At 44.1% G+C, this 131,739-nt stretch overlaps 1 protein-coding gene across 8 annotated transcripts; it reads right to left on the bottom strand.

Annotated features, from left to right (window-relative positions):
• Window positions 1-10,455: 10,455 nt before the first annotated feature.
• Adra1a (adrenoceptor alpha 1A) lies at window positions 10,456-113,866 on the bottom strand. 8 transcript variants are annotated; one of them, XM_076853544.1, is made up of 4 exons: window positions 113,800-113,866; window positions 113,520-113,713; window positions 110,709-112,257; window positions 10,456-25,469 (listed from the first exon to the last, which is right to left on the bottom strand). In XM_076853544.1, exons 3-4 carry the CDS (start codon window positions 111,589-111,591, stop codon window positions 24,952-24,954), a joined length of 1,401 nt encoding a protein of 466 aa, XP_076709659.1. In that variant the 5' UTR covers window positions 111,592-112,257; window positions 113,520-113,713; window positions 113,800-113,866; the 3' UTR covers window positions 10,456-24,951. The 8 variants fall into 8 exon arrangements, 6 of the variants coding, with proteins under 6 accessions (XP_076709659.1, XP_076709658.1, XP_076709660.1 ...); XR_013091165.1 differs by lacking the exons at window positions 113,520-113,713; window positions 113,800-113,866 and having other exon boundaries at window positions 10,456-21,124; window positions 21,919-25,469; window positions 110,709-112,419; XM_076853543.1 differs by having other exon boundaries at window positions 113,520-113,846.
• Window positions 113,867-131,739: the final 17,873 nt, after the last annotated feature.

Below are 131,739 nucleotides of genomic sequence, written 5' to 3'. Positions count from 1 at the left end.
TTCTCCTCTGAACCTTCTTGCATTGTCTCACATGTGAGCTTTTGGGGGACACCTCACATATAAACCGTAACAGTGCCCTAAGCAGTGCAGTATAATGTCTCTTTATATCATTGCCTTAGTCTAGAAATGTTTTAAAGTATATGGCAGTGGGTGTGCAGGTTTTATACAGATACTACACCATTCTATCCAAGGGACTTGGACATCCAGGGTATCTGTGGGGTGGGGACATCCTGGAGCCAATCCCCCACAGGACCAAGGAATGATTTAATTAGTTATTTAATTACAATTTATAAGCATAACAAAGAATCATAGGATGCTCCAGCAACGTCCACAAAAAGGATCTGACCTGGCGTTGGGGTCTGAGAAGAGGCTGGTGGGGCTTCTACTGCCGTCTGGGGATGAGTGGAGAGAGGCTGGGCCCGTGTGGAGAGGAGGAGCTTTCGAGAGGCAGGAGGAGAGCCAGGAGCAGAAGGGGAGAAGTCGAGAGAGGAGATAAGGAGAGGGGAGGACATAGGGATTCTGGATTTCACCCTAAGGATGATGAGAAGTCAGACATCCAAGTCCAGGGTCACAGTGGACTCAATAGCTCAAATAGCCCGGCAGTTTGCAGGCTTTTAAGATTGGAGACGGCTTAGCATTTATCACCCTTGTCTCTTTATTCCTTTTGATTCTGTTCCTTAGGCTCCGTTGACAGATGGTATTCCCAAGACATACATGTAGGTGGGTACTATGGTGGTAAGGAAAGCAAAAAAAGACAAAAGCAGATGTTTGTGTTTCTAATGAGTTGGTGAAGTCTACCCAGGACTTGAACTCCAAGAGCTGCACCGTCTTCTGGGGCGGCAAACACAAACGTAGATCCCGGGGCAAGGGCTGGGTGGTCCCTGGGACGACAGCGGCCCCTAAACCTGAGGGAGCTTGGGATTGCTTTCTACTCAGAGAAGTGGCTCAGTGCTTCTGACGTGTCCAAGCCCTTTCCATATGTCACCTCACTGAATCCCTCCAACGTCCCTGCAAACTCGATGCTGTTATCACATCTTCATTTTACAGACGGGGAAAATGAGGCCGAACCTGGACCCTTTACTGCTGGGAGGTGTCAGAGCTGGGACTTGAACAGAGCCAGCCTGATCCGAAGGTCGCGAGGTCAACCTGGGCCTCTCTGAGGAAGAACAGGGCGTTGGGCACGCGGCACCTTTTCTGGAGAGTGCGTCCTAAAGACAGAAGATGGGGGCTGTGTCACCAGACAGCGCCTGTACTGAGGGTGGCTTGGAGGCACCATGGACACAGGGGTCAAGTGGAAGGCAGAGGTCGGAGGTGGGATTTTAAAGCCTTTCCCATATTTGGAAGAGACAGATAAGACATTGTCAGAAATGGCCTTTGAGCTAGAAGGGCTACAGTTAATATGACTAAACAATGTAAGTAATTGCCACTGTTTCAAATAACCCCTCTACCAGAAAGAAGTTAGTTTCTCTAGTTGACAGACACCCTCCCTCCATTCTCAAAAACAGCAACAACCACAACAGACAGTCTGGGTACAAATTAACCCTTTCCCGTGCAACATCGCAGGGGAGTTTTAGTTCAGAGCGGCAGCTTGTTTAGGTCTGCTGATAGCCTGGAAAAAGAACCACCGCACATTCTTTTCCTCTTTCTCCTTTCCGTCTCGGGTCTATTTCCTTCTCAGAGAAGCACTTGGCCAAGCTGATCAATGGCTCTGGAAACTGTAGTCGGGAACCCCGCTTAGTGTGGGATCTCAGCCAAATACGGGAGCCAGGGCTTGTTTTGGAAGCTGCTGGAGGGGTCACATCTGGTTCTGAAATTGCCTGTTTTCCAAATTCTGAGACCGGAAGGGAAGACGGAACTTTGGAAAAGTATGATTCATGAGTGGCAAGGGCTGGGCAACCTCAATTTTATAGGCATAGTTCTGGGCATGACAGCCTGGTGCTGGCTGCCCAGGAGCAGCCTCCAGACCCAGGCACCTGGACGGCAGCTTCCGCAGGGTGGAGCAGCTGCAGATCATGGTGGCACCGGGAGCTCCACAGACGCATGCTTTGTGACTTGTGTTCGACGGACCTGGGGAGCCTCGTTCTGTGGAGCCCTGATTTCTCTATGGAAACAGGGCATTGCATTGACGCAGGAGTGAGTTGAAAAGGTAGAATTTTATATGGCGATGAGCTATTTTATATCTGGAGCACATTAAATTGGTTTATCTGTTGAGTTGAGATGGACGAGGCAAAGGAATATAATTAGAAATGGAAAGAAATGAAGTAGTTCTTGACTTGGTATTTATTGTGACTTTGAGATAGATTTAATTCCAAGATTTCCTGGAGTAGTGGGAAAGACCTCTATAGAAGTGCTGAAGGCTGAACACCTACTTTGTTCCATGTGGATTTATAGAAACAGTAGCAAGCACTGGAAGTCAGCCACTGGAATTTGCTGGAATAATTAGATATTTATGGGAAAAAAAAGAAATTAAGGGCTTTAACCTTATATAATACATCAAACTAAATCCCATGTTGTACTAAAGCATTAAAAATAACTCAGTGGCTGTGTAGGGCTGTGGGCGGAGCCTCCCAGTGGCTCAGGAGGCTGAGGCAGGAGGATCACAAGTTCAAAGCCAGCCTCAGTAAAGGCAAGGTGCTAAGCACCTCAGTAAGACCCTGTCTCTAAATAAAATACAAAATAAGGCTGGCTCAGTGGCTGAATACCCCTGAGTTCAATCTCCAGTTACCTCCCCCGCCGAAAAAAAAAGCAACAACTCAGAAACACTTTAAAGAATGAGGGGGGGGGGGAATATAGGTGGAAGGATGGGGTGGTGCTGATGGAGAAATTCCCCTGGAGGTCCAGGCTCCCAGCTGGAGTTGCACAAGGTGACACTCTGCCTTCTGTAAACTCATGGCCTTTATATGGAACATTGAAAGCCAGGAGTTTTGTTGGCGACTTTGCTGTTTATAATGGCTTCACACGGGTGCTGAGGTGCAGGAAAGCCAAGGTGTTCCTTACTGAGAAAAGATGTGTGCTAGATCAGAGTTACTCGGGAATGAGGGGTGACGCTGTTGGTGGTGGGTTCGTGTGGATGAATCAGCAGTCTGTATCAAATAAGCCGTCTTAAGACAGAAACGCAGGAAACAAAGCTACTTCTGTGGTTTGAGGGTGTCCCCAGAGTGCAGCAGTGTTGAGAGGTGGGACCCTTGGAGATGATAGATTCCTTGAATGCAGGGTTCAGTATCAGTATCAGGATGGATTCTATGCCTGTGTTCTCTCTTTCCTGCTCCTCCTTCCCTCCCCACCACGTCTCTCCTCCTCTTGCCTTCTGGCATGGGATGATACAGTAAGAATGTCCTACCAGGTACTGGTTCCTCGATATTGATGTCGGGCTTCCTAGCTTCCAGAACTATGAGAAAATAAATTTCTTTTCTTTATAAGTTATCCAACCTGGGTATTCTGTAATAGCAAAACAAAACAAAACAAAAACAAACAAACAACAAACAAAAACAGAACAAAAGAGTAATGCATTCATCTGTTGATGTAAATTTTGTGACCAGAGGTTGACAGAAACCTAATCCTGTGTACCCCTAGGAGCCACGCCTCAGTATTTGTGTATGACTTTATAGAATACAAGTATCAGCAGTAATGAGAATCAACTGTGTTTCCTTCCTCCTACTCGGGCAAATACACCTTCAGAATGACCTGGCGGGCAGGGAGAACTCCCCGATCTGTGCAGGAGAGCTGTCCCTGGCCTGCAGCTCACTGGATCCCTTCCTGCACACTGTGGGCCACAGGCCCAGGCTCCGCCCACAGCCCTACACAGCTCCTCTTGGCCACTGGCCGGGCTTAAGTGGGGTGATGAGGAAAGGGGCCTGTGCAGGCCCCTGAAGCAATCTCAGGGCCCTCTGGGCAGGGTGTTGTGGGTCTCTGGAACCTGGGACATGGTCTGAAGGCTGGGGGATGTCCTCCTGATCTCTTGGATTTCTTGCATAACCAGAATGAGTCATCTGAAGGTCGAAGCCCTGGGCAGGCTCCCCTGCCCCCAGCTGAGGATTCTATTGTCCAGACAAAGTTCCATTCTAGGCCTTCAAGACAGCAAGGATTGTCCGTCCGGGAATATTCTTCCATTTTCTACTGGCATTTCTCAGATATTTGCTCTCCAAAGAGGTGCACAGGGACCTTGTCCCCAGGACCTGGGGCTCTTGACTTTCCTGCTTTGTTCTAGTTTCTGGTTCACAGCGGCAGGCTGCTGGGAGGACAGGAGGCTGTCTCTTTTAAATATGGATGTGAATTCTCCTCACACCTCCCTGTTTCTGACAGTCCATAGGGTGCTGAGCCTGGCGAGCAGAGTCCCTTTCTTCTCTTAGTAGATGTTCTCATAAGGTGGGAGGATCCTGCCCACCCTTCATGTGGGTAAAAAACAGGAATGAAATCAGCAACCTTCCAAGCCCCAGCTAACTAGGGCAAGGGTAATAACGCTGGTGCTCATTTTTAAGTAATTAAAGAGAGTGTCACTGAGATGAATTCTGGGAAGATTTTTTTTTTTCCTGGAAGCAATACTTACTATATGAAGAATTTCAACTCCTTCAAGTCCTAAAAGAGCCACCTAGCAGCAAGCACAGAAGTGGCTGCAAAATCAAGTAGCACCTTCCAAGTTTGGATGCTGGGCTCTGTCTCTCATTGGTTTCTGCATAAAAAAGTCGGGAAGTTAGTTGGTATCAGCTCCCTCCTGGGGCCATGGGAGTTAGTTTAAGGGCTACTTAATAAAGCCAAGCACAGGATAGTGTGAAGCCAGTGATGCTTACTTTGGGAACAGGGTGCCATAGTGACGGTTGCCATATGTCCAGGGATGCTCTGAATTTAAATATCCTGCCATGTTTTAAAAAACCATGTGCCCCGACTTTAGGATGTGAGAGCATTGCCCACTGTGGGTAATTAAGAGTGTTATTATATGCAGCAGATGTTTTAAAAAATCACGATGTCATTTAGGGCAGCTTGAATATTTTGCATTGCAGCCATTCTCCTTCTTTGCCAAGGAGTGAGGGTATTGGAGGGGGAGAAGAAGCCTGACATTCAATAGCTGGGAAGTGGAACACTGCGTGGTCCTGTGCCCCAGTTTCCTCATCTGTAAAAAGAGCACATGGTGGACTTTAAACACTGGCTGCAAAGGGCAGGTTGGACAGTGAAATGTCTCCCAAAGGCCCATGTGTTAGATGAAGGCTTGGTCCCTAGCTGAGGGGGCTGTGGGAGGAAGGGGAACTTGCAAGAGGTAGAGTTTTGCTGGAGGAAGAGATGTCCTGTTGGCATGGCCTTGAAGCGGGTATTGGAACTCTGGTTTCTTCCTGTTTTTCTGTCTGATTCCTGGCTGCCGTGGTTGAACAGGCTTCCTTGCCACATGCTCCCTTCATGATGTGCTGTCCTGCTATCTGCCCAAAGCAATGTGGTCAAGAGCCCATGGGCTGAAACCTTTGAAACCATAAGCTGAAATAAACCTTTTCACCTTTTAAGTAGATTATCTAAAGTGTTTTGTCATAGTCATGGAAAGCTGACTAACAGAGAGTATATGTAAAGTACCTATCACAGAAAGGCGTTTGTGGCCACTTCATGAATGCCCTGGGGGCTGTCTCTGCCGAGCTTGTGGCTCCACCTTGGGGAGCTTCTTTACCTTAGGATACCTCCTGTCTTACCATTGGAGGGTAAATCTACCCTACTTTGTTTTATCACTAGCTCTTTGCACTGTCCTGAATCCTATCAGGCAAGATGACTTTGGATCCCACTGCTACCCTGCCCTGCCCTGGCTTCCTGTATATGTCCTGTGTTAGAGAGTGGGTCCTCCTCACTCCTCATCTTCCCTTCCATCCATCCGATGAAGAAATAGTTTAATCTGATTGATGAATTTGGAGCAAAATAAACAGGCAGGCTGAGCCCAAGGTCTAATTTCCAGAAGCATCGTGGTTAAGAAATTGGTCCTTTGAAACTGAAACATCTGGGTTCACGTCCCAGCTCTGCCACTTGCTGGTGTGTAAAGTTTGAAAGCTGCTAAGCTGGCTGAGCCTCAGTTTCTTTTCTATAAAAGGGGGGACGTAATAGAACCTCTTCAGAGTTCGGTTGGAGCACTAGACGAGTCAGCAAAACTCAACCATTTAGAACAACGCCTGTCCCTGGCCAGCTCAGCTGACGTAACTGTATTTACCAATTTCTTTAGAATTCTCCGGGGGAAGGTGGATGGTGCATCCTGGGCCCCTTGGAGACCCATTTCCGGTTCTGCTTCCCTTCTGTTCCTCCATGGCCCTCTCTTGACACCCCACCTGCCTGGCCTTACTTCTCATGAATACTTGCTTAATTCCTGTGTGTTCTTTTCCTAGTTTTAAAGTAGATCATTCTCGCTGGAGAAGAAGGGAGGCAAATGGGAACTGAGCATCTGTCACCTCCTCTATTGTCATGATGTCCCCATCCCCCAGGCTGTGGGCAGCTGTTTCTTTCATTGGTCTTCATGAACATCAGGTGGCTCTGGATTTTGACCTTCAGGAAACTGTTCTTGTGGGGGAAATTATTCCAGGCGCTAATTATCTTTGGTCCTGAGCCCTCCTTTTACCCTTGGTAAGCTGGGCTCTTTGCTGAAGGGGCCACCCTCCAACCCAAGGGGCACGCACTCTCTGCCTCACTGAGGAAAGCCTTGTTGACTGGTCGCCATGGGCTCGGAGCCCCTGGGAAGGTTCAGATAGCCAGTGCCCCAGCGGGTGTGGTCTGGCGGTGCTTAATCCCTGCTCCATCGGGTCCTGTGGGGTCACCAGGAGAGGGTATGTGTGTGTGGGTGCCTGAGCAGTGTGAGGTTTCACGCAGGTCTCTACCTCATTCCAAAAATGCTCTATTTTTCTGTTTTGTGTGTTGGGCTTTTGAGTAAGATTTCATCTACTGAAAGAATTGCACTGCTTAAAACAGTTTGAAACATCATTGACCTAATTTTTTTTTTTCCAGTGAATTTATTGAGAATGGCTTTTTATAGTGGTTTGACCTTCTTGACTTGCACTGGGCCAACAGGATGACAGAGCTAGCTGGCCAATGCATTGGCAATGGTCACCATGGAGTCCATCAGCAGGGACCTCTGAAGTTGTCCCTCAGCCAATGAGGCTCACCGTCTGTGTTTGAGAAAGGCCTTTTGTGGTCAAGGTTAGCACCGTTTGCAGTAATCAGTAAATAAGGGACTTTTGGTGGAAAGGTACCACACACGAATTGACTCAAGAGGCAATCTCAAAAGAGTTCCAAAAATATTTAGGCAGTGACAACACTGTTGAAATAAGTTTATAACCCTTAAAAATGCTAGAAACTCTAAAATAAGCTCTCAAAGTTATTTCATAGGACTTATAATATCAAACTATAGCTTTTCAAAGGGCAGAGACTGGACTTGGCTTTGACTTTGGTGTGTTTGTCAAGGCAAAACCTCTGGGATTCAGGATAATGAGAGATTGACCAAATTGCTTAATCGCTGACCTACAAAAAGTCACCTGGCTTGACCCTTCAGAATATCTGGCTCATTTAGTTTTCAAAAACATACTTAAAAGAACCCCATATTTGCACTTGCATAGAATATTTCTAGAAAAAGTCTAGAATGCAGACTCCATGGCCGTCTGTCTCCCCCAACTTTGTTGATTGACGTGTCTCGAGATGATGCCAGTTGTGGAGCAGGTATCCGATAGGTATGCACAGAATGAAGGAACTGACTAGGCACGTGGTTCCTTAGGTTTCGGTTTATGAATTCCAGAGGGACACAAGGTGGGGGTCTAATGCATTCCTCAAACCTTGACACTTTAGATTCAAGCAAATCAGGTAGAGAAATCCCGAGTGGGCTAGAATCACTGAGCAGAGAAGCCAGGGACTTGGGCACACAACTCTCCTGGGGATTAATAAAAATCGTACTGTGTTTCCAATTTGGTGCTTGTCTTTCTGTGTCTAGATCTTACATAAGGGAGCAGCAGGGTGGTGTGCGGTAGTGTTGAGTAACAGAGAACACCCCCAAAGTAGTGCTTTGACTTAGTTTACCATGTACAAACATTATGTTTGAAATAAGTGTATAGACTAGTCCATGGTAACAAGTGAGGAGAAGAGAGAGTAGGTTTTTCCTCCACCTACACTTCAGAATGATGAGTTTTCATAGATTCTGTTGGAGGAAATTTATATTTGTACTTATAAACGGGAGTGATCATCATAATTGGCTGACAGAATCATTTGTTATTAAGAGACTCTTCGAGAAAACTGGTTTGTAGAGTCATTGAACACGTTGGTTAAAATTGAAATGTAAAGGTGCAGAATGATCACCCAGAAGCCTTTGAGTCTGAAATAGAGTCTAACAAATTCAGAGCAGGTGGACTAAACAGTCAGGGCTGGGTACAATCCCAAGCAGGAGTGTAATATTGCCTCATGTATCTCAGAAAAGTGGCTCCCCAGGGAATGAACGTGGGCGAAAACTTTGCTATTCTAGAGGGTTTGTGCTTTGTTGCTCACATAAGTCAATATTCTATTAACAATAGCTAACATTGATGCAATGCTTATTGTGAACCAAACAGGAATTCTTCACATGCATTGGCCTAATGGGGAAGCTACTGGCATCATCCTATCTTACCTATGAGGAAATGAACACAGGTAGATCACATGCTGCTGAGGTGCAGGGGGTGGGTAGGATCCGTGGTGCGCCAGGTTGGCTCACAGAGGCTCCCGGGGGCTAACTGTGCACATCTCTTTCCAATACCATATTGAATGAATCATGTTGACAGCTTAAAATTGCCCATTGTGGGAGGATTTATATACCACAGGGACTGACAGATGTGGCACCAGGTAGTTATTTATCACCGAATAGAATTCAAACCCAGGCAATTTGACTCAAAAGCATTTTGGCAAAGATGCGTGTTTTCAGACCCAAGTATTGGTAGTTGTATTAAGATTGTTTTATTTTGTGTGAGGCACTTTTATTCAACTATTTTGGTTACTTGCAGCCAAATGCACCCTAAAGATTTCTAGCATTTCCTTAAGGGACTGTTGGGAAAATTGAATGAGATAATGCATCTGAACAGTCAGTGCAGGGTTTACATACTAAAGGTGGCATCATCGGGAAAGAAGGAATAGCAGTGATGTGGCCCTAATGTCACTGTAGCTATCTATCTCAAGTTATTTCTCTACCTTTGTGAGAACTAATGAGTGGCAAAACTACGCCATCCCTCTCTTCCATAGTCTATATCCCAGGGCAAAAGATAGCAGATGAGTCCAAAGGGGAGCCATTAGGACAATGCAGTGATGTTTGTCTATAAACCAGTTACGACAATTCCAAGCTCCTTGAGAACAAGTCCTGAAAATCTGAAAACGTTTATGTATTGTCAGACGCCCCCCCCCACTGGCGTCTGCCCTCCACTCCCCGTCCTGCCTGGAGCATTGAGAAGTGAGGCCAGGCTCAGGCCATATGACCTGCATTGTGACCAGCAGGTCCTATGTAGGATGTGACACCATTTGGCAAAAACTAAATCAAAAAGAGAGGAAGCGCTATCATTTGACTCAGATGCTAAGGATGTAATGATCCTCCTCACCAGGAAGAATCGATGCTGGTTTTCCTGGGTACCTGAACTGAGCCAGAACAAAACCCACAAAATCAACAAGAAAAAGAACAACGAACAATTGCTGAGCGCTAAGTCAATGTCAGGTATTTCCCTGAACCTTTTACAGGCATTGTTGGATTTCATTGTCCCAGCCCTTCCCTGAGGGATGTACGTTGTTGTTCCCATCTTTGAGACGGGGAAATGAAGATTTTGACCTCTTGAAGAACTGACTTAAGGTCGCGCAGGTGGCGAATGGTTGAGGGAATCTGGCGCCTGGAACGGCTCCCAGACAATCTGACTCCAGAGTTCACGTCCCCAGCAAGACACCTCAATGCCGAGGAGTCTCCTTGAGGAAGTGGGGCTGGGTTCTGAGACCACAGTCAGTCGAGAAGTGCTGTCCGAGAGCGCTCTTTGGCTGCGTTGCCCAGGGCTTCTCTGACTATATGATAACTCCCACCGCTGTCTTGGCGGATGGTCTAATACAGCCCCACCCTGAAAATAGTCAACAGGTCCATGTGTCTGACCTCCCTCCCACCTTCTCCTGCTACCAGCCTCTACCCCTGATGACCCAGTTGTGTTCTGGTTCTTGGCTGTGTCTCTAATGCAACCAACCCATGTCCCATCTGCCCTATTTAACTGGCCGAAGACAGCAACTCTCTTTGTCTCAAAGGCTGGGTCTCAGCAGACACAGTGACAGCACATCATGACTGAGGCATGTGGACATTGTGGGCCTAAAGAAAGAGGCTTCAGGGCCCGGGGCTGTGGCTCAGTGGTAGAGCCCTCGCCTAGCACGCGTGAGGCCCTGGGTCCTATCCTCAGCGCCACATACAAATAAATAAAATAAAGATATTGACAACTATAACTAAAAAATAAACATTAAAAAAAGAAAGAGGCTTAAAGACTTTATTAGAGAACATATATCAATTTCAAACAACACTTAAATACATGGCATCCATATGAATAAGGACGATATAAATTCTTGTTATTTGAACAGTCACTTTATTAAACAAATAAAATAAATTCACTTTTAACAATGGGCATGATCCTTATAGCTTCTCAATAATTTATTCATTTGCTTTGAAATATGTACATTCATTTTCTTCAAAGAAAAATAGAACAGAAAACCAATATGATCACCATGTCACATTATAAACAAATGAACCTGTAAAAATAGCATGTAGAAAATTCAGGACCACTTAGTAGCACATTCCAAGCAAATTTCAGTCCACTTAAAAGAAATAAAATGTTTTGAAGCCATTGTAGACAGCCTGGGTGTCAGATATATGCCTTAATACAATTGGTGCAGATAATTCAAGTATAACAATTCACACACATGAACATATTAATCAGATGCAGGAGAGAATTCTCTCTCGTATAGCACAGAGCACATACCAAACTCTCAGTATGATTCGGACTAACTTTTTTTTTTTTTTTTTTTTTAACATAGAAGGGAAGGTAATGAGATTGTCAGCTGGACTGACCGAACAGCAAGCTTGGAGCGGGTGGACATGGCTCACAATCACGGTGCAGCTAGACATCATACCTCACAGGGATCTCACTTATCACAACAGTTGTAAAGGTTATAGGAAGACCATAGCAGCGAAAATCAGCCAGCCAGCCCACGTCTACTTCTCGGGTGATGAGGACAAGCTGGGTTTGTATTTTGAGCAGACCCAAGGAGGATACGAGCAGAAAAGCTGGAGAGGGCCAGGAAGTGTTGCGGAATCCAAGTTTAAATGCATCTGCCTTGTTTACTCAACTACAGTTTTGATTTCACGGGGAAAATGAGCCTCGCTTTTTGTTTTCCTTCGCCCCAGTAAGTCACATCCTTCCTAACTGCACTGATGGTGGAGTGCAGCTCCAAGTCTTCTGTTCTGCCACCACCTCTGCTGCATTTGCCTTGCAGTGAGCTGCCAGCCACCTCTGCTAGGCAGGAGCCCTGACTTAGCAAGAGCTGCTGACCTGCGAGGACGTGGAAGCCCACCAGGGGGGTCCTCTGTGAAGCAATTTTCTCCTGCACTGTTTTGTAGGAGAGAACTCTTTCTTTTAAAAACACATTGCACAATGTTTTCTTGCTGCAAATAATTCCTCCACTTTTAATAACGCGGAATTGCCTTGTGTTCGATTTTCTTGTTAAGATGTCCAAATGGTGGGGCTGTTCTATGGATCAGCACGTTTGAGGCAATGTTTATTTGCGCCAAGAGAAAGAAATAGCTTTTCTTCTTTTCTTATTCAGCCACCCACTGCAATGCTGTGCTCAACCTTAAGAACAAAGGACCAGGCCACTGGAAGACCGAGGTCTTTCCATCTTCAGTCAAGCCAGACACGGCAGCTCTGTTAGGGAAGTCCTGGGCTCGCTAGGTACAGACTCACCCAGCGAGCTCTTCCTCAGCCTCAAAAGAGCGAGAAGAAAAGAAGGTGAATTTGCCTACAGGTATGGGGACCGGCCACCATGATCAGCAAGGCTGATTTTTCCACTCCTGGTAGAGTGAGGGGGGCAACCCCAGCACATGCTTGAGATTCACCAAACCCAGGGCCTTGGCATGGAAGTGTTCCTTCCTTGCCAGGAACAACACCTTCTGCTCCCCACTCAGTTTTGTCCTGTAGGATGCCACTAAAGGTTACCATTCACGAGAAGCCCCCGTGAGGCTGGGAGGGCACCATCCTCCAGGTCTCTATAACACTGCATGGATACTGACCCACACGCTGGCCACGTTCTCCTATACCTGTTGGCTTGCCTGTGCTCTCCATGGGCTGCAGGGGCTTTGAGGCAAGGACTGTGTCTCTACCATTGTTAATCTCCAGGTCCTGGTGCACAGTCAGTCTGCACTGGGTATTACAGGCTGGGTAAATGCCTGAGAGAGCAGCCCTATGCAATGGCAGCTGCTTTGGGAGAAGGCGATTTTGTTTTGTGGGGTGGCTTCTTCTACTTCTGTGGATGTGCTAGAATCTGAGGGACACTCAGGAAACACGAGCATCTACCTTCTAAGAAGGAAGCAGGGGGGGTTCTGCTAAGCTGACATCTCCAAACTTGGGCCATTGTTCCAGCGGGGACATCAGTCCTATGTGAGATTTGAGCTACAGTCAGATGAAACTTGACAGAGCATTGATAGAGCAAGGCCTGGCAGCTCCCGAGGAGGATTCTAAAGCTCAGAGGGGAGCAGGAATGACCGCAGGGTGGCACGCCCTTCGTGAGGCAGGAAGGATGGAATTCATGGACAGGGAGCTGACTCCTCATAATGGGGGTAATGCCCCCTGATGAAACAACGTGGACTGACCTTCAAACAATCGTATTCTACTTTTAATATACTAAGCATCATGCATCAATGTGATCAAAATTTTATCCGTTTTTAGAGTGGGAATTCTTACTCCAGAGCTGAAGCATCCATTTCTGCAGGTCAGACCTGGGAAGGGGTGGGTTGTCTCAGCAGAAGCCGTGCTCATTTCCCCCTTACCAGGCCAGCCACGTGCTGTTCCCTGTGACATATTGCTCTAGCTTTTTTTTTCCCCTCCAACCCTGAAAGAACTGGAAACTCTTCACTTTAATTTGGACCAACACTGATCCCTTCGCTCTTGCCATAACTTAGCAGCTGCTTCTTAAAACCCAGAGGACCAAAATAGTCATAGACTCTGTTTATCAAAAGGAGTGCTGGGCCAAGAACCCCATCTCTGAAAGTGACTTTCTCTTCTGTTTAAAGCAAGTTTGAGATTCTGAGTCACAGGAGACCATTTGGCAGGAAGATGGTGGCTGTGTCCCTGCTAATGATAGCCTCTGGGTAGAGCTGAATGCCCCATCAGACCGAATGCTGCTGAGCTCAGCTCCGTGGGGACTCTGCTGCTAAACCCCCTGCCCGAAGCTTCCTGCAGACCCTTTCAAGGCTCCATGACAGTCCTGGACCTGAGGGGCAGGTCTGAAATCAGAGGTGAGATTGCTCTGGAGTTCCCAGGACAGGGGCTCAATTCCACAAAATCAAACCTCCCTCTGTTCACAGCTGGGGGGGGGGGGACTGTTTTTTCTTGTAAACTTTCACTTCTAACACTTACCAGGAAGTGCTCAGCCCTGTCTCCTTAGATGATTCTAAACCTCAACTTTGTGTCAAATCTTGTCCCTTCTTTCAGCGGTCAAAACAACTTCCCTTTTCCATAACGTCGCTTATGGAAACTCACACCCACACCTTTTTTAGAACGACTGCATTTTATGTAGCATCCTTCACAGGACAACCGTGAAAACATAAAACGCTTCTTAATGTCAGTGAGTGGCTGGTGGGAGAAAGATAACACATGCCAACCCGGGTCCCATGTTTCCCATGTTCTGGGTGTCTATAATCCTGATTTTGGTGGAAAGCTTCAAAGTAGTGCCAGGAGTCTGATTAAAAAAAAAAAAATCCAGGGAGGAATATTTCCAACTCAAAGAAAATAGCATGGGAGCTGGAGGTGGGTAATCGAGAATCTGATGCTTACTTAGTACCCTGAGTTAGACACATCAGCGCCCCAGGTTGGCACATGCTTGCTTATGATTTCCTGCCTAGATAAAGGGAAGTGAGTGTTCAGTGAGTGCAAATCAACCTCTGGCAACAGGTAAAGCTGCAGTAGATGAAGAGCAAAGGAGGGGGAGATCCAGCCTCTCTCTTCCTGCATGTGGTCTCTTTCAGAACTTGAAGATACAGGTAAGCTGTGTTGTAATCATCTTAGGTGGACAGCAACTGGGAGGGGAAATGGGGACCTGGAGAGAGTGTGTCTGGCGTGTGTTGGGGGCCTGCTGAATTTCATAGGTTTTATCAGCACATGAGGCATCTTCCTGCATACCTTCACCCGCTCCCCAGTTCACAGGTGAGACACGGGGGCAGAGGGGTCAAAAGACTTGCCTGGTCACTGAGAGATGCAGACAGTGCGGAAGGCAGATCCGAGACCCTGTCCGCAGCTCTTCCCACCACACTGCTCTCAAGATCCTTCTAGTTGCCCTCCTGTGATGGGCTCTGGGAGGGCAGGGGAGGTCAGTTCCGCAGGTAGAGAGCTCACACAAGGAGAGCCCCAGGGGAGGGCAGGCAAGCCCCCCCTTTTCCCATCTTCCCTCTTTCTCTGACTCCCTACAGATTTCCCTGCCCTCCTCTTCTCATGCCCCCGTCATTGCACTGTTCTCTGTGAGAATGTTTCTTTGGGAATGTGACTGTGAGATCTGGCACCTCACCTTCCCACAGTGTGCACGGGGCTTGGGATGTAGCAGGTGCTCCAAAAAGAGAGCTTGTAGAGTTCAAGCCTTATCTCTGTATGACCCGCCATTGATGCGTGTCAGGGATGAATTTTCATTGTCAGCAAGGTTGGGTTGAGTTTGTGTGGACATGTTGGAAAGTGGACGGCTGGGACTTCTTACACCCAGAGACAAAGATGGTTGTTTTCCTTCCCATCCGATGAAGAAGGCAAGTACTTTCCTTTGGGTTTTCAAGTAGGAAGCGAAATTCCGGCTGCCCATGTCAGCTCTCCACTGAAGTTTAGGAATCGGGGTTGTGTGACGTGTTTGTTTGCCAACTGCTGAAATGGAGGGGACAGCGAGCAAGGGAGTTTACTTTCTAACTCAATTATTTCTTAATCAATCTTTCTCTCTTTAAAAAAAGTCTGTAGGAAACTGAAAATAAATTGTTACTTAAATACTTGCAATGCTGGTATGTTTTGCTCATAAAAATGCTTTCTAGCATATTTTTAATAGCTTCCCTACTAGTTGGTTGGAATTTGGGCATCCTTATTTGTAAATTGAAACTGCTCCTTCCCCTACCGTTTGTCAACGTCACCTCCATCTCTGCTCTTTACCACCTCTGTCCTCTCCCGTATGACACAGGGCCCTGGGAAGGGAAGACACTGGGGGGCAAAAAGTCCTCACCCGATGCTTGGTGTTTGATGAACGGGCCTCCCAACCCTGGCGATGGCAGTGGTGAGAGGTGAGGCCAGGTTGAGCTAAAGGATGCAGACTCAGGTCTGGGGAGAAAGACAATTTTTCTGTAAGTGGATAAATCAGTGAGCGGTCGCTACAGGCATGTCACCCTGTATTTGGGTGGTGTCTGGCTTGAATACACTGAATTCTTCTGTCGGCCCTGGCTTTTCATGTGACTTTTCTTTCCCTTATTTCTAGATTGGACCAAAGCTGATGAACAGTGTTGCTCTAGCCACAGGGGTGCTTCCTTGCTGTTGACATTGGGGGACGAGGAACAATTGCAATCTGAGAGTCCCCTGGGACGGGGCAGTGGAGGGGAAACCCAAGCAGCCGCATCTCTTGTGCAGAACGCGAGCCAGGAGATGCTGTGTGTCAGCGTCCTGAGTCTTCCTAATGAGGATGAATGCCCTCCGCTTCTCAGCGGGAACCAGGGCAGAGGAGGAGATATCCCTCTGTGCTGTCAGGGCAAGGACTATGTCCACAACAGCTCAGGAGGCTGATGAAACAGAAATAGGAGAATTTCACAAGAAAGTGCTCCAAGACCCTGCAGAAGCCACCCGAGGCTTAGGCAGTAGGGTGGGAGGTAGCCTTTGGGGGGTCTCAATTAAACTGGGTGTCAGCAGGAGAACTGTGCTCAGCCTCCCATCCCGGGGGTCTCCTCTTTTCTTAGGTTATGACACTGAATAGAGGGAATTGCCTGAAACCTGCCAGAAGGCTCCTGGGTACCCATTTTCCAAGCCAATCCTGAAGTCGGGCAGGTTCCATCGACATACCCTTAATCCACCTGTGACGGGGAAGGCCTGGGTTGACCACAGGCTCCCGAAGGTCCTCCCAGATCTGGTTCTCAGGACTGGGCTGCAGCTGGTCCTTGACTCCACCTTGCCCTCAGGGCCTGGGGTCTGCACGTTCAGGGAGGGGGCTCTGCTTTCCTGGTGCTGGTGTCTCTGGGGTGACCATCTATCCCCTGACTTGAGGTGGCTGCTGGCCTGTGAGTCTCCACGGCTGTGATCTTCCCCTTAATTAGGATCTTACTATGATTTTTAAAGATATTTTCTTTTAACACCAGGATTGAACCTAATTTCACCACTGAGCCACATCCCCATTCCTTTTTATATATTTCATTTACAGACAGGGTCTTGCTAAGTTGCTTAGGGCTTTACTAAATTGCTGAGGCTGGCTTTGAACTTTCAATCCTCTTGCCTCAGCCTCTCAGGCCACAGGGATTAAAGGCATGCACCACTGTGATGGCTTTACTGTAACTTTTCAGAAACCCCAGGATCCTCAACCTTTTCCCTGGGCCTTCCTGGGTATGTCCATGTCCCTATGGACCTGGTCTCCAGACCCTAGTCTACTCTTCTCTCTCCTTGCCTACTTGGGATTGGGGGTCTTAGTCCAATTAAATGACATGGCTGTTCACGCTCCCCAGGAGTTTTTATCTAGTTGAGTAGACAGAACTTATATATGCACAGTGTATGCAATTCACATTTTAAAGTACACTAAATAGATATGGATTGTAAAAATACAGTGCATGATTAATTGACAAATATATTTTACAGAGAATTGGTGTAAAAACTTGGGGAGGGATTGGGGTAATCAGAAAGGGCCGATTTGACCTTCTGATTTGGGAAAAGAATTATGGATACTTTTTTTGTTGTTGTTATTGGAAGAAAGGAGAGCAGGGAAGGTTCAGATGGGTGAGCTGAGTGCCTCCCAAATTCCTATGGAAATCCTAACCCTTGATCCCCATTATCTCACACTGGGACTGTGTTTGAAATAGGGTCTTTAAGGAGGTCACGAGGGTGGATCCTGCTGTAATAAGCCTGGTGTTCTGATGAGAAGAGGAGGTTATGGACAGAGACCTGTGCATGCACAGACGGCCAAGACAGGGAGAGACCTCTGAAGAAACCACCTGCTAATGCCTTGACCTTGGACTTCCAGCCTCCAGAGCAGTAGGACAGGAGACGTCTGGTGGCAGCCACCCAGTCTGCAGTGCTTTGTAATGATGGGTCTGCGACGAACACGGGGGTCTACAGATGCATGGAGCCATGGCAGCAAAAGCCAGAACACACTCGGTGGGAGGGGACTCTTTTCTGGGGGCAGAAAAGTTCCCAATGCACGGACAGGGGAGTGAAGAAGTCCCAGTCACAGATGGGCTGGTGGGGACAGGAAGAAGAAGCAGAGCCCAGAAGGGAAGAACATCTCTGTCTAGCTGACAGTTTTGCCTGGGGTGTGCCTCCTGTGCCCAATGCTAAAGGAGCCAGGTTTACTTTATAGGATGAATTAAGGCCTCAAAGGCCCCAAGGGAAAATCCAACAGAAAAGAAATATTAAAGGCAAGAGACAAAAGATGAGGGGCAAGAGGACAGAAGGTGACTTTGCGAGGCTCAGTTCAAGACGTCTGAATTGTCAGTGAGCGGAGACCACTGGCAACAGAAGAGGTGCCTACCCCGGGAGTGTGATCAGCAACACCAGGAACCGCTCTGACCACCAGCTGTTTTCTAACACGTGGCCACACACAGTGTTGGCACCTTCACTGGAACCAACAGTGTCAGCCCAGAGAGACAGCAGTACAGGGAGAGGGTGAATGTTCTTGAGGACTGGGGCCTTGAGAACGTCCTCACCTTTGTGGACAGGCCCCGTGCCCTGGGCAGGGAGGCTGCAGGGACCAGAATTCACTGAGTCAGGGCTGTTACTCAGGGAAGCCCCGTCCTGTCACCCAGAGCAGAACATTCCACGGAGAAGAGTACCTACCCCAACGCTGCAGGAAGGGTGCCTACCCCAACATCTCACATGGTCAGTAAAGTCAGCAGGAAGTTCAGGGTGGAGTTATGGAGGCAGAGGAAGGGACAGGACAGGAGGCTGGGAAAGGCAAGATCAAGAGCAGGGGAGGGGGAAGGGACCCTGCCACTCAGTGTTCATCCAAAGCTCCCCTTTTGTACTCAAAGGAGACTGCAGTGTCATTAAAAGAGCCTCAATGTTTCCAGGTCCTTCTCCAGCAGTTCTGCACCCACTGCACCCCGGCCCGGTGAAGGCGTCTCCTCAGCACTGCGGGCACCCTGCCGGGGGCCATGAGCACAGAGCTTATTTCCAATTGGGAATGTCCTTGTGCCCCTCAGCACCCACCAGGGCTGGAGAGGGAAGGGCATGTGCTCCCCAGCACACGCCTCGCTCAGAACCTGGCTTTGGTGCCTGGGAGGGCCAACTACATTTCCCCATAGCAATACCACGTCTTTCCGAGTTAGGGGACCCCAGACTTACAGAAAAAAGAAAAAACAGGAAAAAGAAGAGGAGGAGGAGAAGAGCCTCCTTCTGTTTGTCCTTTGGCAGATGCCCTCTGTTTGTACCCCATGACTCTTAGTGAGCTCCAGGCAGGGCTTGCAAATGCCCCAGTACAGGGCACTGTGGTCAGGAGGACTCTCCAAGGAGCCAAGTGTGACCCCCAAAGACTTCTGTGGACCTCCCCTTTAGTAGTTTCCAAGGGTCTGGGAGGAATTTGAGGTCAGCCTTGGTCAAGGGGCATGTAGTTGTGGCTGTTCTCCGAGTCAGGCCTGGGAGGTGAAGGGCTGAGCCAGCCACCCATTCACCTGTGCTTCTGTGGACCTGTCTGCTCTGTGAGGGACAGTGAGGGAGTGCAGAGGGTCTCACTCTGCTTTCTGCACCTGCTCAGAAAATCACCCTGGGACCTGAACTTGTCACTTCGACTAGCAACTCATGCAGGTTGGGAGCATTGATTTAGCTAAGGAGAGATGTGTCAATGAATGACATGTTTAAAAAATGTTTACATGCTGAACACCCCAAACTCTTTCCCATTATTTGTACTGTGCTGGAAGCTGTGACGAGCTAAATCTGGCCCTCACCTTTTTTTTTTTTTTCAAGTTAAGAATGGGTCTTAGCTTGAAAAAAAAAAGTGGTGTGGGCCAGATTTAGCCCATGAGGATCAATTTGCCACCAATCAATGACCTCCCCTACCCCCAAAATGTCCAAACAGAGAAATATGTGTGACAGAGAACATAAAACTCCTAATGCCTAAACCATTTACTAACTAGCTGTTTACAGAAAAAGTTTGCCAAGTCTTGGTGAACATTAAATAGACTTTTATTTTTTGGTTCATCTGGGAACAGCCCTCCCCTCCCCATGTGTAATAATGCCTGCTGGAAAATCACTCTTGATTTCTAGGCAGGTGAACTTGGAACCCATCCAGCTCCTAAGTTGGGAACTGTCTGTGCCTCTCTGTGGTTTTCATGCCAAGTTCAGTGCTTGGCACAGGGAGGTAGTGTGCTGCTGACCATCAGTGTCCGCAGTGACTGGCAGGCTCGCTAGGAGTAGGAGTGTTCCCGTGATTCCCTTTGGGACCTTTGTGTTCCTGAGGACCTTATGGTGACAGTCACTGCTGACTGTGGCTTACATGCCACCAAATTGAGCAAACCAAGAGCCTCCTTTCCTAACTTTTCCTGAACTCCGTGGTGTCCTAGCTAGGGAGAAGGAGCAGAATTACATGTCCTGTCTGGTAGCCACAGAGAGAAACAGGGACAAGCCTGCACTTGGCCCCTGGGATGACACTGTGCTGCCAGAGAGAGCAGGAGAGCAGGTGCTAATGCAGCTGGAATCATGGGTTAGAGATGGAGGAGCAAAACAGGGAAGTTAGAGGTTGTGGATCTCGGGGACATGGAGGTGTCGTTGAAAAAGGAGGTGGAGGCTGAATTTGGGGATATTCAAAGAAACCCCTCCGCTCACTCCCCTATTTCTTCATATGCCAAGTGAAGCCCTTGCTTCTCTTTCTGCCACATGGGAATGTCCCGAGATAAGAGAAATCACCTGGACAAATAAAAAGCAAAGTATAGATGAAAATAAGAAACTCACATTGGGCTTTTCAGTCTTCACGTCTTCTCTTTCACATTCAAGTGCACCTGTTGCATTCAGGCTATTTAATAGGCCCGTGCCCTCAGCATATTTTTCTCTAAATACAGTATACATCTGCTTTCGGATTTTTTACCTAATGAAGTCTGTAGCTTTCCTAGTCTGGCCAAAATTATTTCCAGATTATAACATGTCCACACTGAACATGATATGGAAGGAGATAATGTGGTAGGTAACTCCTGAGCCACAGGGAAAGGAAAAGGAATCATTTTGCCTCTTGAAATGAGCAAGCTTCCAGCCTAAGGGCAGTTCCTTGCTTCTTAGCTGTAGCAAAACACCACTAAACGCCCTGCCCCTCAGCCCCCTGCCACCCGGCAGCCTTCCCTGCAGGTGGGAGAACCCATAATCCAGCTGCAGTGGCGAAGAAGAAATGACATTGTCCTACCCAGAGCAGATGCAGCGATTCCCAGTCCACCCACATGACATTTGGGTCTGGGGATCAAAAATAAGACTGTGCTGATGGCAACCAGGGCAAGGGGCCAGGGTCCTCCGCTGACACCCTAACTTGTTTTCCTGGTTCAGCTGGGTGACAGTCATTTCCACTCACTCATCTTGCAGGGACTTTGAAGGGCCAGAGGCCACTGCTGTCATTGCTTTTGGAAGATGGTGGACTCAGCCCTGCTCCACAGCTTAGTTTGTAGACACGGAGCAGGCGCAACAGTGTTCCAACTGGGCTCGGCAGGAGCTGTGTACAGGTGGTTTCCTGGTTAAAAGTCCTAGTAGTGTAAAAGAGATCAGAGGGTCGAGTGAGTACAGCTCTGATGTCTCCATGTGTGCCACCTCAGCCACCTCTGCCTTCCCTGGCTTTTTCTAGGAAATTTGCCTTCCACCTGCTTGACTTCCCCTTGATTGCCACCCCTCTCCCCTTTGTTGATGAGCAGAGCTCTTGTCCTTAAATACACCAACAAATGTTCACATAAAGAGGCAGCGTCTTTTTTGGCAGGAGGACCTGTGCAGATCTCGCCCCAGAAGCAACTGAGAATGTTTGTCCAGCTGTGACTAAGTAGCTGTCATTAAAGGATGAACAATTACTTGCCCAAGCAAATAGTTTCCCCAAATGTTCTCACCCCCAGGCCATGACCAAGAGACCGACTGAAGCTAGAAGATCTGCATGATGGTGCACATTGAAGAGAGGAGAGACCAAGATGATTGCGATGTGCCGCTTTCATATGGGAAAGAAAATCCAGAGGCAGGGGGCTGCCATCTAGCAACTAGCACAGCTGCCAAGGTGCCTCAGATTGCCTGGGTCTCTGGCAACCTGGCAATCACCACTCTGAACCTTTCTCTCACAGTGGCATCCATGAGATTCCCATGCTCAACACATTCTCTGCAATTCATGGTGGAAAACCTATCATCCCTTCCCTTTTCTCCAACTCAAACAAAATTTAAAAAAAAGTTGGAATACACATGAGAGTAAGCAATGGATCTGTTACATTCATTTTTTCTCAAAAAAATACACTTCCAGAGTGTTCCTAATAACCACAGCTGGTAATTAATAACTTCAACACACCTCCCAGTGGGTGTCCTGGCCACGATTGTGTTTTCCATTCTTGGCCTACACAGCCTCTTCTGCATTCTCTCATGTGCCCATCTTCTCCCAAGTTGGTATACTTGTCCCTTCTTGCAAGGTCTGAACAACATTCTAGATAATCAACCCTAAAAAAGTGGTGTGGTCTTCTGGAATTGTAGATACCGAATTTCTGATGATGACCTGCTCTTGGCTGCACTGGAGATTTGGTAGCTTACTTGCCAAGGTTAATTTGCAGTCAATCCCAAGGAACCACATTTTAAAGTGTGGGTATGAGGACCTGTGCAGGTCTCGTCCCAGAAGCAAATGAGAAGAAAAGGAGGGTGAGTAAAATGCTCTTCTGAAACCCTTGCAAATAGTCTGGGGAAATTTTTGAATAAAGAACTTCAAGGACCCTTTCAACGCATGCAATATGATCTGCAGAAACAAGGCCCATCTTGCCTCTCCCATGCGACATCAACATCGATTCTTGTGATGTGGGGACAATCCCAGAGCAGCTGCTTTTTATAACACATTGAAGAAAACATTGTAACCACTGTTACTCTGGGTAAATTCCTCCCACTCCAAATAGAAACAGTAAACATGTGAGTATAAATATGACAATCATTTGTTTAGCTGTAACAATTTTAGATAATTTTTGGCATGCTTAAAAGTACAGATATTTTTGTGGATGAGTAAAACATAACTTGTGTATTGTTTAATCTACACTGTTACTAACTTTTGGGTGACATTACCAATTTCTTGGCATGTTTATACCAGTTATCATGCTATGGGAAAAGAAAAAAAACATGAAAAGTTTGCCTCCGCAGAGAGAGTGGTGCTGGAGAACAGTGGAGCAGACAATTATTTATGGATAATTTTACATGGATACAATTGTCATGGTTTTTATCTGATGGTCAAAAGATTTCTTAGTGGTCTACTTTGATTGGAAGTGGCATGCTGACTTTTTGGTGCTCTTCATTTTCCCATATCTAAAATTTAGATTTATCTGTAAAAGTGTTTAAAAGATCATCTCTAACATGGGATGACATTTTGCTGAAGAAAATTGATTACCTATGAGGATACCCTTCCTGCAGGGGAAACCAGGGCCAAGCGTGATAACCTCCCCCTCCCCACTTCAGAATCTGAAAGAAGCTCTCTGGACAACAGAGCTTATCTTTCCTATCAAGGCAGAAATCAGTGAGGCCTGCCTATTCCAGTTCTCCCTAATGCCTGCCTTGAGAATACGAAGGACACATCTGGTAGAAGCATTATGGGACATGCAGAGAGGACCAGGAGAGTCTAAAAATCCAGCCAACTTCTAAGTGCCAGAATCCAAGTTCTGAACACAAGGCCAAATATCTGTCCCTCTGGACAATCAGAGGACTCCAGGCAGAATAACACTGAGGAAGCAGTCCTATTCAAAATGCAAACACACAAAACCCACCACAAAACCCCAACCCACATGCATGTACACCATCCATTGCAGTGTGGAAAGAGAGTCGCCTTTGAGAAAGATTTAAGGAAATGAGCACCTTGCAGCAAGGAAGGAAGAGAAAGATACTGGGGCCACAGCCTTGCTGGAGGTTTATGAATCCCCTTCAACCTGCTCTGGAATTCTTAAATCCTAAGTTCTTAATGTGGAAGTTCTTAATGTGGAATGACAGGCATATTTGAATTTTTACATATGGTTACCATCTCCGTCATTAGCAGTCATCTGAGTTATTAAGGTTAATCAAAATTTGGTGTTTATATAACCGAAAAATAGCATGTTCCCCAGGTTCTTGCAGAAAGCAGCCATAGATGAAATTGAATAGGCTCCTGGGATCTTTTGCCAGGATAGATGGGTTTTTGTCAAAAATGTTTGCAAACTCATGCTCTGGGCAGTTCTTTGACCATCAGTCATTCCATGTTCAAGGCTGAGCATTAGTGTCTTTCAAAGTTCAGGAAGGATATACCTGGACCTTAGGCTCATTCCAATACAACCCAGGTAAACCTCACCTCAATGTGCAGTTGGCAGGCAGATAAAAAGAAATGGAAGTCAAAAGAGAATAAGCTCTGTATTTTCAAATTGGAGTTCTGGAAAAGGTAAGTGATTTGTCAAGAAAGGTCTTTTTAGGCCACATCAAAAATGCTGTGGAGTAATTTGGCAATCTTTACCTTAGGAGGAAATGAGCACCCACCCCAACTTCTTGATCCTTAAATGTTGCAGAAGGAGCTTTCTTTCATCTAATCTGGGAGCTTCTGGAAGGATTTCTGTCCTTAGTAGTTAATTTGCAAAACTGAGCCTCATGTCTCTTGGGAAAAGTATGCTTTTCCTGCTTGGTTCTTTCCACACTCTCCAAGCCCAATGGCAGAGAATGTGTCTCTGTCTCATTCTGAGACATGAATGTCCCTTTAGGGGACAAGGAACAATATCCAAAGTGCAGCCAAGGGTAAATCTCACTGTCCAGTTGCACCCAAGTTGAGAAACTCGTTGTATCAGAAATGATGGAGTTTTAAAACTCGCTCTAAAAGAACCTTCCCCGGGTATTGGCCGCCATCTTACAGTTCTTCCTCTCTCGGCCCTGTCTCCATAAATGTCAAATGTGGCTGTGAGTAGGTTTAGCCTGAAAATAAAATCCCCTCACTTTCATCAAGAAATAGCTCCAAACTTAGAGTGTGTGCTCAAAATATTCATGATGAAATCATAACCCTATATTTATAGTCTTTTGGATTGTGTATGAAATTCTGTTTCCCATGGTGTTTTTCGTTGAAAGGGCCAGTTGTGGAAAGCAGATTCAGAAAATGACCAAGAGATGTTAGCTTGGGGGAAATGCCGTCTGGCTCATTTTGAACCAGGTGGTTGTGAGACATCCTGCCTCTTCCGTGGAACCCACCTGCTGCCTGATGAGTTGGGGCTCCTCCCCCACCCCATTCCCAGATGGGCCTTTGTTGGATGGTGCCCTCTTGTCCTGCAGGAAGGGTGAGTGGCCTTCTGTGTGGGAAGTGGGAGGCAGCCTAGGGTCACCCCTTTTCTCTGACCTTTCCTGTCCTCTAGACTTCCTCTCCGTTCTCACTGAGGGAGATGGTGTGGATCTTAATGGTTGGAACTTGGTGGTTTTCTCCAAGGCTGGGGTCTGAGGGCCCTACACAGCAGCAGACCTGCAAAAAGCTTTTGCTTCTCACCCGAGCCGTGGTGCAGGCTGATTGGTCCTTGGGCATTGTAATCCTGGCAGATCCGTGGGGCATGGAAGAGAAAAATTTCCACTCACAGACCCCATCCGTCTTGGAGATCTTATAGAAGGTCTCCCCGGATCCCACGGGGATGCGAACCATGTCCTTTTGCTGCCCCTCCAGGGCCTGGCTGGGGGCATGCAGGGTGTAGCCCAGGGCGTGCTTAGAAGACTGCTTTCTTCGGAGACACTGGATTCTCAAGACATTCTGGAAGGCTTTCTTGAACTCTTGACTGGAGCATGGGTAGATGATAGGATTGATGCAGCTGTTTAGGTATCCAAGCCAAAATACTATTTTAAAAACTGTTTCGGAGGGCTTGAAATCAGGAAAGAAAGACCCTGGAAGAAAACACACAGAGTCATACATATATTATTTGCAATTCGATAGGCCAAGTGACTAGGAAAACAAACCAATATGCATCTTTTTATATTTTTTGAATGTTTAGAAGATTCTTGATGCATCAGAATTTATCAGATTTGCCAGAAACCTCTTGGTCATATCCTCAAAGACCATTCTTATGTGGCCCATGTGTGGCCATCAGTATGACAGCAGGTCCAAAGGACAAGGTGACATCATCTCTGTCAGTGATGGAATATCACTGGGTGGCTCTTGTGATGACTTAAATAATGAAATATTAAATACTGGTTAAGACTAGATATACAAATATTTTTGTCTGAATTTTAAAACAAGTTGGAACCTACTTGAATAATCCATTTTAAAATCTGGTTCTTTGGGAGTGCCTAATAATAACTATCACAAAGGACCCTAGAGTCACAAATTTTTCTGGAGTCAATTCGAGCCTGATCTCATTGACCAACAAATCTTCCTAAGCTCCTACATAGATAAACCCAATCTGCTTTTCACTGGTGTGATGACCTAACCCTGATATTTCTCCCTCAGATTGGTCTAAACAATGGGATGTGACACACAAAAGCCCTAACCAGCTTTACCAAGAGAGCCCTAAATGACACAGTTAAAGGGATCTCTCTACTAAACATAGAGGTGATGATAATGAGCAAGTTATTTTACAGAAATCAGTTGACGTTAGATATTTTAACTACAGTTCAAGGGGACACGTGCCATTATAAAAACTAAATATTGTGGATGTTTCCAATGACTCTGGTAACATTCTTAAAGCACAAAGTGGCCTCCACTCACAGACTGAAGGTATGTTGGGTCCCACCTGAAGCTTCAATGAGTTACTATCTTCTTGGTTTTCAGAGACTGGCTGAAATACTAATTGCTTTTGTGCTAATTGTTTGCAAAAAAACCAAGTAATGTTCTGCTGTCTCATTTATTGCTGTCCTAGCATGATCCCTGCCTTAGGTATGCCTTGTCTATCTCCTACCAACAGCCACCATGGACTATGCACTGCCCTGATGCTGGACACCTGTAAGTCCATGCCCCACCTGATAGAACAAGGACTGTAGGTCACCTTCCCCTTCCCTCAGCAGGAAGCGGCTTGGAGATATCATTGCCCATTTTTCATAGAAATGTAAGGTAGAAATTGACTGTGGGGAAATGAAACAGTGGTCCACTTCATGCTTTGAATATAGCCCTTGCTGCTGTGTTGCTGGGACTTATTTTTAAAATGGACATGTTTCTTTCTCTTTCTTTCCCTCTCCCACGCTGAGCCACCCTTAGTTAATCTGGGGGGTGTTTGTGCATGGGGCGGGAAATAACAGATAACCTCCTTCCCCATCCTAGGCTGAGATATCTGTCCTTAGAAATGAATAATTCAGATTTCGGGGATGGCACCAGAAGGTCTATGACATCTCTCAAATTAACAAGTGAATTATGACGGCATCAGAGCACACCTGGAAGGTAGCCTTTGAATCAGCTCTTTAAAAGCCTTCTGTTCCCCCTGATGGGCAGAATCAGAGCCCCTGCAACAGGAGTCCCCTGTGCTTCTCCTTTGCTAGCAAAGCAATAAAACATCTTTTACCTTTTTTCTCAAAAGCAAAGCAAAACACAACAACAACAACAGATTGGTTCCTTGGAGACACCTTTTACTCTGATGCAGATGGGACATGGTTCAGAATTCCCTCCGTCCTCTAAGCTGGAGTTCTGTACTTTGATGAAAACCCCCTACTGTACAAAATATTGGCTCTGGGAACTTACCGCCAGCGACCTTCAGCCGTTCTTCCTGTGGATGCCTTTGATGCTACAGTCTGCTTGCCTTCTCAGTGTTCCCTGTGACTCCTAATGTTTGTCAACTGCTTGACCATCAGGTCCCCCCAGTCCCTGGCTTAACCAGCTTTAGAGCATTATTGCTTCTTCTTATTATTAATCTGGCCCGACTCACCACCACTTTCTCTCTCTCTCTCTTTTTTTTTTGTCCTCTCTAGTTGAGTCATTGTGTCTTAAATGCCCCTTTCAATGCCCCTTTCAATCCTCTCTACCTACTCAAACCTTATCCATTAATGTGCACTGTGGGAATCAGGCCTCTTGTCCTTTACACAGTAACCACACGGAGCCCTTCGCAGCATGGTGACAAGACATAGGGCCCTAAAGTGGAAACAGTCTCACGGATTCTTTTATCAGGTCAGTTTGATCGCGCACAGGCCTGCAGCCCTCCTGGCCCAGTGTGACATATGGGCCACTCCCAGACCCCCAGATGTGCCCGGCAAAGGAACCGCGTGGATCATGAGACCCCAAACAGCCCTCTCTGTTCCTCTTGGACAGGCTGTGGAAGGACACCAGGACCCTCCCTGACCTCCTCCTTTTCCTTCTTCACTCTCAACTCCTGTTCCTTCTTCCCCTGACCTTTAGTTACAGTTCTATGCACACTGGGGTGAGCGGGTTTGGGACAGTCTTAACATTCCTGTGGGCCTCACGTTTTCTTCCTGAATAAAGGCTGAATGATAATTTCCAATGGACACACACGACCTTTTTCTGACCGTCCTGATTTTATGTATTTCTTTCCCTCTCTGTGATGTGGACCCTTCAAACTCATGACAGACTGCTGGGCACACTCGCAAGCTCCTCTGGCAAACAGAGCGCTGGAATCTAGTGGAACAGCAAACTTACATACCGTGGAGCCCACAAAGAACCAGAATAGTGCCGGGGTTGATATGAGCACGTACCATTGAGGCATGATCCCTGCCGAGTTTTGTGTGTCTCAAGGAAACACACACACACACACACACACACACACACAGGCACACACACAGACACAGGCACAGGCACACACATGCACAAATGGTGGGTGCTGACTTAAAAAAACACACGAGGAAGTTTCGTTCTTTAGTTCCAAAGCTTCTAACATTGTCCCATTGTCATAACAAAGTCCTGCATGGCTGGGAGTGTGTCTCCAGCCAAGTGGGGGGTTCAACGCGTGACATACAACTCAGTCATCCTCAGTGACACAGGAAGAATGGGACACCTATTAATATTCCTACTTTACAAGGGAATAAGCTGTTGCTTAAAGAATTCAAATAACTCAGGTCATTCAAAGCGTAAGGTGGGGCTGGGATTTGAAATGCGACCGTCCGATTTGAGGGACTGTTTCTTCATGGAATCTTAAAATACATCAGAACCATGGATTTCTGGGGAAACAGGGTGAGATGAAGAGATGAAGACGACCGTTGGGGGAAGCTGAATCAGAAAGATGCTCCTTCCAATTTCACCTGAGAGGCAGAGACAGCGTCAGTGTAACTGGCTCTGCATGACTACGATCAGCTGTAGGAGGCATTCATCCTGTGGTATGATGCCTATATATCTCCTGTCATTCCTCCAAATAGGGGCAGTGATGTGATTAAGGGAACCTGTTTCACCTTTTCCTGTGCGTCATGATGGCAGGTATAGCAAAAAACCACCTTGTCTGGAAATTTCGTCACTCTGTATACCAGTGGACAGCTAGACTTTCTTTATTTGATGAATTTCAGTTCACGGGAAAAAATAAATAAAAAATATATATATGAGCTATGAATATGAATGTTACTGAAGTGATTTGAGAGCTTTGGAATCTCCCACGACCCTCCAAGGACCTCTGCTTACAGAATCCGGTTTTGCAAAGACGAGTCTCACCCTCTCCTCCTGGACGCCTCCTCCCACCCCCTTTCCTCCCTCTCTGCCTGTGTTCCCAACTGCAGGTCTGGCTGACCCAGAGGTAAGTACAGGGTCTCCCTTCTCTGCACCTGTGGAGGGCAGGCTGTGCCCTCCTGTGAGCTACTCCAGGATGCACAGAACAGAGGTTTGGGGGCTGTGCCGAAACCTGTGTTTGGGGGCTGTGCCGAAACCTGTGTCACTCCATTTAGTAAAGTAGCGGCTTGCCATGAGCGACTCCATTTTGAGTTTCAGTGCTGAAATGGACTGACTCCGCACCTTGTTTGTACAAGTAAACAAATACCACCTGCCTAGCACAACCATAAGGCACAAACTGATAAGTAAACCAATCCTGCTAATAAAAATGACCACCTGTGACTCATCAAATTAATCAGAAGCACCTAGATGTATGGATGGATCAAACTCATTGGGAAAACCAGGCCCCAGTGCTTATAGAACACACCAGACCATGGAATGAAGCAAGCCCCTCACTCGAAGCCCATGAAAGGAGGACCACCCAGAGACTGGACACAGCAGCACCTTGACTCTGTCACCTGGTCACCTGTCACAGGCCTTGCCTAGGAAAATTTCTACAGAGATGAACCTCTGAATCTCTGTCCTCGGGTTTCAGCAGAGTGTGGTTTCTTCTGCCCGTGACAATCACACGTGGTCCACTCCAAACTGACACTCTGAAACTGTCATCCTCTTGTCCTTGGCCTGGAATACATGGCAGCACTTTGTCTGATTTTTTTGATTTTCCAGCACTTTGCTGGCTCTGTTCTTTGGCTGGTTCATGATCTTATCGAACCACCCACAGTGATTCTTTGCATTCTTATCTGCTCTCTGCCTCTGCTTGGAAACCTGTGGCTGTCTTAAACCTTCCTTGGCCTTTCTGTGACCTACATGTGTATCATTGTGTAAAGTGTTGTGTGGCTTGGATGTTAGAAATCAAGATTGGAATAAAAGAACTTGTGATTGCCCTGCTCTGACCACCAGGTGACCCACAAAGATTCAGTGAATTGCCTCTGATGAAGGTGGCGTAGCCCTGGAATTTGTTATTAATCAATAAATTCTGACATTGTGGAAAGACACACACAGTTTGGTCTATGTTAATGACAGAGCTCGCTCACCATGGTATCACACTCAAAACACCCATGTTTTCACGACAGCTGAGATATAGGATGAGACAAGAAGTTGGTTAAAAAACTAATTTATACTGAGATAAGGATGTAAGAGAGTCCCCAGCCTTAATCCTTCAGGGGTATTTTCCTGTTAGGCCAAGAACTCTCTGGATACTGACTTTTCAGACACTTGAGTTAGAGATGCCAAACAACTTCCCATAATTGGTGTCCCCCCCCCCCCCCATTAAGTGTGTCTAGGCACGTGTCTAAGCCTAGGGCAGACTTTCCCCTTCCCAATCTGACAGTTCCACTAGGGCCAGGGCTGGGAATTCTTCCCTCCTTCCCTGGGAGAGCCATGTGGTTTTCTGAGCAGCTGCTGAGGCCGTGGTTAGGGGAGGACTCATAATGAATGGTAAGACCTTTAGCAACTTTCCAAAGGGTGAGAGAAGATAGCAAAGGGCTGCTCCCCTCCTTTTGGACATTGTTCACATCCCCAGATCTCTTTCTTTATTTCCCCTTCCTTAGGAAGGGGAGCTGGAGCTGGAATCCAGTTTGGAAAACAGCTGCTGTCACCTGGTCCCCATCTGATCCCTCCTCCTGCAGCCGCCTTCTCTGCCCAAACCTTCTCACTCTGAACCCCACCACTTCTGTGCCCAGCCTCAGTTGCTTCTTAGATTCCTTCTTTCTTGATGACTGATGATGCTTTTTAGAGAGGAAGACAGCTGAAAAGTTCTTGCATCAAGGAAAGGAGCACCAGGGTGGAACCAGCCCGTTCAGGATGGATGCCTTGGACCTCGTCACTAGGCTATGAACTCCGGGTGAACAGGGCCAGGTCCCTTTTGCTCAGCTCCGGGGCTGCAGAATCCAGCATAATGCAGGGCCTTGAAGGCTCAGGACTTGTTGAGAGTGGCCGACTTCCTGACTGACTGCATGGCCGGGTCTCCTGCCCTCGCTGTGGTTCTGCCTCAGTGTGGCCCATGTTGTCTTCTCTGCTAACAGCCCAGCTCCTTCTTTCTCTCCCCGACCCTGCCTTCTTCCTGCTGTCTGGGTGCTGGGAGCCATCAGCCAAGTAGGTATGACAAATTCCTTGCCAGCTTACTCCCATGCTGTCTAGTGGAAGGACTTCTGTAAGGTGACCTTGCTCAAGGACCAGGGCAGGATCCGTGTTTAGGGTGTTCCCCCTTTAGAATAGGGCGGTTTAGCATAATAGGAGATTAGGGTGTTTCCCCTTTAGAATAGGGCGTATCCTGCTGCTGAGTTCCTCTTGAGTGGATTTGGGCAGAGTAGTGGAATTGGGCAGAGTGGATTTGGGCAGAGAACGTGGATTCCCCCAGAGCGTGTTTGTAGACGGCCGGTGTGAGTTCGGGAATAAAGAATTGCTGTTTGAATCTACAAGCTGTGTGGAGACTTGTGATTTGTGCCCAGCCAGAGACTGCGGCATTTGGCGGTCCGTACGGGGAACATCTGAAAAGAAGGTAAGTGAAATTGTTTGCCCCTGAGGAAGTGTGAAAGAATGGGTGAGCATTTCAAAAAACAACGCCAACGCGTTCTTGTTTTGATTTATTTTGTTTTTATTTCAAGTTGCCTGTTCCTAGAACTTTCTCAGGCAAACTGGGGAAAATGGTTAACTCAAGGTTTGAAGTTGTTCACCAGCGAGGGAGAGAAATTGTTAGAGAAAAAAGGCACCCCAGTAAGACCAAGAACAGCTAGGGCATATGTTGATACAATACAAAAATGCAGCCCATGGCTTTTAAACGAGAAGTTGTTAAATATATCAATGGGACCATCATGGTATCCTGTAGAGGATTTTTCTTCAACAAGAAAGAGATGGCTAATTCTGTTTACTACGCTTGTCTAAGATCTTGGTTTTTACAGACATCTGATTAATTTACAAAGCTAAAGTGTTAAAATATCAACCACTAAATATAAAATCAAGTACTCTTTACTTATTAAGTTCCATAAGGTAATATATTTAAACATTATGTGTGTTTTCATAAATTGGTAAATGGAAAAAAAAAAGTTTAATTTTGCTTTGGTCTGTGTCTTTGCTAAAACAAGGTTACTAAGTGTTAAGATTCTATCAGGTGTAATTTATATACAATAAGAAAGAAGAAGTTTCAATTGGGTTTCAATTACAGTATTATAGTACCATAAAAAAACATGAAAGTATTTCATCTTATTAAAGTGGAGTAATTTGTCTAAATCAGAAATTTTATAAGAGTTGTTTCAGAATGTGAATTTATAAAAAGGGTTAATGGCTAGAAAAGAAATATTAAAAGATTGAAGATGTGAAAATATATTTTAATATAAAAGGTTAATAGAAAAATAAATGTTTCTAGATGAGATAATCTCTGTGTGGTAAAGTAAAAAGTTGTGAAATGCCATTTAAAAAGATTTTGAGGAAACTAGACTTACTTTAAAAGTTTGAGAAGGGAAGAAAGAAAAAAAAAGATATTTGTACATGGCAGATTGAGACAAAGCTTCTTAATGGAGTAAAAAAGGCCTTTGGTTGAAGGGCAGCCATGTAAACTAATATTAAGCGATTTAAACAGAGTCTAAGCCTTATTTAAAAGAGTGAAGCTGTAGGTGGTGAAAAAGTACATTTAAAAGTACAGTATAGATAATAATTGTAAGACTTTAAAAGGTTAATTTGAAGGTGGTTAAGATGCCTTCATGATGGAGAAAAGATTGCGTCATTCGAAGCCTAGTTAATCTTAAAAATTGGAAAGGGGTATATATCCCCCAAAGATAAACTTAAAATAACGCTTTTTACTCTAAACTTTTTAAATTTGGATTCATCAGGACTTAGTGCTGCGGAAAGGCATATGTATCCAAAAAATGTGCATAAGCCTAAAATTCTTTGGAAAGATATTCTAACAGGACAATGGAAAGGTCCAGACCCAGTGATTGTCTGGAGTCGGGGCTCTGTTTGCGTGTTTCCACAGGGAGAACAGCAGCCGATTTGGATTCCAGAAAGACTAACCAAAACGATTTCTACAGATCGAAAAGAAGATGATTTGACTCAAATCCATAACAGCTGATATCCAGAACTCCAGCTTGGCCATTCTTACATCTGCAACAGTGATTAACCAGGATGCTTTTTTCAATATCTATTTTATTATTGCATTTTTCCACATCATAAGGTTCTATTTTTATTTTTTGAGCTCATACAAACCTAGGTTAATGTTTTTCTGATCAGTTTTATTTTTTTGACTGTGGAGTTTTTAAACATTGCAATGGAGATTTCACCTAGGTAAAGCTACAAGGCCTTTATTATTATCTTATGTGTTGTACGTTTGTTTGCATTTGTGTTTTGTGTTGTATGTCTGTGTGTGCGTATTTCATATATGAGGAGCGCTCATGAGAAAATGGATCCAAATTATTATTTTTTTTATTCACGTGATTTAAATGGCTTAATTTAAATTAGGTAAACAGCTGTTAAGGATTGTTTTTAAAGGTGGTTAACAGATCTGCTTGTTTACTAATTTAAATCAGGTAAACAGCTGTTAAGGATTGTTTTTTAAGAAGGTTAACAGATCTGTTTGTTTACTTTCACCTTTCCTTTTCATTATATTTAATAATTCTTTTCAGGTTAATGTCTTTTTAGCATCATTGCCAGAATTCCTATCTTCATCCCAATGAATATAACTCAACAAGTATGCTCAATCAAGGAGTCAACTTACTTTGGGAGGAAACGGACTTTGGGAAGAAACGGACAGATTGATAGATTCCTCCCCTTTGAACTGCTTACAGAACTTGCCTAGACTATGTAACTACATTTAGTGCAGCAAATTGTGGTAATGCTGGCATATCTTTGCTGATGGTGTCACCAATGATGCAATTTTTCCAAAGGAACTGTCAATTGGCTTGGTGTCGTGGCATTTCTGTATCCTCCTCCCTTCTGCTAGTGATGGTCTAAAATTTGGGGGCCAATGGCTATATGCTGGACCGGTAGTCAGTGACGGATATGATCCAATTGCAGTGGTATCAACCTAAGACAGGAGGCTGACGTCTAAAGGTCAGTTGCCTAAAGGTCAGTTTTCCGATGACGGGTAAGAACCATATGTTGAATTGGACAACCTACCAGGCACGGTCCTTAAGCCACATTAACCTCACTCCCCCACTGGCACCAAGGCCAAATTTGGGGGCCAACAGAGGTGAGGCAAAGAACCTCACCCCCCCACTGGTGCATAGACCTATCCACAAGTATGGCTGTATGCTGGACCGGTAGTCAGTGACGGGTATGATCCAGTTGCAGTGGTATCAACCTAAGACAGGAGGCTGACGCCTAAAGGTCAGTTTTCCAATGACGGGTAAGAGCCATATGTTGAACTGGACAACCTACCAGGCATGGTCCTTAAGCCACATTACTTGTTGTTTAATTAATCAGAAGGGGGGAGATGCTGGGAGCCATCAGCCAAGTAGGTATGACAATCTCCTTGCCAGCTTACTTCCATGCTGTCTAGTGGAAGGACTTCTGAAAGGTGACCTTGCTCAAGGACCAGGGCGGTTTAGCATAATAGGAGATTAGGGTGTCCCCCCTTTAGAATAGGGCGTATCCTGCTGCTGAGTTCCTCTTGAATTCTTAGAGTCAGACAGTATATTTCGGGAGACAGAAGCCCATGAGGAGTGGATTTGGGCAGAGTAGTGGATTTGGGCAGAGTAGTGGATTTGGGCGGAGTAGTGGATTTGGGCAGAGTAGTGGATTTGGGCGGAGTAGTGGATTTGGGCAAAGTGTGGATTTGGGCAGAGAACGTGGATTCCCCCAGAACGTGTTTGTAGACGGCCGGTGTGAGATCGGGAATAAAGAATTGCTGTTTGAATCTACAAGCTGTGTGGAGACTCGTGATTTGTGCCCAGCCAGAGACTGTGGCATCTGGGGTCCCTTTGATTTGTGCCCTCTTTCTGTTCAATCCTCCCATATGTCACTCCCGCACCCCCCCTCCCCCAGCATGCTTCGGTTCCTAACACACTAGGTTTCCTCACCAAGCTTCGTAGGAAGAGCCAGACTTTGGAATGACCCACATGAGAATAGGGGCTCCTGTTTCTCTTGTCACCAGGGCTAGGTTTTCTTTTCAACAACCTCTGCAGAGCCGGCCTCAGGGGAGCCAGCAGCTCCCTGCTAATTCCCCGAACACCTCCCCCTGCAGGTCAGGTCGGCCTCTGCATGTGAATCTGCCTGATTTAATTCTTGGGCTTTGGAAAATCCCCAAACCTCTGGGAACCCTTCCCTTCACTGAGTTCCCTGTTGCTATTTAATTGCTGTAGAGTTGAGGAGTTTTTTCTAACCCCTGAACACCCTGTGAACACCCCGACCAACTTAAGATTGGTCAGATCAAGAAGGGTGCTAATGGCTAAATACCACCATGGCCAGTCTCCTCACCTTGGGAGATTCAGAACCCTCATTTCCACTGTAGAAGCTTCTAGATTCCCCAAAGAAGTTAAAACCGATGATTTCCAATGGTGCCTTTACGTCTTGTCATTTTACGTCCTGTGGATTAGGAACATTTGCTTCTCATTTTTGATCTTGGACTCATCTGGTGGGCTGACAGGAGTGGGGGGAGGACACTGGGATTTATCCCAGGAAAGGCTTAGCCCCTGGAGTCATATTTCAGCTCTCGAGGGAGCTAAGTTTTGACTTAATGCTTCCAACAAGAGACACTAAGTTTTCTTCCAACATTGGCCTCCTATGGGAGGTTTCTATGCCTGTTGCTTCAGTTTACTCCCAAACTCAGTGAGAACAGAAGCGTTCTTAAATTTTAACACAGCACTGGTAATTAGAGGGGTTTTTTTTTTTTTGGCTTGGCGGTTTCTTCCAGAATTGAGGGAAAGTGGTGCTGAAGCAGAGAGCCGTGAGTCAGTCTCCTTGGTTCCCGCCTGGCAGCATCTGTGCTTCGTCTTATCCACCTGTGAACTTGGCACCTTAATGATATCCTTGAGAGACAGGGGCTACGGAGAACCCTAATTAGCGGGAGTCATGGGATGCTAGACTGTGAAGATGGGCAGGAACTTAGGGATCAGTAATCTCACTTTTACACAGGAAGACAGTGTTTTCCCAAGGTCACTCGGCTCTTTTGTGGCCAAGTCAGGACTAGATCTAGAACCTGCTTACTTCTACTTCCACTCCCCATCTCTGCGCACCCTTTAGCAGCCCTATGTTGGCGTGGAAAGTACAAATGGTGACGTGTGCAGCTTTCACTGGGTGACAGCAGGCTTTGCAGGTACGATGGGAAAGAAGGAGGAAAGTTGCATCATCAGTAAGAACATTATGTAAGAAGTTGGGACACAGTGTTCAGAAGGCATGTTGGCAGCCTGTCATATGTTGAAAATTGGAGTTTAAATAACTTCTGTTTTAAAAATGTGGACTCTAAAGGAGAAGCTGATGCTATGTGATCATGGGAGAAAAATCACCCTTAATTGCTTCTCATTGTCCTACCCATGGCCCCTCCCATGGGACTGGCACACGTCCAAGGAGCAGAGGAGGGAAACAACCATCACACAGGTAGGTGCCAGTTCCCGGGCTGAGAACCTCCAGGGCCAGGAAACATTCAGACCAGACCAGTTGACGCTGGGGAGAAAACTGCCTCATCCACTTGAACCTCAGAGAAGAGCCACAGCAATCAGTGTAGGAGCCGGTCCAAGCTCCGCCCTGCTGGGCTCTCAGATGGCAGGTGCTGAGCTGCTACCTGGCTGTTGTGTCACAGTGACCTGATTGAGCCCTCCTGGGGTTCGTGTGTGGCCACCTTTGGACAGTTCCCAGCCAACCAGATGTCTTTAGGGCGTCTATCTGGAAGGGTGGTGTTATGGTTGGATGTGAGGTATCCCCCCAGATGTCCTGTGCTAATGCAGGAATATTCAGAGGTGAAATCAGAAAGATGCAAGGCCACAGTGGGGAAGAGGGAAGAGGGCAGGCTTTAGGAGAGAGGGGAACTGGGGAGCACTTACGGGAGGACACCTGATTTTGTTCATGGAAAGAAGGCTTGGAAGGAGAAATCCAAGGCTGGTGGCTGGAGATGCACCGACACAGGGCACTGATAGCTCTCTGAAGCCCTCCGCCACCGAGTTACTCTGGGAAAGGATGGAGCTTGCTTTTCTTGGGCATGGGGCTCAGAATGATGCTGGTGGCTCCAGAGCTCGTGTACTCCTGGATAATAGGTGGGCTGTGCACTGCACAGAATGAGAAGAGAGTGGCAGAAGGCATGAGGGACCATTCCCAGAAATAACTACAGGGAGTGGAGGTTTTGCCAGGGGCTCAGGATATAGCTAGGGAAACGCACAATGGAGTCCTGGCCAACACAGCATTAGGCGTTATCTTTTTGTTGCCGATAGGGTCAGGTTCAAGTTTATCAAATAATACCCTGTCATTCAAGACCCTTCACAATCCTCTCTCCAATTATTCACTTGCTTAACACATAAGGTGCTTAGCACCTTCTCTGGGCCAGCCACTGTTGTAGATACTGGAAAAAGAATTCAGAATCACACACAAGGCTTCTGACGCTGGAGTTCACCCTCTATGAATATATCTATAAATGACTGTTCAGCTGAATCAAGAATTTCCAACTCCAAAGCTTTCTTCCTGACATGGCGGACATTTCACTGCAACTTTGTTGATCCACCGAAGGAACCATGTGTGGTTGTGGTTCTTTGTCCCCGCTCTTCTCTGGGTGACCTGTCCTGTTTGTCTACAGCTATTCAACTTGAGTCTGTTCAAATTCTGTCTTCCAGGATGTGGTCAAAATCCAGCTCATCCCCTGAGCCTTTCTTCCATTATTGTCTTACTTGTTTCTGACCATCTTGGAGGGTATTTAGCACCAGTAACTTTTTCTCTATGGTACTTATCACCGTCTTTTGTTCCTGACTTATGTTTAAAAAAATCCACTTTTGACTATAAATTTGAAGGCAGAACTTTTTGTCTGTTTGTTTCGGTGCTATATCTTCAAACCCAGAATAGTTGATAGCATATAGTAACCTCCTGACTTTATCATTGAATGCATGTCATTCGATCTTTAGGATTAAAACGCACACTACTTGTGATTCTTTACATCCCCCTTGGTGATGAGCACGATTCTCGATTCTCGGTCTTTATTGAGTTGATGGGTGACATTTGTTGATGGAAGAAAATGGCATTTGAATGAAACTCCACTTCAAGCACTCACAGCTGAAATACATTCTTAAATAAGGAGTCTGTCTTCACTCACATTCCAAAACTTTATCTTCCCGATCTTCAAGATGCTCATATTTACATGACAACAAGACCATTCTCCAAATAATTTTATATGGCTAAGTTGCAGGCACATCATAAAATTATTACTTCCAGTACTTATAAAGCTATTTTATAGGGTCCCCTGGGAGGGGTTGACGGCTGCCATGAAGATGCGATAGCCATCATCTCCTCTTGTATTTGTGGGATGTGAGTCTGAGGCCAGACACCATCAATCCAAAGCAGTGACACAAACAACCAAAATCGGTCTCCCAGGAGGAACTGCAAGACTTTTCAGGACCATGTTCCTTTACTCTCAGCTTAAAGGCCAGGACAAGTCCAAGTCCTGACATTGCCAGCAAGGTCACAGGCGAGCTGGCTGGTGCCCATGCAGTAAGAAGTGAACAGGGGAGCCAGCGAGTGGACGCTTATTATTAGACTGTATATGACACCTAACCTGAGTCCTTAGGACAATCCCACTTGGGAATGACATACTGGGCCCTCTCAGTGACCACCGGTTGGCCCAGGGGCATGTGTCCTGATATGGTAGCCATCCCTTAGCATCTTTGTCTGGCTCTGTTTAAAGTATGGATAACTTTCTCTCCACTCCTGCTCCTGCATGTTCCCCTCCCCATCCTGGGGTAAGCCAGGACTGCAGACTGTCTGGATACAGCCACGTAGGTAACCAGCCCTAGGCTCAGAATGGACTAGACCACCACCAACCCTGACCTCCAGGAAACATCGATAGTATTCAAATGGATGCAATAGATACATACAGACATTTCAATAGCTCATTTTACAAATGAAATATGTCTCTTTTGAATCTATAATATGGCTGTGCTAGAATTTTAAAATATTAAACGGGATTGGGACAATTTCATCTTTAGTCTTAAAAAGCAATAGAGTATTGTCCTGTTTTGATCGTAGGCATCTTTGAAAACAAGAATTGGCTGTGTCTCCATTGTTCATGATAAATGCAAAACTTAGATAGCTCAGCTTTGCTTGAAGGGGACATTCTCATTCTTCAAACTTATCGAAGCCGCTGCTGTCTCATCTGAGAACTGTCTGGTACTTTCGGGGGGCAGCTCATCATATCTGGCACTTGAGCCACGCGCACTACCGTTACCAGACATGCTCCTGATGTTCCCAAACCATCTCACCCTTAAAACCAAACGGAACTCATCGTCTCCCACAAACCTTTCCTTTCGTCTCTGCTCCATCCTCAGTTGATGGTAGCCATTCCCCTCAGTTGTCCAAGCCAGAAACCCATTGCCACCGTCAGCTCCTCATCTCCTGACTCCTTCATGATGGCCACGCATCTAGTTCTGTCCACAGGAACTTCCATCTCCTGTCACGGCCCTTCCTAGTTCAGGCCACCATCATCTCTGGCTCGTCCCCGGTATCAGCATCCTAACTGGCTCCCTGCTGCTGTTCTGGTTTCCTTCCAACCTACTTCTCACACTACAGTCTGAAGATTCCGAGAAAACAAACCTGATTATATCCCTCTCTGGAGTAATCATCTCAGCGCCTCTTCGCTGGATTCAAGATGAAGTACCAATTCTGACTTCTTAGGCCCGTGGGTCTGGGAGACTGAAAATCCACTTTGTTGGGTAACTAATTAGTTGAGCACGGAGATCCCAGTGCCATCCAAAGTCTTAGTTTATATCATAGAAGACGGAGGATGTCAACTGGCAGGATCCGAACAGTCTCTGATTGTTTACCCCAAGGAGTGATTCAGCATCCTTTGTGGCCAGGATGTGAATCAGGGGTGAGGTATCAGAATTTGATTCCAAGGAATACACATGTGGCTTCCAGGCAGCAGCACGTACACTTAAGTCTTCCCAAGGCCAGGGATGGAAACCCCTCATGAACTTCCAACTGTTCCAGTGGTAGCAATGACGGTGGCTCTGGGAGCTTAGTGACGCCTGGAAGACCAAAGACAGGACTGAAGGCGCCCTAAGGATAAACATGGAAGGTGGTGAGGGCAAATCAAAGGCAGAGCCAGTGCATTCAGGACTGCCTTGTACAGCCCATCCCTCGTGGAGGGCATGGTTTTCTAACAGAGAGTCTACAGTCCTGTTTCCAAGGGGTTTGCCACTGTGATGGTTTGGATCTCGAATGTCCCCTGAAAGGCGCATGTGTTGAAGGCTTGGTCCCCCATGCAGCAGTGTTTAGGGGTATGGATTTTAAGAAGTGATTGAATCTTGGGGGCTCTGACCTCATCAATGGATTAATCCACTGATGGATTCATAGAAGAATGGACTATTAAGTGGTGGTGAAACTGTAGGAGATAGTGCCCAGGAGAAGGGAGTGGGCGCTTGGGGACATGCCCTTGGGGACTCTGTCATCATGTCCTTGCCCCTTTCTCTCTCTCTGCTTCCAGGCTGCCATGAGGAAGCATCTTTGCTTGGCCACATGCTCCATGACGTTCTGCCTGGGAACAATGGAGCCAGCCCAGCTTGGACTAGGCTTTCGAAGGCCACGAGCAAAGTAAACGTTTTCTTCTCCAAGATGACTTTCTTAGGCAGTTTGTCACAGTGATGGAGAGCTGACCAACATACCCACTGTGGATTCCCCTCTGAAACGCCCACCCAGTGTCTGCTCCCATTAGGTGATTGGTTGAGGACGCACCAGGTGACCACAAACAGCATCTTCTGGATGTGCTGTCAGGAAGCCATGGAGTTCTTCACCAACTCCAGCACCTGCCTTGTTTCTTCAGTGGAAGATTCAATGGCAATCATGGGAGCCGAGCTGTCACCTGGCTGCAGTTGTTAATTTCTCTCTCACAGAACAATGTCCACGAGAGGAGAAGAAAGCCATCTTCATAAGTGATTTTTAAAATTCATTCACTTGTTGGCTATAAAAACATGCAGATCAACCCTGGCACTTCAATGTGAAGATAAGAATACTTTTTGTTGTTATTGCTTCGGGTTTGATTTTGATGAGTTAGAAATCACACCTGCTTTATGGCTCAGGATGGGTGTCAAGTGTTAGTTAGCAAGTTGCTGGCTTTCCTAATGTTTTACATTTTAATAAAATTTACTTATAACTAAAGAGGGAGACGGTAGGGTCAGGGAGATCAATCAGCAGACAGCACATGGGTCCTGTGACAGAATTCTGACCAATGGCTAAAAACTGTAGGAAGAGAGATTTTGGGCTACCACAAAACTTGGCCTCCCCCGGGGTACATCAGATAACCTGTCTCTGAGGCATCATAATGAGGACTCAGGCGTTACGAAACATCGTATTAAACTTCTCCTTAGGGGGCATTCTAACCCTGATGTTTTGGAGTTTTTAAGAAGCAAACACTATTGTAGGAGGAAAAGTTGGTTGTTTCGAATGTCTTTGCTTCCTTTTTAAAATAATGCGATAAAGAAACTGTAGAGCAGAAGCATTTTAAGAAGCCTGCGTATTATGAGAATACGGATATACTGTGGGACATGACAGTTCACTTAGCATGATTTACTTGTTTCCGAGAGCAGCACTCATCTAGATTGTAGTTCCATAATTCCTAAATTTTCTGGGTACTCTGTTTGGAATCCATTACACACACTTTGATCTAAATTGTTGTTGAAAGTATTTATTATCCTCCTTTAAAATTCCTGAGTCACCAAGAGCAAATCCGACTGGGCTACAAGTAGGCAAGGACATGAATGCTCGGAACAGGGTGGGTGCCCACTGGGGGCTGCACACTGGCAACTGGATCAGAGGAAAAACTCGGTCTTCAGATTCCAGGTTTAGAAAGGGTCCCACTCATGAATACATGGAAGGTATCAATTGCAAGAGGGAAAATGTCCTCCAAATATTTGGGAGGTCTCAGAACACTTAGCTTGAAGTATGGATACCTTCAAGATTAATATCTGTAGCTGGCTGTAGCCATCAAACATGTGGCTTTAGTCCTTATCATGGTTTGAGCTCATGACCTATACAGGCACGTGCATCTGGGTGTCTCACAGGAATGTCTTAAGTCCAAAGTGAAGCGCTCATCTGTTTGCCTGCAAGGTTTCCCATCGTCATAAGTGATCTTTAAAATTCATTCACTTCTTGGCTTTAAAAACATGCAGATCAACCCTGGCACTTCCTCCCTGATATCACCAATAGATTATACCTCTGAATATCGTTCAGGTCTCTCCAAGTCTGTCTCCATTGTCCCCCAGACTCCAAGCCACTTGACCTGTTGCCTGCAGGAGCCTTCTGCCTGGTCTCCAGAGGGTCTGCCCCTCCCCCGCTCTCCTCCAGATGATCTTTGGGAACTGCAATTCGAATTTGATGACAATTGTGCTCATGTGCTTCTGACACCTTGCAGTGCCCTTACATGAAATCCAAAATCCCTGGCAAGGCCATCTGTCCATGTGCGCTGACCTCCTCCTGCCCTCCCTGGGCTGCCTTCTCTGGTCACCTGACCTGTTGAGCTGTGGGCGATTCTCTGTTCTGGACCTTCACCCCTGCTGGCCTCCTTGCCTGGAGTATTCTCGTCTCCTCATCTGCTTTGTGGTGCCAGCTCCTACTCACTGTCCGGGTCTTAGCTCAAATTCCACTTCCTTGGGTGAAGAATCTCTGATCCCCTCTACCCATCCACATACCCCAGACTCTGGCCCAGGAGAAGTTCACTTGTTCAACACCATCAAAGCCTCCCATGTTTTTCTGAAGCACTTATCACCATTGTTGTTATGAGATTGTGGGTTGTGATTTCTTCACTGTCTCCCTTCATGAAGTTCATGAAGATGGAAATTGTGCCTGGAATATTGTTGGTGTTTAATAAACATTTATTAAAGATTAAATTAATTGACCATCGATTATGTGCCAGACATCATGTAAAATATTTCACAAACATCCCATTTAACTCTCCTGACAACCCTATGTGTGTATAGCAGCAACCCCCTTTTACAGATGAGGAATCTGGGGCTTCAAGAGTTTAATTCACAATAAAGAGAGTAGCTGAGCTCAGATTCATATCTGGACGAGGGATATCCACACTTTGTATTTAATCTCTTGTTTATGTAATCTGTCCCTTCTTTGCTGGCTTTATGGTGAACATGGTGCATAGCGTTTCGGTACTTGGAGTCCAAAGCAAAGACGCTTATCCAAGTGACTAAAAAAATTAATCACATGTCCCAAGGACTATTTTTTTTTTTTTTTTTTTTTTTAGGAAGCAGAGACATGCATGATTCAAATCATTAAAACAAAAATAAAGTTCTTGAATATTAATAATCAAGTGTGTTCTGAAAAGGCATGTTTGCACATAGGATAAGCTTTGTACACTACATTCTATCAAAAAAAAAACCAAAAAACCCTCCAACAAAACTCTATTAATAAAGCATGCCTGAAAACAGAGGTATTAGATGAGAAAGTCTCATCTGACATTTATAATACAACATTGCAAAAGTCCAGGCCTACAAGAGAACCGCAATTCTCAGCTCTCGAGGGTGAGGGTGGGGAGATAGGGAAATGGAAGGAGAGATCCCAACAGAAACAGTCACCCTCTAGGGCATGGCATCCAAGTGTGCATTCCTATCAGACTTCCAACTCCTTATCCCTGCTGCCTGGGAAGGCAATGGGGTAGTTTGCTTAGTAGTCAGTGACAGAGGCACACCTATTATCGTCTCTGTGTCTCTGTGTCCAGCATGTGGAAGCACAGGGCCTGCGGTAAGCAGGTCCTACCTCCACACCGGGACCACCGCTTTTCTTCTTCACGTTTGCCGGCTCTGCACCTGTGCTCAGGAACCCCCTGGTTCATCAGTGCCCAGCCTATTGATAATTTTCAGGGGTACTTTGAGAGGCCAGGATCTGGACCTTCAGACCCTCTGTGAGTACACAGGTTCCCCCTTGTCCACCAGGGGTATATTCCAAGGCTACAGTGGATGCCTGACACTGCAGACAGCTCTGAGGGCTCTGCTTCTCCCTACACATGATGCACACATTTGGCAATGCCTTTTCCATCTTAACTGAGCATTTATTGGACACCGTGGCTGCGATTTTTGCAGTGTGAAGCGTAACAGGAAAACTAGGAACAGTTTCTTTGGCTTCTTCACAATTTCCTGGGGAGAAGGTTCATTTTTAGTGTAGATTTTAGCAGTCTCAGATGCGGACTTCTTCCTTCCTTATAAAGTCAAGAACTCCCACTCCTGGAAGCACTTCAGAGCTTCCCTTTGGCAGACTCAAACTTATCCAAACTGCCGGCAACACTTCCCTTGTGTCCTGGGACTCTTACAGATCAACAGTGTCCCCCAAAGGGGGACAGTTGAGTCAACAGAGGTGAGCCCCTCGAGGAGACACTGGGAACCTGGCTCCTCCGTCGCTCTTTGCTTCTTGGCCGCCATGAAGGGAGCAGCTTTGCCCCTCCCTGTGCTGCTCACCACGAGGTTCTGCCTTCCCAGACTCAAGAGCAAAGGAGCAGTCAGCCATGGACTGAGACCTCTGGTATAAGGCAAAGTAAATCTTTCCTCCTTTTAACTTGATCGTTTTGGGTGTTTGTCACAGTGACAGAAAGATGGGCCATGATTAAATAAGTGTCCCTTGAACACAAGCCCTGTGACACCATGACAGTTGACCTCATAACCAAGACACTGCTCAGTGACTAAAGGGTGGGTAGCACATGCAGCATGAAGAACCTAGACAGGGGAGGATTCACGTCTTAGCGGATGGAGTGGGGCGGCCTGGGATTTCACCCCGCTAGGCAAAATGGTATGCAATTAAAAACTAGTGCCTTGTCCATTTCCGGATTTTTCCACTTGATACTTTCAGACTGTGGCTGACAACAGGTAAATGAAACCATGGAAAGGAAAACTGCAGATAAGGGGTGACTAGTGCACTTTGGGAGAACTTCCTATATTCAGAGTGTTGGGGAAGGCACGTTCACGCCAACATGGTCACGCTTCCTGAGTAGCCTGTTATGGGGTCACACCTAACTGCACCTATAAAAAGCTGATGTATAGTCTTGTCCATTTGAGAGTCTTTCTAGACTAGGTTGAGTTCAGTTAGGTGAAGAGTAGCCTTTTTTTCTGAGTTGGGCTGCTTTCAGTCTAGTACTGAGGTCACATATTTATTGAAGGGACACCTGGGCTTTCTGCCACATCAGAAACTCTGTCCGTATTTTTGTCTCCTTAAGATGAAAGCCTGCCAGAAGTCAGATATAATTTATTTTAGGTTTGTAAAGTAAAGTTTCACCATCGATCCCATAACACCTAAAAGAGTTCCTCAGAGCATGGTGAGGGCGCTGATGGTGGCTCTAAGGACAGCGACCTTCACAGTGGATGTAGCTTACCAAGCACTAAGTGCACACTGGTCACCCTTCACTGCCTCACCCCATTTCGGCCCCAGAAGGCATGCACTGTGCATCTCCACTTTACAGACGTGCAGAATGAGACCCAGGGAGTTTAATAATTTGCCAAAGAATAATCATCCTGTAAGATTAGGCAGGGTTGAGCCCACGCCTGCCTGGCTCCAGATGTGCTGCTCCCTGTCCCAACACTGAACTTGCTGAAAATCTGCTCAGCTGCCTCCTGCTGCTGAGTAGTAGTCTAACAGTGCTGAGTGCTTGCTGTTAAGTTTTCACCAGCAAAAATTGGGTTCTAATTTAGGCAATAGACACAGCCAGGTGTGGTGGTACACACACCTGTAATCCCAACAACTTGGGAGGCTGAGGCAGGAGGATCACAAGTTCAAAGCCAGACTCAGCAACTTAGGCCCTAAGCAACTTAGTGAGATGCTGTCACAAAATAAAAAAATAAAAAGGGTTGGGGATGTGGGAATGTGGCTCAGTGGTTAAGCATCCCCTGTGGTTCAATTCTTGGTACCAAAAAAAAAAAAAAAGTAGAAATTGCTGAAACTTTTTCATATAATAATTTATAGTGGCTTTCTTTTGGGAATGAGTTTATCTGTATCCAGGCACCAAACAGTTTGAAAAAAGTCACTGCATCAAACAATTATTGTGTTTAATTACAAATTAATACATGTCAAATCTGTAAAATCTATAATATCTCCAATTGGTGTGCTCGCTCTGTGTGCACAGGAACACGTGTGTGCATGCACAAAAATACACGCTAAATAACAATCAGCCAAGATGTTGTAATTCAGAAATAAGAACACGCTGTAAACAACTGGGATTGCATTGATAGTACTTTCTTTTAGGACCTGCTTTTTTCATTTAATACATCATGAACATTCTTCTATTTTAATTTTATTTCAGAGAACAATTTTTCATGACATCTTAGCATTTCATCATATGAATTACAAAAAATTTATTTCTTCTGCTCTTGCTAATTTGAACATTTTAGTTCTTTCCAAGTGTTCTCTGTTAAAAATAACTAAGAAGTAAACATTTGTGTGGCTAGATTTGGTGGTACCTTTTGGAACATTTTCTCAAGACAAATTCTAGAAAAGGATTCTGGGTTGTAAAATAAAAGTTTTTGGATCCATGTTTCCGAATTTCTCTTTGGAGAAGGCAAATATCCTTGCATTTGTGCCAGCAATGAAAAATAATGATAATATGGTGATGATGATGACAATGAATGACGGTGAGTGCTCACTAGGTACCAAGCTCTTAGGTTTTCATGTGCAGCCACACCGATTATTTCATTTTGATAAATGGTGCACTTGCCAATAGGAAATATAGTTGTTGAATTTTATGTACCAAATGATATCAAAGATATAGGCATACATGTATAAGTATGTAGATTTTGAAGGATTTTAGAAAACATTGATAAAACTATTCTCAAAGACAATGACTAAGATGCACACAAAAATATCTATCAATAATTTTTCAGTAGAAGAGTAAATAAAAATTGCAATGCAGGCAACTTGGAAAGATTGAAAATGACAGTGCCCCCCCCCCCCAACTCCTGCCCTGCAGGAAGCCAAAGCTGGCTCTCTGCTGAGCCTACACATACTCCTGGTTACACCGGGAAGACAGGAGTAGCTGAAATGGACGTTTGATCAAACAAGCGGGAAAAGAACAACAGAATTTAAACAAAGAAAGTGGAAATCCAAGAATTGGAAAGCAGACAACCACTAAACTAACTGGCACGTTTAATTTGAGTTATTGAACAGACCCCAGATTGGACATGCCCCTGAGAAGCCCGACCACAGTTGTAGGAGAAAAAGTGCAACTGGTCCACCGTAATCAAAGGAGGCCCTTTCAAATGGTGAGAAGCGTAAAGGCAACTTCAGTGACACACCGTCTGCAGATAATCTGAGGAATCTGGGCAGCACTGACGACATCGGTCAAGTTCTAATCAGAGAGGGAGAATATATGATTGCCGTAATGGTTAGGATAGGATGCTCAAAGAAATCTCTCAAGACCTGGTACCATGCTGAGTAAGCAAAGGTCATTGACAGGGAAGGCCTGCCAGGCTGCCCAGTTCCGTGGCACAGCAGTCAGAGTCCCTTCAATAGAAGTTTATATGTCTTATTAAAGAAGGGACAAGAGCAAGCTGGAAATGACCTTGGGTGCAGGTGTCTGGATAACAACAGATTTTTTTATTTAGTGACCTGGGGTGGGGGGTATGGGAACAGGATGTCTTAAGTTTCTTTTTCTTGGAAGTTTATAAGTTTGGGTTTTGGGTTAAGATGTAGTTCCAGAATTAAAATGGAGTTACTAATGTTTAGGATACTCCATATAATAATGATTACAGAAGGCATAAAAATGGACAAAATTTACCGTTACAAGTTGTTGGATCCAAACAGATTACAGTCAGGCTTTGTACGTATTTCCAGAGCCCATGGGCATGCTGAAATCTCCCCGATTCACCTCCCAGGCCAGCACCATCTTGAAGCCTAGACTGAGAAACAGCCAGACAGCCAAGGTCCCAGGCCCTGCAAGCCCCAGGGTCTCCTCCACTACACAGCTTGAAAGTAGCCACAGACATCATGCAAATGACCATGTGGCGTGTTCCAGGAAGACTTCACCTGTGCACAGGAAAACTCGAATTCCATGTCACTTCTATATGTCATGAAATTTATTCTTCATATTTTGTTTTCAATTATTTAAAATGTAAAAAATCACTATTAATTCATGGTCCATTCAAAAAAGGAGGCAGATTTGATATGACACATGGGCTGGTTTGCTAACACCCAGAGAAGGATTGATTTAGCTCTTGCTTTAAGGGGAATTTGAGAGCACATGGGTTTCTTCTACACCTTGATTATTACGAATGTCATCAACAGTACCATGCTGGTTTTGTTACTGTAGCTTTGTAGTATAGTTTGAAGCCTGGAATTGTGACGACTCCTGCATCACTCTTTTTGCTCAGGATTGCCTTGGTTATTCTAGGTCTCTTATTTTTCCAAACTATTTTTTTTTTCCTAGTTCCGCGAGGAATGTCATTGGTCATTTGATGTTCATGCATCTGTGTAATGCTTTTAGTAGTGTGGCTTTTTTTTTTTCAAACCTTTATTTATTTATTTATTTTATTATTTTATTTTATGTGGTGCTAAAGATGGAATCCAGGGCCTTGCATGTGCTAGGCGAATGCTCTACCCCTGAGCCACAACCTCAGCCCCAGTGTGGCTATTTTAATAACATCAATTCTGCCTATCCAAGAACATAGGAGGTCTTTCCGTCTAGGCACAGCAGAGTATCACTCAGCCATAAAGAAGAATGAAATGATGGCATTTTCTGGTAAATGGATGGAACTGGAGAGCATCATGCTAAGTGAAATAAACCAGACTCAGAAAGCCCAGGGTTGAATGTTTTCTCTGATATGTGGAAGCTAGCCTAAAATAAGAAGGGAAAATAGAAGGGGGTCAGGGGATTCCCATCAAAAAAGGAGTAAGACTGGTGGGCTAGATAAAGGGGACGAAGTGGAAGGGAGAAGAGACAGAATAGGGAAGAAAGAGGAGTGAATGTGCCCTAAATGTCCTACGTACAGACGTGAATATACCACAGTGAGTCTCGCCATCACGTTCATCCACAAGACACTAACCAAAAAGAAAAAGAAATCTAAAAGCAAACAGCAGAAAGATCAGTAGAGTAGAGGGAAAGGAATGGGAGGGAGAGGAGGGAGGGAAAGGGGAAGGACAGGGGACTGAACTTGACAAATTCCACGCTTTTTAAATTTTGTCAAAATGAATCCTAATGTCATGTGTAACCAAAAAAAAAAAAAAAAAAAAAAAAACCAATAGAAATATAATAAAAAGAATGTTAGCAACAGGAAGCATGTTCAAAAGTATAATTTCTAGAATGATATTCTAGAAGATTAAGTCAATGCAAAAAAGAGAAGAAAAGGAGACACACACAATGGAAAAAACTTATTATTTGTATAGCTGCTGCATACTAATGCTTTGTTACCAGGAAAAAAAAAGGGGTACTTTAACTTAAAAAAACCTTTTTTTCCCTACATCTGGCTTTTAAAATGACCGAGAGACAATTATCAATGCAGTTGCAATGAACACCTCATTAGACTGTGTCCTACTAAGAAGGACCAAGACTCCTGGAAGCGGTGTCTGATTCCAGGGTGGGAAATGCTCAAGAACAGGGTCTCCAGTCTGCAGGCAGGACAGCCACAGGACACTGCAGGGCCACAAGGAAAGGGCTCAAAACTAACTTGGAAGAGCTGCCACTCAAGGCAGATGAGTGAGACTGGGCGAGGAGTCCCCCAGGGTGAAAAATGGCGATAGGGAGTAGCAATGTGTTTCAACCTGTCAATTCTTACTGAAGCCTGGGGAACAAGAAAGCCTCATTGATTATCTTTGAGGCAACTTAAATAACCAGCTAATGATTTTTAAAATAAGTGAGTGAAGACTCTAGCATTAATTCTGTTTTTCTCAGGAAAATCTATAGTCCCAAGCTCTTCATAGATTTTTCCAGACAACAAAGGAAGATAGAACGTCAGTTAGAATGTCAGTTACACGTTCCTGAACCTAGCAAGGATTATCATACTTAATATCTTAAACCAGTAACTCCTACGTGCTACAGGGTGGCCCAGGAAAGCACTAGCTTCACAACAAACAGGAACAAAGGCTCCCAGAGCCAACGACCAACTTCCAGGAAACACAGGAAGATACTAAGAAATACCACGAAGATGCGGCAGCAAAATCCAGACGAGGAGACCCTGCCCATTCAAATAAAAACCAAAACTCCAAGGAAAAGAACAGAGAGCATGCTGGAGAGGAACTTGATTTAAAAAAAAAACACCCGGAAACATAGAAAGCAAATCATCGAATATGGACTTTATTTGGATCTCAATGAAAACAAACAAAAAAAAAATCCTAAAAGCATTAGAAGGAAATCGGGAAAGGTGACGGCTGACTGGAATTTGATGAGGAGGGCTTGTTGTGGGTTTTCGGTCAGAGAGGCTGATCCTGTGGCCGCCATCCTTCTCGGGAAGAGCGGAGTGGAGAGGTCCCCAGCCAAACGTTTACAGATGAAGTTGTGTTTCCCCTGGAATTTGCCTCAAAAGAATCTGGGTGGAGTGGGGAATCCAGGGAAGACAAGGACCCCCCCCCCATCCTGAGCCTTTCTTTATGAACGGAGAAGGCCCACAGTCACTCAGAGGACATAATGCCAGGAACCTGGCCACAGGAGACTGTCCCTGGAGCAGGGCGGCTTCATGGAGGCAAGATTCAGGGACAGATGCCCCTTACGCATGCACGAGGGAGGGGAGGGCGTTTGGCACAGGGAGCCATGCCAGGGACCTAGGAAGAGACGTTCTTAAGTTGGAAAGGGAGGATGGGAAGGCCTGGAGGTCAGGTGTGGCCTCCGCATGGGGTGCAGTGATTACCGGGGCGGCTGCGAGGTGTGGTCCCAGAAAGCCTTTGGACATGGCCTTGTTTGAGAGGCGGCTGTGTTCAGGACCGACTGGAGAGGTTCATGCACTCAGGAGCAAATATTTACAGAGACGAGAACAGAATCAAGTGTGAAATGAAGAGAATCCTATCAGAGCATCGGTTCCCAGTGTTCTCCAAAGGGTCTGAAAGGTGGAGAACACGGTCGTAATAAAGCCGAGACACGGTTTGCCTTTCTTGCTCTCGTTCTCTCACCAGAGTGTGGTGGAATGCTCCAGAGAGGACCTGATGCCTCCTACTGCAACGGGTTGAATGTGGAGGTGGAGGCCGAGAGGGGAATTGAGCTGTAGCCAGACATTAAAGAGATTCACAAAGGGAAAACAAGTTCAGTTTCAATTACTTTTCCAACACAGAAAAGCACGGTTTCCTTAACCCATGCAGAAAGAGCATGTTTTAAAAAGGACTCCCAATACATCAAGCAGATCCAGACACACTTATCCCTTTGCTTACACAAGGCATGAGCGCCGTTAGCTCTCACCTACCTCTGGCCTCTTCTCATTTACTTTTTGTTCAAAGGACATTTTTCATTCCCTAATTATTTTCCCAGGCAGAAATAATAGCTCAGTTATCTTGACAGGTCATTTCATGTGTGCCCAGGGAAAGTCAACTCATTTATTTGTCTCTCAGGACTCTAGTGAAAAATAGAGCTAGCATGGTACTGGCCTGTAAAAAAAGACACAGCTAATAAAATATAGTAAAGTTTACAAATTGGTACATTTGGTGGGAGGGCGTATGTACTTTACCATTCTTCAAAACCCAGATGAAAAAAATTCTTCTTTAAGACACTTTCTGAAACACTCACTCACTCACCTGCCACCAATCCCATTTCAACATTAGATTTTCTCCCTGTGTTCCTGTGACACTTTGATCTTCCTCTGATGGCATTTATCAGCCTCTGGCATGTTATAGCTGGCTGCACTTCTTTCTGTTTTCCCTCCTGGCCAGGGACATCTTCCATAGAAGATATTTTGCTTTCTTCATATGCTTCCCAATACCCCTTACATGGAGACTCCTATGTACCAAATTTCAATAATGGATGAGAAATTTAATTAGTTAAAACATATCAGGGTCAGCTGCACTGCACTTGTTTATCTAATGTAAGTAGTTGTTTAAAAGTTCAGGGCTGGGTTCCAGCCATGTCACACTAATGCATATATATCCATACATTGCATAATAATAGAATTGGGTATTATGCAAAAATTGCTGCTTGTAAGCATACCAGGGTTTGATCTCTAGAGAAAGAAGCACACAAGATGAGCTCAGCGCTATCCTGACTTTCTCTCTTGGAGCGTTTTCCAGCTGTGGTGCAGGGAAGTGGAACCTAAGCAGAAAGCATACTCTGAGCGGAGGAAACAGAGGCTGCTACTCAGGGATACTGAGATGGATGGAATTTGTGAGCCAAGGTGAGGAGAAGAGGAGGCTGTGTGGGAAGTTCCAGCAATCTGCAGAAAGGTGCCCTTGAAACTGGCCAAATATTTAGCTGTAGAAACACTGGGTAGGTGCCTGCAAGGAGATCCTGTTGAGGCCCGGTTTTAGGCTTTGCCACTGCTTCTGGGGCAGCCTGCTTCTATATCCGGGGTGTCAGCCAAGCCCAGGTTATGTGACAGGTCTCCAGTCTAGCTTGACATACCTTCAATATGTCCTCACATGTGTGACCTCTGGGATCTCTCTTAAGACAGGGAGAATAAGGGCAGATTTTGGATTATTAGCCAATAGATTCAATAATGTGGATGAAACGGACAAATTCTTTGAAATATGCAAATTTTCAAAATTGATTTAAGAAGACAGTGGACACTTGAATCAATCAATTTATATGGAAATTCAAATGATTTAGAATTGCCATGCAATTTGGAAAAGAACAAAGTGGGAGAAGGTATGCTCTCTGACTTTGTGACTTAATAAAAGGTACAGTAATCAAAGAAATATTGCGATAATGTAAGGATAGACTAATGAATGAATAGAAGAGATTGGGCTCCAGAGACAGACCACACATGTGAGTGAGTTGATTTTTCAACAAAGGTACAAAAGAATTCGATGGGGGAAAGGAAAGTCTTTTCAACAAACAGTGTGAGAATAATTGAATATCCACAGGTAAAGGATGACCCCTGAGTTGTGCCTGACGTCTTACATCAAAAATTAATTTGGTACATATTATTAACATATAAAGTTTGGATTGTAAAGCTGTTAGAGGAAAACAGAAAAATTCTCTTGTGATTTTAGAGTAGGGAAATACAGGACTTAGAAAGTAATAAACATAGAAAAACTTAAATAAATTTCACCAAAATTAAAACTTCTGCTCATCAGAAGAAAGTATTAAGGAAGTGAATGGACAAAATAATCTGTGAGACAATAGAGGCCACAGAAATACCAAAAAAGTACTTGTATCCAGAATGTATGCAGAGATATCACATCTCAGTCACAAAAAAATCCAGTTCAAGGAACAGGTAGAAGACTTGAATAGACATTTGAAATAGGAAGATAAACAAATGACCTTAAGTACACAAAAACAATGCTCAGCTTCTGTGTTTCTTAGCTTTCTGTTACTGCAGCAAAACCTGAGAAAATATCTAATTAACTTAAGAGGAGGAAGGTTTATTTTGGCTCACAGTTTTGGAGGTTTCAGGCAATGACCAATTGGCTGCTCCATTGCTTTGGGCCTATGGCGGCCCAGTATATATGTCATAGAGGGGCTTCCAGGGGACACTTAACATCAGACCACAGCAGCACCATTAGTCCTCAGGAATATGTGAAGTATCACACAGTAAGACACTTCTATAAGCCCACTACCATCACGTTGCGGAAGAACGTTTTGGGAATTTCTCAAAAAGTTAAACATATACCTATTATAAGACCCAGCTGGTTTCCTCCTCAATACTTTCCCAAGAGAAATGAAAACACATCCACACAAAGACGTGTATATGAACGTTCACAGGAACAGTATTCGTAACTGTCCCCAAATGGAAATGGTCCAACTGTTCATCGATAGGTGAACATATTCAAAATTATCATGTGCATGTTATACTCTGGAAAAAAATAGGACAATTTATTTATGTGTACCACACAGACAAGTCCCCAGATCATTAGGGGGAATTAAAGAAAAGGGGCAAAAAAGAGGCCACGGCTCACAGCCCCATTTGTGCATGATTCTGGAAGTCACAAAAGCCAAGATGCAGCAACAGAAAACAGATCAGTGTTTGGGGACAGAAGGCCACATCTCCGTGGGTTCCCTGGGCCTCAGAGTTGTGTTCTGAATCACTGTAACAGATACCAGTTTGCTTAATGAACAAATGATCACATTAAGTGGAAAACCTCTAAACTGGAGGTTTGGGGTCTAGTTCCATAATGCACTGACCATCTCTGTGTCTCGTTGGCAGAACTTCTGGGGCTCCAGAGGGTGGCTGTGGTAGAGATCAGTGACATGACGTGTGAAAAGAACTGCAATGACAAGATCCGATAGAAATTTAATGTATTCTTATGGCTTGGATATTAACAACAAGCGAGAAGCCATGAAATTGGAATTTCATAGCTCACCAGTGAGGCAGCCACGACTTTGTGTTGAAATTGGCTTTGCGCGCACGCGCGCGCACACACACACACACACACACACACACACACACAACTCTTATCTATCAATGTTGGTTCTACAAGTTTGGGGCAAGGGCATGAAATTTCTTTTCTAATGCTACTGGTGATCCAAATGCTCTTTCTAAGCTAGGAATCCAGTCCTAAAAGATCAGTTAAATGGTTTCTCATTGTGATCGCCCAACTAATTTTTCCATTTACAGTCATCTTTCTGGTTTGCTTTGGGTGGTCTCAATTTATGGTGGTCATCTTGGCATAATTACTAATAGTGCTTTCCTTGTTCTTCAGAGTGTCATGGGCTAGACAAAAAATTAACACCAAATTCATATTTACTGATTAGAATCTACAAGGTGAGAATTCTGTCCACTTTAAAGATAAGACAAATCACCTCTGGATTGGGTTACCACATTGCTGTAGAGAATTTGGAAGACCAAAATTCTAAGTAAAGCAAGACTTGGCACTTCTTGTGTGGTCACTGTGTGACTAGAGTTCTAAACTTCTGTCCATATATTATCTCATTTAATTTTACAAAAGTGTTAGGAGGCTACTAATACCTCTATGCTATTGCAGCTTGGGAAACAGGCCAAGAGGCTAAGAAACCTGTGGAGGCCATGCAACTAGTAAGGCAAAGTGGACGTGACCTCCCACACCTGAGTTCCCTTCCTCTACACCCAGTGCCTTACTATGGTCACCATGTCCTCACTGTTCAGAGAACAACCTGGAAACTCCATCTAAAGATTTTCTTCCTCTGACGGAAGAGAGACCATGCCTCTCGTGTTCTTTTCCACCCCACCTCTGCTCTCCCAGACTCCAACAAGACCCCCTGCGGGGAACTGTCACTGCCCTGTTCACTGCCCTGGCTGTGTGTCACTGTCATTCAGCCTGCTGACTGTGTGTGCGTGAAGATTGTCCCCCTCCAGCCTTCCGGCTAGGTGGAATGGCCCCAGAAACGGTGGAATCCCCAAGATTTTTTCTTTTCTGGTGGAAAGCTGCCTTCTGTTTGCTCTTGCCTCGTGGTTACGAGACAACCTGGGAGCGACAGCCCCTTGTCCGGTTCATATTGGCTGTAGGTGGGAAAAAAGAGCACGATTCTAGCTTTCTGTGACTTCTGGCTCAGTTTTAAGGGAATGTAATGCCGTGCCAGAGCCTGATAAAAATAGGAAGTCTCCGGTGTCCAGGATCCTCTCCAGATGGCCTATGGGAACCCAGATAGGAACTCATCACCAAAAAGGGTCGCCAGTAATGAGTGGGGAGACGTCATGCCTCACACGGGGTCAGACACGAAATGGGATATGATTGACAGCAGAGCCCCTGACAGTCCCAGGGCCCCCGCGCCTCTTTACCCAGGCTTCATTAAGAGCTCGGTCGTTACCTGAAGCGGCCACATGCCTAAAGGATGGGACAGGAGCCCGAGGGCCTTGGTTCCTGCAGGAAGTGGCCTGAGGGAAAGTCTTGGAAAAGGAGAAATACCAGTCAGGATCTTCAGGAAGCACAGCAGCATCCTAGACTGCCTGAGGAGGTCATCCAAGAAACGAAAGAGACGTCACCTTGCTGCCAGAGTGGTGGCAGGGGCCAGTGTCTGGGAGCCACAGCGGAAGAGGAGGGTGGGAGGACTCGCTGACTGAGGCCAGCCTGGCTTGCTTTGGCTCTGGTGGCACTGCCCAAGTCACGTGGGGGACAACGCTGCAGAGACATGGGGCCTCCTACAATTCCAGAGACCCTTGGCTTATCAAGGTTCTATGACGGAGCAAGAGCCTGGCAATACTTTCCACGGCAAGTACATACTTGTCCCCGGGGGGGGGTCACACACCCAAGCCCTTCCCATGAAGCACTGTCTCCTAAGGATGGGCTTGGCCTTGGGGTGCCACTCAGCACTCCACGTCTCCTCTTCTTTATCCACTTAAGGAAGTGCAGGGTCAAGAATGAAGGAGGGCAACGAGGCACACAGGTGGCACACAGGTGGCACAGATACCAGTCGAGGAAATCAAGAAATACAAGGGCGAGCACCGCGGAGCTGGGAAGAGCGGTGTCACTCTGCTTCCGTCTGACCAGACCAGAGGGAGCCCCCTGGTGAATTTGACTCCAGTGATGTCACCTATCTGAGAAGCTGTTCTGGAAGGAACACATTTAGAATGTTCTGGAAAAGACAGTAGAGGGATTGAGGAAGATTGGGGGAGAGAAAGAGAGCCAGAGAGAGAGAGAGAGAGAGAGAGAGAGAGAGAGAGGCACCAAAGGGGCAGGCCTCAGTTGCTTCTCTCCTGGAGGTTCTGCCCCTCCTCCTCTCCAAGGTGTGAGCCTCACAAGATGCACCTCCCGCCCTCGCCCCAGCTCCTCTCTGGAAACAGAGCCAAGCTCTCCAGTCGCACGGAGCTAAGCACTGTGCACTTCCTTATCTTCCTCAGTTCACATTTTGAGTCACCAGCACATTGACTTGGTTTTAAAACCCACAGATGAATGGATAAAGAAAATGGGAATATGTGCAGTGGAGTTTCGCTCAGCCATGAAGGAGAAGGAAGTGACGGCGCTCGATGGTCGATGGACGGAACTGGAGACCGGCGTGCCAAGTGAGATAAGCCAGACCCTGAAAGCCAAGGATCAAATATTCTCTCTCATGGGTGGAAGCCTGAGCAAAATAAAGGGGGAAAAGTGGGGAATCCTGTGAAAATAGAAGGGAGATCAGTGGAGCAGAGGAAGAGACGGGGGAGGGAGGAAGGGCAGGAAACTACAGAATGAAACGGACCAACTTATGCTATGCACAGACCTGCACAGACCACAGTGAGTTTCACCTTGTGGGTCTCTATAAAAGCATCAATCAAAAAAATAAATAAATAAATAGATAAATGGAAGACCAGTAGAGTAGAGGAAGGGGAATGGGGGGAGTGAGGGGGGAGGACAAGAGGAAGCCTTGGCCATGAAGGGAAGCAAACTGTATTCCAAGCTTGTATGATTATGTCAAAATGAACCTCAATACTGTGCACAACTAATGCTTTAATAAAAAAGATCAAACAATTAGAATCATGTAACTACACGTACTCTGAGATGTTCTACACTTGACTCCATCTCTCTGGTTCTTCTCCAATCCCTACAGGTAATCTCACTTTTAGTTTCTTGTTGATACTTCCACTGATTTATTTTATAGAAATACAAGAGTATAAGAAGTGGAATGTTTATGCATTCTCACTTGCTTACATTTCCAATGCAAAAGCAACATCTGGATATAATCTACATCTTGCTTTTTTTTTTTCACTAATGCAGCCTGGCCCTCTTTCCCCCAGCAATATATAAAGATCTTCAACCTTGCTGGTGGTTAGCATAGTCTCCTCTTGTGTGCACTTAGCGTAGTTCATTTAACCAGCCCCAACTGCTGTATAACTAGGTTACTCCCTATTTTTCTGGTTAGATGCCCTGTGGAAATGAAAAACTCGTAATTCTGAGGAGTTTTTGAACTTGGCTTTTAAATGTATTTGCTGTTGCCTTTTTGTCCTTAGTGGCTCGGCTGCTCTTGGGACCCCACTGGTCACTTCTGTGTGGATGCCCAAGCCCTCTTACTGGCTTCTCTCCTGCCCTGCTTCCTAGCTGTCTGCCTGGTGTCACGAATCTGTCCTCTTGCAAACATTCCAGCTGTCCCTAAAAGCGACACCCCTTTTCCTTCCAGTTCTCCTCTGCTTTTTGTTCTTGCCCAATAAAAAGGTGCACAGCGAGAGGTCCGGCTTGCTCTCCTACCCACTAAGACGACAGACTCCAGCCTGTGATTTCTTCCCTTCCTTGACCTTTACCTCCGTGGGGCAACATTGTCTTAACAGCATTTTAGCATGTGTCTTTCTTTGTATTAGTATTGTCACTCTGGCTAATTCACACCTGCACATTTTTAAAATCAGCAAATTATTTATCTGTTTTTACCTTCCACGTACTTGGGCTCTGTAACCATGGAGAAAGCTCTGGGCAGAAAAGCCCCATGACTTTGGTGGGTCATTTTCCTGACATCAGGGTTATCCCAGTGTGAATGAAGAAAGTTTATGTTGCTCTTTGTAATCCCATGTGGATACCTCCCTGCTGTTGTGTGAGCACCTCTCCCTTTTCTCCTGAGCTCCTGCCTGACATGGAGCACAAGGCACATGCCCATGAGACAATGCTGGGTTGTTCTCTGCATTGTAATTCCAATGGGCATTTCCAATCTTACCATTCCCTCAAATGAATTTTACGCCAAAGCCAATTTGGACTACTGTTCTAATATGCCTTTCAGCTTTCATGATGTGTGTTATGCCATTCTCTCTGCCAAAGTATTTTCCCTCTTCCTCTTAAGCCACTCTGGCCCCAAACTGGAATCCCACCATCTCCAAGCCCAGCACCTCTGAGAAGTGCTATCTGATCATCCTAAAATCACTGAGGTCCCAAAGAAGATACTTTCTCTATGGAGGAACGGAACCAGAATCATCAGCTTCCATGAGCCTCAACACAGTCTTCCAGGAGACTCAACGTGGGGAACCACCCTTTCTATGGGCCAGTGAGCCATGCCATCCTGCCCAAGGAGGTCACAGCTTTATTGATGAATAGGAAGGACCCACAGAATAACAGATACCATAGCCATTTATAAAAGCACAAGATCATGTACGCTTTGGTAGAGTATATAGATAGATAGTGCACATCTACTTAATTAAATAAACGTGTATCAAGCTGCTCCTCCTGTTATACACTGGGCAATGTGCTATAGGTGGAATGGTCTCTTCCCTTGAAGCAGGGGTAGGAGGACTGTAAGAGTGCCATGGCCACTGGTTTAGTCTCAAAAATGCAAAACAGTACCATCTGCTCACAGGAAGACAACAGCGACAATCTTGGACGTTGCCTCTCTCTCTAAATGGCTTGCTGTGTAATTTTGGCACAGTCCCTCAAGCAATTTAGGCCTTAGATCCCTAGATTGTTAATGGATTATATTATTATGCCCTCTTCTTTCTCTGCTTGCAACATTTTTCACAGTGGAACTCTGCCTCCAAGAGGAAGGTCTTCCCTTGAAAACTGGCTGCCCCTGACTTCCTGCCCTGCCCTTAAGGGAGCTCCTCGGCTTGCACAAGTCTTTCTCACTAACCAATAGTTCCTTAATCGGCTCCAAGGTCAGAGCAGTGATGCCAAGATCTTGACCAGTTGTGATCATCACAAGGACCAGAGCAATTCTTACAAAAGGATCGCCATGCAAGTTCTGGGAATCCAGGCAAATTCTTCTTTGGGTTAATTTCATGCTGCATTTCTGAATTCCCACTGCAGTGTCTACTGAGCACAGTCATGATTGTAGGGTTTTTCCCTGGTTCCATCTACGGAGCTGGTGACAGGCATCAAGCCCAACACAGCTGTTCTGTTTCACCCGGGAGAGAGGCTGCACGTGGATCCTGAATGGAACCATCTGCTGGAACCTTCCAGCAGTGTGCTAAGAAATGAGATGGGGGGGGGGGGTGCATTTCCAGGAAGTCAGTTAAAGATAATGGATTACTTATGTAATAATCTGAAACAGCCCAAATAAGAAGGAAACGCTGAATAACTTCCCACTACTATATTACTCTGGTGAGGTGACTCTAAATGTTCTAGCTTCAAGATACCCAGTGACTTTGCTTATAGAAAATTAACTAGTTGTTCATGAAACGACAGAGAGGCTTTAGAAGAAACCGGAGCCATTTCTTTGGGTCCACCTTCCAGCCCTGACAGACCCACTCCTGTAGAATCGCATATGGCCAATGCATCTTGGTTCCCTGGATGGCAGGTTTTGCAAGTATTTTTGACAAGTATGTATCCTACTGGACCCCAGATAGCTCAGAAGTAAAACAAAGGGATCACATAACAATGGCCTTGCTTTGCTGGTGAAGCATGCATAGTTACAGGAAACAAAGGGATTTACTTTTTGATGAAGAAATTTTAGAGGTCAGTAAGGCTCAGGAGGGTTTCCGAGGGAAGAGACTTTTCAGCACCTGAAAACGATGCCATAAACATTTTTCTTGTGAAGTCAGCTCTTCACACCTTGAAAAGGGGGTTTCCCTTTTAGAGTTCATCTGAGTTTTAAAGCTACCAAAAGCATTAGTTATACCTACGATTCCCAAGTTCTGCTGTAGTCTATCCACAAATTCTCAGCATTAATTGCAGCCACACTCATCTTGCCAACTGCTAGCTAAAGGACCGGGTGAAGGATTACCCTTGCTTAAATAGTAAAACATACTAAAACTTTTCCAGTTAGAGTTCAGAGCAGTGAAAGCCGCTCAGTTTCTCTGTAAGGGCACAAAGTGACAATGATTTGCTCCCTTCTGTTATTTCCATGGTAAGCAACAGAACCCATGTCACCAAGGAGCAGGTAAAATTATTTTAGATGACATCATGGGGCCAATCTCTTAAAGAAAAATGTAAAAAAGACAAAGCAACTAATTGACATCTTTTGTCTTTCTTTCCCCAAACCCTCCCCAAACTTTCTGCCTCATTGAGCTGCTTCTTCACAAAGAAGGGAATTCATGAAGATCCCACTTGAAGGGAACCCTGTGGCTGAAAGGGAACTTAACTACGCTGGTATCCATTCATATATCAGGCCAACTGTCATTCACCTGTCCATCATCCATCCATCCATCCAACCATGCCTCAGATTCTTGGCTTGGATCCCAGGCTAGTGTTTCACTTTGGGAAATGTGTGACCCTTTCCAGTGGTATGCAACTCACCCAAGCCACACAGCCAGCTCATTTGTGACAGGTAACAATGTTACCTTGGAGAGGAACCAGCAAATGAGTCTGATAAATTGACATTCTTTTATTCTTCTCATTATTTTATTCTCCATTGCTATCAAAATTTGGCAACCACTAGGAAAAGAGGATATTGAAAACAAAAGGCAGCTTCATCAGTAAAAGTCTTCTAAGACTCAACTCAAAACCCTGGACAAAATGAGCATCATGTCCAGAGCTGACATTTTTTTCTTTTCCTCTCTGACTTGGAGCAGGAGAAAGATTTCTCTACAAGTGACATGATCCCCCAAAGCAAGTCCAGTTGAGCCTCAGATTAGAGTCCACAGATGTGCTTTGTTTGGCCAACGCAACATTTTTAAAACAATAAATTATTTGCCAAAATTTAAAATTAGACTATAACAAAAAATCTGAATCTGGCCAATCCTAACAAAAAGAGGGTGCTTAATGATCACCATGATCTTGTTTCTTTGCTTTAAAAAGCATTTTTAAAGATTGCTATCTCTTTTGGTGCAAAAACAAACAAACAAATAAAAAACACTTCCTGATCAAGTGATTCCTTTCTGTTAAATACTCTAAATTTAAATTTAATAATTTTGTTTATAAAGTACACATAACTCTGATTTGTATTTTTTTTTTTTTTTTTTTTTTTTACTCTCTACCTGTTCATTCATGTATCTCTTGTCCTTCTAGAGATGTTTAGGTTTGTGTGGTCTCAAATGATGATCATTGTTATCCTGGATGATGGGATTTGTAAGATGTTTACTTTCTCTTTATACTTTTCAGAGTTTAGATTTTTAGTACTTAATTTGTATCATTTTTATATAACAATTGTCCTTATCATTTAAACACTCTTCCAAAATTAAAATACGTTCCTATTCTTTTCTCTCTTGACTGAATTTTTAATTGACATTTCACTTCATCATTGACAAGATGAAGTGAAATCTAAATTAAGGGTGAATTTCATTTGCAGATTATAAGACAATTTTAAAATCTGAATTTCCTGTTCATCAGCCTCCTTCCTTGAAATCAACCTTCTGTATTTAACACATTTTACTAATTTAGAAAGACATGCATTTCATTCCTTTTATTGGTCAAAATGATCTAGACAGTTGGACCAAAGTGTCAAAGATTTCATCTATCAAATTCTCACCAATATATATCAGACTAAATTACATGATAAAAGAGTAAAATAATACCCTTTCAGAGACACTTAAAGATTATGTGCAGATTTCTATTTTTGGAAAATTGGGACAACTTAGAATACTGAAAAATGTGCAACAGAACACGGGCATAATGAGTAAGCTTTGACCAGCTCCTTACGCATGGTAGAAACTTGCAAGATGGAAAACTCTCCAGGGATCAGCAATTAGAAGTAGTTGAAAACCAAGGTATTAAGGGAACGCGGAGCCCAAGTTGCCTTGTGGGGATCTGAGCTATGAGCCACATGAGCCATGTTAGGACCAAAGACCAAAGATGAAGCCTTGGGCTTGGGTCAGATTGGGGGGTTTAAACTGAGACCCCTGCATGTGGGCTGAAGCCCTCCAAGGACAAGGCTTCCATGAAGAGCAACCTGGTCCACCTCAGCCTGGGCACTGCTGTGGAAGAGGAAGGCCTCTGTCAGAATGGAACAACAGCAAAAATAAAACAGCAAAACTGGACGAGAGGGAAGCCACAGCTGCCCTTGAAATTTTATATGACATACTTTCATAAGAAAAGAGCTGAAAATGAATGAGCAAAGTATCTGTTTCTATTCCCATAAAACAGAGACTAAGGCAAGGATTAAGAGCTCATGCGTTATTGAGAGGTCCACTGGCCAGGCAGAAAGAGTTAGAAGAAAGGGAGTGGGACAGGAAGGCTGAGAAGTGAAGTAAAGCCCTCTTGTTAGCCAGAGTCGCTGTCTAAGCCCCTGTGAGATGGCTGGCAGGAGGGAGGGGTGCCATTTGGTACCCCTCTGCATCTCCAGAAAGGCTAAAGAGAGAAGCAGCGACTCCAGACAGAATCCCTAGAAGACACCCTTCCTCATGTCGGCCTAGTGGGGCAGCAGCCCCTGCAGGAAAGACACACGTGCCTATGTCTGTCTTTCCTCTAGTTCCCACGGATGGCAGGTCTTAAGCTGCTATGGGAAGGGCCACAGCCCTGTCATCTTTAAGGACTTGGGGAAGCCCACAGAAGCTGGGAAAGGGAATGAGGAGGCGTTCAGATCTAAAGGCTGGGGACAGGCAGGATCATTGAGAACCTCGACTCCTCCCTGAGACCCAAGGTGTCATCGGAACACAGAGAACACCCACATCCTGCTCCGGGCACCTCACATCCAGCATCAAGTAAAGATTACAGTAGTTGTCTTGGTTGGTTTGGTGCTGATGTAGCTGAGCACTCCACAGTGGAGCGTTTTTTTATTCACAGATTTATTTACTTCAGTCTGGAGGTTGGGAAATGCAAGGCCATAAGGTCCACACCTGGCAAAGGCCTTTGGGCCACATCACGCCATGGATACACAGAAGGAGATGGCAAGAGCAGAGATCCACAGTCTCAGGTGCATTGATCACGGCATTAACCCTCTCATCAGGTGAATCCTCCGGCCCTAAACTTCTTCCATTAGGCCCCAGAAAAACTTGGATTAGAAGTAAGATAGAAGGACTCAACTCTCTAAATATCAAGGCATTTTAAAGCTTTCACACAATAAGCCAGAGCATAACAAAAAGCAAACATCCTGATTTTAAAATAGATCACTACAAATACACAGATGGAAAATAAATTGCATTGTTTGTAATAATCCCCCAAAGAGGAAACAACATTTATGTCCGTTGCCTGTCAAACAGATAGATAAACCGTGTTCTTGTCCTATAGAGGGTGAGGATCCGCCGCAATGAAAAGTCTCATTTCATTGCTGGTGGGGATGCTAAATGGCACTGCTCCCCTGGAAGACAGCTTGGTGATTCTGTACAAAAATAACACACTCTGACCACACTCTATCCAGCATTTGTGCTCGTAGTTGTTTATTCAGAGGAGAGGAATAGTTATGTTCACACAAAAACCTGCACATGAATATTTTTAGCAGCTTTATTCATAATTGCCCAAACCTGGAAGCAAACAAGATGTCCTTCAGTGTGTGACTTGATAAATATTAAACTGTGTTACACTCAGGCAACGGAATGCTATTCAGCGCTAAAAAGAAATGAGATAAGTGGCCAGGAAGAGACATGGAGGAATCTTAAATGCATATTACTAAGGAAAAGAGTTCAACTTCAGAAGGCTAAATAAGGTAGGATTCCAGCTATACAACATTCTGGAATAGAGAACACTAAGGAGACTGTGAAAAGATAAATAGTTGCCTGTGGTTAGTGAGAAGGGAGGGATGAATAGTTGGAACACAGAATTTTACAGGCAGTGAATCTGCTCTGTGTGATACTATAGTGGTGGGCCCCTGTCATCAAGCATTGGTCTAAACCCATGGAATGTCCAATAGCAATGGGAAGCCACATATAAACTATGGTCTTTGCTGGCAATGAGGTACCAAGATAGGCTCATCAGTTGTATCGAGTATACCTCTCTGGTAGAGGATGTTGATAATGAGAAAAAGTATACGTGCAGATGTACCTGCACGTATAGTGGCCGGAGGTGTCTTTGTACTTTCTGCTTAATTTTCTCATGGACATAAAATATTTTTAAATAATCCACAAAATAATATAAAAGATATTTAAAAGCTGATGTTATATTGACTTAGGAATAGATACATAGATCAAGAGAAAAGAATACAGACCCCAAAAACAGTTCCATGTATGGAATATTAATGTATGACAGAAGTTCCACTACAGATTAATGGGGAAAGAAAGACACCTTAGTAGGTGGTCCTGGTAAACTTGTTACCTGAATGGATGGAAGGTGAATTGACTCCCAATTTCATGTAGTACATAAGAATAAATTCCAGGCAGTCCCAGTATCTTGTTTTATACTGATTTATGAAAAAAAATAGTGAATTCCAAAGCCAGTGTGCTAACTGGAAGAGGATCCAAAAGGGTAGATGATGATAATTCCATTTATGATATTCTTGCAATAGCAACACTGTACAGGAGGAAAGTGGATCAGTGGTTGCCAGAGATGGGGGGTGAGGAGATGGGTTAACTATAGTGGTACATGAGGGAAGTTTTAGAGTGATGGAGTTTTCTATACCTCTTTGGTGTCAGGGTTACATGACTGTATGTATATGTTTGTCAAAATTTATAGAACTGAATAATAAAAAGAATAAATCTTACTGTAAATAAATTACACCTCAATAAAATGCCCAAAGGGAACTTGACATTATAATAAAAACTTACCTTTATTAATCTCTTACCATGTGCCAAGCATTGGGGTAGCATGTCTATTCTGTTATTTAATTTTTCACAATTATCTTTTGAAATAGCTATTAGAATTATTTAAGTAATAAAGGTTAGGAGAGACTATCAATTTGCTCATCTGTTTTATTCTAAAAAGTTGCTTAAGTTCTTCAGAAAAATCTTAAATGTAATTATGGAGTGTTATCAATAAGGTAGTGGAACAGGAGTATTAATTTCTCACCTCACTCCCACAGAATCACCAGTTATAACTCACCCACAGAAGAAAGTAGCTTTGTGGGAACTTGGGAGTCCAATAGGAGAGGTCCTGCTACCCTGTTCCTATTGGAGCAAAAAAAAAAAAACAAAACAAAACAAAAAAAAACTGGGACTAGAAACCCTGCAGAGGGTAAGAAGAGCAGCTTCACTTTACCTACGTCAGCTCAGTGCCAAGAAAGACCTCTTCAGCCTGTGCTTTCTGCAGTGGAGGAAAGTGAGAGTGTAATGAGTGGCTGGCGTCCCCAGCCCTGCAGGACACTGCCCAAGGGACTACTCTTCACCCAACCTGAACACTGCAGGGACCAGCCCAACTGAACAATCTGGTGGCAGCTAGGAGCAGAGAAAAAGGGCAGGGACTCACAGCAACTGGAGTCAAGAATTGAACAAAGAATCATAGTTTCTACTAATTGTCTTGTGACCTTCACCATGAGGTCTATTAACAATCTCACTGGACACATCACCAGTTTTCCTCCCCACTACCAATCTGAACCCTGCCACTCTGGGGGCTCCTTCCCCTCATAGTTGGTGGCCATGCACAGACAGTGCATGCAGGCCTTGTAGATGGTGCAGGAGCTAATCTGACAGCTGGCTCAACTCAGCAGGACTGAGAGAAAGGAACTCAACCTTCCACACCCCAGGGCACTGCCCTAGGGAAAATAAACCCCAGAACCCATTTCAGAAGTTCAGAGATTCTTAAAAGGGATGATCCCCAAAATGATCACACAAAAAGGGAGACACATTATAATCAAATCACCAAAAGTCAAAGACAAAAAGAATTTTAAAAGCACAAAGAGAAAAGCGCCTCTTTACATGCTAGGGGAATCCCATAAGGCTCTCAGCATATTTCTCAGCAAAAACCTTGCAGTTCCGGAGAAGAGTGAGATGATTGATGAAAAGTGCTGAAAGTAAACAAACAAGCAAGCAAACAAACAATAACAAAAACCAACCACAAAACAAGAGCAGAGATTTTCCCAGGCAAACATAAGTTGTAGGAGTTTAGCACCGGGCTTACCTTACAAGAAATGCCAAGGGAGTTCTTCAGGTTGAAATGAAAGGACACTAATTAGTTACAGGAAAACATATGAAAGTGCAAAACTCCCTTGTACGTATGTGTATCATCAAATTCAGAATACTGTTTTGAAGTATTATGGAGTAATGAAAAAGAGAGCAAGGATGACTACACTTCTTATACCAGTAAAAATAGACTTTCTCTGGAGATTCATCTAGAGAATATATCAATAGCTCATTCCTTTATATTGCTTATAGCAATGTATCACATTTGCTTCACTATTCATTCACTCAAGAATATCTGAGCACTTTCTGGTTTGAGGATATTGGAAATAAAGTTGCTGTAAATATTCCTGAATAGGTTTTTGTATGAAGATAAATTTTCACTTCTCTGGGATATATGCCCAGGAGTGTAATTACTGTTGTATGGCAGGTTTTTAGGAAATTGCCAAACTTTTGCAAGGCGCCTGTACCATTTTACACTGCCAACAAGTGATTCAGTTTTTCTGCATCCTCCCCAGCATTTGGTTTGTCACTATTTTTTATTTTAACCTTCTAGTAGTTGTGCAATGATATCTAATTGTGGTTTTAATTTGCATTTTCCTAAATGCTAATGATGCTGAACATATTTTTCTGTGCTTATTTGCCATCTGTTTATCCTCTTCAGTGAAATGGTTGTGCATGTCTTTTGGTCCTGTTCTAATTGGCTTGTTTTGATTTTTTAATATTAAATTTTGAGAGTTTTATAGACATTCTAGCAACAGTCCTCCGTCAGATATATGACTTGCAAATATTTTCTTCCAGTTAGTAGCTTTCTTTCCATCCTGTTCAACAGGGTCTTTTGAAGAGCAAAAAAAATGTTTTTCATTTCCATAAAGCCCACTGTATTAATTTTTCTTTTGTGAATAGTAGTTTGGTATCAGTTCTTGCTTAGCCCTGGATACCAAAGGTTTTTCTCTTTTTCTTTTAAAACAAGAGCTTTGTGGTTTTGTGCTTTGAATTTAAATCTGTGATCTATTGCAAGTTAATTTTTGGGTAAGGCATGAGGCTTAGATAAAGGTTCAGTTTCTTTTGGATGCTCAATTGGTCTTGTACCATTTGTTGAAAAAAATTATCTTTCCTTCATTGAGTTGCTTTTGTACCTTGTGTCAAAAATCAGCTGCGCATATTTGTTTGGGTCTATTTCTGGGTTTCTATTTGTTCCATCCAGCTGTGTGTCTATCCTGTCAAACCTCAAGTCTTGATTGTTATCACTATATAATCAGTCTTGGAATTCAGTAACGATCCTCCTTATTTAAGCTTCTTTCCCAAATTGTTTCAGCTATTCTACTTCTTTTGCCTTTCCATATAAATTTTAGAACAGTCATATAATCTATAAGTATAAAAATACTGCTAGGATTTTGATAGGGATTGTTATACTATATTTCAATTTGGGGAGAACTGACATCTTTACTATGTTGTGCCCATGAACACAATGTGTCTCTCCATTTATTTAGATCTTTGATTTCTGTCATCAACATCTTGGAGTGCTCAGTCTACGAATTCTGTACAAATATTATTAGATTGATTCCTGTTTCATTTGAGAGCAATTGTTAGAGGTATTACATTCAAAATTTTTCTGTCCATGTATTCCATGGTAGTATATAAATATGCAATTGATTGCTTGGTTTACCTTGTGTCCTGAGGGCTTGCCAAATGCACCAATTCTAGAAGTTTTAAAATATGTGTGTGTGTGTTTGTGTGTATACATATTATATATATATATATATATATATATATATATATATATATATATATATAATATAAGTATATATAAAAATATATAATTTATATATAAATTACATATAATTTATAAATATACAAATACATATATATAATATATACATTCATTCCTTGGAATTTTCAACATATATTTTATATAAAATAACACTTTTATTTCTTCCTTTCTGATGTGTTTGTCTGTTCTTTTTCTCCCCTCACCTTACTGTATTGGCTAAAACTCCCAACAATATGTTAAATAAAGGTAGTGAGATTACACAGCCTGCTTTGTTTATGATACCAGGGAAAAGCATTTGTTCCTTCACCATTACATTTAACAGTCTATAGTTTGTTGTAGATGTTCTGTATCAAGTTTGAGAAATTCCCCATCTATTCCTAGTTTCTGAGAGTTTTTATGATTTTGTTGAATTTTGTCAAATGATTTTCTACAACAGTTGATACAATCCCGTGATTTTACTTCTTTAGTTCATGATGAATCACATTTTTCAAATATTAAACAAGACTTGCATCCTTGAAATAAATCCTTTTGGAAATGATAAAGAAATCTTTTTATGTATAGCTGAATTCTATTTGCTATTATTTTGTTAAGGATTTTTGCACTAAATTTATGTGGTAATATTACACAGTTATCTTTGTGTTTTAACCACCTTTGATTATACTGTCAGTATAACACAAGTGTCAGAATAAATTAGAAGGTATTCTATCTTCTAATTTCTTAAAGATTATAAAATGGAATTGTGGTTAATCCTTCTTTTGATTGAATGCTTCAGTAAAACCATCTGTGCTCAGAGATTTTTTTTTTTTGGCTGACTTTAAGTTATGAATTCAAGTTCCTTAAAAGTTGGTTATAGAGTTATTTAAATTACCTATTTGAGTGAGTTGTGGTAGTTAGCACTTTCCAAGACATTAGTCCATTTCATTTATTAAACCGATGTGTGTAGAGTTGCTTGTAGTATTCCTTTGCCTTTTGATATCTGCAGTATGTCATAATAGCCTATCCCATTCCTGATGTTTGAAATTTATGTCTTCTCTCTTTCTCTGAGATTTGCTAGATATTTGTCAATTTTACTGATCTTCTAAAAGAACCAGTCCTTTCTGTCATTGGTCTTCTCTTTTCAATTTTAATTATTTCTGCTTTTATTTTTTTTCCATCTTCTTCCTTATTAACTTTGGTTTATTTTAGTTTAGTTTTTTGAAGCTTTTCCTTTTGGAAAATGTAAGCTTTTAGTATGAAAAATTGCTATTGCTGCCTTGTTAGCTGTATTCCACAAATTTTGATATACTGTACTTTCATTCATTTTGATAAACATTTTATTTCTATTGAGATTTCCTCAGTGTCCCATGGATTACTTAGAAATGTGTTGGTTAGTTTAGAAGTATCTAAAACTAATAATTTTTTTCCTGTTAGCTGTATGTTACTAATTTCTTGTTGGATTCCATTTTGGTCAGAGGCCACATATAAAATTCTAAATTTTTTTTATTTTGCTTATGTGTATTTCATAATCCAAAGTGAAGTCCCTGATGGAATTTATTCTATGAGGGCTTGAGAAGAGTGTATATCCTATTGTCCTTCTGTAGGAAGTTCTTTAAATGTCAGTTAGATCTTGTCAGTTGATAGTGTGGTTGAGCTCTTCTATAGGTTTCCTGATTTGATGTGCAAATGTTGTATTAATTGTCAGGGGGGAAGGAAGTCAAAATATCAATGTATAACTATGGATTTTTCTATTTTTCCTTTCGGTTCTTTATATGCATTTAGGATCACAATGTCCTCTTGTGGATCACAGTGTCCTCTTTTTACCAGAATAATTTCCATATTGTCAAGTCTATTTTATTTGATATTGTTATAGCATTCTTGCTTTCTTTTTTCATTAATGTTTGCATGCTATATTTTCCTGTCATTTACTTTCAATTAACATACATCACTACATTTGAGATTAATTTCTTATGGATCACAATGTCTTCTTGTGGACCTTTTACCAGAATAATGGCTTATAAAGTTTTTTAATGTTTTAAAAATTCACTCTGCCAATTTCCATCTTTTAATTGATGTATCTAGACCATCTACATTTATTGTAATTATTGATATGAGAGGACTTAAATCTGTTATTTTTGTTTTCTATTTCTCTTTTGTTACTCTGTATGTTTCTCTTGCCTTTCTATGATATTTTGAATCTTTTTTTCCTAATTCCATTTTCATTGATCACAGAATTTGTGAGTGCATCTCCTTATGTACTTCTTTTGGTGGTTGGTTATAGGTAGTACATCATACATACATAACTTATTAATATATACGGGTATTGACATTTACCTATCTGAGTGAAGTATAAAGTATAAATTATCATTTGTTTACTGTCATGTATTTATAATTTTGTTGTAAATATTTCCTCTATATACACTGAAAACAAATTAGGCAGCATTATAATTTTTGCTTTACAGTCACCAAACGTATGTCAGAGAATACTCAGGAGGGGGAAAGGCTACAGTATGTGATCATACATTCTTGTATTTTTGTTATTTCTTACTTTCTGATGCTCCGTTATCATTCTTTGTCCTGTTTGGGGAACTTCCCTTAGCCATTCTTTTAGGGTAGGTCTGCAGGAGAGAATTTATCTTTGTTTGTCTTGGTCTGATAATATCTTGATTCTGCCATCCCTCAGGGACATTTTCACTGAGTGCAGAATTCTAGGTTGACAGTTCTTTTCTTTCAGAACTTGAAAAACGTGGTGTCATTTTTTCTGGCATCTTTGGTTTCTGATAAGACATCTGCTGCCATTGGGTGGCTTTCCTCATAGGCAATGCACCATTTATCTCTGACTTGTATCAGGACTTCTTTCCTATGTCTTTAGTTTTCAGAAGCCTGACTGTGATGTGTTTGGGTGTGGGTTTCTTTGTGTTTATCCCACTTGGGATTACTCAGCTGCTTGAATCTGTATGTCTATGTCTTTTGCCAAGTTTGGAAAAATGTCAGCCATTATTTCATTGGGTGCCCTTTCAGGCCAGCCTTCTTTCTTTCTTTTTCCCCCATAACTGTGGCGATACAATGTTAGATATTTCATTATGGCTCTACAGGTCCCTGAGGCTGTGTTCGCTTGGCTTAGATCTATTTTTTTCTCTGCTGTTCGGGTTGGACCATTGCTCTTGTTCTGTCTTCCAGCTCACTAGTTCTTTCCCATTTCCTCCATTCGGAGTCCATCCACTGAGGGATTTTGTGTTTGCCGGCTTGTTTCAGTTGTTATATTCTGCAGTTCTAACAATTTCATTTTGTTTTTCTTGATATCTTTTGTCTTTGGACTGAGACATTATTTTCCCTGGGACTTTTAATTTTTTCAGTTGTTTCGAGCATGTTTGTGATTGCTCATCGAGGCAATTTCCTGATAGATTATTTAAGATATTAATAATCTAACACCTTTATTATTATCTTAATATAGTAATGTTTGAATATCTGTGGGGGGGACTATATTATGATTTAGATATTAGGTGTCACCCAAAAGCTCATGTGTGGGACAATACATGAAGGTTTAGAGGTGAAATAATTGAATTATGAGAGCTTTAACCCAATCTGTGCATTAATTCCCTGATAGGGATTAACTGAGTGGTAAGTGTAAGCAGGTAGGGTGTGGCTGGAGGAGGTGGGTCATTGGGTTTATTTTTTTGTGTTTATTTTTTCCTTGGGGTTTATATTTTGGGCTTGTTGAGCAGAGCTCACTTCCTGGTGTGGGGTCTTGAGCCTCTTCCCTCCACCACACCCTTCCACCATGATGTCCTGCCTCACCTCAAGCCCTGAGGAATACAACCGGCTGTCTATGGACTGAGACCTCTGAAACCATAAGCCTCCAAATAAACTTTTCCTCCTCTAAGATTCTTGTCAGTTTTTTTGTCCACAGAAGTAAAACAATGCTGACTACAACAGCCTATCAGGATGCCAAGTCCAAGATGCTGAATCTATGGCTGCTGAAGTCCCTTAGACAGTGGGTTGTGGTGTTTGCACATAACCTATGCACATTCTCCTGTATACTTTAAGCCATATCTGGGTTATTTATAATAGCTAATACAATGTACATGCTATATAAATCGTTGTTACCCTGTATTGTTTTAAGAATAATGATTTCCAGAATGAAGTTTCCAGAAGCCTTTGGTGGGGCCTGGGATAGCACTGTTGATCCCTCTTGTTCTGGGGCTTCAGCATCTTGAATGCGCAGCTACTGGTTCCCCCAGCTCTGCAGCCTGCAGAGGCCACTGTGGACTATCCAGCTTCTGGTTGTGTAAGCCAATCTTACAAATCTTCTTTTTATAATCACATATCTATCTATATCTTCTGTTGGTTCTGTTCCTCTAGAGAACTCTGAATAATAAAATAATCAATAAAAAACCCTCAAGAATGTTTAGGGTACAGGCCAAGAAACTGCCCTCAGCACACACCAATTGTGAACCACCATTTTTTGTTTTAGGTATAAATAGAAAAATCAATGCTAACAATAAGTGAATGCGATGTGGGAGGTGGTGTCGGGACAAACTGGCTGGCCAAGTATAGCCCTTGCTGCAACGCACATTCGAGATGCCTGCTTTCCACACTCTCACCCTCTGAGCTCTGACACGGGGACTAGGTGGCTAGGGGCTGGGCACAGGCAGTGAGGCTCACTTTACACAATTCATTATCCAGATAGATCACCAATGGGGATGTGTTCAGGCACAAGAAATGGGTCCCTGGTGAGCCCTATCTCTGGTTCCTCTCAGTTGGCCAGGGGAGGTGGAAGAGTTTCATTATTTCCCTATAAAGAGTATAAATTCCATGATGAAAAAGAACCTTCCCTCCATCCCAGAAGTGGGGGAAATGGAGTGGCCCCAGGAGCACTGGGCTTGAAGTCAGACTGCCTGCCTCTTGACCTATTCATGCCACCAAGCATCTATGTGGCACCAGGAAGCTCACCTCCCTTCTTCCTATAAAGTAAAGCTTTAGGACTAGATGGCTTAAGAGCCCCACCAGGACCATAATTCCATCATAGACACCTGGACAGTTGTATGTTTTTGTGCCTTCAAGAGATCAACCCCTCTCGGGTGCATGATATAGTTGGAGAAAAAGACTGTGGCTTAGTCAAAGGTCCACAATAAAATGAGATAGCAGCAAAAGTGGAAACCTGTTGTCCTGTGCCACACGGCCCTGAGCTCGTGTGGAAGAGAGCTTTGCCTAGAACTAGAAAACAGTACCTAAAGCACCAAACTGTTTCTCCTTGCCCACCTCCTTGCTTAACCTGCTGCACCAGCCTTAGTTTGGATGTGGGAGGGAGGAGAAGAAATGTTAGGGTCTGTAAACAAGTCAGGATGGCGCCTGGCATTTTTCCAGAGGGAGTGGTTTGTGAAGTAAGGCCAGTGAGCCATTAAGTGTGGAGATTCCTTATTGGTTGACTGCTGTATCTAGTTTATGCTAATTAAGATAAGCTGTGTGGAATGTACATATACCCCTCCTGTCCTACAATAAATGGCTCCCACTCCTGCTGTATCAATGCACACAAGTTGTTCATCACCCCCTGGCTATTTTGTCCAGCCAGCCGGGCTGCAGCAGATGGTGGCCCATACTGAGAGCCCCAGGACACTCGGGGGTAAGTGATGAAAAAAAAGCTGCCCGTCCCTAGATAGGACAGGAGCAAATCTGCTCGTCCCTAGGCAGGTAAGGCGAGAGGAAAAATGGCCATTTTGAGAAAATGGAAAAGATTGATACAGTATGTTTGTGTCTTGTTTTGTCTCAGTGTATTGTATTGTCTTTGTGACGAAAATATGGAAGGGGTATTAAGTAAAATACTAAGGGAAGGAGGCACCCCAATAGAACCAAGAGCAGTTAGGGCATGTGTTGATGGAAGCCCAGGAACTCTAGTCAGAAAGAAAAAAGTTCAGAGGAGGAAGGATTATCAGGAAAAAAGTTGCAGCAAAAGGCTATTATTGAATACTTTTCGTTACCGGAGGGTGCGTGAATTGGCGGGGCGGCTGCTACGTGCGCAAGCCAGTCTTCCAAGAGGTGGCAGGGGGCTCTTCCCCCCCACACCCCATGGGGAGCGGGACGCCACTCTGAGAGCCCAAATCCAAACCTGACCCTGAGGCACAGTCTCGCAGGCTCTTGCTTCCTGTGCCTAGTGGCAGTCCCGGGACCATCTGGGGCTGCTCAGGACTCTGCAGGTGGAAGACGGCTCTTGCTCCCTGTTCCTGGAAGCAGTTTGATTCCGGGACGCTCCCTGGGACTCTCCCTGGGAGTCCGGGACACTCCCCAGAGACTCTGGGGCCATCTGAGGCTGCCCCGGACGCTGCAGGTGGAAGACAGCTGCGTCCCTGAAGTTTGATCATTTCCAAAGCCAGAAACTACAATGGTTCTCCCACACCTGGAAGCTAATGAGTAATGAGCACTATTGAGGCTTATTTCAAATGTAAAAAACCTTGAGATAATGTACTAAATTGTTCAGAAGGTTGTTTTCTTAGCACCTGCTGGAATACTACAGGATTTTCTTTAGCATCATTGCCGGAGTTCCTACCTTCGTCCCAGTGCCAGTGAAGACAAAAATGGAAGAATTTCCAGTGTTGCTGAGAACCAGACGAGACTTCGGATCAAGCTAGCTGCCTGCAGAACTTACCTGGACTGTGATTTAAGCTAGCTGCCTGTGAACTTACCTGGACTGTGATTTACCTGGACTGTGAGTTAATCTATTGAGACACTGCTTTACCTGGACTGAGACAACAAACTCTAATCTACAACAAATTGTAACTCGGTATCTTTGCTAATGGTGTCATTGCTGGTATAATTTTTCCAAGGGCTTCTTGTATGGAGCCATCAATTGGCTTGGTATTGTGGCATTTTTCTGCTTGTAGCAAATTATTTATGGTGTTTGTGTAAAAACCACTATGGTCGTTATTTAAATTAAACAAAAGGGGGAAATGTTAGGATCTGTAAACAAGTCAGGATGGCGCCTGGCATTTTGCCAGAGGGAGTGGTTTGTGAAGTAACGCCAGTGAGCCATTAAGTGTGGAGATTCCTGATTGGTTGACTGCTGCATCTAGTTTATGTTAATTAAGATAAGCTGTGTGGAATGTATGTATACCCCTCCTGTCCTACAATAAACAGCTCCCACTCCTGCTGTATCAATGTACACAAGTTGCTCGTCACCCCCCCACCCCCCACCCCGGGTTAGTTTGCTGCAGCCAGACTGTGGCAAAGAAATACAGATCAAAAGAGGTATGGAGCAAGAAGAAGGAGAGGGAGACAGGATGCTTATCATTTCCACCTGTTCAGAAGGAAAGGCACCTGGAGTCTCGGAAGAGCAGCCAGCACCTGGACAGATCACGAACAAAGCAGCAGGACAGAGGTGAAGTGGTGTGGTCCAGGCAACCAGGCATGTGAGCAGGTAGAAGCCAGTGATGGACAGCAGAACCCAGAATTAAGACCAGGGGGCTGGTCCCATCCCTGTGCTGCCCAACTGGAAACGGGGTGAGTCATCCTCTCTGAACTTCATTTTCTTATCCATGAAGAGAGGGTCCTAATGCCCTCAACGTAGGGTCTTGGGGAGGATTACCTGAGATAAAGTATGTAACACAGCTGTGCAAAATCAGAACCTAATAGAAGAGAAATTTCAATAGTCTGGACCAGAACCCAGTATTTCATTTCAATCAAGTGCCCCTCCAGTTTTAATATGCTGCCCCTCCCATTGCCTCCCACCACCTCCAGGGCCAGCCGCTCCCTTAAGCTCTCTAATTAGCTAAATAAAGAGTGCAGACAGGGTCTATGTGAAAAAATGATTTCTGAGCCAAGCGAAATCCCCAGGGAATCGACAAGAACCACATGGCCAATTACCATGGCATCATTTCATTTCCTCAGAGTGACTGATACCCAGAGACAGTCACTTAAACACTAATCGCAGGAGAACAGGTAGAAGTCATGTTAAATGAGCCCATCTTTATTCCTGGAAGGAAAGGCAGGAAGGCTGTCCAGTCCACCAGAGCTTGCGGCTTCATCATGTAGAGCAGGGTGGCCGCCACTTCCCGTCCAGCATGGGAGTTCAGCTGCATTGGTAGCTGCTCCTAAGAAGGCACAGCACCTTCAACACTGGACTGACTCACCACTGTGACAAGTGCCAGCCCCCCCGTCAGCATCTCATCCTTCTGAATGCAAGAACTTCACCCATGCCTCTCCCTGAGTGCAGCTGGACCTTCGGGGAGTCTGAAGCCAGTCCCCAGGGCTGTGCTGGGAGGGGGCCAGGGGAGAGCTCCCTCTTCAAGGTTTTATGGGGACTCCTTCACAGGGGTTGCTGCAGAGCGCTGCTCCTCATTCCTAAGCCTGTTTTCTTCTTTCCGACTGAAGCTTTCCCCTCTCTTCTCCCTTCTCCTCTCTGCCTTCAGCCAATCGTTTATCAAAGGGGAACAGGTGTTCTACACAATGGGGAGGGAGGAGGAGGGAGGAGGAGAGAGAGGAGGAGGGAGGGGGAGGGAGCAAAGGAGGAAGGAGGGAGAGGGGGAGGAAGGTGCATTCCCTACATTTCTTAAGAGATCATGCATTTCCTACCAAGTGACCATGAGTATTTACCCTGGTCATCCCGGGCTCCCTCATTCCTTCTTGTCAAAAATTGCCTAATTCCTCCTACTTACATCCCACGTCTACCTAAGTCCCAGGTCAAAGGTCCCCTAAACTCTTCCTTAGCCACTTCAGCCCCTCACCGAGCTCCTGCCGCTTCTGTAGAATGCACCAAAGTCTAGCTCATAATTCCTGCAAGTTGCATCTCTCATGCAGGGTAATTTGAACTTCCCACCCTGATTTTGTGATTCTTGAGGGAGGGCACGATCTTCCGTCTCTCGGGTATTCTGCACAGGTGTCTTGGTGCAAGACTGGGCACAAAGTTAGTGACCTATTCAACACCCGCTTAAAACAGAAAACGTGCTTTCAGGTGCTGCTGGCTGAGGTGTGCCCAAGGGCAAGTGCTTCCTGAGTTCCTCCAGGATTCTGGGCACTGAGCTGTGCCCTGGCCACGCCAGGGGCATGCTGTGGCCCCAGAGCACTCCTCTGCTCTTCCTGAGGAGAGGTCCGTCACCCACCAGCTGGCAGGCGTGCCCCTGCTGAGCCAGGGCTTCCTGTCAATGCTCAGTTGAATTTCTTTCTGTGATTTTCCTCAGAACCTGTCTTTCCTCTTTCCTAGGAAAATGACGCGAGGCATGCTAGAGCCATTGATGGGCGCCACATGGGTGATCTCTTGAATCGATTTCCATTTTGTAGTTGGGTTTCTGTTAAGTAGGCAGCTCTCCGTGTGCCACTTCCAGGGACCCAGCCTCCTTCCCCTGTGGCTCTGCCACCCACAGAGACTCTGGGCTGACCCACATCGAGGAGCCACGGCAGGGTCACATGTGGCTTCCACGGTTCCAGCTGCTCTTGTCTTCATGGCCCTCTGCCACGCAGGACAGTGGGGGTTATATTTCACAACTCAGGTGGTTAAAGATGGCTAGGTTGTATATCAGTACATTTTCCTTGACCTGAAAATTTACTTTTATTCTGATCTTCAAGAAATAAAAGCATTTCCAAGAAGCTTTAAAGCACGGTGGTCCGAAGGTGGCTGCTCATCTAGCTGCGGCCATCTCCGTCTGGACGGATCAGCCCCAGGTCCTCCTGCCAGCTCCTGCTACCTGGCTTGCCTTGCTTCTTGGGGGTGCACATCAGCCTCCCCAGACAGACAGCCAGCTCATGGGCCTTTTGCCAGCTCCCCAGCCTGTTGCCCTGCGCCTTGCCCACAGCGAGGACTCTATACACACGGGTGACAAAGCTGTGCATGACTGGACAAGTTCGTGACTCACCAAACCTCAGTTTCCTCATCTTGAAAGCAGTGTGCAAGAACTGAATCCCCCTCCTGGTACTGGAAGATGAGACTAGATGATTAATGCACGGAGCTTACCACAGCATCCGGCACGTGGCAAGCACTAAATAAATACTCATCTTTCTATCTTGTGACTTAATACAACCGTGACTCATGCCTGCGGAACACTTGGGTTTCTAAGAACTGCTAGAACGTTCAGGTCTCACCGCAGCCAGAACTTGTTTGGGGAAAGTGTTGAGGTTTAATGGGAATGTTTGGGAGTCAGGCAGATGTGGGCTCAAACCACAGCTCTATCATTCACCAGCGGTGACGTTAGACACGTGGCTCATCTCTCTGGTCGCAAGTCTACTCAGGGTGCCCAAGCAGAACAACAGACTGGGACCTAGTCAAAGAGCCCACCTGCTAACTCTATCACTGTGGTGATGAGGTTTCAACCTATGGATTTGGGGAGGACACAAACATTCAGACCATAGCATGGAGACTCTGCCTTCTCATCTGTAAAATAAAATGACAAGGAACAGTTCTTACTTGGTGAGTATTAAAAACTGCCCTGGGTGGGCCTGTCGCCAGGCTGTCTCTTTCCTGTTCTGACTTGTGTGGTGCTGAGGACGGAAGTTGGGGCCTCGTGCTTGACAGGCGAGTGTTCTCCCCTGAGCTGTGTCTCCAGCCCCAAGCTGTCTCCCTTCTGCTGAGGAAGAAGATCAGTGTCTAAACAAATACCTGCTGCTCGTGTCTGGTTGGAGAAGCCCTGCTGCTCATTAGAGGCAGATTGGTGCTAAGCTCAAGAACGCTGCTCCCTTCCTCCGCTCCTAACCCTCTAAGTCAAAACAGCGCCTGCCTGGAAGGAGAGGCATGGAAGTCCCTCATCAGGCCTCAACACTTGGCCCCAGTGAGCTTCTCGTCTCCAGGGCAGGCTCTGTCTGCTGGGGACAGAGGGAGGATGGAAGGACACGGGGCAAAGGCTTGGGGTTCTGAAGACTGACTTTTGTTTCTGTTATTTTTTTTTCCCTGTGACACTGGCATTGCCATAAAAGGACAAAATCCTCTAAACTTCAGAGGATCACGCTTCCTGCAGAATCTTCTCTACATTCAGTATTTTAGCGCTCTCAAGGCTTTGTGGCCAATGATCTGATATTCAATTGACCTGGCCACTGAAAATGATCATGCCTCTGGCCATTTCAAGGGGGCACTTGATAACCACTCGCAGGACATCCTGGGTAAGAGCCCAGGGCCTGATCCCAATTCTGCCCTTCCCAAATGCCAGCTCCATGAGCCAAACTGCTCGATCCTGGATGTGCTCTGTCTGCTTTATCGTCTGAATGCTGATGGCACTTAGCATGTGCGAGGTCGTCATTGTCTGGCACACAATAATGCCTCAGAAGTGTCACATCTCAATATGGCAGAGCCACACGAGCGGAATGATTGCTGGGAAACACACAAGGGACAGTGGTGTCTCCAGCTGTCACCTGAGCAGGGATGGAACCATCCTCTACTGTGACTGGTACAGCCATGGGCAGCCTGCCTACACTGGCAGAGTCAGAGTCTGGATCAATCCTGCTTGATGCAAGATGCACAGAGACGGGGGGGGGGGGAATGCAGGGCTCATTAAAAAATGGGCACCAACCAGGGTGAACTCCAGTGCCTCCTGGAAGGATCTGTAACACAGAATTGCTCTGGCAAATGAGCAATCAGAAAATCAGAAAACTCCTGAGGAACTTACTAGAAAGCGAGAGGGAGATACGGGTGCTCCCGAGAGGCTTGCCAAGATGCCCATTTAGCCCAGATTTTGAATAAAGCAGGTCATTCTAATGACATGTTCTTTGGGTATTGAACTTGTATAAAAATTTATCCATGAGAAAAAAAAATGATTAAGAAAAAAGACAAGTGATCAGATACATGGAAAAAGGAAAAACAGAAAACAAACAAAAGATGATGTGATCAAATGTTTCAGCACAGGTCCTAGAAATGCAGTTGGATGGTCCACAACCCTGATTCCACATCTGCAAATGCACAGCCCTCCTGGCACTGGAGTTCATTATAAAGATGAGAAGAGAGGCAGAGTGAGGAGGTTCAGAACAGCTTAACGAAAAAACAAAATCTGGGAAAAGATCTGCAGTTCCTTAGCACATCACTTACAACCTCACACACCTCCAATTAGTTTCTGCAAAGAAAACACAGAAAGTCCTTGGCTTAGGTGCAGATGAGCCAAGTAGGGGCTGACTCATTTGGGAGACTTGGCTCCCATTTTGCTGAGAGTGTGTGGGGGATGAGGTGGATTGGCTGTTTCTGGGAGAAGGAGCATGGGGTATTTGAAGACAGCACCAGGCATACCTGAGAGTGACCACTGTCCTGAGCCTCCAACAGACTCAGGTTTGTAACCAGTGTCACAACGAGCCATGACCTACCTGACCCAGCCCCAAAGTCAGGGCTGTGGGGTGGGGAACTGGAAATCTGCACAATTCCTAGGGGATTCTGATGCTCATCATAGCGTGAGAGCTGCCAGTCTGCACATCCAAGAGCTGTCCATGCCAGAGAACAAGATCCTGCTCCTGAGCAGCTCCCCTGCAGGGAAAGTAGAGGTCTGGATGGACACACAGACAGCTATCTGCAAAAGATGCTTGCTGACTGTTCCATCTGCACCCACTTTGAACCTTGGATGCTCTGGATGCTTTCATGTGGAAGAAAGGGGAGAGATGCGACTATGGTATGATAAGAGCTGGCTCTCAGCCAACTGGCTTTTTTTTTTTTTAATATTTATTTCTTAGTTTTTGGCGGACACAACATCTTTGTCTGTATGTGGTGTTGAGGATCGAACCCGGGCCGCATGCATGCCAGGCGAGCGCGCTACCACTTGAGCCACATCCCCAGCCCAGCCAACTGGCTTTTGCAGTATCTAGAACCCAGATTCCGTCCTCAGGACTCCCTTGTTTCTGTGAGAATGACACATATTTGGACCAAAGCTAAATGATCTGAAATGATGACACCCCAGAACCACGCAACATTATCTTAACACAAGAAAGAGAAAAGTTCACAGAAACTAGGACCAAAGATGATTTGGCTGGGGAGACAGTGTAGCTGGACCTTCTCATCCGTTGTGGCTATGACAAGAGTATTGAGATATGATGATTTATTTATGGAATTAACCAAGAAATAAGCTGTTCTGACCACAGTCATCTCTGCTGCCAATACCCAAATTGCTTTCCTACCCTGAGATGATCCCAGGAAAAGAAAGATCTGAGTTATAACAGAGTGTTAAGTGTTCCCACTAGACTGTGGGTTAACTCCTTCAGAATTTACCAATGGTTTCTACAACCTTTCAGAGAAGGCCCAGGTTGTTGTAGTGGCTGCCCAGATGAGGTCAAGATTGGAGGAGGTCTCTCTCTCTCTTTCAACTCTTTATCTACTGATTTACACAAGGTTAGACCATTGGTGAAAGTCCAAGGTATTAGTTTGAATCTGTTTGCACAGATTCACTTACTCCTTGAACTTCAGGACACCAAGGACTTTCATAGTTAAAACACACACACACACACACACACACACACACACACACTTGGGTAACCGGGTGTGATGGTACATGTCTGTAATCCCAGCGGCTCGGAGGCTGAGGCAGAAGGATCGTGAGTTCAAAGCCAGTCTCAACATCTTAACAAGGCCCTAAGCAACTTAGTGAAAACCTGTCTCTAAATAAAACATACAAAAGGGCTGGGGATGTGGCTCAAGGGTTAAGCAATCCCTGGGTTCAATCCTGGGTACAAAGAAAGAAAGATGCTCGGGAGGTAAATTGGGGGCTGGGGCTCAGGATTCCAAGCCTCTGGAGCTGTAACCTAATCATGTCTCCTTGGCGGAGAAGGCAGGGCCCCTATGACCTGTCAAACTCTCACATGGGTGATAAGAAGATTAAGATAATAGCCTGCCTGATGAAGCTAATAAGAAAGATTTAAAACAATTGGCAGAGATAGATGGAGTTGAGAAGTGCTTATTACAGATAATGATTCTGTGCCATGAAAGCAACCCAGAGGGTCAGTTCCATTTCACTTGCCAAGGGGACAGGAGATGCCAGTGACACTGAAGCAGAGATGGCCTGTCACACCATGCCCAGGGCACAAGCAGGCAGGCTGGTAGCAAACCCTTCTGGGCCTGCCCCAAGCCCAGCCTCCAACAGCACCCCTCACCGAGGATGACCAGCTTGAAAAGTTGGGAAGCTCCCGGTCACGTGCAATGTCTTGGACGTTGGAGGAGGTGCATCTGTACTCAGGTATCCTAAGTGGATTTTCCTAAATTTAACAGTCTCAGTTTTCCTCCTTTCCAGCCTGGGCAAGTGAGCAACCTAGATATTTTCTCCTTTATCCCCCCCCCCCCGCAAGAGACAAGAAGAGTGCAGTTTCACTCCCAGGGAAGTGAGAACCCTGTGAGTCCTACTGCATGTGGCTCCCTGCGTCCCTGCTCCTTCTATCTCTGCTCTCTACTGCCCATCTTCATGGTCCTTTGGCCTGTCAGCAGCAGCCACGGTCCCTGTGCTCTGGGCTCCCTGCTTGGGGAACCTTGTGCTCAGGCTGGCTCATGCCTGTCCCTGGGAGATGGCAACTGCTGGGCTCCACCCCACCTCTCTCATCCAGGTAGAGGAAGAAGCCCCCGCAGAGCCGAGGGGCTTTCCTCAAGTCCATCGTCTTCCTCCTCCCTCACCAAACCCACCTTTCATTTCCTAACTGATGCAGTTGGGAAGCCTCTGGCCTGCATTGCCCTTGACCTTCAGGAGGGATCTGCAGGTGGAAAGCTCAAGGTGGAGTAAGCAACAGGCTCCCTCCTACACTGGCTGGAGGAATGGGTCACAGACTCCTGAGACAGTGATCTGGAAACATCTTCTGTAATTGGAAGCATGCACACCCTTGGACCAGCTGTCCCGATCTTAGGGGTCTCTCCCGTGGAAATAAAAGCTCAATGTACATAGACCATCAGACTGTGTACAGGACAAGAGATGGGAGGAGCTGGAAAAAAGAAAAAGAAAAATGATGACACTTTAAAAACTCAAGCAGAGTATATAGGTGAGGGAAGCCGACTGAGATAAGCCCAGGAGGTAGACTCAGGAGGTGAGCTTGCAGAAGGCTTATCGGAATGGCCCCAGCATCACACCTGTGAGAGCCACAGCTGGGCTGAAATGCAGACAGGAAAAAGCCTTAGCCCACGTCAATGGAGTGGCCATGAATCAGGATGTGGCCTGTCCTTGCATTTCCTGCTCTTAGAAAGGAGGCTGCTCCCCGACACTCAGCTGTGGGGGCCAGCCATCAGCACTCCCAGACCTGGAGGGGGTGGGGCAGGCACCATATCACAGCAGGCGCTGCTGCCTGGGAGCATATTGCCTGTGTGTATGTTGGCACAGTCACAGGTGTGTACACCTGTGTGTGTGTGTGTGTGTGTGTGTGTGTAACTATACAAAGCAAAAGAATAAGCAGAAGAGAAGGGTAGGATTTTCTTGCAACACTGACAGTTCTAACTAGTCTCCATTCCAATGGGAAACACAGGCAAAACCCCGGCTGAGCAGGGCGGGTGGTAACACAGGCCTGTGGCTCCCCTGACCTTGTCACCGGGAGACCAGGCACGCAGTCTCCCATCTGGACACATGTCAGCCCCTGAGAACTCCGCCGGCTTGCTATTTTTGAATGGGTTGGAAATAGAACCAAGGGATAAATTTTCTCTCCCTTCTGCCTGTCAGGGATAACCTGAATATGGGTTCAGATAGGAGCCAGGAAGAAAATACAAAGTAAGGAGCTCAGAAAGGGCACCCTACTCTGTCCCTGGGAGGCAGGGCCATGCCCAGGGTGCTATAAGATTAAGGTCATTGCTCTGGCCCAGGGTTAAGCAAGAAGCCCTAGTGCTGACATCTCCTGCCACCAAGATATGAAACCTCACGGTTAGACATACCATCAGCCCCATGTCTCACCCTCTCCTTGCACCGTGTGACCAAGGCAGGGCAGAAACGATACCCTTAACTCAATATCTCTCCAAGACTGTCTTTCAGAGTGAGATTTTATTCCTCTCAGGAAGTGTGTGAGGAACAATGGAGAGGAAGAGGAGGCAGGCACATGGCTTCAGGTGACAGGCTCCTGTTAATATAGCCAAGAGCACAAGAGCAGCCCAGCCCCCGTCACAGTCCAGCTGGACGCTGTAATCTCTTTAGAGTTGTTCTGGAAATAACAGCTAAAGTTATTAGCCGAGAAAAAAGAAGAGTTAGGAAGTGCAAATGATTTTTATACACTTGGATAACCCAGAAGAACTAGTTGGAAAAAAATGCTCACTAATATAAGAAGAAAGCATGAAGGTTTCCATGTAAACATTAATATATTAAAATCTTTCTTACATACTAGCAAGAATTAGAATTTGAAAGTAACAGAGAACAGAATTCTGCTCACAGTAGCCATAAAAATATAAAATACCTAAGGATACATTTAATGAGAAATATATGGAATGAATAGAGAAAGCTATAAAAATTGATTGTAGAGTGATACATTCTTGGTTGGGAGTCTTAATGTTGTGAGGGCTTCAATTTTATCCATCTTAATATATAAATTAATAGAATTCCAACTAAGAATTTATTCAAAACTAAACAAAATTATTCTTCCTTTCATCTAGAGGAATAAATATGGATGGAGAGCGAGATGGAGTGGGTGGGGGAGAGTGAACATTGACTGATTAGTTATTAAAATGTATTTTAAAGTAGAATAAACTCATAAATATTGCTACCAAAATACAAATCAGGGTTTCTGCTGATTATTCAGTCACTTCTGACATTTCTGGAGATGGACATGAGCATTCTCTTTTCTCTCAGTTGACCATGGCCTCTCGTGGATGCTATTTTGTCCCAAGGCGGTCTCTCCCCAGGCCCATCATCTCAGAACAGCCAGCACCCCCAGGGTCTTTGGGCATCATCTTAGGAAAAGCAGTGGGAGTTCTAGGCCTGGGGCTTGTATTCCTTTTATCGATGTTGAGTCTCCAAGGCATGGAGTCCAAGCAGATCCTCTGACTGGGTCTCCAGGACACCGAACATCTGGGAAGAAGCGGCCCATGCACTTGGAATGCTGGACACTTCCTGACAGCCTTTCCCCCGGACAGGCAAAACGTGCAGGCTCCAATATTAATTTTTCACTTGTCCCCTGGACTCCTGATGCCTCACATACTGGAGCTGCTCACAGCATCTGTATGTGGAGCCACGTTTTCAAATCCACAAGGCACTTATTTTAAATGTAAGAAAAATAAATTGTAAAATAGAAATTAAAAAAAGGAAAAACAGCTGCTAAGAAAACACGAGCTCCAGCTGTTATTATTAAATTCGACAGACAGAAAGTTACTCTGTCCTGCTGCCATAAATGTCTCTAAACACTTAGGTTCTTTGGCGGGCACTTGTCGACCGACCGCACGGCTCTATAACTCATTGCAGAGACTGGCTTCTGCGCCCTGTGTGACAAGACAATCTCCCCTTTTTACAACACTGCACTCTGTATGGTCTTCAAGTCATTTTTCTCTGAGGTACTGGCAGCTGGTTACAAATGACGTTTCTCAGGTAAGAAACGCAGGTCTTTTTGCAGTGACACTCAGGGACACCTCCACCATGCCCCTGATGTGCTGACGCACAATCCCTGGCTCTTTCCATCCTTAATGGAGGTATGTATGTGGGGTGGCCTGGAGCTGCTATCCATCCCCGGCTCAGGGAGTCTAACCCACAGCTGGGAGGGTAGCAGCACAGCAAGTGCTCTAGAGCCCCTTCCTGCCTTTCATTATCCCACATCCTTGAAGAGAAAACTCACCAAGTGGCCCAGAGCCCCTGGGCTAATGACGTCATTCTTATAGTCATCACTGTTTTAGGAGGAAAATTGCACATGACCCACCACTTAGAAAGCACCGATATTTCTCAAGAACAATAAGCAAATATTGCATTGAAACCAAGTCACTAAAAACTTTCCTTCGACTCTTTGAGAAAGAGAGAAGTAGTGAATCCTTTAGGCTGCATCTCAGTAACCAAAGCACTTTTTTTGATCCTCTTTTCCCAAACTGCAGGTCACATGTAGAAGAGCACCTTGTAGCCTCCGGTAAGCCACGTTTGAGAATGTGAACTACAAACAGATCTCGGGATTTCCAGCAAAGCCTCCTGTCATCGTTCAGAGGGGGGATGCTCTTCCCTGTGTTCTGTAGCAGGGGCCAGCAGTGGTGTTCGAGTGGGTGAAGGTGAGTGTTCAGGTCACCTAAGGTGGTGTGGCAGTTGAATGCAGCTCCAAAGAGCCAGGAGGAGGGCCAGGGAGCAGCCTCAAGCAGCCCAGGAAAGGGTCATGGGATGGGGAGGCCTGGGCTCCAGAATCCAAGGGTCCTGGTTGGAATCCCAGCCCTGATGCTCCCAGGGTAGTGGTCCTGTACCCTGCTGTGCAGAACACACGCTCTTACTAAACAAAGATAGATGCAAAGCAGCTGCCACTTGAGCACTCAGAAATGGTTGTCCACTTGAATAGAAATAAACATGTAACTAGAGTTCATCTTCCTCTACCAGGATCTGCTTATACCTACCCGTCCAGCTCCTTCGTAAAAGATTTTTAATTCATTTTTGATGCATCTTGTTAGATGGAATGAAAACAGCTTCAGGCACGGTGCAGAACACGAAGAAACACAGATAAAAGAAGTGGTCAGAGTCACATTAAATCCACACCAGCCACGGGAGGAAAGAGCCTGAGGTCTGACCAGCGACCTCACTGGGGATGAGGGACAGTACAGCAAAGGGGGCTTTGCTCTAAGAGACCATTCTGCAGTGGCTATTCCCACGGCACCTGGCGAGCTAACAGGTTCAGAGAGGACCCGGGGGCTCCATGTGCTGCTCAGAATGGTGCCACCTTTAGTGACTTCCCACCTCCATACATTACTGTCATCCTTACAAAGCACTGAGGAAGACAGAGAAAGAGTTGTCTTTAAGTGACTGTAAGCAGGACAACACACAATCAACTCAGTTTTTTTTTTTTTTTGGCCTGAGTTGTTCCAGTTGGCTGTCTACACGGATCACAAGACTCTTGCTTCTCCAAGCTGCATAAAATTAGGCCAAGTAACTGAGTACAAACCAGAGCAGGCATTTAATCATACAGATGTTGCACACCATGCTTTTCTTTTTTTTTTTTTTAAGGCACCGAAAAGCTGCTTGAAGACTTTCTTTAGTTTATAAGACTTCATTTAAGTACTTTGGAGAATATGTTTATTTTCCCTTTTTATGTTCAGATATTTAACAAAGCCCAGCTCTAGGACTGGTCAGAATCAACATCTGAAGATGCCAACTTGGACTTCGATCCAAGTTGCCAAAACCACCTCCTGGGTCTCAGTGAAAGGGAGAAAACCCTAGCCCTCGGTCTGTGCTCTTATTAAATAAAGCAGCTGGCCAGAATCTCTTCAGCGATGTGCCACTGGACTTTGATTCTTTCTAATGTAATTTAACAAATATTTACTCAGCACTCATGGCTGGGCTTCGGCCTGGAGGACTCCAAGCGGATGGAGACGCGTGCAGGTCACGCCTGAGGAATGCACCTCGGAGCTTAAGAGCGGACAGCCTAAGCCAGCCCCATCATTCTGCTCAGGAAGAATGGAGACCTGGGCTTCTAGAAGGACGCTTCCCAAGGGCACAGAGGGAGGGAGAGCCAGGGAAACTCAAAAGTTTGAAGGCATGGTTAAAAAGTGGACGCTGTTGCTACCCACGGAAGGAAGCAGACGGAAGTGCTCATTAAAGTCCCTTCCTGTTGCTTCACTCTTGGGTGTCCACTCCTCCCTTGCCTGGTCACACAGAAGAAGTCCTTCCCGCTGTCTGCACAGGGCCACCTCCTCACACAAACTACCCACGTGCCCTCCACTCAGTCCCCTATGTTTGGGCAGGAGGGAAGTTGGAATTTGAACCCAGTGTAATGAAGACCAGGATTCACTCTCAAGACCTTTCCTGAAGCAGATACTGAGACAGACCTGTATTTACCTGAAGCTTACACCCAATGCTGAACGCTGCCTGCTGATTATACTAGAAGGTGATGAGCTGTGCTAGCCACGTCACTGCTGTTGGATGGCTCGACACCCTGACTCCAGAGTTGACTGGACCTCTTTTGAGGGGACCCTTGCAACCATCACTGTTCTTTGTTGGGCCTGGGGTCTGGCCCCCGCTGCGCTCTCAATATGCTCCTTGAATTACAAATGTTTTGAGATCAAAGCTCATTTGGGGAGGCTTCACAGAAGAAGTAAGCGGGATTCATTTTATGAAAATGGAAATGGTTTGTTGGGAGGGGCCGTGTTTCTTCCTCTGTGCCCTCACTGAGACTAGAAAATAGAATCGGGGCTGGTGAAGCACGCCGGGAAGGACATGGGTCACAAGAGGTGCAAGAGGCACGTGGGGGAGGCTCTCACAGGCAGGCCAGCTCTGCCTTGGCCAAGGGCTGAACAGACTCTCGCCGTGCTTTCTAAATGAGACCCTATGTACCAAGATTTGCACTGACCTTGGAGATCACTTCCATCTGGAAGCCTCTGTGTATCACAGAAAGGCAGAATGAGGTCTCTCAAGTGGGATTTGGCTGGGCTGTCAAACCTACCTCCTGACCCTTATGAAACACAGTTGCCCAACAACCCGGGATGGACGTAATGTTAGTAAATTCAAAGCCTGTGGCTCTAATTCCCTTCCAATGGACACGGTGGGACATATAGAGAGGTCGTGGTTGGATGCAGCTAGTGGGTTGACTTGGAGAGGACAGCCAGCGCCAGGAAGCCCTGGGCATTTGGTCAGCAGTAGCAGAGGGCTAGGGTTCAGGAAGTTAGTGGGTGGGAGTGCACTGTATTTCTTTCTGGTATTTGTCCCAGATAATCCATTTGATATTGACACCTGAACTTTGTGACACAGCCGGGTCTTGCCAATGGCTTCTGTACAAAGAACATGATACAAATCAGCCGGGGGAAAGGCAGTTACCATGGAAACCCGAGACTGGAGATGGAAAGTAAAAGTATATTTATGATGACTGTGGAAACAGTTTATAAGAATGAACTTCTTGGGAAGTTTCTTTTTTATTCTGAACTTTAGTATTCCTTCCCCCACCCCCTGCCTTTCAGAATTTGATAAAAGAAAAAAAAAATCTAAATCAGATTGGAAATGTTACCTTCCTAGTTAAATAGCTAAAACAGGAGGACTGATTTATTCAAGCCATATTTGCTGAAGACAAATTTAACTCTAAATGGAGAAAGTGCTTAAAGGTCAAGTTTTGTCTTGGTTACTTTGAAAGAGTTGCTAAGCGTTGTGTCCCCCATGGGGGCTGGGTTGACACCGGGAGGTGTTATTTGTGCTATTCTCCACAACTGTTTTTCCACCTCTCAGTAATGAGAAGAGAATTATGGCTATAGAGAGCAAACACATCCTTATGTGGACATGATCAGAGTTGAGGCCAAGCTACTCATGAGAGCAGGAATAGACTGGCTGTCTTAGCATGCTGGTCACAGAGCCCAGAGGACATTAGGACATGAGATTTGGTGCCGGACAGAACCAGATTCAACTCCTACTCTGCTGCTTTACTGGTTGCCGTGACCCTGGGCGAGTTACTTAAGCACCCTCTGCCACAGTTTCTACATTTTTGAAATGACAGAAAAAAATAAAAATAAAAACCGCCATTACTCCAAATGTCCTCCAGGATTAAACAAGATAATGCACACAAAGCAACGAGTATCTGCCCAGAAGAAACTAACAGCCCAAAGCAGATCAATCAAAAGGAAGAATCCAGGGGAGATGTGTGAGGAACAGGGGAGCAAAAGCCAGACAACCAGCTGAGACATTGTCTCGTTCAAGGGACTATTTCAGTCTCAGAGAATGGCAGCCCCAACTTCACCAGCTGCTCCTTCTACCCTAAGGGCCAGAAGCCTAGCTTCTCCTCCCGACCTACTTCCTGACCCTTAGGAAACACAATTGCCCAACAAACCCGGGATGGATGTAATATTAGCAAATTCAAGGCCTGTGGCTCCAATTCCCTTCCAATGGACACAGTGGGACATACAGAATCTCTCTTCAGCGATGTGCTACTGGACCTTGCAGAGCCATGTTTTCCCTGCAACACGAAGTCAGCCATTTCCACTAATACCCTCTGCATTCCATCCTCTCCACCAACGCCTGGAAGGTCCCTTCTTCTGTATCCATCTTCCCCGTCTTGGGAAAAAAAACTCCAATTTGATGGTGAAGCCCTCAGTGGTGACTGTCCAATCTCTTCCACTTCTCTCTCTGCTGCTCACAGCAGCTGGCTCTGCTCCCACCCTCTCCTCTCCTCCCCACATCCTCTGGGACCAGCCTGTGTTCCTAACACTTCACTTAAACTCTTCCCAGGCCTCAGAGTCTACACCTGACAGTAAGTTGGGACATGGCATCAGGATCTGACCTAAAGTCACCAAACAGGATGGTTTCTCTAGTTCTCTTTCTGCCTTCCTGTCTGCATCTGGTACCACTCCCTCCTCTCTGAAATGTCCTCCTCCTCATTCCTTTGACGGGATTTTACGTTATGCTGAATTTTCAACTTTCCCAAAATCTTAGGTAAATTTTGCTTGTTCTTGTGTCTTTTCTTTCCTATTTCATTCATGTCCTAAGGTTCAGCCTTTGACTCTCCTCCGTAAGAGATGATCCAGTAAATTGGCTCATGAGCTCTCCCCTCTCCAAAATGTTGCCGTTAGCTACTGATCTCTAGACCAGTCTTGTCCAATAGAGCATCTTGAGAGGATGGAAATATCCTGTGCCTATGTTTTCCAATATGGTAGCCACCAGCCCAGGTTAGCTATGGAGCAGTTGGAATGTGGTTAGCCTGGAGGAGGAACTGGATCTCTAATGTTATCTAATTTTAATTCTAGTTTAATTACTTGCCACATGTGGCTAGAGGCCACCATATTTTACACCACTGTTCTAGATAGCTTCACTTAAACACCATGATTTCAGGAAAGGCCTCGGGAAGGAGTTCCTACCCAACATCTCTGCCAATAATACCAGCACCCATGCCACACCCCATATTCCAACACCGTCTTTTATTAATTCCACTGAGTCCCCATACGTGGCCTCTGACACCCACTGACCTATTTGGAAGCGTTTTTGCTCTCTCAGTTCCTCCTACATCTCACTGCCACACCCTTTTCAGCTTCTCCTTCAAACCACCAGTCTGAGTCTCTCACTTCCATGCCTCTTGCCGTCGCTGCTGTTTAATCTCATTCCAACATGGCTCCCCTATCACACTTACCTACCCTGAAGCCCCAGGCGATCCCCACTTTCATAGGGCCCAAATTTGTGTCTGATTTTCTAAAAGACCTTAAGGGTGATGTCCTACCAAACCAGTCAATATTGTCTTCCATGATCTCTCTACACACATCCCACCACACACACACACACACACACACACACACACACACACACACACATGATTTCCCACCTTAGGAATATGAACATGCTGTGTTCACTCCTGCCGTGGTGCTTCCACTGGCCTTTCAGAACCTGCCTGTGAAGACCCAGCTGCAGTTTCACTCCCCCCGTGGAGATTTCCATGATGACCTAAGCCCTGCCTGACACCTCTGCATTTCTAGGGCATTTATAATGGACATAACTGGCCGATGACTATTGTCTCCGGGGGGCTGACCTTTTCTCTCGTATTAGAGAGGCAGGCAGTGGGTCTTCTTCAGTGTCCTGCATGAGACTCAGCTAGGTGCTCAGCGCTTCATAAACAGGTCTTGATTAATCAGCAAGACTGGGATAAGAGCTGGACTTGAAGATGCCCGAGAGCTCAGTGAACATTAGATTCGTGGTTAATGGGTTACTTCCTACTCTCCAGAGTTCCTGGGTCATCCTGGGTTTTCTCAATTTTGATTCTTTTCCCCTTCTTCCTAGACACCATAGGAGCTAATCAGGACAGGGATGGAGCAGAACATGTACGATTTTCTGTTTTCTCCTGGAAATGGTGGTCATGGCTAATGCCTTATTTGTCATGTCGAGAAAAATTATGGATAGAACTTTGGTCACTTGTTAGCTTGGGGGCACTCGATTAAACCTCATAAACTATGAGCCTCATTTGGGGGAATAAAAATATCACCTTCAAATCTTATAAGGAAACTTTGGAGTTAAACAAAATAACACTTGAATAATAGGCTTGACATGTGAATGGATGTCCCAGAAGCAGAGGCACACCTCAGGGATGGCAGGGACTTTTTTACTTTAAAGGATAATCCAGAAGGGCAATGTTTAAATCAAAGAAACTGACTAAACTAGAACATTTCATGCAGAGTAGACTAAGCAGGAGGACGGGGAGTATCTGGAATCACAGTCGTGATGAACGTTCTAGAGCAATGGCTAACGCAGGTCAGTTGTGCCAGAAATGTTAGTTACATAAAAAATCATGCTTATTGTTTGTCTTTGTGTTATTCTAATCAAAGATAAAAAAACGGTCAAGAGTCTTGAGCATCATGAGATAACCATGCCCCATTCTTTTTCCAAAACTTCTGGAGTCAAAAGTGTTTTGGAATTCGAGATTTTTCAGATCTTATAAAGGTAATGTGGGTCACATACTGTGGGACACCAGAAGTGGGGTACATCCCATGATTAAAAATATAAATGTTTCTGCAACATGATGAAGGAATTTAAAATCTACTAAGAGACCCATGAGTTTGGATTCACTTCCAGATAAGTTTTCATCCATTCTGGTTTTGGCCCCAAATTATTATTATACTTCAAATTAGTTATTGTTATTTTAATTGGATGTACATATGGGGCATGCTGTGACAATTTGATATGTATATACAATGTGTAATGATCAGATCGGTTAGCATTTCCATTTCCTTAAACATTTTTAAATGATTAGCACATAATAAATCGATGTGGAACTTTCTATCTTCCAAGATTTTAAAATTAGGAATTACAAAGAAATTGTATTCTTAAACTATTAGACATAATTTTCTACAAAAAAAATGGTGTAGTCACTTTGAAAACTTCCATTCAGCTTTCAGAAATATATATATAAAAAAAATAGAGGGTGACAATTTCAAAGCTTACTGTAAAACTACAGCAGTCAGACCATGTGGTACTGGCCTGAGGATAAGAGACATATGGAATATGCAATGGAATAGAATTGAAAGTCCAGAAGTGAACTCACGTACCTATGGTCAACTGAATTTCCACAAAGAGGTCCATATCATAAAAAGGGGAAAAGAATAGTTTCCTCACCGGAGGGGGCTTTGGCAACAGGTGTTCCACATACTAAACAATGAGGTTGGAGGCGAACAACACACCATACATAAAAATCAACTCAAAATGTATCAAAGACTTCCTGTAGGAGATAAAACTATAAAACCTTTAGAACGAAGCAGAGGAATAAGTCTTTCTGACATTGGATTAGGCAATGATTTATCAGCTATGATCCAAAGTAAAAGCAACAATTTAAAAAGTAGGTAAATTGGATCTCATGAAAATTAGAGGTGTGCATTGAATGAAACTATCAAGAAAGTAAAAGGATAACTGGATAAGGAAAATGGGGTATATACACAAAATGAGTTTTATTCAGACCTAAAGAAAAAGTGAAATGATGTCTTTTGTAGGAAAATGGACTTAATTAGAGACGATTATGTCAAGTGAACTAAACCAACCTAAGAAGGTCAAGGGTTCCTGGTTTTCTTCCATATGCAGAAGACAGGAAGAAAAAGGAAAAGAAAGGTGTGTATGGGGGGGGGGAAATCTCATGAAAATCAAAGGGAGATCAGTAGAGGAAAGGGTTGGAGTGGGGAGGTACTGGGGATTGATACTGGCCAAACTCTATTGTGCATGTATAAATATGTGACGACAAATCCCAGCATTATGTATAACTGGGATGCACCAATGGAAAATGCGGAAAGAAAAAGAAATTAAAAGACAAACCACAGGACAAAAATATTTGCAAGTCACATAACTGATAAGGGTCTAATATCTGAATATATAAATAACTCCTGAAATTCAACAACAAAAAGACAAACAATCCAATCAAAAATGGACAAAGGGCTTAAATAGGTATCATTAGAGGAATCTACACAATCGCACAGTAAGCACACACGAAGATGAGGACCATCACAGGCCGTTAGGGAAATGCAAAGCAAAACCACCCCGAGATGCTCCTTCACATCAGAAGGACGAAGCTAAGAAGAAAAGAGAAAATGAAAAGCAGCAGAGAAACCAGAACCCTCACACATACCTGGTGGGCCTATAGTGGGGGGTCTGCTGTGGAAAAGCTAAACAGAGAATACCAAGTGCCTGGCAATTCCCTGGTAGGTGGAGATACGGGAAGAGTTGAAAACAGGTGATAAAAATTTGTACCTGAATATTCATAGCAGTACTCTTCCTAATTAGCCAGAAGATAGAAACCACCCCAAACTCCACTCACTGATGAATGGATAAATAAAATGCCCACAAGGAAGTATTATTATTCAACTGAAAAACAGAACAAAGCCCTGAGGCATGCCACCATGTGGTGACTCTGGAGAGTCAAAGACCTGCGCCAAGGCCACAGGGTAGGATCCCCTTTACACGAAGCAAAGGTACCTGATAAAAGCAGGTGGGTGGGCACCAGGGCTTGGGGAGGGAGTGACTGCTAAGGGGACACAGTCTTATTTGGTGGCGATGGAACTGTTTCAGAGCTATTTCGTGGTGACGGTTGCACAACGTTGTCAGTGTACTAAATGCTACCGAGTTGAACAGTTTAAAATGGTTTAAAGTGAGAATTATATGTCACATGCATTTCAAGACAATTACAGAAAACAATGGGAAGCAATCACTGGGGACCCTCAGGCGTCTGGAGACTTCAGGGTCTTTGGTTTTTTTTTTTTTTTTTTTTTCTTCTTGAACACTAGCCAAGACGTTGGAAACAGAGTAAAATAATTAAAATGATAACAAAATTTATGTTCTGCTTTAAAATGGTGTATCTAAGGTGTTTTGATGACTTTTAGAAATCTGCAGTTTATCAGTCTTGGTGCTGTTTCCTCTTGGGGATGGCTAGTTCTGGGCTTTGGAGGTGACCTGTGCACTGCAGGGTGTTGAGCAGCATTCCTGGTCCCGCCCCCAGATGCCAGGGGCATCTCCCATCCCAACAGTGACATTGCCAAGTGTCACCCAGGTTCAAAGTTGCCCCTGGGGGAGAACAACTGCTCAGACCTCTTTAGGAATAGTTTGTTATTCTGGGACTTCATCCTCTTCTGCAGTTTCCCTTAAAAAATTCATTTGAGATTCTCCATTAGTCATTTCCTAATAACAGAGAAGCTGAGGGGAGGGGACTGCATTGTAGGTAGCAGGTAAACTTCAAGAACACTTCTCCTATGAGGGACAAGAGTCCACCATCAACTTGTAAACAGCAGGTTTCTAAGTGGCAACCAAATGCCCTGGCAATAGGCTAAATGCGGATAGCACATTTAAAAAAAAAATAGTGAGTGTGCAAAATGTTCCCTTTTCAAACCCTTTTTGGGCAAAGACTACTGCTCTGCCGGCATTCCAGAACAATGACAGCCCATGTGCCCTTGGTCAACTCTGCCTCCTTCTCGTTTGAAAACGCAAACCCTGCTCCATACAGAACTTGGATGCCATATACTGAGTCTGGAATCAGACACTGAGCACAGAGAGCAACCTGTGCTCTGGTCCCCCTTGGTGGCAGCAGCCAGCAGGAGAGGAGTATTGATTGTCCAGGACTTGGGGTTCCCTGGCCACTGCTCCTGGTGTGGTGCCACTTTTATCCACTTTATGTCTTGGGATTTGCAACGAGATTTCCTTTGCACAAAGGGTTACAAAGCTAAGTTTGAGAGCCACAGGCCCAGAGCAAGCCCCTCTTCCCGCAGGGGAGGGGACGGGAGTGCAGGGGAAGGAGCAGAAGGGGAGACCCTCGGCTTTGAACTCGTGGCCAGTTCCCTGGGCCCTGGTCCAGGAGCTCCAGCAGGATGTCACTCTGTCACTGGTGAGCCTCAGCTTCCTCATCTCCGTGGCCACATTGCAGCTTCATCTCACAGGCCTGTTCTGGGAATTGAATTCAATAGCATGCGAGCACCACCCATTAGATAGATGTTTGTGCCCCCATACTCATAGCTGAAGTCCCAATGTGATGGTACTAAGAGGTGGTGCCTCTGGGAGGCATTTAGGATTAGATGAGGTCATGAGGATGGAGCCCCCATATTGGAATAAGTGTTCATATAAGGAGCGGAAGGGACAATGCTCTCTCCGTCCCAGCCATGTGAGGACACAGTGGGAAGGTGGTCACCTGTGAACCAAGAAGATATCACACAGGCACTCGGATCTTGGATTTCCAGCCCCCAGAACTGCGGGGAATATGTGTATGCTTTCAATCCCCCCATCTCTGGGTGCTAAGGTAGTCCAGGCTAAGACACCACCCATCACAGCGCATGTCCCCCAGAACCATTTGTCTTGTTTTTCCTGGGAGGAGACTCAGCAAACCTCTCATGGTTTCCCCCAACCGTCTTGGGAATCCACAAAACAAAGTCCTGCTGGGCCTCTGCTCCTGACTGACCCCACCGTGTCTTCTAAACAGGTCAACAGGCCAAGGCTGGGGGATGACAGGCCTGCTCTGTCATCCACACACCCCACAAGCTCCCCTTCCAGCCAACCTCATTTACTTTCACACTGTGGTGCCAGGGTGAGAGGAGGCTGCACGGGCAAAGCGACTTTAGAAGCCACTGAACTTCTAGGTCCCTTTCTCATGTCTTCACACATCTGAGGTGTATATATATTTAAACGCCTAGGGAAAACCAGTCTCCATTAGCCAGAATCTCCTGGGAAGTGTCTGGTAATTAGTTTGGCTTGGACCCTGAACAACAGTCTGATGAGTCCAGGGTTCACCTCAGGAAAAGGGGGTAAAGGTGAGATGGCTCCCAATGGCTTCTCAGTAACGTGCCCCAGGGGTTGGAGTGACAGGGGCCGGAGACTGGCGGCTGGGGCAGCTTTCCAAAGACAACCCTCAAGGATACCAGGGTCTGAGGAGGGTACTGGCTAAGGTCCCTGAAGGGTGGAACAGGCACTCTGCTTTCCCAGGCAAGGTCAGCAGACGAGGGGAGGCTTGCTGGGGCAGCTCCCAGGGGCCAGAGTGTCCCTGGAGGAGAGGTCACTGCACCAGGCCAAGCAACTGGGAGAAGTGAAAGCCCTTTACTTCTACGCCCTCCAGGGCTCCCTGTGGACGAACTGTGCTGTGCTCCAGCAAATTCTAACTGCAACAAGAGAACTTTTTCCTTCTCCCCTTTGTCTGGGTCTGGAGGACTTGAACAGAAACCCAGGCAGTTTGAACCAAAGCCCATTTCAAATTTTAATACTAGGTCATCTTCTTTCTATGAGGTGGAACAGAAAGAGGAAAATCACCATTTCTCCGAAAAGGTTCAGTAGAGGAGGTGGATCTGGGGAATCATCGGAGCAAGTGACCACCCTGAAAAGTGTGATGTGGCTGACGACGGCGGCGGGGCTGGAGCAAGGCTGAGGGAGCAACTGGGCTGGAGGAAGGGGCGAAGGGGACACTGAGAACAGAACGGGAGGGGTGGAGGGAGTCGGGAGGAGAGTGAAGGCTGGGAGCCCCGGAGACACAAACTGGAACATGCACTTGAGAAATCAGGAAGGAGACCAGGAGAAAACAGTGCAAAGGCGAGGGGAATAGGAGAAAAGCAAGAGAAAGGGGGTGGAGGGAGATGGAGGAGCTCTGAGACCGAGTCTAAAGGGAGGAGCAAAGCGGAGCACGTGACCGTCACGGAGGCGACCATTGGCTCCAGGGCGAAAGGCTGCCCTGGTGGCCGGCGAGAGCAATGCACGGTGACCCCAGACCAGTGATTTTTGTTTGTAAGGAAAAATTCTATCAGTGTCTTGTCTGGAAAATGAATAAGTAAAGCAAATTCCTAACAAAAACAATAACCAGGTTGGCCTCAACCCGGTGATCCGACCCTAGATGCCACAAGTGAGCGGAGCGCGACGTGGGGTGCTGAGAAGTACAAAGTACCCAAGAGGCTTCTAGGCCAGATAGGTGTTCTTCCACGTGCTGAGGCTCAGGACAGCAAGGGCTGAGAAAATGGGTTTCTTACGTCTTTTTTATTTAATATTTATTTTTTAGTTGTAATTGGACACAATACCTTTATTTTATGTATGTACTGTATGTGGTGCTGAGGATCGAACCCAGGGCCTCCAACGTGCTAGGCGAGCGCCCTACTACTTGAGCCACATCCCCAGCCCCTGGCTCATGTCTCTATTATTGATATTTTTTAAAATTTGTTTTGGTGCTAGACAGCCTTTAATATAATAACAGACATTTTCAGGTTTGTGGCTGTGCAGTTGCTGGTGATGACTTTGCTTGCGACAGCACCTTAGCAGCACCCACGGAGCATGTGGGAACACAAGCAGGAGCGCGTTCCAAGAAAACTGCATCTATAAAAACAGGCCTGGCTTTACCCATCCCTGTGCCACGTGGCAGGTGAAGCACCCTCCAGAGCACAGTAGTAAGTCACAGTGTAGGATAAGAGGGCAATTAGTGTTACCAGACCAAATTCAGAAGATACAAAAGAACAACAGGCGGCACTAAAACCTCCTAGAAATAATCTAGATTGAGGATGCAAAATTTTATTTGCCCAAAGATGTGGGTTTCAGGGTGAAGAGAGAATCCAAGTGAGTTACCCCTAATGTCTCACATGTGCACAGGGGGGCGAGGGGATGGCAAGAGAAACAAAGGCTAAAACATGCTTTTTGAAATTCAAAGGTGACCCCTCCTAGAATCCAAAACAGGGACCAGGCTTTCCAAAACAGAGTCAGGAAAAATGTCCTGCTTTAACAAAGAAAATGAAAAAAACAAACAAAACAACAACAACAACAAAGCCAGAAAGCACAACACAAAAACAAACTAAATGATCTGCCACAGTAAGTGAAAGTTGGTTAAATCCTCATTAAGACACAGAGACCCAGATCAGGAACATGGAAAATGAAAATCCACTGGATTCAAGATGTGCAGTGGAAATGTGAAAGAACGGTGAAAGTACATTGGAAAATGCAAACAAATAGATTAAAGATGACAGCATTTGTGTCTTTAAAACATACATGTCATGGAAAGTAGTTAATAGGATAAATGATGATCTTTAAAAGAAGATATTATTGATTGAATTTTATCAAGCAACAGCATCAAGATACATAAAGCAAATCTGCTATAAGTACAAAAGTAATTGGAAGAAACTCAGTAGCAACGGGAAGGTTTTCATACTTCTCTCAATATTTTACAAATAAAGTAGATGATGGATAGAGGATCAAAATAAGAAAAATGGATAGAGAAGATCTGGAAAACACTGCTATTAAAATGATTAATAGAAGGCTATTAAACATAAATCTATTAAACCTATAAATTATTGATCTTATGATAAGTCCTAAAGAAAACCTCCATTATTTCCATAGCTAGAAATTGTTTAGTTCATACTCTCTGACAATAATGAAGTAATTTCAAAATTAATTTTAAGAAAGTAGGAGATAAAAATACCAATTATTTTCAAATTAACAAACAACAACACACAAGGACTCCGTTCCTGTCTACACAGAGCAAAGGAAATATTAAAAGTAGAGACACAGGCCCGCTATATGGAAATACTGCCTAGCAAAACACAGGGAAAGAAGTCAAGTCTGCTTAGAGGAAAATATACAGCTTTGGCCGTGTTTAACCTCAGACAGGAAAGAATTAAAATACAGAAACTAAACATTCCATTCAAGCTAATATTGACAAACAAGGTACAACCAGAAAATAAAAGAGAGAATTTTCTAGAGATCAAATTAGTGTGTTGGCAAGTAGATGAAAATAATTTGTAAATCTAGAACTTGATTTTTTTTTTAAAGAAAAAACTATCAAAATTGACAGTCTTCCAGGAAGCCTCAAATGAAGACAAAACGAAATTACAAGTATGTGATGTGGGAAACGAGATAACAAGAAAATAAAAGAAAGCAGATCTTCACGTATAAATCCCAGCTAAAATGTTGAACCCCAAGGAGAAGGAAAATAAGAAAATAAAAATTATCAAATCTGACAATCAAAATAGATCACTATCCCACAGAAGAAATAGAAACCAGTCTCAAAGAATTGCATCCATAAAAGGAGCCGTGCCCAAGTGTTTTATGAGCAAGTTTTTCAAATCTTCCAGGAAGACATAATTCTTACACTATTTAAACCATTATAGATTGTAGAAAAAAATGAAAAATTGTTTTTTAGTTTTTAAAAACAATTTGCTTTGTAAGGTTAACGTAAACCTGGTACCACAAAAGCAGCCCAGCAAAACAGAATAATAGACTCACTTCACATAGAAATGTAAGTGCCAACCAGAAATAAAATACTCAGGGTTGTACATTCACATAAAAAAGAAAAATTCCACTGAATCAGGTAGAATTTAATCCAGGAATACACAGGTTAATCGTAAGAAATAAAATTGATCACATCCCTGTCAATGAAAAAAGATTATACTGATGAGTATCAAAAGCAGCATTTGATAAAATGAAAAATTCACTTTTTATAAAATTGCATTCTTAGTGTCAAATAGATTAAAATGCATTTGAAATTTGGATCTGCATAGTATGTAAATTACAGAAAGATACTTCCTTGACATGATGAAGTGTGTTTATCTAAAACCAATAGTGGGTGTCGTCTCTAATGTTCTCAATGGTCTTTGTAATGGTCAGTTTCAGGAGATGGTGGCCAAGTGCAAGGACAGTTCAACAGTAGTCTGGGAAGCAACCAGGGCAACCCAGTGAGTCCTGAGATTTCATGAGAGAATAGACAAATGTGCACGAACACACAGAGGCAAGACAATTTTCAAAATGAATATCCATCCAGGAGTCTTAAGCCTGAAAGTATGAAAACGGATTATGAAACCACAGCCACTAAAATAATGTGGCATCAGTGTTAGAGAAAGAGATAAATGGAAGAGAAATATAGAATAGACTCCATGCTCTTTTTAACATCACAAATATAATTTCCCAAATAAGACAGGAAATGATGAACTACTCGGTAATCTTTTCAGCCTATCTGGTTATCCATTTCAAAGTTAATACAGTGAGACAGCAACCACACAGATACAAACAAAAACTTCCAGGTAGAACACAAATGAGGGTCTGGAAGAACGAGGAGGAGATGGGGTATCCGACCTCCACCAGGGAAGGTCTCTCTGAGTACCCCTAAGGCGCTTCCATGAAAGAACAGATTAAAATGTTCAAGACATAAAATTGTATATGGCTGTATATTTGTAAAAACTACGAAAACACAGATGCCTGTGGGAAAAAGTCGTGGCTAAGTGTGTACACGGGTGAGAACACCGTAATTCCTCATCTCCATTCTCCTTTATAACCTCTTTCTCTCCCACAGCAGGTCACTGGTCCATGGACAGGGGTGCCACCCAGGAAGGAGGGGCATGATTCAGAGCCATGTCCCACTTATGGGGACATGCCTCCCCTATAGGGAACCCTAGGGAAAAGGAGGAAGGTGGTGGAAAGAAAGGCAGGGGACGTTCGTTCTGAGTTCTCCTCTCCACAGGACGGTGGAAGCATTCAGGGATGTCTGGAAATGAAGGTGGGTGCAGAAGTGTTTTCTGCACCTGGTTAAGTGACAGTCAGCAGGGTGGGGCCAGCACCCACAGGGTGTGGAAGGAACCCAACCAGCCCCGTCCCGTGTCCTGAGACCAGGATGGCTGAGAATTGGCTCAGGAGGCTGCCAGGGATGTTTATGGGAGGACAGGGGCACAGTTACTCCATGACCAATAGCAAAAGAGCAAGGGTCACCCACGCCAGGAACCATGGAGTCATAGTCAAGCTCGGGGTCTGTTCTTGTAGTGATGGCTGCGGGGCGAGGCCACCAGGTGAATGGCCCATAGGCCAGGAGCCTCAGAGTCATCAGGGGACAAGGGCTGGAGACTAGCATTAGTGACCAGTCATTGGACAAAACCAACCTCTCTAGTGCAAGACACTAAAACAAAGAACAAAAACAAACAAAACAAAAACACAATATGACACAATTAGGGCCAAGGGCCCTGCAATAATTTGAATGTTGGATGTCCCCCAAAGGTTCATGTGTCCAAGGCTTGGTTCCCCGAGTGGCACTACTGAGAAGTGCTATGGATCTTTAGGAGGTGGTGCCTTATGGGAGGTTCTTTGGTTCTTTGGTCTGTGAGGGGGGTGTCTTTGAAGGAAATTGTGGGGCCCTGGTCTCTCAGTATCCCTCTTGGTTTCCTGGCTCATGAAGTAAGAACTTTGCTCTGCTACCTGCTGCAGCAAAGATGTACCATTCTTGCCAAAGGCTCAAAGCAATACAGCCACATGATCTTGAGCTGTAACCTCCAGAACCATGAGCCAAAATAAACCTTTTTCTCTTTGTACATTAATTGCCTCAGGCATTTTGTTATAGTGATAGAAATCTGACTAATACAAATCATAATTTCCTGTCCCTTCCTGACTACCCTGAGTTTATGTAAGCCCTTGGGCCTGGTTAACATCTTAGAGGGCAGTTCTGAAAGGCTGGTCTGAGTGTGTGCGTCCCTCCAAATGTATACAATGATAATTTCACAGTCAATGTGATGGTATCGGGAGGTGCAGTCTTTGGGGAGGGATTAGGAAAAAGGCCTCAGAGAGTTGCTTTTACTGTGGACAGAGCTAGAAGGTGCTATCTGTGAACTAAAAAGTGGTTCTTTACTAGACAACAGGGCCTTGATCTTGGACTTCCCAGGGTCCAGAAAGATTTGAAGTACATTTCTGATTTTTATGGGCCATTCAGTGGCCAGAGTAGACCATGACACCAAGTAATCTGAAGGAGACTGAGAATGTAAACGATGCATAAATGATCAGATCTGACGGAGTCTGTTGGATTTCACTGTGTGTGTGTGTGTGTGTGTGTGTGTGTGTTTCTGTGGAAATTTATAAGAGTTATGTGGGTTTTTGCAAAATAAAGAAGCTATATTTCCTCAGCATATCTGAATAGAGCCTCAGAACATGGGCTACTCAGCATTTTTGATAACTAAGTGATTAATATCTTCAATGGATAAAATGAACTTATAGTAAAAAAAAAAAAAGTACAAAAGTAAAAAATCACCATATAAAAAAGTGGCCCCAAAGCACAAGCAGGCAATTTCATAAAAGGAGAAATAAAAATGGCTAATAAAAATATAGAAAGAAATGTTCACAGCAACACCTGGCTGAAAATGAAAAGCCGCTACACAAGTGTCAAATTGGCCGAGGAAATAGGAAGGTTAAAATAGAGGGAACTACTTGTCAGATGAAATGTCTTGGAGAAGTGTCCCCTTGCTCACCATGAAGCCAAGAGGCAACAGAACAGGACTTCCTTGTTAAGTGACTAAGGAGGGATCACTACTAAGTTCAGGACTTCCCTGGCTGTGGCCTGTTTTGCAAGTTGGCTCTTGTCCAAAGCCTTGTTAGAGCTCCTGGTTAGCGTCTTCTGCAGCGCGTTCCTTGTAGCATGGGGGTAAAGCTTCACCAACAGATTTTTCTGGTGGCGATAGCCAAAATTAATTCAAAGCCAAGTCCGGTTACAATACTTGTGATCACGAGAAACGTGTTCTCGAAAATCTGACCCCTAAAGCCCTGAGAAGGGGGCGTGCCAGGGCTCTGCGGCAACCCGGGGAAACAGGCATTTTAACCGGATGGCACTTGGCAGGACACCCCTCACCCGGCCGAGGTCTCCTGGCTGGTGTAGCCATGATCTTCTCACTGAGACTTTGATGGTTTGAAATAGAAACTTGATGGTGTCCTCTCTGCTGTCTGGTCATCTTGTAAACAACTTGTAACATGGCTATCAAGTCTTGTGGTCTGGCCTCTCTTTCCGGCCCTTTTGATACCAGTGATCTCCTGGTCTCTCAGCTGCGGCCACCGCAACCTTCTAGAATATCTCCACGGGCTTCAGGCCGCCTCTGCCAGAGTCTTTGCACAATGAGTCCTCCCTTTCCGCCTCTGAACCGACACACACCTGCTCATTCTGCAGATCTTGGCCCAAAGGTCTTCTTTCCAGAAAGCCTTTGTGCCCTCCCTGTGCAGGACCACCCTTAGCCCCAGTGGAGGTTTTTGAGGCACCCTGTTGGGCCCCTTTATGGCACTGTACACAGTCTGGGATTGTGTCATGTGGCCCTCTTCTTCCCTCTAGACATCAGAAGCTTCAGGAAGGCAGGAACCCTGTCTTTTAGTAGCCAATTCATTGCATCAAGCCCAGACGTGGGGATGTCGCCACACAACTGGCGGATGAAAACAGAAGGTTATCTGACACCCTCGTGAAGATGGTCCACACCAGGACCAGGACCGTCCCCAGTGTGGGTATCTACCTGCTGCTCCCCCATCAAGAAGGGGTCGGCTTCTCTTCCCCTGGAACTGAGGCTGACCCCGTGCCTGGCTCTGACTGCAGGATGAGGCAGCTACGACGATGCTGGGCTAGACGTGGGCCAGCTCTTCAAAGGTCTGGCAGTCTTTGGAGAGGACTGTCACCCTATAAGAAAGCTGGTTGAGTCCACTGGAGGGAGAGAGGCCACCGTGAGTGCCAGCCAGTCCTGACTGCCCGACAAGCTGGGTGCTGATTTATGCCTGGCTCACGGAATCATGAGCCTCGAGATCCTTTTTACCCCTACATTTTGGGATGCTTTGTGATATAGTAAGAGTATTGGAAAAATTGCTTTCTTATCTTAAATTAAATCCTAATGGCTATTAGATTCTCTTCACATCATTTTCTCTCAGAGGCCAAGCTTTTCTGTGAGATTTAGAGGGCAGAACCCAGTGCACCTGGGGTGAAGCAATAGTTAACTCCTGGTGACCTTGGGCATCGGCGACATTATAGGAAATTTGTGTGTCGTTGTAGTAACCAGCTCTTCTTCCTTCTCATGATTCATATCTCACCATCTGAAACTGCTAGGTATTTAATTGTTTCAATTTTGAGCCCCATTCAGGTAGGGATTTCTTGTTATCATCCTCAGTGATTCTCTAGGTGCTTGGCACATAGTAGATGCTCAATGAAATTTTGCTGATTCACGCTCTGCCTGTGGTTTCTTCTGCAGGATAAACACCTCATGGGCTCTGCCTTCCTCATACCTCCCATCCCAGAAGACATTCTCCCTCCCCACCACTGACTACACTGCCTCCTGTCTTTTACAAAATCAGAATTCTCAAATACTCTCTGTCCACAGGGGCCACATAGCAACCTGACACTGCTCCCTTTGGTTTAGAGCAATTCCTTAGGCCCAAGAATAATGCTGGCTTTTGTATTTACATCAGATAACATGACCAGAATTCAGACTCCTAACCATGTCTTCAATAGAAGGGGCTCCTCAGTCCTTCCTTTCTTCTGTCTTTCTTTCTCATACCTCCAAGGATAGTCACCTCTACTGGAAACATCTGCATGTGGACATCTGTCAGAAGTGGTCTGTGATTCTTATGAATCCTGGTAAGATTGACACGTTACATTTGCTCTGTGCTGGGTGCTACGGGAGGCAGATAGCCTGCATAGGATACTCTGTTTTATGGAAAAGAAAGCTTAGGTTTAAATCTCAGGGCCTTACTTTTCCATTTGGGACGTGGTCTCTGGAACTGGTGGGCTCTAGCTAAGGGGATAAAACAGGCGAAGATGACCATGCAGCTGCAGCACAGGAGCTGGGCTGGGAGGCAGGTCACCACGCTCCTCTCTGCCCTGGGTTAGTTTCGGATCCCTTTGCTCTCTGGCAGCCTCATGCAGACTGATAACCTCTCTTTCCCAAGAGAGCATTTGTCTATTAAGAGCTCTCGTCCCTTGGGTATGATAACATGATGGCGTATTTATTTTTTCTGACCACATTTTGCATGAATAATGTGCTTTAAGGTTGTTAATAAAAACAGATAACATCTTGCAAATAGCCAACAGAAGTAGTATGGTCTTTAAGAACATGCTCAGTCAACGGCACCACTTCTGGAACTTTCTATAGTGACCTCTGGATGCAGATAACAGCTCTATTCCTTACCTCCTGGTAGTAACACCGCCCATCTTCCAGACCTACGCTAATGATTCACAGAGTCTCCTCAACTGTCCTGCAGGGCCTTCGGGGGGATGAAGTGTGCTCTCTTCATCCTTTAATTTTAGTTCTGTGCCCATTACTTATTAAACTGCCAAAGGGTCTCCCTCTCACTTGTTGCAGACCCCAGATTGGTAAGACTTAGGGATCCTTTGTCCCCCTGAGCAGCCCAGTCAGATTTTTAACTGTGTTTTTCTCCTGTAACCCAATATCTCAGCACCCTGAGAACACAGACCCACGAGGGAGTCTGCAGAGAGACCAGAAAGTCTACCTTCCCCTGGGGTCATCAGAACCCAGGCCACGGTGTACACTTCCCGTCAGAGCCCAGTCACCAGCACAACCCCAAACGCCAGTCACCTGTCATCCCGGGGTTCCTTCCGACTCTGCATGTTCCCTAATCTGACCCAGGCCGTGTCCATGAAGGGACCTGCTCTTCACTGGATCCCTGGAACTCACCGTCTATCGCAGTCACGTCCTCTAGCCATGGCTGCCTCACTGGGGGGTGGGGGGGGGACAGCAGATTCTTTAGGTTCATGACATAAATCCCACACTGGCCCTCGGGACCTCCTGTCATTCAATCTCCGTAATCTATTTTCTCTCCTTCCCTGAGAGGCCACATCTCCTTTTGCTCCTCAGACTGCCACTGCCTCACTTTGAGCCCATGATCTTGCTTCTTGTTTCATGGAGGCTGTGAAAACACTCGGGAGACACCTTCCTCTCTCCCTCCATATCCACCTGGTGCTCACCCCCAAGGCTTCCTGTCACTTCCCAACCTCCCTGGGGCACAGAATCCTATCACTGGCCTATGTCACCCGAGAGTCCCTCTAGTCCATCGTTCTCATTGAAATGTGACCGCGATGCCACATTTGCCGCCTTTGAGACTCTCTCTGGAGCCTCCAGTTGCACACCCTTTCCTGGCTCTACTCTAGGAAGGAACCTCCAAAGGGCTGTCACTTTTTCCTGCTGCACTCCATCTCTCATTCCTTCTAGAAAGAACGGTTGGCCTTTAGTTGCTATCCTTCCAGGGAAGCTGTCAGCCTCCCGGGAACCCCTTCCATCCCCGAGGACCTCCCATTGCCGAGCCCATCCCTGGTCCTTACTGCCGCCCTTGCTGGGCCCTGCAGCTCTGTGGGACACAGCTGACTATTCCATTTCCTTCCTGCTGCAGACGCATCGCACTCTCCCCGTTTTCCTGCTGTCTCCTGGGTCTCTCCTCCTTTGCTTTTGCGGGCTGGTCCTCCTTCTCCTGACCCCCAGGCTCACTTCTCACCTTTCTCTTTTTTTTCCTCAGTTCCTCTCTTTTGGCAGAGCTCTCCTGCTTCTCTGTATACCTCCGCGTGTCCCAGATTTTAATCTCGCCTTCTACTATAAGCTCCAAATTAATATATCTATTGCTTCGCTGGCATCTCCACTCAGAAGTTTAACGGATATTTCCCAGCAGTGTATATAAAATTAATGCTCTGAATGCCCACTTCCACCAGGCCCTCCCATTCTCAGGCTTTCCAATCTCGGTAAAATGTGCTACCATTTACCTATTTATTCAGGCCACAATCCTGAATAACTCATTACTTTATGTCATACTCTATGTCCAGATTTGTCAGCTTGACCTCTGAAGTAAGTGCTGGACATGATCGCTCCTGGCCACCTCCACCTGCCCCAGCTGAATCTAAGGCCTCCAGTCCCCTCTCCCCTCCACTTTTGGTCTCTCTAAATCCCCTCTTGCCCCACTCCGAATCTCATTCTCCATCCAAAATAACAATCCTTTAAAAATATAAAATGAGACTAGCCACTCACTTGCTAAACTGCCCCCCCCCCCCAGTGGCTTTCCACATAATTAGAATAATATGCAAATTTTACTTTGGGTCAGAAGACCCACTTGCCTTTGATTTCACCTATTCCCCAACCTCTTTTTGAACTCCCCTTTGCTGTCCCTAGTCCAGCCCTCCTGGCCCTTGTGCTCTTCCTTGAACAGGTCCAGCTCTTTCCCATTCCTGTATTTGCTGTTCCTTTTCCTGGGAGCTCTCTGTCCCAGATTTTGTAAGGCTTGCTGTTCATATCAGCCAGGGCTCTGCTCAAATATCACCTCTTCAGTAGAACTTTCCTGACCGTCATCCTTGCCACTCACTGTTGTTTTATTCTCTTAACCTTTGGATAGTGTTTGTTAATCCTTGACTTTTAAATGTATATTTATTTGTTTGTTTCTATCTCCTCCCAAAGAATGCAAGAATATCATGGGCGAGGCTTTTTCTGTCCTGTTCATCCTTAAGTATCCAAAATAAGTGTTCAATAAATACTTGTCGACTGAGCAAATGCATGAATAAATGTGCAGAAATCCAGAAGGCAGGAAGAGGTGGGATGTGGGAAGGTAGGAAAAACTGGCAGTGGCTCAGGTAAGGGGTGTCATTTCCATAAATACAAAGCCGAGGTGCACTTCCAGGAGCAGAGCAAGTAATGATGACAAGGTGGGCACAATGGATTGCCAGGTGGTGGACCAGGAAGGGCCTCTCCAGAAGCCCTGTCTGATAAAAATTTCTGTGATAATAGAAATAATTTATATCTCTCCTATCCAAAAACAGTAGCCACTGGCCACAGGTAGCTATTGTGTACTTGAAAAATGCCTAGTGGGATGGAAGTGCTTAATCTTGATATTATTTATCACTGACTCACATTTAAGTAGCTACATGTGGCTGGTGACGTTGGTATTAGAGCCAGAAGAATCCCTGCCCCCACTTGTGATTTCAGGTTAATAGACGTTGAAAGGACTGGTGAAATAGAAAGTCTGGTAAATTATCTGGAATGTGGTTGGCATTCAAAAAATAATAGCTGCTGCTCTTACTCAGGGTGCAAATTAAATACTTTAGGTCCATGCCATTTAAACTTGGCTCTAAAGCACTTGAAACAAATTTTAATTAATTTTTTACCATGACTGTTTGTTAGAGTTAGTAGATAAGCAAAGTGTGGGTCTATATTTGACTCACCAACTAAAAATAGCAAACAACCATTTTGGGATGTCACTGAAGGCCTTTCAGAGATAGATGACTATTCCAAGTGGACCAGCTTGGTGATACTTATAATGAGCTAATTAGTTTTGACAATAGCTAATTTATCATCTGCAAAAAAAAAAAAATGGGCTTGAAATATTATGCTGTTATTTTCAAACAATGTCATCTCCAACTTCCCAGATGATTTTGGATATAAGCGGTGTCTGGTTTAATGTTTGCTATCAAAATAAAATATCAAAATAAAGGTAGAAGTATTTACTTATTGAAAACGTTACGATTTTCAATTATTGAAAAACACTCTTTAAGGTTTAAGTTGGTTTAGACATAAAACCATTTTTGTTGTTAGAAGTTTCCCATATTTCCTTTCATACTTGATCCAGAAAATAAAATTAACACACATATACAACATAATAAGCAGACCATTATAACCCCTATGAACAACCTAATGCAATAATACAATGGCACATTTGTCTAAAATAAGCATGGTGCTTATTTTCAGGCCGAGAGAATTTGCACTCCCTGTCTTGACAGTCAGCCTAAGTACTCCTTGGAGACTCCCAGACACCAAAGAGGGCGGACAGATTTAAATTAAACACATACTTAAAGGCATTAAGGAAGTTGACATTCTTATTATGGAGACCAATTAATCTGCACCGGTTGGAAGCCACTTTACAGTAGCTGAAAAGTGCCCTGGGACCCAGAGATTGGAGTAGAGAGAGAATGAACGTTCAGCTTCTACCAGAAAGCCTTCCCAAATGCCCTGGCTGACAGAGACGCAGACCCCTCTTCCCCTAGGGACTGTGATCTTGGGTCCAGAGGAGGAAGAGGGTGAAGGCCACTGAACCCCGCGCCCAGGCGTCCAGAACACTTACCGATGGGCATCACCAGGAAGAAGGGCAGCCAGCAGAGCACGAAGCAGCCGACCACGATGCCCAGCGTTTTGGCCGCTTTCTTCTCCCGGGAAAACTTGAGGAGCCTCACCGAAAAGTGCGTCTTGTTCTTGGCGCTGCTCATTCCGCCGCCTCCGGCCGCGACATTTTTCCGGTGTATGCGAAGCGTCACTTGCTCCGAGTCCGACTTGTCGGTCTTGAGGCCGGACTTGAGGCCCCTGCTCTCCCTCTTGGCCACCACGTAGACCCGGCAGTACATGACCAGGATGATGGCCAGCGGCACGTAGAAGGACCCCAGCGCCGAGAAGAGCACGTAGCCGGGCTCCTCGTTGATCTGGCAGATCGTCTCATCGTCGGGGGCCGGCTGCCTCCAGCCAAACAGGGGCCCGATGGAGATGACCAGGGAAAGCGCCCAGACGCAGAGCAGAGCCCTGACACCCCTCCTCTGGGTGACGATGGTCGGGTAGCGCAGCGGGTAGCTCACGCCGATGTAGCGGTCAATGGAGATGATGCAGAGGCCCATGATGGACGCAGTGCAGCACAGGACGTCCACTGCCGCCCAGATATTGCAGAATACCCTGCCAAAGGCCCAGTAGCCCAAGATCTCGAAGATGGCCGAGAAGGGCAGGACCGTGGAGGTGAGCAGCAGATCGGCCACAGCCAGGTTGACGATGTAATAGTGAGTGACCGAGTGCAGATGCCGGTGACAGGCCACGGAGAGGATCACTAGGATGTTCCCCAGCACCCCGAAAATGATGAGTCCCCCTAAGATCACCCCGAGCAGAATGGCCTTGGAAATGTTCACTGGTGCCGGCGGGTGGGTGCAGTTGGAGCTGTCGGAAGCATTTCCGGAGAGAAACACCATGGTCCCAGCCGGGCCGGCGAGATCCGGCTCTCTAGGGCCACCCTCGGGCGGGGACGGAGGCGGGAGTGAAGGAGCTGGAGTCAAAAGGTCTCGCCTCGGCGGAGCCCTGCCAGTTGAGTTTGGCTGGGGGTGAGGGAGAATGCGCGGGTGGGGAACGACCCCGGCCAGCCCTGGGCACCCTGGGAGGGCCACGCTAAGTCATAGGGCAGTAAAGGCAACATGGCCAGGGGCGCGCGAGGCTGTCCGAGAACCTCTGCACTCACTGCGCCAGCCAGGACCCCAACTCCCTCCCTACCCGACGTTTGGCGTAAAGCTCGAGGAGAAACCTTGCAAAATGCAAAACCAGAATTACCAGAGTCCTCTTCTCTGTACCGTCTGATCCGTCCTAGTGGGGAGAAAACTGGGCATTCTGCACATAATTTGGAATTGAAAATTCCAGCTCCACTCTTCCCCCAAACCACAGGCAAGTAGAGATCAGCCGTCGATGCTCAAAGACAGGGGCCGTTTGCATCTGGTCCTTGCTCGCGGCCCTCAGTCATCCTTGGGTTTACCGGCCCACCGTAGGCTCCTGCTAGCTCCAGCTTCTAGGCACGCAGGCCGGGAGAAGAGGGTGTGAAACGTTTGCTGAGACCGTGGCCGCGTCGGTGCTTCTTTTCCTGCGCCCTCCTGAAAGATCAAAGGTGGACCGTGATTCAGGCGCCCTGCGGAGCGAGGCAGTGCGGACACCAGTTGGCAGCCCCGCCAGAAGCCGCCTTGCCCGGCCCAAACAGAGACGACACTGGAGTGGACCGCACGCCCCTCCTCCTCCCCCAGTCCCCAGCCGGGAGCCTGCCCTCTCCAGCTTTGCTTGGCTGCCTCCGGCCAAGTTCAAGATCCAAAGTGGGAGGAGGGAGCAAACAAAACAACAACCCGCCCCAACCCCCGAACAACCCCCGCCCCAGCAACAGCAATCCAAGCTGTAGTGCCCGGGGACTGGACCCAGAGCGCCACTACAGCGGGAAAAAAAAAAAAAAAAAAAAATCCCTAAGCCGGTAGGCGCGACTGCGGCTGGCGTGCGTAGCGCTCAGCCAAAGCCGGTGGAATCCAGAGGATCTACCCCTGAGTCTTTTGAACAGGTTGCAACGCAGTCACCTGGAGGGGGCGGCCTGGGAGAGAGAACCTCGGCTACCCGGAAAGCGCAGGGCCAGAGCCGCGCGCTCGTTCCCGCTCACGCCCCAGGAATTTGCACTCCGGGATGCGGGATGCTAGCCGGGAGCCAGGTCCGCAGCAAAACCGAGCGGATCCCGAGGGCTGACCGGGACCCAGGTCAGGTCGGTCCTGGCTGGGTTTCCAAGCCGCAGGACTGCCCGCCCCAGAGGCTCCAGTAGGGAGCCACACCCGGACTGCTGGGGACCGGGGTGGGGAGCGCATTACTCTGCTGGGGGCGCTTTGCAAGTGGCAGTCAATGCGGATTTTTGTAGGCGTAAAAATCTAGCCCGCGTGCCAGCGGGCAGAGGACGCTCGGATTTTCTGGGATGGAGACCGTAATCTACGTGAGAAAACCGGGTTTCCATAACTGCCAGCCGACCGTAGGGACTTGGGACGCGAGTGCGAGGCGGGGGGACGTGCCCAGTTCGCCTTAGGGGGCTGAGTTCCGAGGCAGGAAGCCCCGCCAAAGGCGACCGTGAAAACCGCGAGTTCAGGCCGTCACAGGTGATAGTAAAGCTTGCCACTGCAGAAACCCGTCCTCTCCTACTTCGGGGCAATACCTAGCGGGCCAGAGACACTTGTTAACTAGAGGATAACTTCCCAGAATACCGGAGGGAAACCGGGTGGGAGCGGTGCTGGCGTAGATCGGGCGACAACAGCGGGAGCTTTGGGGTGGAGGGGATTCCGACCCACCTGCAGGCCCTGCCGCATGCCTGCACCGGCTGCCGCCGCGCACTCACCTGAAGTGCGGTGCCCAGCGCCGGCGCCCGCGCTGGGGAGGAGCGGGCGGGCTTCAGTTCCCGGAGCCGCCTGCCGCCTCTTTGGCGTGGGAAGAGGGGACCGTCTCTCCGAGGAACCAAATCCTAGTCCTCTTCCACCCGCTGACTCACCCCTCTACCACCGATGCCTTCAAATTCCTTGGTTACCGCTATACCTGGATATTTAAAAATAAAGTGGAAATAATATAATAATAGTAAAAAGAAAAAAAAACCCGACAGTCACCAACAACTCCACAATCACCCTTTCAATATTCAGCCCCTCGACACCAGAGAAGAACCGGCAAGGAACTTTGCAGCTCTCTCGCTGACGTAACACAGGCTGTAGCCCAGCTAGTACCGTAATCTCCTGCAGTTACCGTATTGCTCTGCCGCAGCGGGCACAAGTGAGGTCAGCGGTAGTTTCTTTCCTGACTAGAATGGATTGGGTTTCAGCTGAAAAAAAAAAAAAAAAAAAAAAAAGAAGAAGAAGAAGAAGAAGAAGAAGAAGAAGAAGAAGAAGAAGAAGAAGAAGAAGAAGAAGAAGAAGAAGAAGAAGAAGAAGAAGAAGAAGAAGAAGAAGAAGAAGAAGAAGAAGAAGAAGAAAGCATTTGTGTGTGTGTGTGTGTGTGTGTGTGTGTAGGGGAAGTTATTTGAAATACCTTTGCTAGATATTACTGTGTATATGATGTGTTCACAGAAATCCCTAGAAAAGTTACTTTGAACAGCTTAATTTAACATGTGGCCTAGGGTTGTTAAAATCAACAAGCATGTTGTTGTACCAAATACACAGGTAAATTATGTTATTTGTAGATTTTTAAAAAAATAAGTAAAATCAGATAAGATTCCATAGATTTTATTGTGATAAAATGATATTTCCAGGATAATGTCAAGAGTTAGTAAATGGGATGGCAAAAAAATTAAAAAGCCTCTACCCAGTCAATGAAACAATTAAGAATGTGAAGAGAGAACTTACAGGATGGGAGAAAATCTTTGCTAGCTACTTTTCTGACAGAGGAATAATATCCTGAATATATAAAGAACTCAAAAAACTTAATGCCCCCCCCCCCAAATAGCCCAATCAATAACTGGGCAAATAAACTAAGCAGACACAAAAGAAATACAAATGGCCAACAAATATATGAAAAAACGCTCAACATCTTTAGCAATTAGGGAAATGCAAAGTAAAAGCCATATACACTGAGATTTCATCTCCAGTCAGAATGGCAGGCATGTCTCAGCATCATCCCAACAAGGCTGTGTTCCTAATTAGAATATATGCTTGTATAAATATATCAAAATGGATTCTACTATCATATATTACTAGAAAGAACAAATAAAAATTAAAAATACAAATAATAGTAAATGCTGGAGAGGATGCGGAGAAAAAGGAATACTTTTACACTGTTGATGAGATTGTAAATTAATTAAGAGAGCTTTGGAAATCAGTGTGAAGAGTTTTCAAAAGACTAGGCAGGGAACCACCATACGACCCAGCTATACCACTCCCCTGTATTTATCCTAAAGAGTTAAAATCATCATACTGCAGTGATAAATGCATACCCGTGTTTACAGCAGCAAAATTCATAATAGACAAACTATGGGACCAGCCTAGGTGTTTGTCAGCGGATGAATAGATAGAAAGCATGGTATATAAAGAAGAATGAAATGATGTCATTTGCAGGAAAATGGATAGAACTTGAGAACATTATGTTCATCAAAATAAGCTCATACTCAGAAAGTCAAGGGCTGTATGTTTTCTCTCATATGTGGAAGCTAGAGAGGAAAAAGGAAAAGGAAGGGGGGCATTTCATGAAAATCAAAGGGAGATCAGTAGATAAAGGGACCAGGGGAGGGAGAAGGGTTGAGAACGAATACATAACAATCCCACCAGTTTGTACAACTATAATGTACCAATAAAAAGTATAGAAAAACTACATTTCCAGGAATGTAAAATAAAGTGAGAATATAGAAATGTTCTTAAATATCAGTCATCTAATATCTTTAGATAGATAGAAATTTTACTTCTCTTTGATTCATTAATATCTGAAATATGAAAAGCTGCACGACCAATCTTCGACTTTTTTTTCCTGATAAATTCCATGCTGTGTTTACCTTATGGTTGAATAAAGCCACGTGTATTTCAGAATATTAAAAAGAAATAAGATTTTTTTTCCTACTTCAATTCCTCCCTCCTAGGTAATATTCTTTCATTTTTATGGATTCACACAAAGCAAAGCATTCTTAAAGTATTTACAAGGTTCCCATAAACCTAACAACAAAGCAGTGGTATGTACTTAAATTTATCAACATTAAGACCTTTTCCTAGTGAGATAAGGGTTTGAAAGCTCTTATAGCAATCAACCTTGAATGATTCAGAGGAATGCTCCTGGAAGGCTCAGGGTGGGGAGCATTTGTCATTGAAGACCTAATAGTTAAATGTTCTTTTCTTTTGTACATAGTCTCCTCACATCCACATCTATAGGTGTAGTATCCACACCAACCACATTTAATTGGACTTCAGCATTATTTTAAAAATATATACACACATGGTTTAGTCAGCCATCAGCTGGATTTTAGGCTATAGAAGGAGCACCCTGGAGGAGTGGAAAGAGACTGTCCTTTCTAGCCCTTACTCATTCTCTTGGCTAAGTCACCAGCTCCCTCTGGGATTCAGTCCCCTCAGGTAGAGGAGGCTGCTCTATAATTTCCTGCTACTCTTAAATATGTGCATAAAGTCTCTTCTTCAGAAATCCCACACACCCAAGGGACATACATTGTTTAGTTTAATATTCACTAACTTCATGCCACAAATGTCCATCATCTATTAAGATCTGTTCCATGGTGGATAAGGAAAGTTGCATTATTTGCAAGAAAAAAAAAAAAAAACCTGACACTTTCTCAGCTCTGCAAGGTGAACATCTGCAAAGGTTTTTGAAACTCCCGATCTTCCAACTCTCCAAAGTTATGCCATCACAGATCTTCTAAATCTGCTCTCCAGCCTGTGAGCATCAGCCTTTGCAAAATGAACTTTTTAGAACCAATTTTCCAGTTGATAACCATAACACACACACATGGGAAACTCTTGTCTGCTGGTTACTCTCTGAAGTGTGTTTGACACGGACATCCTAGGAGATGTCTGAGCTAGAACCTGGGAAGTTTCAGTGAAGAGAGATTGGGCTGTGGTGTCAAGAAGATGCTGTCCCCTCCTGTGAGACCATGGCAAAACCCAGACAGCTCTTTTCAGCCTTAGTTTCCTAATTTTGAAAGGGAGACAACGAAACTCCACATAGTTGTTAGGGAGTTACATGAAATCATCTCTCAAGAATGCAGCTCATACTGCTTATTACCTCCTTTATTTTTAATCTTATTAACCCTTTTTCTTTCTGCTATGTTTCTGTGTTAATTTAAAATGAAATATATTTCTAACTCAGGGTGCCCATGAACACTGGTAAATTCAGCTGGAGAATGTGCTAAATAGCCTGAGTGTTATGCTGGGGCCTAAAGGTAAAATCAGGAAGACTCAATATGGCAGAGCTGGGAAAGCTGGCCCTGGCCACTGACTGCTCCTCCTTCACATTGCCCCCTAGACCGAAATCTTGAGGGACCATGTGAATGTCCCTGAATACCTCGATCCACACATCTGGATACCTGACCCTTGGCCTTGGGCCTTGGAGGATCTTGAACTTGTGATATTGTCTGTTCAGAGGGATGGACCCAAGTAAGAGGCATGAAATCCCTGAGAGAGACTATGTGGCCATTGGGGCAGGGGATTCTGGGGCCCACAGCATGGTCTAGAAGGGAGGGTACAGGTGCCAGGCAGGCATATCATTTAAGTCTATGGACCTTTTTGTCCCAAAGGGAAGGCCATGGCCAAAAGGAGTCAGATCTGAGCTCTAAAGCCTAAAATCCAGGGGCCCATCTTGCCTGGGTCTAAGTGCGCTACCCCATAGACTTCAGTTGTGATGGATGCTGAGAAATCCAAATTAGGAGAAATTCGGGGAAGGTTCATGGGATGATCTTGCTTGATTCAATGCTTGCAGGATAAGCAGATTTCAGTTCAGTGGGGAGTGTCACCTGATAGTAGCAGCATTGTGTGTGTGTGTGTGTGTGTGTGTGTGTGTGTGTGTGTGTTCAGAGACACTGGATGAACCAGTCTAATTGGAGAAGAAGGCTGGGCAATCAACACACACCTGATGCCTTTGAGGAGCAGAGCTCTGTAAATGACTGCCAGAAAGTCAGCAAGTGCAGCAGGTGTGTCGAGGTTTAAAAAAATAAAAGGAACCTGTCAATCATTTTCTAAGAAAACAACATGAAATGGAATTAGGAGCTGTTTTCTGGGATTTATGATTCCAAGTGACAAAGTAGAGGGCTTAATGTTAGCATCCACCAAAAGACCTGGCTTTTCAACTAATTCTCCTAAGGCTTAAAAAGTTACAGTGGGAGGAAAATGAAAAACACCTCTCAGAAAGATATTGATGCAGTATCAAATCACAATTCTCCAAACAAGCATTGTGTTCTAATCCTTTATTGAACTGAGAAAACTGCACAGGGCAAGAAAAACAATGCTGATGGAAGGCTTTGATGAGACAATAATCCCATCTTTGGCATTATTTGACCAAATTCTTGTTGCTCCAAGAATAGAGCTTGCTTCTAATCTTATGAGTTAGCATCATGGCATCAGGGCAGTATAGAAATATCATGGTGGGAATAGGGAGTCAGCTCAGCCTTAGCCGATGAAGTCACTTTTCTCTTGCATAGCAAGTGTGAATTGAGCTGTATCAACCGAATTCTCTCAATTTGTAAAACGTTATCTGAAAGGGAAGTAAAAGACCTAAATCAATATGTGTACCAAGTGGGTAGAAATGCATCCTCATTTCTTTACCTCCTGATGGACTGTTACAATGTTATAAGGCACATTAAAATGTTTATGACCTGTATTTAGTTATAAAATGTATGCCCTTTATGGTACATTTTTAAACATCAGAAATACATAAAAATAAAAATTATCTGCAATCCTACCACTGAACAAATAGCCACAGTTAAATATTTGTCACATTCCATGTTTGGCAAAGTGTGAAATGCATACATTGATTATGTGTGTGGGTATAAAACATATCGTATACTTTATATGCAATATAGTCATCGTACTGCATCCATAACTACACATCTTACTTTTCCGCTTCTGGATTTTATGAACTCATTCTCATATTTTAAATTTGTACCAAAGCATGATTCATAATGGCTGCACAGCAGTTCCGTTCTATGAACATACTATTGTCTCAATGTTTGCTCTCCGCTCCCCAGTTCTCAAGCTAAACTCCCAAGGTGATGGGACTTTGGAGAGTGGATGGGTTTGTGTCCTTATAAAAGAGCTATGAGGAGCTTCTTGTTTCTCTGCCATGAGAGGAAACTTACAAGTGCCATCTATGAGGAACAGGTCGCCCCCACAGACACCAAACTGGCTGGCACTTTGATCTTGAGCATCCCAGTTCCAGAATGGTAAGCAATAAATTTCTGTTGTTTATAAATAACTTGGTCTAAGACATCCACAAAAGTAGCTTAAATGGGCTAAGACAGTACGATAAATTTAGGTATCTAGATAGTTAAGTTTTTTAAAAAAATTTCTGACCTATAACTTTTTGACTTATGCTATGACAAATACTCTTATATGTTAATATTGTACTGTCAGGTTTTTTCTTAAGATCAATTTCCACAACTGTAGTTAGGGGATTACAGATTATGAACATGGAAAAGCCTATAATAATCTTGCCTTCTAGAAGGCAATAAAACATAACTAACTATAAAACATAACTGCTAGGAGGTAGTATGGTCAAATGGTATTTATAACAAAACAGACAAGTATGTAATTATATACAAATGAAATAAACCTTAGCTTATTTGATGAATAAAAGCAATATCTAATTTCATATTTGTATGTTTAATGATGATTGTGTATCCATACATTTATTTCCATTTGTTGTAATTTTCTTATCAATGTTTCTGTTAGTCAGGATTTGGTCAGAAACAGCTAAAATATTTTAAGCAGGAAGTGATTTAATATGAAGAATTAGCAGTTTATGAAATGATTAGGAAAGATTAGGAAAGAGACCAGGAAAAGCTGCTACTTGCTTTCAAGAAAATCCGGACATGCAGAAATATCTAGAAAGACGTGGTGCATTCTGCTGCCTCAGGCACCAGTGCTGTGGAGAGCATCCAGGTGTCCAGGGCAAAACCTCCTGTTCCCTGTTGATTAGAGTCTCTACCTGCAGCACAAGGTTACAGTGTGGCTTCTTACACTCCTAGAGTCTCACAGGAATCCTATCATTGGTGGAGTGTGACCCAGGATCCTGATGGAAGAAACTCTTCTAGTCATTGCAATCTCTTCATGAGAACAGAGGAAGGAAATGGTTGAGTGGCTGATAGACAATTTGGTATAGTGTTCACTGCCTATTCATATTGGAGCCTTCCCCTTTTATCTTATTGATTTCTAAGGACTCCTTATATATTATGGTGGCCATGAAAATGTGCCACTTGGATCTCCTGCAGCAGGAAACTTAATTGACTGACCATCTTAGATTTTACTCTTCAGATTCTATCCTCGGCTCATACCACACATCCTTTGCACTGTTCCTAATCAGTGGCTGGGTGTGGCAGAGGTTCTAACATAGATGCAAGATTTCCCAAGGACAATTGTCTCAAACTTGCTAAAACTTGCATGCAACTGCAAGTTTAACACTTTTTCCCCCCTTCCCTCCTTCTTTTCCCCCTTCTTCAGGATTTCAACTCACTTCATAGTCTGGAGATTCCTTGCTTTCTCCAATTACCTCTTCCTTTTCTTTCACAGGTATTTCCCCAGTAAATTTTTTTAATATGATTAGTCATATCTTGGTGTCTGTTTCTTGGAGGACTGAGATTAATACATAAATTTAGGATGTTGACATCTTGTGATGATGTTTGTTGTCATTCCTTCCTGTCATAGACATTTATAGGAAAGACTTCCTGAGTTTATCTAAAGAGAGAGGGTCTCCACATAAGTTCTCTGTTAACACACCATAACAGTTATCTATATGTGGGTAATCTATAAACTGGATCTGCCCCTATTTTGTGTATATCTTGCAGAGTTTACACGTTTGTGCACTGGTGATTTTCCTGTGGAGTCAGGATGGCTGAGCTCATGAAAGGACCCTTGCCTACTCCTTCTCTCAGAGAATTTACCTTCCACACTTTGGACCTGTGATGGGACTGAAATGAACTCCCATGAAGTAGGTGAGAATTTGCATACATTTTAAATTCTATTAGAAAGGGCAAATTTGTAGCAGGAGCATTGGAAGGAGCAGCTCCTGAATTTCCTCTGACTGCAGTTCAGCAAATAATACCGCATTCAGGCTTGAAATGAGAGTGATTTCCCCCTCTCTTTTATTGAAGGATAAGCTTGAGTTCTGGATCAATATCCAGAGTTTTTATCCAGTCCTGTTAATTTAACTGCCAATGATGCAGTTTCTTTACTTTCTGGAAAACATGGGACATAAATTGATAAGATGCTGGTGTTCTTCTGTCCAGTGTCAGAAAAAGCAAGATAGCAAGCAAATGAATTTTACTGTCTTTTTTTTCTTTTCTGAAACCACCTTTATCATTTTTTTTTTCCTATTCCATTGTAGCAATCAAGTGAACCTGATGAAGGAGACTTTAATAACCCTACAAGAAAAAAAAAAAGTCAGAAGTCCAGGCAATTGGTTTTAGCACCACTTGTCACTGGAGAATCCTTGAAAGAAGTGTTACATTATCAACTGAGAAAAACTTGAAAAAAATAGTCTTGAAAACTGAGGATCCTTAGTATCTGTCTGATATTTTCAGTGATCAGTGAGTTTCTAAAATATAAGAAAGCAAGTAAGTTTTTAGTGAAGTACAGTAAGCACTAGTTTAAATGAACAAAGCAGACTGATTGCCATTAGTGCTCTAGGTGTGACTATGCCCCAAACACAAAATCTAAGTTTAAAATGGCATTTGCTTATGTCAATCAACATCAAGGCGAGATCCCTACTGTCCCTCTCCTACTGGAGTTACACCTCTTGGTTCCCGTCTGTAGAAATTCTGTAGCTGCCATTGGTCTATGACAGAAATCGTGAGATGGATAATCCAGGTATTAATGATAATGGGTCAATATTTGAGAAACTAAAATGTTCAAAATTACTATTGATCTTAAACTTCATGGCAAGATAGTCATTTTATTGCTTCCTGTGCTGGCCAGGATAGCAGTGGGAATAATATGACTGATGAGTTTCCATGGGAGAAGAAAGGTTGGTGAAAGTCCTACCGATGATGCTTGGACTTTGGATAATTTAAATATGACACCAAAAATAGAACTTGTGAAAAAAAAGTTTCTAAGTTATTAAACTATTTCAATATTCAATACTTCAGCATGCTAAGAGGAAAAAAGGAGCAATGCTGAATTATAACTTTTATCAGAAGAAAATATTTAAAATGTAGCCCAAGATGGTTTTCCAGAGGACACACGTTCTGATGCTTCACTGTTCTGGAGAAATTTTCTATCTCTGTTTCCCTGTGGGTAATGCATCATTTTTCTCTTCCTAATTTTAAGATTTTTTTTCTCTTCTCCTTTGAGTTTCATTGTCTTTTTATGCTGTGTTTGTGTCTTTGTTTGTATTTATCCTATTGACCTTCTTGATTTGTAAGTTTAGGGTTTTTGTTTTGTTTTTTAACTTCCTTTGGGAAATTTTAATCATCATCTCTTAAATATCTTTCCTGCGGCCTGCTCCCTCTTTTCCTGTCTGAGGAATTCTAATTTCACTGGGTTAAGCTTCTTGGTGGTGTCCCACATTGTCACTCAGTTTGTGTTCATTTTCTTCTGTTTTTTCCCTTCTCTGTTTTTTTTAGTCTGGGTAGTTTCTATGGATCAATCTTCAAATTTATTCTTTCTTTTTCTGCTTGTTTCCAAACTTCTGCTAAATTATCTAACGATTTTTAATTTGTTAATGGACATTTTTTTAATTCCCAGAATTCCTATTTGTTTCTTCTTTATAGAGTTTTTATTTTATCTTCCCTGCTAATGTACCTTAACCATTCATTACTGGGCCTGTCCTTGAAATACTTGACTTTATTTATAATGATCGTTTTAAAGTCTTTTCTAAATTCAACACTGAGGAGACAAAGAATTAGTTCCTACTCACTGCTTTTCCTCTCTGAATAGAGGTCATATTTCCATATTCCTCCCAGTGACTAGTTATTCTTGTTTGATGCTGGACATTGTGGTTAGTACATTTTGAGGACTTTGTGTTTGGTTAGGTTCTTTTTAAGTGTGATGACTTTTGTTCCAGCAGGCAATTAACATGCCTTCAACTCTAAGTTTTCTCCAATGACATCAGCTCAGCTGCAATTTCCCTTTGTAGATTTCAGCTTAGTTTTCATAGAGTTCCTTGGAATCTCCATGTGTCACAATAATTCAGCAGACACTCAATAATTTGGCAGATCATATCTAGGTTTCTGGGTTCATGTCTTTGGTGACTGTCTTCTCTCTAAGAGAGTGCCTCTTAATTTTCCAGCTGTTTTGCCAGTCTCAAACTGCCCTCTGGCACCTCAAGGAAGTAAAATTGAAAATTTCAGTCAATTTTTAACTTATAAATTATATATCTTGAATTATTTTCTATAAAAACAACTATCTATACTGATAATTTCATCTATCTTTTGAAAATTCTTATTCCTCCTGATTTCTTGTACTTTTGTGTACATTAGCTCCAGGATAATGCTGAATTTTAGGATGATTATGGACATTCTTACTCTGATCTTAATGCTTCTAGAGTTTGGTTTGATATTTTTGTGTCTTTTGGTAAACAGTCTTATTAAAATAAATTCCCATTTATTTATAATTTTTATTCTTGTAATTCTTAAGATGATTATGAAATTCTTCACTTTAATTTATTGATGTGGTGAATTACATGGATTTTTTTGGTAATGAATCATTCTTCTACTTCTGACATGAATACAAGTTGGACTTAATATAATGGTTTTTAAAAAATATTTATTTTTTAGTTTTAGGTGGACACAATATATTTATTTTATTTTTATGTGGTGCTGAGGATCTAACCCAGTGCCTCATGCATGCCAGGTGAGCGCGCTATCACTTGAGCCACATCCCGAGCCCAATATAATGTTTTTTAAAAAATATGATTTGTTCATTTTAGATATACATGACAGTAGAGTGTATTTTGACATATTATAAATACATGGGGGGCTGGGGATGTGGCTCAAGCGGAAGCGCGCTCGCCTGGCATGGTGCGGCCAGCGTTCGATCCTCAGCACCACATACAAACAAAGATGTTGTGTCCACCGAAAACTAAAAAATAAATATTAAAATTCTCTCTCTCTCTCTCCCTCTCTCTCACTCTTTCTTTAAAAAAAAAAAAAATAAAAATAAATAAATAAATAAATAAATAAATACATGGAGTGTTACTTATTCTAATTGGGTTCTTATTCTTGTGGTTGTACATGAGGTAGAGTTACCCTGGTCATATATTCATATACAAGGATAGGAAAGTTGTGTCTGATTAATTCTACAGTTTCTCCCATCCCCTCCTTTCCCTTCATTCCCCTTTGTCTAATTCAGTGAACTTTTATTCTTCCACTCCCCATCCTCCCTTGTTGTGAGTCAGTATCCACATATCCGAGATAACATTCAGCCTTTGTTTTTTTTGGTGGGGGGGACTGGCATATTTCACTTAGCATGATATACTCAAGTTCCATCCACTTACTGAGAAATATCATAATTTCATCCTTCTTTATGGCTGAGTTATATTTCATTTGAGTATATATACCGCATTTTCTTTATCCATTCATCTGCTGAAGAGCACCTAGGTTGGTTCCACAGCTTGGCTGTTGTGAATTGCGCTGCTATAAACATTGATGTGGCTTCAACACTGCAGTATGCTGATTTTAAGTCCTTTGGGTATAAATTGAGGAGTAGGATAACTAGATCAAATGGTGGTTCCATTCCAAGTATTTAAAGGAATCTTCATACTGCTTTCCATATTGGTTGCACCAATTTGCATTCCTACCAGCAATGTATGAGTGTTCATTTTTCTCCACTTCGTTGCCAACATTTACTGCTGCCTATATTCTTGAAGATTGCCATTCTAACTGGAATGAGATGAAATCTCAGTGTAGTTTTAATTTGCATTTCTCAAATTGCTAGAGATGTTGAACATTGTTTCATTCATTTGTTGACCCATCATATTTCTTCTTCTGTGAAGTGTTTGTTCAGTTCCTTTGCACATTTATTGATTGGGTTATTGTTTTGTTTTATTTTTTGCTGTTGTTGAGTTTTTTGAGTTCTTTGTATGTCCTGGAGATTAACACTCTATCTGAGGTGCAGATGGTAAAGATTTTCTCCCATTCTGTAGGCTCTCTGTTTACATTCTTCTTCTTCTTCTTCTTTTTTTTTTTTAAAAAAATTTCTGTTTACATTCTTGATTGTTTCCTTTGCGGTGAAGAAGCTTTTTAGTTTGATACTATTCCATTTACTGATTCTTGAGTTTACTTCTTGTGCTTCAGGAATCTTGTTGAGGAAGTTGGTTCTTTAAGCCAATATAATGTTTTCTTTTACATATTTTCTTTAATTTTATTGTAATTTATTTAGTAGTTCTTTCCACTGACATTTTCTAGTAAGCTTGGATTATGGGTTTCTTTTCTCATATTGTCTTTGTCCTGATAGGAATTAAAATTGTACTAAGAAAACAAAACAAAAAACATCTAGATTTCCCTTTCTTTCTGTTCTCTGGCAGTTTAAACTAATGGTTAAACTTCTGTTATTTGGAAGTTGTGCAAATCAACTAAATTCATTATGAAATACTTGGGCCTAATGCCTTTTTAAGGGGCAGGGGAGATGTTGCTTATAAATTCTATTGTCCTTTTCGTTATGCTTTTCTCTATTTTAATCTAACTCTTTATAATTATTGGCATAATCATTTTCACAACTTTGTACAACTTCTAAAACATGTACTCTGTTTTTATGACTCATTATGCCTTTTTTATTCCTAATATTGTTTAAATGCTTCTTGTTTAATTTATTCTACAATGTAGTAGTGACTTGTCAAAACACCAAGTGCAATTTTGTTGATCATCTCTTATAGTTTTTGCATATTTTTATTCTACAAAATTAGAATCTGTCATTATCTTTATTCTTTCCTTTTACCACCTTTGGTTTATCCTACCATTAATCTCTTAGTCATTTGTGTTGAATAACTGATTTCAAACCTTACATTTTAAAATGCATTTATAACTATAAATTCATTTCTAAATGTCCCATTAGCTACATCTTAGGAGTCTTGATAAGTCCTTCTTTTTATACTAAGTTCTAGACATAGTGTAATTTCTGCCAGGATTTTTAAAAAATTAGTTTTTAAATACAGATTTAAAATTGTAACTTGAGGAATTTTAATTGTATATACCTAAGTGGTACAAAGAGATGGAATGCTGTGTGAATAAATGTAGAATGATTAAACAGTTAATCAATGTATCCATCAGTTGAAATACTTGCCCTATTGTGATGAGGACATTTGAAATTTATTCTCTTAGCCATTCTGACATGTACAGTACATTCCTTTTAACTTCATGCTGAGCACTAGACTGCAAACAAAAGAAAAGCAAAGCAAAACAGAAATACCTTCCTCTTGTCCAATGGAAACGTGGTGCCTTTGACCAATACAGTTCCATTACCCCCAGCCTCTAGCCTCTGGAAATAGTTTTATACTCCCTAGTCCTATGAATATGACTCTTTTAGCTTCCACACATAAGTAAGATTATTTGGTATTTATCTTTCTGTACCTGGCTCATTTCATTCGGTGTTATGTCCCCCAATTTCTACCATGCTGCTCCAAATAGCACATTTTTTTTCCTTTTTAATATTGAAGTCATGTGTATGCATACCACATTCTCTTTATCCATTCATTCATGGATGGACACTTATTTGATTTCATAACTTGACTATTGTGACTAAAGCTGAAGCTCTTCAACACTCTGCCAAATTCTTTGGATGTATACCTAGAAGTAGAATTGCTGGAGCATATGATAATTTTATTTTAATGTTTGGAGGAACTTCATTTTGTTTGCATTCCTGCCAACAGTGTAGAAGGGGTCCCTTTTCCCCCACATCTTATCAATACTTGTTATCTTTCATCTCCTTGATAATAGCCATTCTGACAAGTGTGAGATGACATTTCATTGTGGCATTAGTTTGCATATTTGTAATGTTTAACTTTTTTATCATATAGCTTTTGGTCACCTATATGCCTTCCTTTGAGAAATACCTATTTGGTCCCTTTATCCATTTGTTAATTGGGTGATTTTCTTGCTATTGAGCTGAGTTCCTTATGTATTTTGGATATTATCATTTATTAGATATATTGGTTTGCAAATATTTTCTCCCAATCTTTATGCTTTGGCTTGGGTGTGGTCTGAGTGTCCCCCAAGGGTCCATTGTGGTTAAGTATTGGTTGCTGGGTGGCATGGTTGGGAGGTGGTGGAACTTTGGGGTGGGGCCTAGTTGAAGGTTCTTAGGTCATTGATGGAATAGGATTTCAAGACCTGAGTCAGTCTCTCTCTCTCTGACTTCTGTTGGCTCCTCAAGCTCTTCCATACATTCATGCCTCCACCATGCTGTGGCTGCTACTAGGAGAACTTTGTCAGAACTGAGCTAATGCCACCCCCAGACCCTAATGAGGGTCAAGCTAAAAAAAATTTTCTCTATGAAGTTAGCTGCCTCAAGTATTTCACTGTAATTGGTTGTCTCTTCACTTTTTAAGATTCTTTTCATTGCTGTGCAGTTTTTTTCTTTTTTTTTTGAGGTAAGCCCATTTGTCTAATTTTGCTTTTGATGCCTGAGCTTTTGTTTGCCTGAGTCAAATTCAAACATCTTATCCCAAACAATAATGTGTAGCTTTCCTGTTTTCATCCAGTAGTTTTATAATTTTAGATCTTATGCCAAAATTTTTAATCCATTTTGAGTTGATTTTTGTATAGAGTGAAAAAAAGATCAAGGCTTGCCATCGGAGAAAATGCCCATTTATTGAGGAACAGCTCTGCATATTTATAGAGCCGGGGGTGGTTTGACAGTTATGACAGTTTAATAGTTGAAGGGTTTGACAGTTGGCATGGGGTGCTTTTTGATTGGTGGGTAAGGATCATGTGAGCCAACAGGGATAGTCTGATTGGTGGGTAAGGATCATGTGAGCCAGCAGGGCTCACCATTGGATGGCAGGATCATGTGAGCCAGCAGGGCTCACCATTAGATGGCTCTTCTTGGGGGATGGGGAAGTTAGTCTTTGGAGCCCGGGTGACTCCCAACAGAGTGTGGTGAGATGAGCACTCAATTTCATTCTTCTGCATGTGATGATTCAGTTTTTCCAACTGAGTTGATTATGTCCTTGGCAGCTTGATCAAAGATCAATGGACTGTAAACGTATGGGCTAATTTCTGGGTTCCTTATTCTGTACCATTGTTTAATGCATTTATTTGTGCTTGAAGCATTATGCTTGAACTATGTTTTGAAATAAGATAGTATGATACTTATACCTTTCTTCTTTTTTGCTCAAGATTGCTTTGGATTTTGATTCTTTTAAAAATGGTTTCATATGAATTTTGTGACTTTTTCTATTTCTGTGAAAATGCCATTGGAATTTTTGGGGATTACATTGACTTTGTAAATGACTTGGGTAGTATATACATTTAAATTACTTTAATTCTTCTAATCCATAAAGATGAAATATCTTTCTATAAATTTTAGTTTTTAATTTCTCTCATCAATATTTTATTTTTATTGTTTTCTCCCCTCATGTCATCACCCATTCATCATTAATCTCCATGTTTGTAGAGTTTCTGAAGGTATTTTTGGTATTGATTTCTAATTTCCTTCCATTCCATTATTATCAGATACAGTGCAAGAAATTATATCAAGTTTTTATATTTGCTAAGCGTTGTTTTGTGGCATACATTATGGTCCATTTTAGAGAAGCTTCCATCAGTAGCTGAGAAGAAAGTATGTTCAGCTGTTGTTGGATGAAACATTCTGTAGATGTCTGTTAAATCTATTTACTTTATAATTTTTTTTTAGGTCCAAAGAGTCTTTACTGAGTTTATGTTTGGATGAACTATCTATTGGTGCAAGGACTGTGTTGAAGTCATTCAGAATTATTGTGCAGGGGTCTGAGTCTTTAATTTGAGTAGTGTCTTTTTTATGTAATAAGGTGCATCAATATTTGGGGCATACATATTTAATATCACTCTATCTTCTTGTTGGATTATTCCCTTTACCAGTTAAAAAATGACATTTGTCTTTTCTGATTAATTTTGACTTGAAGTCTGCTTTGTTAGATATGAGAGGAGAGCCAGGGGCTGGGGTTGTGGCTCAGTGGTAGAGCACTCGCCTTGCATGTGCGAGGCCTTGGGTTCGATCCTTAGCACCACATAAAAATAAATAAACAAAATAGATATGAGAGGAGCTCTTCCTGCTTGTTTTCAGGCTTCACTTGCATGGTACATCAATTTCCATACTTTCACTTTCAGTCTGTGGCTGTCTTTGTGTGTAAGATGAATCTCTTGCAAACAGCATATAGTTCTTATTTTTTTTTTTTTATGGGTCTTGTTTTTAAATCCATTCTGCCAGTCTTCATCTTTCATTTGGAGAATTCAGACCATTTACATTGAATGTTATTATAGAGTTATGAGAGATGTTTATTAATTCCTGCCATTTTAATTTATTTTTAATGTTTAATTTGGCCCTTTTTCTTATTTGGTAAGCTACTCTTCAAAAAATATTTGTCTATTTGTGAGCTCTGGAGTTTGCTTTTTATTTCTTCTAAATGAGGTATTTATTTAGATATTTTACCTGTAGTGCTGGCTGAGTAGTCATGTGTCTTGGAAGGTTTTTATTTCTTATTCAACTCTGAAGGTTAATTTTGCTGGATATGGCAATCTTGGTTAACAGTTATTTTCTTTCAGGACTTGGAACACATCATTCCATGCCTTCCTGGATTTTAGAGTTTATGCTCAGAAATCAGAAATAATTCTGATTGGCTTCCCTCTAAATCTGAATGTTTTTCTTGAAGGTTTAAAAATTCAATCCTTATTCTGTATTTTAGGCATTTTGATTATAATGTGTCATGGAGAGGTTCTTTCTGGTCTTGTTTATTTGGAATTTTGAATGCCTCCTGTAACTGGTTATCCATCTAAAGGTTTGGAAATTTTTCTGTTATTATTTCCTTGATGAGGTTATCTATGCCATTTGCTTTCTTCTCACTACTTTCTTCAATTCCAGTGATTCTTAAATTTGTTCTTTTAATTTTGACCCAAAGTTCTTGTATATTCTGGTCATGGTTACTTATTTTGTTTTCTTTAATATTGTCTGAATGTTAAAGGCCAGTCACTCTGTCTTCTAGCTACGATTCTGTCTTAGCATAGACTACTCTATTAGATGTTCAACTGAAAATTTTGTTTATTTTATTGTGTCTTTCATTTCCAAGATTTATGTTTGGTTCTTTTTCAAAACCTCTATCTCCTTATTGAATTTCTCATTTATCTTATATCTGACTTCCTTAATTCATTTGTTTGCATGTGTTCTGTCTGAATCCATTAATCTTTTTAAAATAATCATTCTTTTGAATTCTTTATCTGGTATTTTACTCACTTCAATATCATTGGAGTCAGTTGCTAGTGAATTATGAACTTTAGGAGGTGTCATATTTCTTGTGTTTCTGTGTTGGGTTTTATGCATCTTTTGGGATACATTTTTCTTCCACCAGTATATGTGGTCTGTCATCATAGCGACAGTCTTTTTTTTTTTGGTCACTAGAGTGTCCTAGAGTGATCTATATTGAGACCCCCTCAGAAGTGTGGTAACCACAGTCTTTGTGTTAATTCTCTCTAGTTTTGCTACAGGAGTGGGTGTATTTGAGTGGGATATGAGGCTCTTCCCCCAGCCATTCTTAATTGGGGCCTGGTTGTTATTTTGGGATTTTTTTTTTTGGTCTCTTCTATACTATGTATTAAAATAGCACAGAAATTTGAGTGTGGTTAATTTGTAGTTGGTGAAAGTTGTACTGTCTCTTAGGGTTAGTTCAGCAGCAGAGACTCCACTCTACGTTCCTGTGTCCATGTAGATCCCCAGAACCTCAATTGAAAAGGGAGAGGAGAAAGAAACAGTAGCAGCAACCAAAACAAACAATATGCAACATTCAAATAAAAGCCTGGTGCCTACTATGACATCTACAACACTAATTAACATAAAAAACGGGAAGAAAGGTCAGCCATTCCAACACCAAAACCAATAAGCAGCTGTGAACTAGATCTGGTATTAAAGTAAAGAGCAGCAGGTGTCATGAGCCTGCAACAACAGGAATGGTGGGGGCAGGAGTGGTATAAACCAAGTAGACCTAAAAGATGCTAAAAATACAATTAATTAAGAGAGGAGGAAATATGACAGGAAGGTAAAAGTAAGTTTGTAATGTTCAAAATGTGAGCAGAGAGAATTCAGAAGAGATGTAGCAAGTGATGTCTATAAAGGAGGAGGAAAAATGGGGAAAAACAGATTAGTGGGAGAGAGAGGTAGACACTGCTGGGACAGCGTGGTGATGTTTGCTGTGACCTCCCAGGATCCTACAGCAGCAAGCCACAGTGTGCTGTCCTCACGATGCCTCCTACTTCATCTCTTCACTTACCAGTCGAGAAACCCAGAGCAGTTTTTCATCAGTGAGCAGCCTCTGGATCAGCTATTCAGCTGCTTTTCTGATCTACATACTTTTCCGTGCCAAATTTGTCCATTGTGTTTCTCTCTCTGTTTGTGTTATCCCTGTCCTCTGCAGTGAACCAGCGCCCCTGACACTGCTGCAACTGGCTTGGCGCCAATGTATTCTTTCTTGTTCTTTGTGCAATGCTCCAAAGTTTTCGAATCTCTAAAAGACTCTGACTATCCAATGTTGAATCTCAGTGCATTCACCCATCTTGCTGAAAAGCAATAGTCCCTCTGAATACTGAGCCATAGAGTAAACAGAAATGCAGCCCTCCTCTACTCTGCCATCTTGAATCTCTCTCCTTGTATTTTAATTTGTATTTCCTTAATGCCTAGTGATGCTGAATATCTTTTTATGTGTTTATTTGCCATCAATATATCCTCCTCTGTGTAATGTCTGCTCATATG

The sequence above is a fragment of the Callospermophilus lateralis genome, chromosome 4 (assembly GCF_048772815.1).
Source record: "Callospermophilus lateralis isolate mCalLat2 chromosome 4, mCalLat2.hap1, whole genome shotgun sequence".
Taxonomy (NCBI): domain Eukaryota; kingdom Metazoa; phylum Chordata; class Mammalia; order Rodentia; family Sciuridae; genus Callospermophilus; species Callospermophilus lateralis.
Note: the sequence above shows the minus strand (reverse complement) of the source record. Positions and strands in the feature narration are given on the sequence as shown.

What these genes read in the sequence shown, in the direction of transcription:
- Adra1a (XM_076853544.1), bottom strand. Translation starts at nt 111,591, where the DNA reads ATGGTGTTTCTCTCCGGAAATGCTTCCGACAGCTCCAACTGCACCCAC. An exon ending in CTTCCTGGTGATGCCCATCG is followed by an intron (nt 25,470 to 110,708) that starts GTAAGTGTTCTG and finishes GTTTTCTTCCAG; the next exon opens with GGTCTTTCTTTCCTGATTTC.